General features: G+C 33.4%; 17 protein-coding genes across 23 annotated transcripts; 4 read left to right on the top strand and 13 right to left on the bottom strand.

Moving 5' to 3' along the window:
* Positions 1–5,077: 5,077 nt before the first annotated feature.
* Positions 5,078–6,593, bottom strand: LOC132696837 (polygalacturonase-like). The gene is made up of 4 exons (XM_060661893.1): positions 6,256–6,593; positions 5,970–6,166; positions 5,595–5,913; positions 5,078–5,385 (listed from the first exon to the last, which is right to left on the bottom strand). Exons 1-4 carry the CDS (start codon positions 6,557–6,559, stop codon positions 5,117–5,119), a joined length of 1,089 nt encoding a protein of 362 aa, XP_060517876.1. The 5' UTR covers positions 6,560–6,593; the 3' UTR covers positions 5,078–5,116.
* Positions 6,594–7,724: 1,131 nt separating this feature from the next.
* On the bottom strand, positions 7,725–9,115 carry LOC132696850 (uncharacterized). The gene is made up of 4 exons (XM_060661933.1): positions 8,783–9,115; positions 8,446–8,642; positions 8,068–8,386; positions 7,725–8,011 (listed from the first exon to the last, which is right to left on the bottom strand). Exons 1-4 carry the CDS (start codon positions 9,084–9,086, stop codon positions 7,746–7,748), a joined length of 1,086 nt encoding a protein of 361 aa, XP_060517916.1. The 5' UTR covers positions 9,087–9,115; the 3' UTR covers positions 7,725–7,745.
* A 420-nt stretch (positions 9,116–9,535) lies between these two features.
* LOC132697152 (uncharacterized) lies at positions 9,536–14,226 on the bottom strand. Its single transcript, XM_060662444.1, has 8 exons — positions 13,926–14,226; positions 13,678–13,874; positions 13,278–13,560; positions 12,942–13,223; positions 11,915–12,196; positions 11,636–11,832; positions 10,754–11,075; positions 9,536–9,858 (listed from the first exon to the last, which is right to left on the bottom strand). The coding sequence occupies exons 1-8, from the start codon at positions 14,224–14,226 to the stop codon at positions 9,587–9,589; spliced, it is 2,136 nt and encodes a 711-aa protein (XP_060518427.1). The 3' UTR covers positions 9,536–9,586.
* Positions 14,227–17,126: 2,900 nt separating this feature from the next.
* LOC132696819 (uncharacterized) lies at positions 17,127–19,051 on the bottom strand. Its single transcript, XM_060661870.1, has 4 exons — positions 18,734–19,051; positions 18,161–18,357; positions 17,458–17,776; positions 17,127–17,408 (listed from the first exon to the last, which is right to left on the bottom strand). Exons 1-4 carry the CDS (start codon positions 19,032–19,034, stop codon positions 17,143–17,145), a joined length of 1,083 nt encoding a protein of 360 aa, XP_060517853.1. The 5' UTR covers positions 19,035–19,051; the 3' UTR covers positions 17,127–17,142.
* Positions 19,052–31,052: 12,001 nt separating this feature from the next.
* On the bottom strand, positions 31,053–42,233 carry LOC132697227 (MFS-type transporter SLC18B1-like). 2 transcript variants are annotated; one of them, XM_060662555.1, is made up of 11 exons: positions 42,095–42,233; positions 39,412–39,625; positions 36,620–36,827; positions 36,491–36,564; positions 36,127–36,274; positions 35,446–35,514; positions 35,114–35,204; positions 34,285–34,421; positions 33,923–34,116; positions 31,924–32,019; positions 31,053–31,866 (listed from the first exon to the last, which is right to left on the bottom strand). In XM_060662555.1, exons 2-11 carry the CDS (start codon positions 39,588–39,590, stop codon positions 31,491–31,493), a joined length of 1,572 nt encoding a protein of 523 aa, XP_060518538.1. In that variant the 5' UTR covers positions 39,591–39,625; positions 42,095–42,233; the 3' UTR covers positions 31,053–31,490. The 2 variants fall into 2 exon arrangements, with proteins under 2 accessions (XP_060518538.1, XP_060518537.1); XM_060662554.1 differs by lacking the exon at positions 42,095–42,233 and having other exon boundaries at positions 39,412–39,872.
* Positions 42,234–45,667: 3,434 nt separating this feature from the next.
* Positions 45,668–58,609, bottom strand: LOC132696132 (methylcrotonoyl-CoA carboxylase subunit alpha, mitochondrial). Of its 3 annotated transcripts, none has more exons than XM_060660764.1 (11): positions 58,046–58,609; positions 57,499–57,685; positions 57,221–57,438; positions 56,438–56,586; positions 52,973–53,205; positions 52,739–52,922; positions 52,480–52,680; positions 49,667–49,788; positions 48,749–49,049; positions 46,023–46,216; positions 45,668–45,970 (listed from the first exon to the last, which is right to left on the bottom strand). In XM_060660764.1, exons 1-11 carry the CDS (start codon positions 58,090–58,092, stop codon positions 45,674–45,676), a joined length of 2,133 nt encoding a protein of 710 aa, XP_060516747.1. In that variant the 5' UTR covers positions 58,093–58,609; the 3' UTR covers positions 45,668–45,673. The 3 variants fall into 3 exon arrangements, with proteins under 3 accessions (XP_060516747.1, XP_060516748.1, XP_060516750.1); XM_060660765.1 differs by having other exon boundaries at positions 57,499–57,611; positions 58,046–58,166; XM_060660767.1 differs by having other exon boundaries at positions 57,499–57,608; positions 58,046–58,122.
* Positions 58,610–58,750: 141 nt separating this feature from the next.
* LOC132696133 (transmembrane 9 superfamily member 2) lies at positions 58,751–61,920 on the bottom strand. Its single transcript, XM_060660768.1, has 5 exons — positions 61,505–61,920; positions 61,179–61,443; positions 60,813–61,116; positions 60,445–60,754; positions 58,751–60,326 (listed from the first exon to the last, which is right to left on the bottom strand). Exons 1-5 carry the CDS (start codon positions 61,625–61,627, stop codon positions 59,364–59,366), a joined length of 1,965 nt encoding a protein of 654 aa, XP_060516751.1. The 5' UTR covers positions 61,628–61,920; the 3' UTR covers positions 58,751–59,363.
* A 277-nt stretch (positions 61,921–62,197) lies between these two features.
* Positions 62,198–63,328, top strand: LOC132696134 (large ribosomal subunit protein uL10m). The gene is made up of 3 exons (XM_060660769.1): positions 62,198–62,369; positions 62,423–62,932; positions 62,982–63,328. Exons 1-3 carry the CDS (start codon positions 62,348–62,350, stop codon positions 63,191–63,193), a joined length of 744 nt encoding a protein of 247 aa, XP_060516752.1. The 5' UTR covers positions 62,198–62,347; the 3' UTR covers positions 63,194–63,328.
* On the bottom strand, positions 63,238–64,339 carry LOC132696135 (uncharacterized). Of its 2 annotated transcripts, none has more exons than XM_060660770.1 (3): positions 64,091–64,339; positions 63,814–64,040; positions 63,238–63,411 (listed from the first exon to the last, which is right to left on the bottom strand). In XM_060660770.1, exons 1-3 carry the CDS (start codon positions 64,332–64,334, stop codon positions 63,238–63,240), a joined length of 645 nt encoding a protein of 214 aa, XP_060516753.1. In that variant the 5' UTR covers positions 64,335–64,339. The 2 variants fall into 2 exon arrangements, with proteins under 2 accessions (XP_060516753.1, XP_060516754.1); XM_060660771.1 differs by having other exon boundaries at positions 63,275–63,411; positions 64,014–64,040; positions 64,091–64,334.
* A 136-nt stretch (positions 64,340–64,475) lies between these two features.
* LOC132696136 (small integral membrane protein 8) lies at positions 64,476–64,858 on the bottom strand. Its single transcript, XM_060660772.1, has 2 exons — positions 64,684–64,858; positions 64,476–64,631 (listed from the first exon to the last, which is right to left on the bottom strand). Exons 1-2 carry the CDS (start codon positions 64,780–64,782, stop codon positions 64,476–64,478), a joined length of 255 nt encoding a protein of 84 aa, XP_060516755.1. The 5' UTR covers positions 64,783–64,858.
* A 115-nt stretch (positions 64,859–64,973) lies between these two features.
* LOC132697151 (kinesin-like protein KIF23) lies at positions 64,974–72,354 on the top strand. The gene is made up of 8 exons (XM_060662443.1): positions 64,974–65,638; positions 65,778–67,587; positions 68,220–68,384; positions 68,629–69,025; positions 69,089–69,637; positions 70,716–70,920; positions 71,201–71,486; positions 71,778–72,354. Exons 1-8 carry the CDS (start codon positions 65,070–65,072, stop codon positions 72,234–72,236), a joined length of 4,440 nt encoding a protein of 1,479 aa, XP_060518426.1. The 5' UTR covers positions 64,974–65,069; the 3' UTR covers positions 72,237–72,354.
* A 287-nt stretch (positions 72,355–72,641) lies between these two features.
* LOC132696750 (succinate dehydrogenase assembly factor 4, mitochondrial-like) lies at positions 72,642–73,236 on the bottom strand. The gene is made up of 2 exons (XM_060661758.1): positions 73,015–73,236; positions 72,642–72,965 (listed from the first exon to the last, which is right to left on the bottom strand). The coding sequence occupies exons 1-2, from the start codon at positions 73,079–73,081 to the stop codon at positions 72,718–72,720; spliced, it is 315 nt and encodes a 104-aa protein (XP_060517741.1). The 5' UTR covers positions 73,082–73,236; the 3' UTR covers positions 72,642–72,717.
* A 1,570-nt stretch (positions 73,237–74,806) lies between these two features.
* Positions 74,807–84,538, bottom strand: LOC132697055 (Fanconi anemia group I protein). Of its 3 annotated transcripts, none has more exons than XM_060662315.1 (18): positions 84,223–84,538; positions 83,888–84,174; positions 83,620–83,787; positions 83,331–83,569; positions 82,930–83,269; positions 82,652–82,875; positions 81,727–81,928; positions 81,406–81,674; positions 80,949–81,109; positions 80,730–80,888; positions 80,011–80,202; positions 79,757–79,956; positions 78,903–79,240; positions 78,650–78,846; positions 76,740–76,907; positions 76,483–76,666; positions 76,209–76,425; positions 74,807–75,943 (listed from the first exon to the last, which is right to left on the bottom strand). In XM_060662315.1, the coding sequence occupies exons 1-18, from the start codon at positions 84,310–84,312 to the stop codon at positions 75,493–75,495; spliced, it is 4,086 nt and encodes a 1,361-aa protein (XP_060518298.1). In that variant the 5' UTR covers positions 84,313–84,538; the 3' UTR covers positions 74,807–75,492. The 3 variants fall into 3 exon arrangements, with proteins under 3 accessions (XP_060518298.1, XP_060518300.1, XP_060518299.1); XM_060662316.1 differs by having other exon boundaries at positions 74,808–75,943; positions 78,903–79,228; positions 84,223–84,537; XM_060662317.1 differs by lacking the exon at positions 83,620–83,787 and having other exon boundaries at positions 83,331–83,368.
* An 846-nt stretch (positions 84,539–85,384) lies between these two features.
* On the top strand, positions 85,385–88,391 carry LOC132696012 (heat shock protein 60A). Its single transcript, XM_060660531.1, has 7 exons — positions 85,385–85,521; positions 85,812–85,985; positions 86,068–86,762; positions 86,817–87,025; positions 87,357–87,668; positions 87,719–87,897; positions 87,955–88,391. The coding sequence occupies exons 2-7, from the start codon at positions 85,812–85,814 to the stop codon at positions 88,102–88,104; spliced, it is 1,719 nt and encodes a 572-aa protein (XP_060516514.1). The 5' UTR covers positions 85,385–85,521; the 3' UTR covers positions 88,105–88,391.
* A 58-nt stretch (positions 88,392–88,449) lies between these two features.
* On the bottom strand, positions 88,450–94,561 carry LOC132696011 (pre-mRNA-splicing factor ATP-dependent RNA helicase DHX16-like). The gene is given in 10 exon segments (XM_060660530.1): positions 88,450–88,712; positions 89,708–89,891; positions 89,951–90,181; positions 90,364–90,601; positions 90,604–90,738; positions 92,488–92,880; positions 92,931–93,317; positions 93,372–93,590; positions 93,716–94,035; positions 94,087–94,561. Coding segments are annotated over 10 exon segments (2,682 nt in total). The 5' UTR covers positions 94,437–94,561; the 3' UTR covers positions 88,450–88,487.
* Positions 94,562–94,785: 224 nt separating this feature from the next.
* Positions 94,786–108,707, bottom strand: LOC132697150 (uncharacterized). The gene is made up of 15 exons (XM_060662442.1): positions 108,623–108,707; positions 104,188–104,434; positions 103,946–104,120; positions 103,650–103,895; positions 103,383–103,596; positions 100,776–100,912; positions 100,550–100,704; positions 100,310–100,482; positions 100,111–100,256; positions 99,762–100,063; positions 98,438–98,633; positions 96,492–96,709; positions 96,224–96,427; positions 95,311–95,532; positions 94,786–95,261 (listed from the first exon to the last, which is right to left on the bottom strand). Exons 2-15 carry the CDS (start codon positions 104,344–104,346, stop codon positions 95,079–95,081), a joined length of 2,730 nt encoding a protein of 909 aa, XP_060518425.1. The 5' UTR covers positions 104,347–104,434; positions 108,623–108,707; the 3' UTR covers positions 94,786–95,078.
* On the top strand, positions 105,867–123,482 carry LOC132696013 (plexin domain-containing protein 2). The gene is made up of 8 exons (XM_060660532.1): positions 105,867–106,172; positions 119,184–119,356; positions 119,411–119,809; positions 119,865–120,057; positions 120,853–121,062; positions 121,937–122,094; positions 122,149–122,478; positions 122,538–123,482. The coding sequence occupies exons 1-8, from the start codon at positions 106,082–106,084 to the stop codon at positions 122,604–122,606; spliced, it is 1,623 nt and encodes a 540-aa protein (XP_060516515.1). The 5' UTR covers positions 105,867–106,081; the 3' UTR covers positions 122,607–123,482.
* Positions 123,483–125,429: the final 1,947 nt, after the last annotated feature.

The following is a 125,429-nucleotide window of genomic DNA, read 5'->3' as shown; positions in this document are numbered from 1 at the left end:
AGCCCCCAATGAAATATTTGAATATGTATATAAATATATATATATATATATATATATATATATATATATATATATATATATATATATATATATATATATATATATATATATATATATATATATATATATATACATATATACATATATACATATATACATATATATATATATATATATATATATATATATATATATATATATATATATATATATATATATATATATATATATATATATATATATATATATATATATATATATATATATATATATATATATATATACATATATACATATATACATATATATATATATATATATATATATATATATATATATATATATATATATATATATATATATATATATATATATATATATATATATATATATATATATATATATACATATATATATATATATATATATATATATATATATATATATATATATATATATATATATATATATATATGTATATATATATCTCACTTGGCATCTTCAATGCTCGCGCTCCGAAAACACTTCGAACACAGTGATCAAACAGCAGAGCGATGCGCAGCAGCCAACGGGGACATCGCAACTACGATCGGGCGAAATTAACAACGCGACAATTCAGGAGGCGGAGCCACCTCCCCCTACGCACAAGCAGCACCGTTACCATCTCCGGCGCAGAGTATAAATACCGCACGCACCGCCGATAACCTCCCAGTGTTCGAAGTGTTTTCGGAGCGCGAGCATTGAAGATGCCAAGTGAGATTTTGGCGAAACGTCTGCAGGATTCCAGTCGGATGCAAGATTTGCAGGATTCCAGTCGGATGCAGGATTCCAGTCGGAGTTCAACGAGCGAACGGATGATATCCCGGAATATAGTGTCATCACATTTTTCCATCCGTGAATCAATACGTGAGAATATCATACACCTTTACGGGAAGGAGACCTTTACAGCCACCAAGTGTTATGAAAAACTAAGACAAAGGAGGGTTATTTCGCTGTGCAACTTGAATTTTCTCAAAAGCTGCCGCAACCAGAACTTGCTGCCAACATTTACAAGGTTGTCTTATCACACACTCACCAGAAAGACACAAGCTATCCTGGACAAAGCTAGCAAGGCCCTACTCCAAGACCAGATCAGGCGGACCCTGTACGAAATTAGTGAGACTGAGCTACAACTTTTCAGACTCCACCTGAAACTGAGCAACAAGATCCATCAGTTGCTGTGGGACCGCATAGAATTATTAACATCATGGCGCACTGAGAAAGACAAGGACATCACGTCAAAAAAACTGTGGAAGAAATTAGAAATCCTTCAGTCAAATTCCAAAAAATCAGGACAAGTGCCAAATACAAACCGAAGCAGTACAGTTCATAATATTTCAGCATACCATCTTTCCGATACAGAAGTCAGCGTACTGAATAAAGGATTTAACTACGCAATAGCTCCAAAAAGAGTACCCGTCGAAGAGATCGTTTCCAACGTCGAAGCAAGTCTTTCCACCATAGACGAACAAGATGCGGAGTTAATTAGGCAAGCTGGAAAAACATCTGGCCAGTGCACTTCAGCCTATAGTGGAAAAGGCAGATTCCTATGTTAAAAACTCAGAACATTTCACTCAGATTTTAGGTTCTCTCAGGATGGACAAGGACGACATTATGGCAAGTTTCGATGTCAAATCCCTCTACCCGAGTATTCCAGTAGAAGAGGCACTCTTGCTTATAGAAGAAAACGAAGATCTTCCGCCATACATAATGGACCTGTCAAGACATTGCCTGAAAAACGCTTACTTTATGCACAACGGGAAAATTTACCGACAAATAGATGGAGCAGCAATGGGATCATCTCTCTCACCTGTGATTGCCAACCTCTTCATGATTTACTTCGAAAAGAAAGCAATAGAGAAGGCAAATCTGAAGCCAAAACTATGGACAAGATACGTTGATGACGTATTTGTTGTATGGCCTTTTGGCAAGGAGGAGCTTTTGAAATTCCTAGATCATCTGAATTCCATCCACCCAAGGATTCAATTTACAATAGAACTTGAAGAGGATAACAGTCTGCCCTTTTTAGATGTGCACATCACAAGGACCGAAGATGGACACTTGGAACACACTGTCTATAGAAAACCAACACACACTAATAGATATCTGAACGCTAAATCTCATCACCACCCATCACAGATACAGGCAGTGGCAAATACATTAATTGCTCGGTCCTTCAGGCTCACAAACGAGAGGAACAGAGATAAAGAACTGAAGAAAATTAGTACCTGTCTTCAACAAAACGGATACCAAAGGCGCACCATCAGCAAGGCAATCAGTAAACAACAACAGCCGCAGCAGAGAGTGCAGGACGAGACCCAACGAAGATCGATCGCTGTCCTGCCATACATCAAGGGGGTTACTGACAAAATTGGCCGAATATTACGGAAACAAGACATATCAACGGCATACAAACCTGACCATACCATCGGAGTAATACTAAGAAACCCAAAACAAAAAATTACTCTGGAAAACCAAGGAGTATACAGTGTAGCATGCGGATCGTGCAGCCTGACGTATGTGGGACAGACCAACAGAAGGATTTCAGCCAGGCTCGAGGAACATCGTTTAGCCATAAGAAACAAACAAAAAACATCTGCTTTGTTTCAGCACCAACATCAGACAGGCCATAAAATTGATTTCGGCACTTGCAAACAAATAGCTAATATTCCTGATTTTAGGACTAGGATTATACGAGAGGCCATCGAAATAGAAAAGTCCGGACACCTCAATACGAGAGACGACGCTCTGCATTTATCCAACACGTGGAGAACGATAATCAAACAGCAGAGCGATGCGCAGCAGCCAACGGGGACATCGCAACTACGATCCGGCGAAATTAACATCGCGACAATTCAGGGGGCGGAGCCACCTCCCCCTACGCACAAGCAGCACCGTTACCATCTCCGGCGCAGAGTATAAATACCGCACGCACCGCCGATAACCTCCCAGTGTTCGAAGTGTTTTCGGAGCGCGAGCATTGAAGATGCCAAGTGAGATTTTGGCGAAACGTCTGCAGGATTCCAGTCGGATGCAAGATTTGCAGGATTCCAGTCGGATGCAGGATTCCAGTCGGAGTTCAACGAGCGAACAGATGATATCCCGGAATATAGTGTCATCACATTTTTCCATCCGTGAATCAATACGTGAGAATATATATATATATATATATATATATATATATATATATATATATATATATATATATATATATATATATTGATTTTGCGAAACTGGTCCTCAGGAGCACGATAGAAAAAAGCCGAGAAGCGGATGCTGTAAAGTAAAAAGGTCTAGTTAATTTGCTGTCTCATCTCGTAAGTAAATGACAATTGTTGGTATAAATTTTTAAGCCACTAATGGCATTTTCTTCTATTCCTAAAAGTACTGGACAAGGGGACGTGCTACCAAAGCTGGTAGGATATTTATATAGCAAAAAAGGCTACAGTGGTGAAGGGAAACATTTCAACGCCATAAAATACTAAAATCGTTATTTTATGTGCAATAGAGTATATGTGTATTGCAATTTGATCCCCTCTGACGTAAAAAGCCCTTCATTACAAAAATTATAAAACTCCCTCGTGAATTTCCTGTAATCAAAAGCTTTTAGAGCATACACAAACACAAAAGAATTATGAAAACATATGACCTTGTAATTTACTGTCTCCATTTTTTTTTAATTTTTGTTTTTACAATTCATTTTGTGTAATAAATGTCCTTAAGTGAATTATTATATACACCTGGCATGTTATAGCATGAGTCTAAGAGACACTCATTGCATTGAACTCTGTAAATAAATGATTCTATTTTATTGTCTTCAGCATAAATTTGAATAAAAGTGACTTGTTTGCAGCACTGAAATGAAAATATAAAAATAAATCAATTCCTATTTTCATTTTTTTATTTTGCGACTATGTTCTAACTTAAAATATCGAACATTTTCGATCTATAAAAAAGCTTATTAAATTGTTATATTTTTTTATGGAAATTTAATAAAACTAAAACTGAGAATCAGAAATCAAATTTTACGTAATGAATTAAATTCATAATTCCATTTTATTCATTTCTACTAAAAGTATATTTTTCTACTCCAGTCTGTAAAATGCCTAATTACACATCGATCTAGCGTGCGTGAAGCGTCACTTTACCACGTCAGTTTCCTTTCCCACGAATCCGAGCCACTTCGGACATTTCCTGGATTTTACCGCACAGCTTCGGGAGCAAACGGATGTTTTGGGATAATTTATCCGTGTTGTTTTGCAAAAATGTACTCAAAAACTAACAGTCGTAGAAAAAGTATAGTATGCAACACGTTTGGTAAACTTTTAAGTCACTCGTTTATGAAACACTCACTCAGCTGCGTTCCACTAGTGCCAAATAAACTCGTGACTCAACTGCCGTTGTTGCATAATATACTATTTTTTACTCCGACTCTGCAATACCTAATTATACGCTCAAGCTTATTTTTTAATAATAATAATTTTCAATTTTAAGAAAAATCAGTGTTTTACCATCAACGTCTGCTAAAATAGACATGCGAAATTATGTACCCCCGCCACTGGTATATTTAAAAAGAATTGTGCCTCTTGATACAATTTCAATGTAAATGTGTGCCAAATTTCATTAAAATATCCAAAGTGGCATTACAGATATTAAAAAATTGTATTTTATTTTTGAGAACTTTAGCACCCTGAATCTCAAAAGTTAAGGCATTAGCACATTCGTTCATATGAGGTTTTCTTTTGAAAATAGACCCAAAAAACGAGACGTTAAGACGTAAGGACATACGTTCATATGACGTTTTTTTTTAAATGGTCCCAAAAATCGCCCCATGATTATTGATATTCAATTATAAAACCTTGTATATAAATCTATAAATAACAAACAATTTTTAATTGTAATGCAGTTTCAAAAACTTTCAAAAATAGACGATCTGACATTGATATTATTTCACAACATCAAACCATGAACTGATAAATAATTGCTATCTTATCTATATTTTTTCTTGAGATATGACGACAAAAAAATTATTTATAAAATGAGGTTTATTTTCCTTTTCGAAATGACAATAAACTTTTTAAGTATTGCATTTATATCCGTTTGGTTGGATGCTGCATTCGTCCTTCTTCTTAGCACCGCTTATCTGTAACCCGTTGAAGTTGAAATTTTTACAGTATCCCGACGCACATCGTAAGCACACTGCAGCGGCCTTATTGCTGTCCACATAGCCAGAAACATTATTGAGAGTGATGTCAGAAAATACAACGGTGCCTACTGGAACACCCGTGTTACCCTGGGAAGCACTGGAGAAATCTTGATGAAAGAAAACTGCGTAGTCGGTAGCGCCTAAAATTAAACTTTTCTTAGATGATGATCAGATCTACTATTTGAAACTAAACTCATATTCTGAGCCACATTGAATTCATTGAACAATTAACTCCAGATAGACTTCTTCATTTATTTTATTCGACAAGGTATTAATGATACCGATAACACGTGCAAATACATTATTTTAATTATAAATGTAGTTAGTAGCCACATTCAGTAAAACTTACCTTCTATTTTGATATTATTATAATTAACAGTGTTAACTTCTCCGGTTCCACCCTCAACATGCGAAAGCATACTGAGGCCTACCATACCTTCAGTTAGTATGGAGTTCTGGAAGGTAACGTTTGTAACAAAGTTGGTATTTCCACTACCCTGTCCAACAGAAATATCGAATCCGTGACTTCCGATACAATGAAGGTTGTCCACTAAAATATCAGAACCTGAATTAATAGCCACACAATCATCTTGATTGGTCACGGTGGTGTCTTTAATTACAATATTGCTAGACGAACTGACATCGAATCCATCGGTATTTTTTGCTTTCTGTTTGAAATGTAATCAGATTAGGACAACAAAAGAACCTGCTAAAGTTCACTTACACCAATGCCGTCAGTATTGTCGATTATGAAACTTCCTATGACGGAATTCTTGGAACTGTTAATCGAAACACACCGTTGAGGACAATTCTTTATTTTGAATCCATAAAATCCAGTGTGTTGTCCGACAAGACGCATTAGTAGAGGCTTAGTATCGCTTAAGCCCCAGTATGTTTCTCCGAGCCCATTAAACAAGTGATCTACAAAATTTGGCTAATGAATAGGTCCCCCAGCATTATACAACATAAACCCACATACCCATACAACAAAACTTAATTATAATACTCACTGTCATCTCCTTTCACCACACCATTGCTAATTGTCAACTTTATAAGTGGGCCATCGCCATTGTAGTGTTCGAATTTAATTTGACCAGTGAAGGTAACATAAGCACCATCTAAGAATTTAATATCCAGTTTATTTCCGGACGGTACCGTAAAACTTCCAAAAGTCACGGTACTACAACTGGATACTACGCTACTGATTTGGTCATATGAGGTGATGGTACAAGAATCTGCTCTTACCCCAGGCGGATAAGATGCTATCAGAAGCACCACCGATGCGGCCGCAACAATGTTTGCAAGGAACCCCATTACTGAATGCGAAGCATATGCTTAACACAACGTATACATCTATTTATACGTTATTTTTTAAATTGATTTCAACTTATCACCAATCACTTGGTCACGTGTGTTAATACGTTTTTTCAATAACAAACAACTTTTAAATGACACGATTATCATCAAGATCTAGCAAAACCATTTCCATTGAAAAGCGTTATCTGTATTAAGAGTATTGAAAATGCACAGTAATGCGCTCGATCTAGGGAAGCTATAATGTGGCCATACATGAACATTTTACAACAAACGTTAATAAAGCAATGATTGATTAGATTTCCTCTCTCAGTTTTGAATGTAAAAAAATTTTCATCCTGATAAAAACTTTCCGAATCCAAATACATATTTTCTAAAAAATAATTGAACTGAGGTGGCTTTTACTTGATGAACATCCATTTAACACAATTAAATTATAACAAAATGAAATATGACAGCTGCTTCGGCAACACCGTGCCTTTTTCATATACAAAATATGACAATTTTCGGACATCTATATATACAATCAGGTAGTACGAGATTCATTGAGTAATAGATTCAAATATCTCATTTTATTAATCTCCATAGCTTTCAACAAATTTCAAAAAATTATCTTGTCTATTTCTGAATTTAAATGAATGGCATTCTCAAAATTCGAATTTTTATGTTCGTTAATGTGTTTCTTAAATTTTCTACATGTATATCGGATATAATTTTTTTCACATGATCCACATATCAACTAGTAGACCCCTGACTTTTTCGAGTTTTTCATGATTTAGTTTTATTGTTCGATTAATGTCGTATGTTAAAAATGAAGCTACTTGATGCTTTTTTGAAAACACCTGATAAAGTTGATTTTTTATTGTTTAGGGTAAAAAGCTGGCAAAGTCGTCGCAAAACGTCGCACTAACATAAAAAAAGATTATGTCTCATAGTGCTTTATATTTAAAAAATGTTATAATTGCCATAGAAATATAAGGCTTGGTACTTAGTGGACGAAAATGTCACAAAAGATTTTTTTAGTTTTCATTAAAAGAAGGATCTCAGCACAAAGTGTGCTGTAGCACTAAAACAAAACAAAAAGTTACCTGCTGAAGGATTTCTTTTGAAAAAGCGAAGAGATAGAAATTTAATTGTTTATTAATGTTAAAATACATCAAAAAAATATATTTACAATAAGTCAAAACTAATGGCAGGTGTATCCGTTCGGTTGAATGCTACACTCGTCGGGAGACTTTCCTCCAGTGATGTCAACATAGTTGAAATTGAAATTCTTACAGTAACCCTCCGCACATCTCAGAACAACTCCCGCAGAGTATTGCCCATTGACATATCCAACAATATCATTTAAAGTAATATCAGAAAATACTACCGTGCCAACGGGTTTACCGGTCGAACCTTGCCCCGAGTTGGAGAAGTCTTGATGGAACATTATGCCATAGTCGGAAGCACCTAGAAAATGATATATTAGTAACGCTTCCAGTTAGACAACCAAAAATAATGATTACCCTGAATTTTAATATTGTTATAAGTTATTTTACTGATTTCTCCAGTTCCACCATCGACTACTGATAACATGCTCAACCCAACCATTGAATCAACCAATATCGAATTCTGGAAAGTAACGTTTGTAACGAAATTGTCGTTGTTGAGATCCTGACCAGCAGCAATGTCGAACCCATGACTACCGGTACACACAAAGTTGTCCACTAAAATATCTGAACCCGAGTTAATAGCCACACAATCATCTTGATTAGTCACGGTGGTGTCTTTGAGAGTGATTCCGGAGGATTTCGCCACGTCAAAACCATCTGTATTACGTGCCAACTACACAAAATGCAATTTTAATTTGTTAATAAGGAATTTTACGGCAATACTTCACTTACATTAACACCATCCGCATTGTCGATAATAAAGTTACCAAACACAGAATTTCTGGAACCGTCGATTCCGACGCACCTTTCCGGGCAATTTTTAATTTTGAATCCATAGACGCCAGTGTGTACGACGTTGATGTACATAAACAGTGGCTTAGTACCAGTGTTACCCCAGTAAGATTCTCCCTGACCATGGAATAAGTGGTCTGTAGCGGGCATCAACAGGCTTAATCAGTTACGAGTGTACAAAAAATCCAAGTTGAATTTAAAACTAAGTAAACTTTGGATGTAGTTTTTCCATTAGATTGCTCCATTTAAACGCATAAAAAGACAAGACAGTACTTACTACTGTCTCCTTTGATAACACCGTTGGTAACCCTAAGCTGCACGAGTGGACCATTCCAGTTTGAATGCTCGAATTTGATTAAACCAGTGAAAGTAAGATATGTACCATCTTGCATGTTCATTATCAAACTTTCTCCGGCTGGTACTGTAAAACTACCGACGGTAATATCAGTACAACTTGCCACAACGCTTGATACTTCATCATATGAATTAATAGTGCACGAGGCTGCCTTTACAGTTGGCGTGAACGAGGAGAACGAGAGTGCCAGAAGGATCACGACAAGCGAACGAACTAAGGCAGCCATTGTTTTGTTGCGTTCGACGCTTACTGATGCGTTTGTTAAAAGGCGGATGTTTATAACATTGTAGAAAATTTATCTCAAGTATTATGCTTTTTTCAATTTGAATGAGTATATTTTCGGGTATTTCATCACAATAGAGATCACAATGATTAGACCTAAGTTATTGCGTGTTTCCTTTGACTCAAATATATAAATTTATTTATATATATTGTTCGTCATAAAAGATCATTTGCAGAAAAAATACTTGGTAATTGGGATTTTAGAAAATGTTTTTTTGATAGCATCATAACAATTAAGTCACTGATCGAAGAAACAAAATCCCAAAATATACTCCAGAACTATCCCATGGTGGTTGTAACCGATCTACAAGATCATTAGAATTGAATCTATTAGTTTAAAGTTTTCTACAATTGTTGACCAATTAATCACACAAACACATAATATTTCGTGACAAGTTTTTAATATGACCAAGCCATCTGGTGCAAAATTACGAATATGAAGTTCTATTTGGTAATACATTTGTATCCATTTGGCTGTATACTGCATTCGTCAGGGTAGTTCCCACCGGAGAGGTTTACATTGTTGAAACTGATGTTTTCGCAATATCCGGCCGCGCATCTCAAACAAACTCTGGCGGAATATTGACCTTCGACATAACCCGTAACACCATTCAGGTTTATATCTCTAAAATCGACTGTACCCACTGGAATGCCGGTGTTACCTTGAATTGCGGTAGAGAAATCTTGATGAAACATTATAGCATAGTCAGAAGGACCTGAAATGTTAATTTTTTAAATTAACATTTTTGCTGTGTGTAAAAGGTATATTAAAAAAGTGGCAAGGAAAAGAGCATGTTGGTTGTTATCCTGATTACATTGAAAACGACTAGAAACTCGGTAGCCAATTGTAGCCAATATCGATTGTTTCCTTTTTTTATATTTTAACAATTTTTAAAATGGTGCCTTATTAAGTTATTTTTTAAATAAAATATATAAATATGAGTATGTAAATAAAATTTGTCCATGTAAAAATGAAAAATATTAATGCGATTTTTTTTGGTGTTTCAATAATTCTAAACTAATACAAATATTTAAAAAATATATTAATGTGAAAATAATTTCAGCAAGTAAATAAAGTAAGCATACAATTAGAATACCCAATTCTTCCGTTTACATAAAAGCGCAAGAGAAATTCAACAATTCTCATTACTAGCAGTTTTTTTCTATTGAAATTTGACTAACTTTGCTGTAAGGCCGTTACCACCGCAGCTTACATCAACTTCAGGGTGAAGTGGAGATATTTCAGTATGGAAAATAATAGCGTATTTATATTATTTCCAGTTTTTGTATGTTTGTGTCAAAAAATTTGTTTCGCCTAAGTAATATAACTCAATTTACTCGATCCGTGAGTTTCAAATTATATTATTTATATTACATTCACCAAATTCCATAAGCCATAATATGGCTTGAAATATTTTATAAACCAATGAATAGAAACCAAATTTTAATTGCTTTTACGAGTATGAAATCGGTATTTTAAATTCCATAAAACACATGAATATATAAAAGCATCGAAAATATTTTGGGATAAAACATAAATTTTAGCACAATATTAAAGTAAACACATTTGGGGTAAATATTGATCCAAATCTTTTAAGGAGTATACTTTACCTTCAATTTTAATATTACTGTAATTGATATCGCGCACTTCACCCCTTGCCCCCTCGATGTGTGATAACATGCTAAGACCGACCATTCCTCCACTTAATAAAGAATTCTGAAAAGTGATATTAGAGATAAAGTTATCAGAATCCTTTCCCAGTCCGGAAGATATGTCGAATCCGTGACTGCCGATACATTGAAAGTTATCCACCAAAATATTGCTTGTTCCTGCATTGATAGCAACGCAGTCGTCTTGATTGGTGACTGTCGTATCCTTGACAACCAGTCCCGATGATTTGATAATATCGAATCCGTCTGTATTCTTGGCTTTCTAAAACAAATGCTGATTTTTCTGATTCTGATTTTTACTTTTTGGTTTCATTTTTGCCAAATGGCTGATATTTCGCTTGCGGATGGGGAAATGTGTAATGATGGAAAAATGTGATGACAATATATTCCGGGATATCATCCGTGCGTTTTGTTGAACTCCTACAGTGTTGGGAAGCATTGAATAATAATTCTTATTAAATTATTCAAAGCTTAACTGAAACTGAAGAAGCCAACAGAATGATTGGCGAAACGTTAACAATAACCGACGCGGGAGGAATCCAGAAGTGTTGTAAATAGTGATAATTTTCTTAATCTCTTGTTTAATTAACCTCATACTTTTGACAAAGTTAGAGCTTTAAATCTGGTACAATCGCTAACTTAACTTAAATTTAAAGTTTCCTATGTAATGTTCAAACTTGACATCGAAATAAAAAAACAGTATTATTTTTTTATTATTCTGTTTTGTTTTTTTGAAAGGGGAAAAGTGTGAATAGTGCAGAGCGTGATTTCTTAAAGTGATAGTTGGGTATTTTAGAGTAAGGAATAAAACGAAGTACTCACCCCAACACCGTCGACGTTATCGATAACGAAATTACCGATAACAGAGTTTTTTGACCGATTTATAGACACGCATCTTTGTGGACAATTTTTAAGTTTTAACCCATAAAATCCCGTGTGTGTCCCCACTAAGCGCATAAACAGGGGCTTCGTACCTGTATATTCCCAGTACGATTCTCCGAGACCATTAAATAGATTGTCTGAAATTTTTCTATCAAACTTTTTTGTCATCGTATTTTTTGATTTTAAAGAAATTATTGGGAATATACCTCTAATACTTACTGTTGTCACCTTTCACAATACCGTTGTTAACATCTATCAATATTAAGGGTCCATCCCAGTTGTAGTGTTCGAATCGAATTTCTCCAGTAAATGTAATATATGCGCCGTCTCTAAGTTTCAACTCCAGACTTTTTCCACCAGGTACTGTAAAACTTCCAACGGTGATAGTCGTACAGCTTGCGACACTTGCGACTTGATCATAGGAATTAATGTTGCACGAATCAGCTTTAATCGTTACTGACTGGATTAGCAAGAATATTGCAATCCTTGCCAAATAATCAACTACCAAACCCATGGCGAAAATATATAACTTAAAAAAAATATTTATGTTGAAATAATTTTTATAACACAACCTTCGCAGTTTTCTGAAGTACCTTGGGTAATTATCTCCACTAGAAAATGACACCGATAACAAATGATTTTGTTCGCAGTATGTGCATTATTTTTTATAATATATATTATACATATTATCCATCATGTTTGCAAGATTAGTGGGTGTTATTCTTGATTTTCAGTTTTCTTTTCTATCTCATATAAGAGCTATAGTGTCCATAATTATTTATATACCAGAGACTTTGTTCATATTTCATGTTCCTATACCTAAATTGTAAAGTTTAGAAGCAAAACACAACTTAATATTTGTATGAGCAAGGTGGCTATTACATATTAATCTATAGAATGTTGACAATACTCATTGGATTTCCAAACAAGCAACATTTAAAAAGTGAAGTATAAAGACGAGGATTTAAACTATACAAAACTAAACACTGTGTACATCGCAGATCTTATTACTCGACAGGCACCTGAAATGAATACTGACAAATTACAGCCAAATATACAGCTTTCTGATAGATTAATATTCGCATTTCTAAAGATAAATATAATAGTATATGTCGACATAATAACAATAGTAACTTTTCACCTCTTTGAACTTTCCTCTGTTTTTCACTTTTACGTTTATTTCATGTAGAATTGCAAGCGGTCTTGTGTGTGCATTAAAACAATTTTCCATTAGAATATATATTACAAATTTCATTTGACAGTGCATTGTTGCACAGTGCATTAGGTTGGATGGTGCACTCGTCCGGGTAGTTTCCACCGGAAAGATCAACGCCATTGAAATTTATATTGTTGCAATAACCTAATGCGCATCTCAAGCAAACTTTGGCAGAGTATTGACCTTCGACGTAACCGGACACATTATTCAATGTTATATCCTTAAACACGACAGTACCCACTGGAACCCCGGTACTGCCACCAATAGCATTTGAAAAATCTTGATGGAACATTATGGCGTAGTCAGATGGTCCTAAAAAGCGTCGTTTTCAACATTTCCGATGATACAAAAACGACATCAACCGACCTTGAATTTTAATGTTATTATAAATGATGTTGCTAACTTCTCCTTTAACTCCTTCGATGACGGACAACATGCTAAGACCGACCATTCCTCCAATAAGAACGGAATTCTGGAAGGTGATATTTCTGATGTGGTTGTCTTCCTCCTTGCCTTGGCCTGAGACGATGTCAAATCCGTGGCTTCCGATGCACTGCAAGTTGTCAACTAGAACGTTATCCTTCCCTGCATTGATAGCTACACAATCGTCTTGGTTTGTCACGATGGTATCTTTGATGGTTAATCCGGTCTATTTGATTACATCGAAACCGTCGGTATTTACAGCTTTCTGTAACAAAAATTATATTGAAAGAGTTAGTCGCAAATCCCAGAAAATATTTATATTAGAAGAAAACCTTATCCTTACACCAACTCCTTCTGCGTTGTCGATAACAAAATTGCCGAATACTGAGTTCCTGGAACGGTTTATCGAGACACATCTTTGTGGGCAATTTTTCAGTTTTAACCCATAACAACCTGTGTGTACTCCTACGAGACGCATAAATAGCGGTTTGGCGCCTTCGCATCCCCAATAAGACTCACCGAAGGCCAGAAATAGGTTATCTGAAAAGTTATGACGTGCAAGGCGAAACATTAAGGATAATTAACACTTACTCTCGTCGCCTTTTACAATACCATTGTTAACTTCAATCGATATAAGAGCCCCATCCCAATTGTAATGTTCAAATCTGATCTCGCCCTTAAAGGTTACGTAAGCACCATCTTTGAATTTTAAGTCGAGACTTTTACCAGCCGGAACCGTAAAACTACCAACGGTCACGGTTGTGCAGCTGCTTACAACGCTGGCTACTTGATCATAGGAGCTAATGGTACACGAGTCTGCCTTTACTACTGGTGGATTTGCCAGTAACAATGTCCCGAAAAGTGATGCCAAAACGTTCTCGATAAGAGTCATGACGAAATTAAGAAAACTAAACATCCTGCTAAGGTACTTAATGTATTTATTTTTATTCGCAGATGGTGCAAGTGTTTTGGAAATGTTTATCTTTCTCACGTTGTTTTCTCTCCCGGATATGCAACTAATCAAAACTGATTATGTAAAAAGCTACCACGAAATGTTTTGTACAATTAATATTCAATCAATTAATTATACTAAGCTGATAATACAGGAACTTATGAAGCAACTATGAAAATCAATTTTGAAAAGTTCCATTCAACAAGCGCATACGCGAGATTTAATAGTTCGTTTTTAACCACTGACCTTATGACATTCAGCAACCAACATGGCCGCTGACAGATCGTCAATAAGTTTGGATATATGTCCAAATTATGTCCAGATCCCAGAAAACATTTTCACTAAATATCTACGAAAATGTCATAGAAACCTAAATCGCATCGTTTTTTATGGCAGTAGGGCCACTAGTTATCTAATAGCTAGCTGATGATACTAATGGACATATAAAAACTCTTCGGAATATTTAAATCAATTGCTGTTAATCGCATGCTAATAAATGTTAAAATTTATTATTAGAATAACTATGTCTTATTGATCTGTTTCGCCATCTATTTTGTTTGATATTCACTCTTTGTTTTGTTTTTCAGTTTATTATGCTGCTATTGAAGTTATTAAACAGAGTTTTTAATTCTCATAACGATTTTTATTTTCTCTAATTTAATTTTTTCCTTGTGATACAGTGATGATCTGATACGCTGGCGTTTCATTCTAAACCTAAACTATACGAATGTATTTCTGCGTACATTTGCTTTTAGTGCGATAATAGTATATTATCCAACAAGTGTGGTAAACGGCATTTGACTCAAGAGTTTATTTGACACGAGCAGAGCGCAGCGGAGGGAGTTTTTTAATAAACGAGTGAGTTAAAAAGTTTACCGAACTTGTTGCGTACTATACTTTTTCTACGACCGTTAGTTTTTGGGTATATTTTCGCAAAATAAAACGAATACCTGCCACTGACATGACCGTGAGAATTGACAAACGTCAAAATTCAAAGCGTAGTAAATATATCCGAAAACATCCTATTGCTCCCAAATCCGTGCGGTAAAATCCCGGAAATGTCCGAAGTGGCTCGCATTCGTGGGAAACGAAACTGACGTGGTAAAGTGACGCTTCCCGCACGCTAGATCAGTGGGGAATTAAGTATTTTACAGACGGGAGTAGAAAAATTATTAAACATTATTATTGTTATAAAACTGATTTTCTTTTTATAAGTACAAGTACAAACCACGTCGCTATAGTAATTATATTGATTAATATACCATTATGTAAAAGTATAGTAAAAAATATTATCATATGTCTCACAAAACACTATAATTAATAATTCCTTATCTGCAGCTGTAGCAGCAAAAATAGCTTAGATTGCAACTACGCTGTTGGGAGTAGATTAAAATAGATTTTATTACGGGTTTATGCTATGTTACTATAAAAAAAAATTAGCAGTGCTAACAACGTCATTCAGAACAATCTAAAAGGTCATTACAAACTTCTGGAAACAAAATACAGTGTTGCACTGTCCTAGCAGGACTTCTACCAACATGCACTTAGGTCGAGGGTCCACTTCTGTTGCTCCGGCGTTCTCTAATTAGGGCCTCCTGCTATTCCTCCTCTCCCAATATTGCGAGTACTGTCTTTCCAGCAGTTTATTCAGAAATCTGTCTTTTTTCGTGTTTATCAGGGTCCACTTTTGTTCCTCCGGCGTCCTCTAATTAGGGCCTCCTGCTATTCCTCCTCTCCCAATATTGCGAGAACTGTCTTTCCAGCAGTTTATTCAGTAGTCTGTCTTTTTTCGTGTTTATCAGCCTTGTTATTTCCCTCAGTGCCAACATTTTGAAATCATCATAAATATTGAGAAGGAATATTTTATGTTCTTTCGTTATATTAAAACTCTCCTTCAGAGAGACTATATCATTTCAAATCTCACTTTCCACCAACAAGACCTTACTGCGTTCGGCAATCAACATGGGCGCCAAAAGTTCGTCAATTCGACAGTATTTTGTTTAAATGTGTTCAAATGTGTTCAACTTTCATAGAAATAATACTGCTGTTTAGGAAGAAAATGGCGCCAAATATAGGTAGTGTGTGAAATTTAGGGGCAATACGGGGAATATCATTCAATTCTGCATACTCTCTGACGTGGTTTTAACGCACGGTCTCTATTGGCTTTTTGGCTTCTCCTCCCATTTTAAAATAAATTATGTTGAATCAACATTGATAGGGTCTTAGTTTATCAAAATTAAATATTTGATTAATATTCACTGCCTATAGTTGGCGTGTTACCTTTCGGGAATGATGTCACGCGTTCAAGTAGCCCGTTTCTTATATTATTAATATTTTAGTAATGATCCGTAATCTGAAGTGATATTTATGATTGTTGTATGGCTAAGGTGTGTTCCATTTGAAGCTCGTTCCGTTACTCTATCAATTTGGATTGATATTTTCCCAATTGAAAAAAGTCAACATATTCAAAACTATTACCTGTGATTGTTGATTATATCTTCGCGGTATCTTGCAAAAGTTTATAAAGAGTTACAACAAATCAATGTTAATTTTGACCCACATATTCTGAAAGACACATAACCAAGACGGGCATTGACTGTTATGAGGACAGAACAATTACTTTCTTCAATAAGATAATGCTTTAGCCATATCATTTATTAGTATACAGGATGTCCGGTTTAAGTACAATCACAATTTGCTATCTCCGAAATGCTATGAACTACAATATCGCTTAAATTAGAGAATAGACTAACAGTGGTAGCGTTAAAAATGGACACCCGGTATATCCATGAATGAAATTGTGATATATGACCAAATCAAACACCGGATTGATGATTTTATTGAATTTATTTCAGATCATTTACAAGTATATCCATTAGGCTGCACATTACATTCGTCCTTGTTCTTCCCGCCGGTTATATCCACATTATAGAAGTTGAAATTCTTGCAGTATCCCGAAGCGCATCGTAGACAAACCCCGGACGAGTATTTACCATCGACGTAACCGTAGATATTATTGAGAGTTATATCCGAAAAGACTACAGTGCCTACCGGCACACCAGTGTTACCTTGAGCGGCACTGGAGAAGTCTTGATGGAAAAAGATACCGTAATCTGATGGACCTTAAATGTAATCGTTTGTATTCAGGTACATTTTCCGTTAATCGCCTACCTTCTATATGAATATTATTATAATTGATATTGCTGACTTCCCCAGTTCCTCCATCGGTATGCGACAACATGCTGAGACCCACCATGCCTCCAATAAATACCGAATTTTGGAACGTAACATTAGAAACGAAGTTGTCGCTACCCTTGGACAACCCGGACGAAATATCAAATCCGTGACTTCCGGTACATTGCAGATTGTCGACCAAAATGTCGGATCCCGAATTAATCGCCACACAATCGTCTTGATTATTCACCACGCTGTCTTTGATTGTAATACCGCTCGATTTGGCAACATCGAAACCGTCAGTATTCCTTGCAGACTGTTGAACATAGACAAATAACACAGAATATACTGATGAGAACGTTAATTCTTAAGTAGAGTGAAAGAAAATTAGTTTTTTATATTTTATAATTTCTAATTTCTTCTTACCGTATGGTATGTCGAACCAATTCGTTGAGTTTAATTATTGTGTTAAGTATATAATTATGTATAATAAGCAAGAAGTTATTGCAATAATAAACTACGATGCCAAAAAGTTCGGTCAAAAAATGTTTTAATGTAAATTGCATGTAATTGTTTCTTTTCTAATGCCTTTTAAGTCAGCAAATATATATTTCAAATATAATTGATGATTAATGTTTCACTCGCCATGAGCAGTGCAAATCACACTCGGAAGAGTTGTGTTCTATTGAAGTTTACTTACACCCACTCCATCAGAGTTGTCGATAATGAAGTTGCCAATCACAGAATTTTTGGAGCTGTCTAACGCAACACATCGCTGCGGGCAGTTCTTTATCTTGAATCCATAGAATCCGGTGTGTGTACCTCTGAGATACATTAACACAGGTTTTGACCCATCGAAACCCCAGTAAGATTCACCCAGGCCATGAAACAGGTGATCTGCAAATGTTTATCGTTGATTTTCAACCCATTTATGATGAAATATTGTAAAACAGCTATAAAGCAGTGGGCGTTCCAAATTCCAATAATATTCATGAGGCATTGCAAACACCATGATTTGATTATGTGCGATAAAATAAGATGCAGTTAAGAAATTTGAAATATACAAAGTGTGTCCCAAAAAACAAAAGAATTATGTCCTGGAATTTTGCTCGTCTCTACACAATGATGCCAAAATTTCAGTAAAATACATATCTACAGTTATCCTAAGATTATTTACTTAAAAATCTGTACATAGAGATTTAAAAATGCGAAGATTGAACCATTCTCCAAAAAAGCGACATCAAAAATGACACAAAGACCAAACGCTACCTACTATCGTCTCCCTTAATGACAGCATTCGTCGCCCAAATTTGAATTAGCGGTCCGTCCCAATTGTAATGTTCGAATCTTATTTCCCCTGTAAATGTGACGTATGCTCCATCTTTCGGTTGCATTATCAAGCTCTTGCCTCCTGGTACGGTAAAGCTCCCGACTGTTACAGTGGCACAACTTGCCAGGACAGTGTCAACCTGGTCGTATGAGCTGATGGTACAAGAATCAGCATTTACAAACGGTGCATATGAACCGACCGAAAATAAAAAAACAATGTTGAAAATAAACCCCAAGCCACCCATTGTTTTAATAAGTCAAATAAAAGGCAAACTGACAATTGCCGCTAAATAGGAAGGTTTTTATATCGATTAAAATATTCTTGATTCATCATGTCAAGTATTTATGTCCTCAAATATTTTTTAGGCGATCTTCAGATAGTGTATCAGTGCGGGCTTAAGTAGTTAGCTGCGTTGAACAATGGTTTGTTTTTGATGACGTTTTGATTACACAATAAAAATTTATTCCAAAAAAAATGATGTGGTCCATATTAACAGCATATTAAGTATTGATAAAGTGTGATGAATAAACGTTTTATTTTGCAATGTCGCTAGTATTTAAATAAAACTGTATGGCACAAAATAAAACGTTCTCATTCGCCCACCCAAAGACACATTTTATGGACATGCTAAAATGAAACGCAAAAACATATTGCCTTTTATTCTGTAAGGAAATTGAAAAATCCCCGCTTCCACCTTTTTTTCTTTACTTCAGTAGATACGTGTCATGTGAAATATGATAAGGTTTTGCTTATGTAATATCAGACGTTGAGTATTGAAAGTAGTATCTAAAACGTACAACGAAAATTCTTACTTTTAACTAAACGATGTACATTCAAAGAAATGTTTTCATTATATACTGATGAACTTTTGTAGCTTCTTTTCACTTGTGGATGATAAGTTTTCATCATCTGTTTATATGTCGGTACATGTTGTTCTTTTTCTTTTTCCAAAATTGATTTTTGGATCATTTTGAAGTTTAAATATTCATAAAATAATATAAATTAAAAATATCATATCTTCATACTTATATAAAAATATAATGAGGAATATGTGTATTTTATACATTATTCTAAAAAAAATGTTGGGAGGTAAGAATGGATTAGGAAAATCTCAATCTTCGTCTTGATCTTCGAGATAATCTTAAACAAGTCGACGATTAATGCTGCTAGCAATGACATAAATGATCTGAACGCTGAGGAGTGTCATGTGTAAAATTACATTCAGCATTTAACATCATTTAATCAAGCGAGGTATGAGCAAGCGAAGAAGCATGCTATCCAAACAATACAAAGGATTAGAATCTAGGTTCTCCCGATTACTTAAAAACTAAATTTCAAAACTAAATATCCCTAGGAACTGCATATGGTTGTGTATTGATACCCAATCTTAAGTATTACATGGTTTCTCTTAGTCCATGCTTTGTTACACAATTTTTGGTTTCCCAACTTTGGTATGGTATGGTATAGTATGGTATTTAGCAATTTTTGCAGAACAATTGCTTCCAAATTTAATAAATCTAAATCCAGTCAAGTATTTGACGGTGTTGCTTGCTTAGGTTTCGCTGCCAACAATTTTATAGAATAAATATAGCATATTTAAAAAATAATTGCGAACTCCGAGAGCATAATAAATATAATTAATAATACAGAGAATAAAGTATTTCGAAACTTGTTTTAATATGTATTCACACAATGATTGCAGAGCTTACCGTTAAGCGGCGATTATTGTATACCAAGCAAACCCTTTTAGTGGGGTTTTATTTGCCGTATCGTCGGAACTGTTAGGAGAATTTACAGTCAAGGTAATAAATAAAAAGGCGCTTTTTCAGGAAGCCAGAAGGCGTGCATTTTTATTGCCTGAAAACTGCCCGTTTAAATTAAACCCGAAGATAATGTTGCAAGGCGACGGGGAGGATTCGCAATAAACATAATTTAATCCGGCTTTATTCGTTGCGGATCCAAACACTGGTTGAATGCAGTGGCGACGACTGATTTTTTTCTCTCCAATTTTATGCTATTAGTATTTGAAGTAAGTGTTTGACTTGAAGAATTCCGGTTGATTAATTTGGTAAGCTGTACAAATCGGGATTAAAAGATAAGACATCAACAGATGAACTAAAACAAACTAACCAAAACTAACAAAAGCAAGAAAATCATTGTCCAAGAAATGGTTAATATTTAGGACAAAAAAAGCAGAAAAATTTAAAAACAAGATAACCAATACTACGGACTTTTCAGAAATTTTAAAGTCGACCGTAGGCGTAGGTAAACTTTGTGCAGTAAAATTATTATCGTTTTATCAAATGCGCCAGGGACGGTATAGCAAAAGAACATAATTTAACTGGACACGCCACCATTTCATTCAGTCCGAGAGGAGAAAATGTGGGATCTTGACTACTGGATCACGAAGAGATGACACAAGAAAAAGATCATGAAAAAGATTATTATGTTTTATAAATAGATTATAAATAGATGTTCAATTAAAAACAAGGGTATTTAATACTGTGCACATAATATCTAATTTATATTCTGTTAAAATAAAATTCTTTAGAATTTACCGGAGCTTTCGGCACACCATCTTCAGTGTTGATGAATTGACAATAGGCAAAGCATGGAAATGGACCCAAACGCGGGTAGTACTATATTTATAAAAAAAAAAATGAGTAACAACGAAAGTGGTTTAATTATTTGTTGGGTCACGTTGCAGTCCCCTTGTATACCTAGAGGTTTTATTACTCTGCAAGTTTCTGAAATGGACCATAACAAATAATATTTATCGCCATAAGCACACTTCAGTCGAAAATAGAAGAAAATTAGAATGCAGAAATTTTTTAAAAGATCGTATCATATTTTACCTGGTCTCTCATAATATTGTTTACTTATAATACAGTAAACAAAATATGAATTAAATAAGTAACGTCGTAAATAGAAAATAATTAAAGGAAGGACAAGAAATATTAATTACTAATATTTGCATGTATATGAGTAATAAATTGATTGAAATAATTCCGTTCCAAAGTTAAAGTTAAAGTTAAAGACATGTGTTTTTCATGGTGTCGACAAAGTTGCGGACTGCCCCTAAAAATTAAACTTTATGACTGGATATTTAATGTTAATAGTACAGGGCAACTGTAAATGGTGATAAACTTTGCTCTTGAATAGGAGAAGGGAGAGCGGATATGTCAGCAAAACTCCCCATCTCAGGTGTATTATTTTTGCGTAAACCAACAACCGTTGCAGCGATTTTTCGGTACAATTAACCGTTGACGGTATCGAAACAAAAGCCTCAATTAATGCGTCGTATGACGCACTGAGAACAGGCACGTGTAACATTCGGCCGTGTGGAATTGAAAAAACATACGTGCCCCAGCAAAATCCGGCCCGCTGGCTACGATTTTTACACGCCAAATTGGCTTTAACGTTTAAAACTGAAACGTATGTTTACAAGTTTACTTCTGAATGCTGCTGAAGAAAAACATTGTTTTGTTGGGTTTATTTAAATTTGTGACGAACATTTTTTCCATAAACAAAACGGTACATAAATAACATTGATGAGAGCAAGCATATATTTGCATATTTTAATATAGCAGAAGTGAGTGGCTTTGTCTTATTGAAGGCCACTCCAATACTGTGCAATTGCATGAAGAACAAGAGCTAAGCATGTTAATGATCATTTTTGTCAATCTGTTCAATATGTTCATCCTCAGATTTCAGATTCAGATTTTCAAACAGTGGTGCATATGACACACTATAGGTATCCTGATACTTGAGATTTATACTGTCCCTTTTTTGTTTTTCTACATTTAAACTTTCTTTACCAAAGACAGGACCTAATTTGACAATAATCCTCAATTTCTTCAATAAGCAAACCATGACGTCAACCTTCATTAGATTTTCTTGTTTATTTTCGAAAATTTCTTGATCTTGTTTGTATTTAAGATCCGAACTTCTGAATTTTGATGATTCACTAACGTGATTCGAAGCTTCTTGTTCCTGTGACTCAGAAAGCTTCTTATAAACATCAGCTTCTTTTCCACTACCGTCACCATTGATTTTGACGTGAGATTTGAAGATCCTTCTCTAAGCAGTTTGAAATATCATGTGGGGCATGTGGAGATGAAAATGAGGTTGAGTAGGGTTCAAAAATTGTTTCTCTGGGTCGCTAGAGCTCTAAACGCAACTCCTGCTGCAATTCTGATGGCCGCTTGCACCAACAAATTCAGCAATCGTTTTGGGATTAACTGACACCTAATTTGGTGATAGCGAGTTATATTCCTTAGATAGTCCTCAATTGCTATGCGTAAACCCTAAATTTACAAGTCCAATTTTGGGTACCTAAGTTATGTATCCTATTTTTGATATACTCGCAGGGTATGAAAACTTGCCAATTGAATTATTGTTCAATCAAAAATATGTCATGTTTTATGAATTTGCTTGTTTTTCTTGATTATTCTACGAAAAAAATTACAAGTTTTTGTTGATATAGTTATTTATGCAAGGCCAAGCCAGATGACCGGTAGATATCGCATAGGTCAATAATATTATTCTGAAACTATGCATCATACACAAATATGACTTTGGAATACAGAACACAAGTATCAACCAAAGAAGACACGAAAATTGAACCAATAATGAAATGGAGGCTGAAATAATCTGGTACGCGGGCAGCTCCAAAATAGGAGTACTAGGATGTGAAGAACAAAGGCATCGACAAAAGAGGTGGAAGAGGCTCTTTAATACGTACAATAATTTCGGTGTTATAGGCAACAACAGGAAGCACAACCATCGTAATCTCAAATTCCAACCACGCCTATTACGCTAAAAGCGGTAGCTGCACAAGTTTAAAAGAAAACTCTCTAGCATTTAGCACATTCGAATTGAAAAAGAAGTCATTTTCGCCCAGCGATATAACGTGCCAGCGTGAATAATTGAATTACAAACATCCCGCGATATATGCGTGCAATTGCATCGTTTCTGAAAAATTGCCCCTACCAAAGGTGCAATAAAATGCAAAACCGGAACATAAAAATTCATTTTTATTGCCCCGATAACACTGACCGGCAATTCAGGACGATGTTACTTCTCCGTTGGGCATCGGCACGGACGCTTGCCATTTTTTTTAAACTTCTCTTATCGGGCGTTTACTTTTTATGTAGTATTTCTATGGAGATATGCCAAGTTTATTCTTACCACAAAAAATATATTTTTATACGCATCTTTGTCTATGCGTTATGCTCAATGAATTTTAAGAAACCCCAATAAGAGAAAAGAACCCCTTTTATCCTGATTCAGCAGCATATTATATCTTAATAACAGAACTTTATTTTCTTTCTTCCTATTACATGTAATATAGGCTACTACTTAACCAGCGTGGTAAACTGCTATCGCTCCTAGAATGCCTAAACACAAAATCTGCAGGCGAAATTAATATGTAATAATAAGTAAATTTACAATAAGAATTGACTTAGGACAGAAGAGATAAATGGTCTCAAAAACCATATCAGTAAGCAGCAGGAAATGAAATAGATATAAAACTAGAATTTTAGAAAAATTACTCTGTCTTGTAAAAATTGTTATAAAGTCTGTAATAAATTGTTACTCAAAAAAAAAGAACCATCAGAACCAAAATAAACTAAATTCCAGCAAAACTTTCCCACATGGAAAGTAAAGCAAAGTTATATTAATTTTTGAAGAGTTATTGGCTTGTACGCTTACTTCCGGTGTAATTCAAACCAGAAATACAATATTTTGCTTCTCTGATGTCTACTTAAGAATAATTTAAAAAAAAAAAATTGTGGAAGCGAAATTTGAAAACCGCTTCAGTCCCTTGATAAAAGAAAAAACAGAACTATTCGAGTTATATTTTACAACTATGCAAACCAGAATTCAAAATTATGAAAAGAATATTACAAAATTAGCCCAACAGCATAATATTTTCAAACGAACATAAATGCGCACTCAACACGACCGGATCAGATAAAAAAATATATATTAATTTGACGCTCCATGGAAAGTTTAAAAATTGATAAGAGAAAACGTGCCTACTCCAAGGAGATTTCCGCTTTGCTCTTTGATTTTTTCGTAAAAGAAAGTCTTTAGTTGACTCGGCAATATTTAAAATTAAAATCCTTTCAGACGTACTTCCCCATAACTTCTTTGAAATACAAGATTTTGCCCCTGCCTTAAAAAATGTAAATGATATTCCAACACAAGGAAAACTTTTCGGTAAAAGCTATTTTGATCTCGCGGTAAATCCAGTTAGAAACGCAAGGTCTAAAGTTTGCCCGTGTAATATTTATACAAGCCCTCTAGTGCTTCAAATTTTGATTTTTAGAGTTCTACCCAACCAAAATTAACGAACAACAATGTTATATGTTCAGATAAGGCGAGCAATTTGTGTAAACAAAAAATGTACATGCGTTGCAACTTGTTTTCACTATGTGTACGCACGTACTTAATATTTAATTTAACTGCGTAAAGCAAATATGGTCTACAGAATTAATAATTGAATATATTTACAATTTAATTAAATAATATCTTCCTATAATGTAAGCGAAAATAGTAACAACCATAACTCGACTAACAAGTCACAATTAATTAAAATTTATGGTTGGGCACCATAACTTACGTATGCGCAAAGTAGACATTGTCATAAAATTAACGTTTTCACACAATTATTAAATACTGAATTATTAACGAGTGATAGTTACGAGAATAATTTTTAAGTGTGTGAAACTTGGTTGAATCTGCTGAAGGTCAATCCCTTCTCTACGAAAATGTCATAGCCCTCTGAGATGTATCAATTTTGCCATACCAACTTTGTCAAGTCGAAATCGTTTGAACCACTCAGTATTGGTAATACAGGACATCACTCCCAGTGTGTACATTTTCCTGGGAGAGGGGCAGAAGTAAATCAGGTGTACTGGACCGTCAAATGACCTCGACATCAAACTCGAGTCGTTGAAATGGAAAATGTTTACACAAACTGCGAAACTCCGTGGAAAACAAACAGAGAAATATCAACAGAGAACGACCCGAATCCGTGGAGCGTGTCTTAACATAACACAAAATGGCGGATGTAAACGGCGCGTAAGGCAAATCGCAATCGTTTGTTTGGCATTTCACATCAACCTAAACAGCTGTTTTGTTAACCATCGGAATGGCATCCATGCAAATAAGTGTCCAGTTTTCAACTATTTCGCGAAATATTTTGGTTATCATTAGACTTACAAAGTTACAATAGATTTTTCATATCTGACATGCTACAGGCACGGAAAAAATGAAAATTTACCACATTTGTTAATTTGTTAGAGTGGGTTATTGAGAATATGTTCTTAGTTTCCCAGAGCTCACTAATATTTACTTCTAAAATAAAATTATGGTGTTCAACAGTTCAATTTTATCCTTTTCCCAAATTTTTAACTTGAGGTGATTTGTAAGTAACGGAATTTAAAAAGTCTATGTGTTTCTCTGAAACCTAAGGATATTCAGGTTGAATTTAAGTTTTCAATAAGCAAAGAATTGTCTAGAAATGGAAGTAGTCCACAACTGTCATTAATATGGACTCCATCAAAAACTGTGGTAAAGTGTCACAAAAATAATTCGAATAGGTAGGTACCTACCGTAAATGTATGTAATATGTCTATATTATCATGGATTATTTTTATGTTTGATTTTAAGTAGTATATATTGGTTTTACAGCGCCTTACGCCTTCCGATTCCTAGCTTCCATCCTCTTCGGTTTCCCAGTCTCCTGATTTTAGGTTATGTTCAGACATTGCTTTCTGTATTCCGCCCATTCAAATTGGCTTGGGTCTTCCTCTTTTTCTCCTTTCCAGCGGTATCCATTTTAAAATTTCTTTGGGAATGCGCTCTTCATTCGTTCTTTAAATATGGCCATACCACATTAACTGTCGCCTTTGTATTTCATCAATTATTTTATTTATTTATTTAGGTTGTAGTGCAAAGTATTCAATAATTACAGAGGCATTACAAGTTTAGCCTAACATAAATATTAACTCTAATAAAAAACAACAAGAGAATGGGAAAAGACTGAAATTAATAATTATGGTTAATCGAGCAATAACGTTTGTAATAGATTGTGAAAGAGGAGGGTATAAATCAAATGAGTTGGAAATTTTAACTTAGAATTACTGAGAAAGAGAAATACAAATCTTGAAAGTAACCTTCTATCAATTCGAAATTAACAATAACATCGAATTAATTTTTGTTTGAAATTTCTCGCTATCAACAAAAATTTAAAGGCAAAAATATCAATTAAAAAAATTATCACAATTATTTTATGCACATAAAATTTTGTTCAGGTGACAACTAAACACAAATGTTATTATTTTTGTTAGGGGAGGGCAAAACCAATGTCGATTCCCTCAGTGGTTGCTCCACGTACAAAGCCGCATTAAAGCTCCATTTTATTTATCTACCTTTACTTTAAAAGTAAAACGTAATTTAAAACGCCTCTATCTCCAAATCCTCATTGATCCCTACATATATCTGACGAGCAAATAAGATTCCTTTGCTTACTTACAAAGTCGGTCGAATAAAAGACCAATTACTCGGCTTTCGTCTTCGAAGCGACCTCATATCTGCTCATTCCATTTGCCCGCAGCCTATGAAAGTATGCATGAGGCACCCAGCTAAAACAATGACTTCGAGACGGAGGTTTTTCAAACAGAACAAGAATAAGTAAGGATTTCAATCAAACGAAATGAACTCATGACTTTATGCAAGAGATGGGCGAACTCCGACCGTTTGCGGTATGCCCCGTGAAACCCCTCTTTCGAGCAGGTCCGTAGTTATCTTTTAACGAACCTACATATTAGCACTTTGCTTCTCTAGTTGACTAGTTGACAGCAGTTTGTCGACACTTCGAAAGATTTTAAATATTTTTATATTTCCACGAAGGCCATTGGACATTTCTGCAATTAAAGTAAATGGTTTTCGGATCTTGCGTGCAGATTGCGAAGTTTTGAATGAATTTTTGAGCACCCCTGATCAAAAATTGCTTGTAAAGGTCCTGATCGGCTCAAGTTTGATCCTACCAAAAGCATGGTAAGGCAGGCCAACCAATATCAACAACTCAGTTACATGTCAACTACTGAAAGTATCTGTGAGCCGACCAATTCATTGAAGTTATACAGAGTTCCTGCTTCCGGATAGATGTGGTAACATTCTATTCAACATTAGCGGAAATATACACAACTACATCTCGAATTATTTGCAAATTTAAAATTACTATCCGCCATTTTTAGGTCCATGAAGAAATCTTAATAGCACAAACTCTATATTCTTTGAAGTAGGTATCTATTACTATTGAAAGAAATATTATTCGCTTGGTTAACGCCAAAGACTATCAAAGGAGTCAGATACTTTGAGTTGTTTGACATTTCGAATTTGGACGTATAATTTGGCTGTTGATATTTTTGTTTTGCCCATGGAATAACCAGCTGATAAGTTACAGCTACGATAAAGTTGTGATATTTCCCACATCGTGATTGGCTGAACCAAATCTTAGAAAGTCCGTTATATTGCCACAAGCATGGGTACTACACCACTCTTAATTGTTTGTTTATGTTGGCTGCCTGTTTCGAATCATTTTATGAATGAATCGCCATGTCTACTTTGGACATGGCACGGCTGACGTCTGGAACCAACGTTCTGTTTGGAAATTTTAAAAAACAACTTATCCAAACTCCAAAAATCTTAATTAATAACTCAATAACGATATGGCACATTCCATTAAAAAATAGTCGGGGTCAATAAAAACAAACATTTTTGAATTTAAAAATTTTCTCTAACCTGTAACAACGTGACCGTAAAAATATAAACAGAAGGAGCTTATTGAGAGTCCACAATATAATGACATAAAAATTAACTGTATTTTTTACACAGATTTTCTTAAAACAGACACGCTAATATCAATGTGATTGTTACATATGTGCATAGATACTATGAAAATACATTTATGTTTGCTTTAGCGGAGACTTTCATATCAGCAATATTACAGAAGTATTACATCAAGAAAGCTATTTTTACAAAGAAACTTTGCTTCTTCAGAGCTTTGATTGACAACTGCTTGTTAGTTTATTTGTTGTAGTATTAAGAACATGAAAGAGCCTTAAAACTTCGATAAATAAACTCATCATCAAACCGGATATAAAATCTTATTGGATAAAATTTTTTTTGCATCTAAATCGATTCTATCAATTAATCTATAAGCAACCAAACAATCTTAACCGACGCAGAATGAGTACAGAAGATTTGTAAGTAGTATCAGGAAGGCTAATATTTTCGTTCAGTTATTTTAAAATATCCAAAGCGGTACCCGATATAAATTAAATAAACAGCAGTCCAAATAACCAAAGCTTTCGTATAACCACTCTATCAAGTTTTCTGCTGTCATACTTTTTATAAAACTTCTGGATTCCTCCCGCGTCGGTTTTTGTTGAGTCGAACTAGCTAACGTTTCGCCAATTATCCTGTTGGCCTCTTCAGAGCTTGACTGAAACAGTTTCAGAAAAATTCCTTATGAAAATATGAAAGAAAATTAACCATACACCATTAAAGTAGTAAACAGGTGAGGAATCCACTTAAGTCCAGACGAATGTAGATTGGGAGAAGGCAAGTCGCGAAAATTTAGAGGATTATGTTGCAAAGCACCCGGATTAACCGACGACGACGCGCAGCAGTCCTAAAAATTTTAAATATTCCGGGACAACCGTCCCCAGCACCAATTTTTCTTCTTTTAGGAATGCAATTAGGAAATAAAACCAACGTAAATCTTAATTTAACTGCTTTTAGCGGGGCTAACCCGTCTGACCGTTTTAATGAAGTACTTTAAAACTTTATATTTTCAAAGTCAGTCCAATATTTAGAATATTCTTGCATTTTATTTGAAGCAAAATATTATTTAAAAAAGCTTGGTTCCTTAACTTATCTAATTTTATTTCAAGACTCCCCTATAACTTATTATTCGCAGTCAAAGTTAAAAATGAACATTACCTATTTAATAACATTTTGCCTTGCAAAATAAAAATTAATTTGGTACTATTCGGTACCAGTATATGATCGATATCGAGATCAAATGGTACGCTGTAACAATCAATTTTCTTTTTTTGTCTGTTTCAAATCAAATATTAGATTACTCCGTTATTGTGGAACTTTACTTCTTTCACAATTCCCTAAATAAGTTTTACATTAAGTTTGATTATTTGAATTATTTTTCCATTATTCGAAACTTTAACATAAATTAAGTATTTTGTACAGTTTATATAAACTGGAAAGTTTCGATATTTATAACCAGAGCAAATAATCCCTCGCATTCTCTTGATGTAGCCGAGCGTATCAAATACGTTCATTTATCTTAATATAAACAGGTCTTCGGACCCCACAATGTCAATTTCTCTCGAGGGAACCCCAATTAGGTATCTAGTGCTATAAAAATTTCTTGTGTCTCCTATTAGTTTCGATTTGACAGAATTCTGCTTTCACTTCACCAACAGGATAGTTCAAGTGGAACAGCATATTAAAAATACCGTACAAAACATTGGATTATCACTAAAAATACGGACATTAAAGTAAAAGTACTTAATTACACGATTTTTGGTAAAAAAAATTATAAGAAAGGTATTTAGAAATATTTACGGCATCTAAATTAGATATAGTGTTTTTTTTTCGGGTAGCTTTGGTTAGTTTGGCTACCTTTGTTAAAATAGTCATCAGTCAGTTATCATCTATTTTGCACCTAAATTTTAAAAAAAGTCATGTGTTAGTTCCCAGGGTGGGACGCTCAATATGATTCATCCTGTATACGCCAACATATTTCTGCAATTTTCGTTTTTAGAAGGTTATTTATATCTTAATACGTATAAACATATATTCATTCTAATAAATAGAATTGAACTGTGAAATTTAATTCCTAATGTTAATCCCATATGCCCTCGTAAAAAGAGTCAAATTTTCAACTGGCAAAAAGTTGATACTTTGATACTTTGGCTTTTGAACGAATTCGACATCGTTAGTTAGCAAAAGATTCAGCACCATCTTACGGTCCCAGCCAGCATTACTTACTAAAACACCGGGAGTAGGATTCTTTACCGAGAAATCTCGAATTAAGCATTATTGATTAACGTTTCCCAACACCAGATGTAAATAATACTTCTTTCCCTATGAAAATTTGGGAATGCATTCAATGGTCGTATTAATTGGGTTTAAATTAGAAAGAAGAATAGCAAAAAATGCAAGGTATATATTTGAAACAATGTTGGACATTTTACCAATTAAATCTACAGTTAATATCACAATGTAAAAAATTAATGCCTGCCCAAAAAAGTGAACATTACGTTTGAATAGCAATTATGTTTGTGGGCATAGTTTCCTTTTGTTTATTTAATTACACCATTAGTTATACAGCGTGGTTCATGTTGCGTGTTTTACTAAAAATTCTGGCGAATTAACACATTGTTAAGAAACATTTTTTCAAAAATTCTCAGTTTAAAGTAGCAATTTGGAGCTTTGTAAAATTCTTCTAGAAAATAGACTATAAAGCTGTCATACATGTCCAAAACTTCTTAACAGATACTTAACGTGAACCACCATAGAAAATTAAATACTTAGGAATACGTTTTGGCACTGGTTTTCCCTATACATACGTAGAGTACTAACCACAAAAGTAGGATTTTTTCTAAAAATAAGTTTTTTTACTTCCAACTTGTGCCAAGTCCACATTTCTCTTCTCCAGATCTACGCTAATAGGTCTTGTGTCAAAATGGCTCGAATTCAATTCACCAACGTTCATAAAAAATGTCGTCGCGTTGTGAACCTCCTCCTTCTTGGGAGTGTTGAGACATTTCCTAGCCCTACATTTAAAATAAACTGTGCCAGCAATTGCAGCTAGAAAGTTTAAAAGTGACATAGTCGTTGAAGTTATCGGAAAATTGAAGTTTTCCAGCAAGGTTCCACCCAAAACTGGTCCTATAAATTCACCCAATGAGTAAATTGACGACCACAATCCTGCTATTACGCTGTGGGTTCCTATGCAGTCCGAGAATCCATTTTCTCTAAAATTAAAATAATAAGGCAAAAAAACAAAATGAGCATATGGCAAATTCACTCACAAAGAGCTATCCAATAGAAACTGGTAAGTCGGCATCAGTGTCATAGCGATGAAAATTCCTAGTATCGCCAATGTCACGATGTTTAGCGCTATTGAGCTAAAACCAAACGTGCGTCGATAAAATAAAAACTAAGCTTCAAATCGATAGCTAAAAAAGTTTATTACCTTTTCTTTCTCTGTTGACTGTAAAAGTTCAACAGTATTAAGTAACTATACAATAATTCCACAGTTCTGGAAAACGGTTAGAACATATATGGTTTGCAAAAAAAAAGTGAAAATTCTTAACCGAGTTTTGCTTTCTACCGTTAGACAAAAAAGCCCAAGATCAACTACGAGGTGTGTTCAAAAAGTAACGTGACTTTTGTAATTGGGCCAGCTACGTCCTTTCGATCTTCGATATTTTTTTTATATTGGACATGTCTCTAACATATGTTAGACGTGTTTTGTGTGCTCGGCGATTTTCTACCGGAAAAAAAATGGCACAAAGAATTTGCATAAAATTTTGCGGAAAATATGGAATACAGTGTTGCAAAACAATTGAAATGTTGACAACGACATATGGTGAATCTACTTTGAGCAAAAAAAATGTTTATAAGTTGTTCCAAGATGGCATAGAAGACGCCGATGACAAACCTCGCTCTGGACGCCCCAGCACGTCAATATCTGAATATCTCAAAGCGTCGAAGAAGTGAAACAAAAATCGTCGAATCACTGTTAGAGAAGTGGCTGAACTGATTAATTCTGAACAAAAAGACCGTCGAAGGAGCATCGCTCAGGAACTGTTAAACGACGTCAATGCTTATCCTAATATGCTAAAAAAGTTCATAATTGGTGACGCATCACGGGTATATGGTTATAATGTCGAAACCGGAGCCCAGTTGTCCCAATGGAAGCACCCAGAATCGCCAATGCCGAAAAAGAGCGCCATGTTCAATCAAATGTCAAGGTTTTGCTTACTGTTTTCTTTAATTATAGCAGCGTAGTACATCAAGAGTTCTTACCATAAGGTCGTACGGTCAATAAAGAGTATTACCTTGAAGTTATGCGCCGTTTGCGAGAAGAAATACGAAGAAAAAGTCCGATCACGATAATGCACCGGCTTACTTATCGTTGCTTGTGTCTAACTTCTTGATCACACATGCTTCAACCACCATATTCACCGGGTATGGTCCCCTGCGACTTTTTCCTTTTCCCAGAAGTCAAGAAACACATGAAAGCAAGGAGGTTTGGAACGATTGAGGAGAGAAAGAAAAAGTCGCTGCAAGAACTCAAGGCAATACCAGAAAATGTTTACCAGAAGTGGGGGAGGGTTACTTTGAAACGGATAAAATTAACTTTGATGAATAAATAAATACCTTTTGATAAAACGTAAAATTCACCTTACTTTTCGAACACACCTCGTATATTACGAGTTGCAAGTAGCAATAATGTGAATTTAGATTATAAAAATAAATATGGCAATCGAAATTAAAAGAATATTTTATTATAGGCTGTGTGCATTTTTTTCGCAATTAACTAATTTCATAATTATCCTAAAAAAGTATGTTAAAAATATAGTTACTAATGAAATGAAAGTTTTGATAGCCTCATCATTTTTAAGAGACGGTGTGTATTTTTTGCAATTAACTAATTTTAAAATTGTCAAAAAAAATTACACAGAAAAAATTGTTATTAATAAAATGAAGTATTTAAATATGTATTTATCATTTTTAAGAGGGTACAAAACTCAACTCTAACAATATTTTTGTCGAAGTTATTAAGTCAAAAAATTATATTTGTTTAGTTAGTTTTGGGTTTGGTAGACTTTTTTGGATCAACAAAACCTTTCCTCCTTCTTCATATCAACCCACAGAATCTCCCAAGAAAAATAGGAGACTCATTTCAATTTTTTACCATAACTTGTGGTAACTTGAAGGGAAAGAACTTTTGAATAACCAGTAATATATCTTAAACTGTCTTATGAAACCATCTAGAACTAAGTGGTAAAATATGTAACTTACTCCTCTAAAAACGGAAACAAAGGTGATGGTCCCAAAAAGAGAAGCACCACTGAATTGCAGAATAGGCCCGTTGTCATCAGCCAAGAGTAGTTATCAATTCTGTCCGTCAACCATCCCCATATCGGACTACAAACGCCGTAAGTCGCTGATAATATTAAGAAGAACAATCCAATCTGACTTGGGGACAAATTAAACTGAAAAATAAATTAGAAGAAATTGCCCACAAAATGAGGATGCCGCTAATATTTGGAGGTGATCTGGCAATATTTAGAGACTGTATCAGTTTCATAATGTAAACATTACCTTTAGGTTGCTGAAATTTTGAAGAAATTGCCAAATCACCTTCGAAATGGCTTCTATACCTTTCTTAAATGCGGCTCCAAAGTCGGTTCCAAAAACGAAGACGTTATAGAATTTACTATCAGTACTATGGACGTTACTAGTACTGCTGGAAGTTTCAGAAGATCGAGCAGCGACCCACACTTTTCCACTTCGTGCTCTAAAGAATATTAACGAAAATCAGTGCATGTAAATGAAAGCTTTTCTATATTACCACAATGTACTTAATTTGTTTATCATTCAACGGATTTCAGTAGTTTTCTTATTCACCTAGCAAAACTTCAATGACTTTATTTTAGGATCCGCATTCTCCGGAAATAACAAATACATAATAACTCACACTGAACAATGTGAACCCCACATCGCTTAGATTTACTACGAGTATGTAATTTAACTAGACGCTAGTTTTGCATGGTTCTCACTCTTGGGATTTGTTAAGGAAATGGCGAACTCGTTTTAATTAGATAAAGCATAAACAGCTGACGGGAATGGTAATAATTAGCTGTTATTAACAAGGATAGCGTTCTGTCTCAAAATTAAATTAACAATTTAATTGAGTTAAGTGTATTTATTACTGAAGCAATTTTATCTGACGCTGGCGGGCGAAAATTATATATACGAATGTACAAAATTTATAATAATTATATTGTTGTTTAAAAAAATGCCTTTTTTTATTTATCAGGTAGTGTTGAATAAATATATAATTTCCTACATTATTAAAAACAATTACGGCCCATCGGCAACAGTTACGTCAACATTTTGCAACTGAAAACATCCTGTTGCCATTTAAAAATCGCCATATTTCGTCGACAGTAAGCGCCAAACATTTTCAAATTATCTGATAACACTTACTTTCAGGTGTGGGAAGTAGATACATATTAGTCAGCGCAATTATTATTGTAACGATTCCAACAACGTAGAATGGCATTCCAAAACCTCCAATCTTCCTGGAAAAAATCCAATCAAGTTGAAACTTCACCAAATATTAGGAGACTTAGTTATTGCCAATATTTATTTATTGTATTCTTTTAGAACGTCTCCTAGCAACTTAAAAATTATTTTTTAATGCGCTCCATTTGCGTTTAATACTAATAAATTGACTCCAGTTACAGTTTGCAAAAGAATAATTTGACTCTCTTTTTGTGAAGTTCTTTGTCGCAGCGAAACGACCTTCTAAAACTTACCGCATACAACACTCCTCCGATTCCGGGTCCTGCACTTAACCCAAGGCCAACAAAAGTTTCCAGAAGACCCTTAAAATCAAATTCGAGCAAGGTATTACTTAAATTTGTTCATCATCAACATTTACTTATCAACCAATAAGATATGGTAGACGTCGTATATATGCATATTTGGGCATTTTTAGTCCTTTGTCATGTTTTTTAATGCTCTTCTGATGCAATTGTTAAATACAATACAATTAACTCTGGATTATAAAGAGCTTTAATACAAATTTAAGAAATTTTTAACACATATTGACTGGATCTACAGATTTCTTTTCTTAATTAATTTTTAACAACTTGAACTTTCGTATCCACGCTTTAGATATGGTGGCAAAATATACGGGGAAGTGTTGTAAACATTACCTTATTCAAAATTGAATTTGACAACGTCGCTCTAATTAAAATACTTGAATAAAATCCTAAATTTGGAGCATTTGTTTAGTTTATGACCCCATTTAGAAAATTATGGTAATTATACGAAGAAAATGCTAAGATCCGTGCATTCCTTTAAATCTTATCTTTAAGGTAAGCAAAAATATCCGCAAGCTACAAATTGTATGCAAACTTAGCTCCTGCAAATATGCAAATAAAATTCTTTGAAAGTGGATGATTAATTTCAAACCTAAAGCTTTGCTGACTTACTCTCACGGCCCCTGCATTATCAGGAAATATGTCAACTATAATGACATAGCCAGCAGTGGCGTAGGCGCTGGCCCCTAAAGCTTCAAAACCTCTAATCAGAAATGAGGCGACGACAAAGATCTGGTTGTTGGCTATTCGATCTAATAATCTACAAAAAACGAAGATCTAACTTTCAATACCTAGCACAACGTATTTTAGAACATACTGTAACAAAAAAATGTATCTTATAAAGTTTCTTAAACATGCTAAATATGTAAAACTTCGCAGTTATTTTGAAAATGGGCAAAAATTTAATGCATAACAAAAATGTTGAGATGTGCAAATAGTTTCTACATAATTTCTTTTATAACCATTTATAACTTACCCAAAAAGTCCATTCGATATCCCCGAAATAAACAGTCCAAATATAAATAAGAACTTTGCACCGGATTTTGGCAACTGTGAAATAAAGTCACTTGGTAAATTGTCAAAAAAAACTTTCAGTAGTTCTTACCGTTTTTCCAAACAACGGGGAAGATAGAAACACGACGAGAGCGTAAAATCCAAATACGAACCCCGCCATGGATTCGCTGAACCCTTTCTGGGCTACTTCAACGGGGTAAAATGGAGCCATAATCGACATGGAGCAAAAACAGATAAAATCTGCAGCAGCTAGCAAAATCAACGTAAGTTTTTGTTTGAAGGTGAATTTTGTCTTCTTCCTATAATGAAAGCTAAATAAACATCGATAAAACGGAGGAAGATTATTTAAAAAAGTCTCGATACCCCGCGAAATAATTTACGCAGATTTGTTATTATATCAGGTTTTGTTTATGTCCTCAGAACACAGACGTCCTTGCCAAGTCTCAAGTTGAACGAACCGGAAATCCTCGGTCATCCGACACTTTTTGGCGTTTTCCTTTTTTTTTGCATTACTACGAAAAATACCAGTTTATTCTTAAATTGATGGCTGCGTCGCTTTAAGGATTAAATTTTAATGAGGTACGCTTGTCAAGTTGTTTTGAACTAAGGTAAACAAGTGACGAGTTTTGAAGTTCAACATTTCGCGCACAAATCGTCAGCAAGACGAATCTAAAAAGCGGTTGTGATAATTTACCTTACACTTTCGGTCAAAAAACTTATCAAAGCCAAAAAATGTACTGAACAAAACCACTGAAAAGTAGTTTTTGCTCCTGCGGCCTGTTTGGAATTCGGTCTATAGTCGTTGAAAAGAAAACATCATATTGGACACAAGTTCAACATAAAAAGTTTCAACGACATAAGGTTTAACAAAAATAACTGTATATATAATTTTAAATCATCCATAAAAGCCTGAACGTTCACATACTCAATGTCTCAATGATGGTTTTTTTCTGGAAAATCCAAAATTACCAATATGAAACCTTCCACATGGCCTTTAAATCTAACAATCTAAAAAAATTAAGTGGTCCGTTGATGAATCGAAAGTTTTTCTCGTTAATCATTTCCTCTGTTCTTATTTCTTCTCTATTCTTTCAGGTTGACTATCCCAAAAATCTGAGAGGGAAAGTCCGATTAATATAAATTTTAAGAAATTTAAATATAAACCTTAAATATTTTTCATGCCTATAATACTAAATTATGCCACAAGTTTGATAAGTGGCACTTTAGTCCCGAGTTCGTTTAGGCACAAAACAAACTAATCAACGGCATCCTTGAATCCCAGGTGCACCAACTATGAAAAATGCAAATCTTTTCCGTAAAAGTGCATGTTTGGTGTGTAATTAAGTACCATAGTATATATACCTTTGTTTAAAGAATTTTTCGCGAAATATCTCGCGGCTGTAATAACATTTTTTAGAAAATATCGCTACTTGAGTAAGCAAAATCGCTAAAAATGAGTAAATCAAAAATAGAAATAATGGAAGGAATTATAGGAATGATTCTATACATTTTTTATTAAATATCAATTATCTCTATGGCAAGTGTTCGAATATTTCATTGATCCATCCAAAAATGCTTCCAAAAAGAACTTTTTTTGCGCAAATCGCAATTTTATTTAGAAGGATCAAACTAGGTATTGGCTCTGTTATGCCATCTTCAATATCTTTATATAAATATAAAATTTGAAAAATTAAAAGTATTTCACACTTACATGATTCTTCTCGTTGATTTGCTAGGAGATACTATGCCATTGCAATATTAAAATAAAAAGATTGGTAGCGAAAAAGACATAAAATAAAATTCTATTCAACAGAGTGCAATTTTTAAATAAATTGCTTTCTGAGGAATTTATTTGAAAATGATCTCACACTTGCAGTGTAACTAACATCTTTGTGTAAATAAGTTTTTTAGCGTGAAAATAAATTTACTTCTACCCTACATCTAGACTGTAAATTAAAAAATGGTAAGAATATAGCTGCAGCTTAGATTGACTTAATATTAGGCTGACAGCAAATCAAAAGATATAACTTTGCAATGGATCTTAACGAAAATTGCAAAGAGTTCACATTAAGCAATTTTACATCATATTTTTCAGTTTTTCTTTTAAATCTTCTAGATTGTGTGACAGATCTATATTTCTTGTGATATTAAAATAACAATATCTTATTTTAAGTTAATACTTCACAACTTCTTTTTAGACGATCTAACCGAAACGTTTCAATTCATTTGCAAGGTAAACAATCAACTTATCAAACATAAACAGTTGAAGAATGATAATTTATCACGGCAGGTCATGATACAAGAAATACTTGAAAAATAAATTTTGATTAAAAAAAGAATCTAAGTAGATCGAAGATAAACTTAATTTGCACAAAAATGTCCAATCCTCTATGAATATTTCAGGTTGATGATATGAAAGAAGTCCTGAAGATAATCATCAATATTCATCGAATGTGTCGCCAAGCTGTGTAAAATATCATTGAAAAGGTATTTTAATTCCGTTTAGAAACATAATGTTGTATTGGTTTTGAATCAAAAAAATTTCCAATAATAAAATGGGCAGCATTAATAAAGTAATGCGTTTTATTTATTAGAAAAATGTTTGAAAAAGGGACATTTGGTACACTTGAGAAAACGGCTACAAATCCAAAATCTTGCGTTTGTAAATCAATGAACTCGTTTTAAAAGCGCTATGCAAATCCATAGTGTCCCGTTAAATATAAGACGGCGACCCAATGAAGATATGTGTGAAAACGAATTAAATTAAACGTTAACATCTGAAAACGTCTATAAGACTCCTATAACATATACTTAACCAGAGTTTAATCTTTTGATCGAAAAAGGGCTACTTTCATTTAGATATTTCCTTAATTTCTTTCTTACCTTTCGCCCCCTACTGGTCCGATTTTGCTCCTAAAGCAAAATACGTCCGAGATTTCCGTATTTTCTTTGTTTTCGCACTTTGGAGGGGTCTCTCCAACTCGTGCAGTTTGATCACAGGTGACCGCATCACTAGGCAGAGTTGTGACGTCTTTAAAGGCAACAGGCACATCGAGGGCCATTATAGTCAAACTTGTAATTGTGTCTATTTCTGGCCCTGGTATAAAATAACAAAGTTCTTGATATAATAATCATTCGCACCAAAAAAAAATTATTTTTGAAAAACAGTCGATAAATCCAATCAATCACTTCCAACTTGAACTGTAGTTTTTGTGTACGTCCGCTATAAGGTCGACAAATTCGCCTGATGAAAACTCCGCCGGACGATGTTTAAAATCCGTACCGGACCAAAATTCGCGTTCACCGTTCAACAGGCAAGAGATCGACAATCAATAGTGAGAAACTGTTTCGATTTATGTATATATGTTCGTTGTTGAAAATTGAGACACTTTTAGGCGCGTACGGGGACAATGCGGACTGCGACCGATGCAATTATATTTTATCTATCACTCAAAAACGTTATTTGCATTTTATCAATAGTAATAATCGTAATTAACTGTACTTAGGTTTAATTTGAGGCTTTCGTTTGAGTTGACTTTAACAAATTGATTTTAAAATTGTAATCGCTTTATCAGATACGTCATTCATAAATTCAATAAATGGTGCAAATTAGCTGAATCAACTGAAGAAAAAATGTCTCACTCAGTATAGCAAAATTTCTTCACAATTATTAGTGGCTTTTATAACATTTTTCTTATTTCTCCCAAAGCACTGTTCAGTAATGCGGCATATAAGGAGACATTGTGTTAATTTAATCCAGTAATAATTTATTCTTGTAGAACAATATATTCACAACTAATGCTGGAATTGTTTTTGGGTAGAGGTTGTTCAGTAATAATAAAATTATTTGAATTTTTAAATTTTGTAAAATATTGTATAAAATAAAAATTTTACATAAAAATATTTACATACTTGAATGAATTAAGAAGGTAAAAATATTATATTACATTGACATCGGCATTAATTGACATTGACTTTGTTTATTATTAGTTGCTAAGAATTTATTTAATTTTTGCTTTATTTCCAACACTATTATTATAAGTGACTACGATATAAAATTATAGAATAACTGGCTTAAATTACTAATATATTTTCTATGATTTGCAGCATTTATTTCTTTTTCAATAATCATTTGTTTTATTGCTAATTTTTGATAATTATTATTTTGTGTTCAAATTTTAGTTTCTTAAAAGTTAAATTCATAATTTTCATGTTTATATAAAAGAGTTAATAGTTATAAAAGTTTGCTTGACATTGCAATATATTTTTTGGGCATTTTAAACAAAGAACTGAATATTTGATTTTATTTTAACTGAATTTTTATTTTTTTAATTAGTAAAAATTGTTTTTATTAATATTTAAGATTTGTGGCAAACTGTGATATCATATTTAGGAAGAATATGCTTTATTTTTTCAGATAATTTACTTATAGTAATGCATCATTTCTGATTATTCGGATTATGTCTGGTGATTTTTTTCTTATATAATATACACTATATAATTTCTGAAAAAATATATTGGAATGACAAGCCAACTTTTAAAAAATTCTATAAATGGACATAAATATACTAAAAACGCATCAACTGCTTTACATAACATGAAAAAGTAATTTTAAAAAAACTAAAATTTTAACACAAGATAATAACTGTCAAAAATTAGCAATAAAAGAAATTTAGTTTATGTAATATTTGTACGTATTTTAAATACTTAATAAAGATCCACATTGTTATCGAAACTTTGAGTAAAATTTAAAAATTTAAAGAATTTTACTATTATTGAAAAACTTTTTCCCAAGAACAACTCCAGCATTGAGGATCATGAAACGTGAAGAATAAAAAGAAGCTATTATATCTTATTATATACAAGATATTCCTTAATGGCCTATCAATATCTTTAGCTCATTTTAAGAAAAAAACTTCACAAGGACGTATGTCCCAAATAAATACAGGGCTAGATTTTTTTTTTGTATAACCGATTCCAGTTATAAATGGGGTTCGAAAAATTGAATGCGTGAACTGCAGGAAATTGCTAATTTACAGCGAGACAACTATCATGTAAACACTGCGATTATGACAAAAACGGTGGTAGAAATTAGTGCCTTTAAATATGAAATATGGAATGGAATTGAATAATATCCCATTTCAATCTCAAGAGACATCCGATTTCTGCATGGCCTAAAAAGTTGATCTGAAGAATTATAATCGATTGAGTTTGTATGTGATATGATAGGTCTGAGACCATAACGGATATCATACACTCGATTTGCAAAAGCTATATCACGAGATTAGTTAAGCATAGCAAACCATACCATATAAAAAATTGGATCATTGTAGTATAAAAATTTCCATACGTAGCGCCAGACGCTAGGTAATTTTTTCCCCTTCTTAAACCTAGTTACATCATCTGCTGATAATGGCATCTTGGCGAACGAAATACATATTTGAACGTTTTCTAAGTTGTCGTTGTCAACTTAGCATACAATAAGAATGTATTTGCAGGTTTTTTTCCTTTTTGAAAGAAACTCGCAAAGAAATTAAATTTAAAAGATTAACTCTGTATCTCTTACCGTATGTGCGGATTCCAATGGTGAAAATCGAATTCAAACTTATTTACTTAATCACGATATGACCGATTAGGATAATTGTTTCAATATATTGATTTCTCCATTACTCTGCTGATGTTAACTTATTATTCTAAAATGTTTTATGTCTCTTATTATTTAATAAATTGACGCGCTAAATAAATATTCCTCCTTTTGTGATAACTTTATTGATTGACGTACCTATTATCGCCTATTTTTAAGTACTCGCAGGTTTTAAAAACATTGCTTATCTTGTAGCAAATGTAAAGAGTGGATAATGTTCTCGCAAAATCTATCTGTAATGAAATTGTCTAATGGTAACGATCTAAATACAGACGACAAGTACCCAAAAATTTATTTACCATCTCCCATACTCTTTAGATCTCGATATCATTATTAAAGTATCGAAACAAACTTACAGTGTCAATTATGTATACCTACTGAATACTTACTAAGTCCATATCCCAAACAGAATTCGGTGCGAATGTGAATGTGAATTTTAAATTTACGATCTACAAAAAAAACCCTAATAATGGCCCTTACAACAAAAATTATGGTATAAATAACCTTATAAAAATAAAAAATGCAAGAAATATATTAGCGTTTACAGAGTGAATCATTTTGAAAACAATCATTATTCGAAGTAGATCACGCAGTGGTTAACAAAGCTGACAATGCTTATAGTGTGATTAGTGTATAATTCGCTATTTTAGCGCAGGATACAGAAAATTGAGATCTTTAGAACATAGTTTTAAGACATTTGCACTCTTAATCATAGCTACACTATATAGACAAACTTCGCAAATTCTAATCTGTGTAAAGTCAAAAAATTGACATATGGTGATTTATAATTGGTATGACGACATTACCAAGTAAGTGCTTTTATGTTTTATGTTGCTTTTATTATCAGAATTGTGTGCATCAATACTCATGAGAATATAGCTGAAACAAATTCTATTCGCAAAAATAAATTAAAAATGACGTTTACTCTGACACTTAATTATAATAATAAATTATGGAAAATTTATCACTTTGTGGAAATGTAATCATTCTATTGTTTTGTAGGTAAGGTTTCGCAAACTACCAGGCTAATATTATTGCAATTCTCAGCAAAGCATCCCGTAACTAACCACAGAAACATGTTAAATAGTTTTGATTACCTCAATGTACTTCATCAGAAACCAAGATGTTGCATTTACATAAATATATATACAAAACTAATTACTAAGCAAACTTCGTGTCAAAAGTTGGGTGCGTAGTTAAAAGCCTTTACTAGATTCAGTTTTTCAAGTTCCTTGAGCACAAATTCCAAAACAAGATCAATCATATTTTAACTAATTAGTTAAACAGCTGAATAGATTAAATTAATCATAACTTTTGGTCCGAAGATTTGATCTGGTGTCTTTTTTTTACATTTACATCACGGAATTGCGGAATTATATTAAACTGGCTTAATGGTTAGCCGGTATCAAGAAAACCTTAATTTTCGAATATTTCAAGTATTCCTAAATTTTTCTAGTTTTGAAATTTGAACGTACAAAAGACTTGTCGGAATCATATTGTCTATATTGTAAATAAAAAATCTATTTTATTCCCTGCAACATTTTTTGTCTGAACAAACAGGTGGTCATAATTTACCACATAAGCCAAAAAAAAGATAATTTTCAGGAAACTGTTTAATGAAATATGTATTTTGTAGGTCAAATAAACGATTTTTATTTAAAATCAGCTATACAATTATATATTCCATCTTAATATTTTGTACATTATTGGGTCGCTTTAAACTTCGTCTATATTTCCATTTCTTTTCATTGCTAAAATTTATTTTTAGTAACGTAATTATTTGCAAACTACCGCAATATCGGTTCTTTAATATTCAAATTAATTAATCAGCAAGTCAATGAGGAATGGAAGACGTAAAACGAACTGACTAATTTTGTATTCTGTTTCCACTCGCATATGTATGGATTAGTGCCCTATAAAATTGTTTGTGCCTAAATACATCGAATTTTCTGTAATAAATGCAGTGTGATCCCCTTTTTTATTTTATGTGAACAAAAAGGTGGAAAATTAAAATTAAACCCTTTGTTTTCTATATATAAACAAAGGAAAGAAAAATGGACGGTGTGCATGGAAGAACAAAAATTATAATTTCTTTTCATTCATATAACATACCCTATACTACTAAAAATTCGCCTATTTATAACAAACAACAACAATTTATAGCAAAACAAAAATTACAAATCAAGAAGCCCGAAGATAAAAAAGGGTTTATGTAATTGTTACTTGATAAGGAATGACATATTTTTACATTGACTTGGTTTGTAATAGATATGCAAATACTGCACGAATTTAAGTCTGTTATATGAATTTCAGTTAGAATATTAAGATGAATCGAAAAATAAATTCATATTTGATTTTGGTTTTCTTGGGTCAATGAGACTAAGTATTGCATATATTTTATGATCTCTTTATCTTCATTTTGTTGTGGAATCTTACATACTATTAAATATAGAGAAACCGCTGATGCGTAGAAAATAAAGAGGATGACATATCTTACATCTTCGTACTTTTTAGCAGAAGATTGAAAATAGGCCTGAATTAAGTAGCAGACGTTTTGTTTTCAATATACAAAATATGGATTTATTAATATTTCCATTAATAATTTCATTACTGATAACTGATAACTTATATTTTCATTTACAATAAGATTGTTCAAGATACAAATTTTATTTCTACTCCATAAATCTTTGTCTCAAGATGTATATATATATATATATATATATATATATATATATATATATATATATTCTCACGTATTGATTCACGGATGGAAAAATGTGATGACACTATATTCCGGGATATCATCCGTTCGCTCGTTGAACTCCGACTGGAATCCTGCTTATATATATATATATATATATATATATATATATATATATATATATATATATATATATATATATATATATGTTTTTAAACTACCACTATAATTTTTCAAAATCCGAAAAATTTGCGTTTTCAATTAATTAATTATTTTTTTACAGACCCATAAATTTAAACTCCTGACTGGAACTCCTATAACTCTCTCATGTCAGCAAATTTTAAAAATTTTCAGCCCTAAACTTAAGATTTGCCTTCAAAAACAAAAAAAATCGCAATACTAATATTTAACATAATAATTTACATATATAGTTCTGTATAATTTGTATCCCTATATATATTATTTATTATATAATAAATTTATATATTGTTATTTAAAGTAGGTTTTTTTGTATTTATTGGTATATAAAAAGTATTGGTCATCTCGATGCATTATCTATCGACGATCGAATAAGATAAATTAAACGCACAACAGGTAAACAATACCATTGAATTCCATTAAAGAACGGACAACCGCCGCCAGTAATTAAACTTTATTATATCGTTAGTGTATCTGGAAAACACTATCTACGTCTTGAATTGCAAATCGACGTAAAATTCCGTTTTTTAAAATGTCAATGTCGTCGCCGGGAAAACTTCAAGAGAAAAAAAAAACAGAAGGTAAAATAACACCCGTTTATTTCACAAGTTCTGGTCAAATTTTATAATAGCCGCGTCTTTATTAACACTATCCCCGACATTGTGCAGAATATCGGATATTTTCGCGTCCCTATTGGCTTTGACCACGTGCTCCATCTTCATGGCGATCAAAACAAATAGAGGGTCGCCCGCTTTCACATCGTCTCCAGCTTTAACCAGGACTTTATCCAAAATCCCTGGCATCGGCGCTACTGCCCTGTCTGCGAAACCTGAAAATGACTGGGAATCTTCCTCAACCATGAACAGTGGCAACGGATAAGAAAACTCCGTTTTGCCGTCCTAAAAGCATTGGTTAAACGATCAACCCATGCGCAGAATTTATGTGCTATACCGATCCAAATAGTGCAAGTATTTGCTCGTTTCCGAATACGTTTACGGTGGTCTTAAAACCGTCCAACGTACAGTGCAGTAAAAACTTATTATCGCCCAACTCCAGTTCGGCGGAAACGTCCATCCACGAATTGCCGTCATCGCATGAGACGGAATATTCTTCGTCTCCCAAAATTTTTACTTTTACGATATAGTCTGAAAAATGTAAGTATGAAAACCTGACCAAGCAGTGCGCTAGAAATTCTGTCAGTAGAATTTTCAAAATTTGGGTCTTGACGTGCGTAGATGGCACTTTTCTGTTTGAAACGTTAACTTTAATATGTACGTAAGTGAAAATTGAATGTTTCTTGTCATTGCATGCATATCATAAAATACTTAAGAACTTGGGTAATTTGTTACGTTGGCGGAAAAACGAGGAAAAACCAAAAAGCATTATGGCCGCACAAAAAAAGTTTAGATTGATTTTATCTATGCACGAAGAAATATGTTCTAAGGAATATTATTTGAGAGTTCTCCAAACGATATACCGTTTTTGCTACCTTTTATGGTTTTGACTTCGGAATGAGTTTAAAACCATTAGCGCCATTCTCTTCAGCGCGCGTACCACAAACCACGGCAGTATTTAAGATGTTAGCCGACAAGAACTGTGCCGTGAGGACTGTTGTATTTTGACAGTAGGGAAATTTTCTTTGATTAATTTGATAAAATATTAATTCATATTAGTGTGGTTTTTATAAATCTTCCTAAAACAGTCCCTATTTGAAGTAGCACGATTTCAAGTTGAATTTGCCCATTCGATAGGTTGATCTCCAATATTAAAAATTCCTACTAAATCTTATATAGATAATTGATTTATAATGGAGGTTTTCCCGGTTTGCTATTCGTTGATTTGTGGGGGTATTTTCTTTGCCCTCGAAGCTTTGGAGTTATTTCTATTTCTAGTAATTACCAACTTAGTGGTATTCAATTGTTTTTCGAGACTGCGAGGTGTGCCATTTTTATTGCGGTACCATATACATTTTATTACAATTTATTTCTTACTAAATAGTAACATTATTCAATATTGTTAGTCACTTGCGATGTCCAGAAACGAAGCCGTTGAGGTTGTGGTCGATGACGTAATTATAATTTTAAATGTGTTTCTGTTTTTCAAATCGACGTCTGGGGAAAGAGGAGCCACAAAATTAACGCTCGAGGCGCCACAGCACGTGACAGTTGTGAATGGTGTCCAAAAACGCGGATCCCAAAAATTATACTTGACATGCCGGAATAGTGAAACGGTTGATATATGATGCGTATCAGAAGAATATTGTTTTAACAATTAAAACTTGACCATTGCCAAAGGAGTTTGCGTGCGTTTGTACGAAGAACTGGTTTTTATTACAAAACCATCAATAAGAGACAAGTTTTGATGGAATCAAAAAGAATTTCGGAGTCGAGGATAAGATATTTGAGAGATATCCAAGAATTTCGTGCTAAAAACGTCCCCATCATATATTTAGATCAGACGCTGGTTTGATAGCTACGGTACCGTTAGGAAAGAATAGACTGCAGAAAATGAGGCAAACCAATTATCATACTACATGCGGGTTCTGAAGCTGGTTGGATAGATAAAACTTTGTTACTTTCTGCAAAAAATGTCAAAGCAAAGGTTGACTATCACGAAAACATGACAGTAGAAAAATTGCTTCCCAATATTCCATCAAACAGTGTTGTCGAGATGGACAAAGCCAGCTACCATTTTGCACAAGCTGAAAAAATACCAAATAACTTTTTTTGATAAATATTCTAACATTGTTTAATTATTTTAAAAAAGTATATCTTTTGGAGAACTCTATATATACCAAGGGGACAATGACGGTCATCTAAGGGATGGAAAATGTGGAGAAACGTCTGTGTGTTTATTACCTTTTTGGTAACTTTTTCGATATTTAATTTAATGAAAATCTTCAAATTATTTGTGTTTTTTAGAATAGGCCGGATTTAAAAATAAATATGATGATCAAACTAGCAAAAAACAACTATCAAAAATGGATAGATAGCATTCTTCAAGATTACGCAAAACATCCTTTCATAACAATAAATTATAATTATCCTTTCTAAAATTTACATTTACGCAAGAACTATCAGAGGAAATGGCATTCCCATGGTTCCTTCGTTCAAAATAACTTAAAAGAACGTTGGAAACACATTTTTTATTCTATCGCGGTCAAGACCCACACGTCATTCCGTGGTGCAAGGACTATATCAGCAGTTTAGATAAAACTGTGAAGTAAATACTCAACTCAAAATGTGGGAAACTTTTGAATGAAAAATGTTGTGTAAAGCCCGATTCAGGTATAAAAATTCGAGTATTCTGCTGCCCTATTCTATCCTATAGTGACAAGTGTGCATCAACCAAAGACATTATATCTTACAGCAATATAACAAATATTTACGAATTGTTTGGTTTCCACGAATGTGGCAATAAAACGTATTTTCCATGATTTTGTTCAGGCGATAACAGCTTTCAGTTTAAACTTTGCGATGCTAATCCATACACTAAACATTGAAAACCCATATTAAATAACTGTAAAAAGAAACACTAAAATCGCAAAAATCGTTAAATCGCCAACGTGCTTCAAGTTTATACGCATCGTAGCAAAATGCGCCAAACATGTTCATTATGAGCTTGTCGGGTGTCTTGGATATAATGTCTTTGACTTTAACTTTTCGCCATGACTTTACCAGTTCCCTTAAATTTTAGCTTGACATCCCGGACGTGTACATAATTCACTCGGAAATTAGACTCCAATACGAACGGATTAAAAGAGTCGTTCCTTCGGGCGGCCATTTCTTTTTCTCGGTTTTTGTCGAGTAAAATTGTCGCGAGACCGCCCTGTATGAGTTGTATTTTCGTCGGAGTCTCGTCAGCGAACAGCGACTCATTATGGTCCTGTATAAAATTGGTATGGACGCTCCCAGCTTCGAACTCGCCATGCTTCGAAAGATCCAGCAGGAAATTAACGTTTGTTTCGAGGCCTGCAATCTAAATAACAGCCATGCGTATTTATGGATTGTACCATGAAGAGGATATAGGCCATTCGGGCCACGCCTTTTTTCTCTATTTTGGTATCTAGGAGCTTAAATTATTTTTTTCCATTGGAATGCAAGGAGCAAGAACTAAGCAAAGGCGACCAAACGTGCCAACATACTTAAATGTGACATAGGATATATCTTTGACCCAGGAAAAACTACTTTTTGGTTAGTATTTGCTCCGTAGTTACTAAATGGCAAATATTGGATCCGCAATGAGCGTTATTTTAAGTCTTTATTCATTTAACTGTAAATAAAAATTCCATAAGATAAATATGCGAGAGGGTAGGCGACCTTGCTTTAACTAACGACTACGTCGGCAACAAGTACGCCTAAATGAATCTTTCTATACTAAGAGCGGAACGCAGGGTCTTTTTACAGCAGTCGTAAAAAAAAACAGGTAAAACGTCAGAGATCGTGATTTAAATGCCGTCCGCAGCAATGGAAAACCGAGTGTCCGTTCTTATCTTTGTTAATGTTCGGTGATGGTGCCAGCACGAAGGAGAGAGAGAGGGAGAAAAACTCAAAACAAGAAATTTATAAAAAGTTACTGATTTTTTTAAAACTTACATTATATTCACCCAACTTCGACCTCAATTTAAGCAAAGCTTCAAGCCGGTCGTTTCCCCAAACAACTAACTTTGCTATCATCGGGTCATAATGCACAGACACCTCGTCTCCTTGTCTGACACCTAAAAGTAGAAATAACCAAATGGAGATAAAAGATAACGTCCTTTTTATAAATATTCGATTCTAATACTATATTTCATATCAATTGCATATATTTTTCACATCCTTCTAAATGAAAAAAAATTAATTGGCCATTCTAGAGTGCAGGACTTTATAATTAACATGTACTCAAATCCAGTGTCCCCATAGAAAAGTGAAAAATTAACTAAAATAAGTTTTTGTTATTACTATTTACTTATAATTTGCATACGAATCTTGTGAAGGTTTTAAAATTAAAAAACCGGTAAATGTTCAAAATTTCAAGGGCCACATTTTTCGATGGTATTTAAAATGAAAAGAAAATCAATCGATTATATTTTAAAAACTAACCAAAACTAACTAAACTACCAACTGAAATCTGGGCGTTTTTCAATTTTTGGATATTCTGAAAGTTGCCCATTGACATTAAAACATTATCAGTGCCCTTTTCTTAGTCAAAATAAAGATATTTTATAAATCTCCATTTTCTCCAAAAATGAATACAAATTTCTTATTTTATTTGTAAATCACAGTTGTAGAGAAACTTTAGCTTAGAAGTTTACAAAAGCTAAGACCAATTTAAAATAACTTAAAAAATACGAAATAGAAGAACAAATTAAAATTTGATATTACTAAAATTTTATTTTAGTATTTTAGATCACTTAAACAACACCCTGTATAAATTTTCAGAAGTATTGACAAAATTATAGTCATTCTAAAACACAGAACATAATAGTTACAAACAGTAAAAAGAGTTTAATTTTAAAATGTAGAAATAAAGAATAGAAATAAAGTTCACTAGTTTCCTCTCCGTTTTCGTTTGACAATATGTAAAACATCATACATGGTAAAGAATGAAAAATTGCTATAATATATATTTTTTTAATGTATTCAATATTTTCATCCAAATCAGAAATTCTCATTAATAAAAAAATTGGCGGAAATTTGAAATGGCCGAAAAATGCGCCATATCTCCGTGAAGATATCGCCATACGGGTTTTGTACATTAAATATTTCTCAAAAATCAAGTCCTACTTTAGAAATGCCGTTTCTCTGCTAAAACTATCCAATTATGACCACCTTGTAGACAAATAAAAAGTACGCATACCGAAATAACTATTTCTAGTCCTGATATAAACCGAATAAGTGATAGATTTTACCAATTCGCATACTAGTCACAAATTCAGAATATTTTAAATTTGCGAAAGCACTGGGGGATTTTACGAATTTAAATATTTAAGTACGAATTTGGCAAATATAGAAAATAATTATTATTACACCTATATATTAATAATTATGGACTAATTATTAGTTGAAGAAGAATTGAACAAGAAACGAAGTTTGGTCCGATTAGTTTTTATTAGTTTTTTACCTTTTCTTTATTTCTTCATTTTAAATGATTCCCTTCTGTGTGAAAATAACAACGCCGCCTGGGTGCAATTTTTACCCTACTTTATTACAGGGTGCGTACGGTATTTAAGGCCATCCATATACGTGGCTGTAATTTGTGGAGAGCAATTTTTTTTTCTTAGATCATCGATAGAGGACCATAACGCTAGAAATTATCGTCGCTATATGCGCGAAACACACCGATTTAGAAATCTCCAATTTTCTCAACTGCGTTCGATCATTCGTACGTAAGGTTCGTCGCGAATTGGAAGCATCATCTGGCGATGTAGAAAAAACGATGCAAAACGCAAAATACATTACAAACGTTCGGACACTATCAGAAATACACAATTTGCCCGACAAGTGCAACAGATCGTTGACGAAATCCCTTCAAAGTCCATGAGTGCCAATGCGAGAAACCTTAATGTCTCTGAGGGTCTAACCGCCGAGTTGTCCACGAAGACTTCCGCTGCAAGTGGTACGTTATGCGCAGAGGACAGCTTATGTGGGCACAAACTCAGAATCAGAGACTTATTTGAGAAAAACGTCTCTTGAACAAGCTGATGCACTCTGTAGTTCCTGACATGTTATGGTTTTTTTCTGACGAATTTTGAGCAAGGCCAAAAGGTCAATCGGAGAAATGGCAGATGGTTATGCTCAATTCCCACAGAGGTTCCCCGTGTTATGAATACGAAGTTTCCCTAAATTGTCATGGTTTTAGCAATTGTGAGCAACGAAGGGCATGTTATGCTACCTCACTTCTTGCAACAGGAGATTCGGGTGAATGCTGCCGCCTACATCGAGGTTTTGGAAACAGTTGTGAAACCCTGAATCGATAGTGTCCGTGAGGGCAGACCATAGGTATTTCTAGCAAGACCCTGCTCGTGTACACAAAGCCATGGGGACACAAAATTAGAAGGCCGAAAATTTTTATGACCACATCACTCCAACTGCCACCTAGCTCCCCGGATCTTAATCCCCTTGATAATTCGTATGGGGCGCAGTTGACCGAGAGACCAATAAACATCCCCATAACACTATTTCATCACTGAAGGATACTATAAAACAGTCGTTTCCTTTCTCGGATTTTGTCAGTTATTGCCGCTAATGGGGATTTTCTTGAATAATTATATAGTCTAAGAGTCAATTAACGGTATGTAAAAATTTCATGGAATTATAATAAAGTTTGCAATAAATATGAACAAATTAATTTTAATATCAATATGTCCTCAAATATCTTACTCACACTGTATCTAATAGTTCATGCGATAGCTATTAAAACGTACCAGTCTCAATTCTGACATCATCTTGCGGTTTGGGAGTACTCAAATATAATAAAGGACCGGCGCCCGGTAAAAATCCACCGCGAGGATCTTCCGCGTAAATACGAGCCTCGAAAGCATGACCTTTCAACGGAATCTCCTCCTGCTTTAAGAGTAGCTTTTCGCCGGAAGCGATCTTTATTTGCCATTCGACCAAATCGACTCCTAAAACCAAATACCAAAAACGGTTTAAGAATTAAATAGCACCGAAGGGATTGTTTACCGGTAATCATTTCGGTAATGGGATGTTCCACTTGCAGTCTGGTATTCATTTCCATAAAATGAAAACTGTGGGAATTTCGATCCAGAATGAACTCCACGGTACCCGCACCGACGTAACCGACAGCCTTGGCCGCCCGCACGGCGGCATCTCCCAACTCTTTCCTTAAATTCCAAGACAAGCCTGGCTGCAAAAGAAGTTTACGCTTCCAGAAAAATCAATTTTCGTTTTAGTTACCGCAGGCGCTTCCTCGATTATTTTCTGATGTCTCCTCTGGACAGAACAATCTCTCTCGTACAAGTGTACGACGTCGCCGTAACTATCGGCAAATACCTGAACCTCTACGTGTCTAGGTTCGGCAATGAATTTTTCGAGGAGCACGACAGAATCACCAAAAGCTTTTTGGGACTCTGTTCTCGCTGATTCCAGAGCGTCTAGAAACTCCTCTTGGCGACCGGCTATTCTCATACCTATAGGAACACTTGTAAGTTGAAGCGACTCTACGACCTCAATTTTGTTTGCAATGACACAAGATATGTAATGAGACATCTCAAATTTCTAGACAAATACATTTACATCTCCTCGCTCAACAAACGTTCAAGATGCTTTTAATAGATGTTTTTAAAATTTAAATTCATTGACAGGAACAAAATATTTTTTTAATCTAATTTAATATTGCTGCTTCCTAATCTATACCCAATTATGCTGATCACGCATACGTGAAGTATCAATTTCAGACGTCAGCTTTGTTAAACACGGCTTTGGGAATAATTGCAGAAGATTTATTATGATGTTCTTACGTTCGTTTGCATGCTGTTTCGCAAAAATACCAAAAACTAATATTGTCAGGAAAATTAAAGCCTGTAACATCCTTATAAAACTCTGCAGAAACTCGTATATTAAACACAGACTAAAGTGTCGTTTATAAAACTTGTTGCGTAACATACTATTAATACACGCTTTGGGGATAATTGCAGTAGATTTATGATGGTGTAAATGTAACTCTTCAGACACTCGTTTATTTAAACACTCGAGACTAAAGTGTCATTTATAATACTTGTTGCATAACATACTATTAATATATGCTTTGGGGATAAGTTCAGTAGATTTAAGATGATGTTTTGACGTTTGTTTCAATACTGTTCTGCAAAAATACCAAAAGCTTAATGCTGGCAGGAAAATTATAGCATGTAACACCCTTTGTAAACCTCTTCAGACACTCGATTATTAAAGACTCGAGACTAATGTGTCCTTTATAAAACTTGTTGCATAACATACTATTAATTCATGATTTTTAGCATGCTCTAGTTTTGGGAGGAAAACATTTAACTCAATTTTATAACATATTATTTTAGCACTCTGCTAGAGTACTAACGAAGTTTTTTTTTAATTCCTAGATTATATTTTTATTATTAACACTTTATACAATAACAGATTTAAAAACCGTTCAGTTATATAAATATCAGTATCAGCACACGTTATTATTGTTTATTTAGAAACCAATAAGAATAATTTTCAAAGATGACATGGGCCATTAATTTTTTTTAATTAATCTTTTTCTTATGATAAACAAAAAATCTATAAATCTCATTATTATTAGTTTAATTCTGCCCTAATTTCAATGAAATTTAGTGGCTATTTAATCCTTTAATCCTTAATCCTATCCAGAACTAAATTGCAACCCAAGTTGAAAAATATATATTGGAAAAAACTATTTAAATTACATTAACAGGTATTACAAATCACAAATATTCATAGAATTAATTAAAATAATAATAAATTACCTTTATTTTCAGTAGTACCTATTCCTAGTAAGTTGTATTTAAAAAATTTCGTTTTTTTATTTCGTATTGGATACTTATGCTTTATTGTATGTTACAACAAAGTTTACAGAATAACATATTTTATGTTTCGCTCAGTTGTGTTCTTTTTTTTAACGACCTCTTCCCCTCACTATAACACATTAATTAAAACGTATTAATACAAAAATTCTCTGCAAAAAGACATAAATAAACATCGCTGAATTTCTATTAAAAAATTCAGAGGGTAAGAAAAAAAAGTTAATGATGGCGCCTTGAAATGAAATATTGTACAGTTAAAAAATACAATGGAAAAGAGCTTTCTAGAAATACTAAAAGGATGTCGAACTTCCATTGTCTTTATTTTTAACTTACATAACGTTTCGGACAGTTGTATCACTACCCATTATCAAGTGTATACTAAACTTAATTCTAAGGTTACACGGTTTATACACTAGGCGACGGCGCTCATCCCTGAAGGAGGCGGGTGTAGTCAAGCATTCAACTAGAACGCCAGCATTGGTGCGCCTTATTAGAAGTTGCCAAATTGTTGGTATATCCACGCCTGGATTTCTGAAGATGTTCTCATTATTTCTAATCAAAACTGCTTCTTTAAATTTTCGCTTTCTCCAATGCTGCTCTCTGTGAACAACCCGCGCTCTGGACCATTGGATGTTGTGTTGTTTGGTCCACACATGTTCTGCGATATCTGATTTTTGCGTTTCACCCTTCATTGTATGTTTCTTATGTTCTTCAACTCTTATTTTTAAAGGTCGTTTGGTTTCGCCAATACATGACTCTCCGCATTCACAGGGTATCTGGTAGATACACTCTCTCTCTTGAGTCGACGTTTCTGGCTTTGTTTTTGTGAGTACACTTCTTAATGTTGATCCAGATTTAAATACAGTTTTAACTTGATATTGTTTAGCTATTCGCTTAATCTTTTCTGATATTCCATTCACGTATAGGTTCGTCAACCAGCAGCTTAAGTACATTTCTCCTTTAAATCGTCCAGCCACTTGTAGGTAAAACTTCTTCGTTTGTAAAAAAACTCCGGGCAGTTGGTAAGTAGATATTCTAAAAAACGTGAAACTAGATCCTTCAGACAAGTTTATTAGCTTTGACGTTGAAAGTCTATATACCAACGTGCCCTTGGAGGAATAGTTAAGTATTGTCGAGGCTGGACTAAGAAATGATACAACCCTACCAACCGATAGACAGCTAGACTCTTTTCTCAATTATCTTAATTCTTTGCGAACATCAATTAAATTTACTATTAAGAAAGAAAAGAACGGCTGTCTACCGTTTCTAGACGTCCTAGTAAGTAGAAATAATGGTTCTATTAACACATCTGTATATAGAAAACCTACCCACACAGGACCGTATCTAAGTTTTGAGTCTAACCATTCTGAAGCAACCAAACTAGGAATAATTAAAACACTGTGTAAAAGAGCAATCACAATATGTAGCGACCAAGTATCTCTCGATGCCGAATTGAACAATATTAAAAAGGATTTGCTTCAGAACGGTTACTCCGAAAAATCTATAAACAAAATAATAACAAACTGTAAGCGGGAAACAACACCGGAACCATGTGTTCTACTTGAACAACATCACGCTTGACTACACCCGACTCCGTCATGGATGTGTGCCGTCGCCTAGTATATAAACCGTGTAGCCTTAGAATTAAGTTTAGTTTACACTTGATAACGCGTAGTGATACAATTTTCCGAAACGTTGTGTAAGTTAGAAATAAAGACAATGGAAGTTTGACATCCTTTTAGTATTTCTACTGAATCAGTGTCTACCACCTTCAAGCAAACGAAAGAGCTTTCTAGTTTTAATACACTCAAAAGAAAATGAAAAACAATTTTTTTGTTCGCATTTTATATTGAACACATACCTTTTCCTCCACCGCCTCGAACAGCTTTGATCATAACGGGAAATCCGATCCTTAGAGCTTCTCGTTCGAGATTTTCGTTGCTTTGGTCATTCCCGTGGTATCCTTCGATTACTGGCACTCCGGCTTGAGACATTATACACTTCGACGTGCTAAAAGTAGGCTTCAAACGACACAAAATTTCATTCGTTATATTAAATTTAAAAAAAAATGAAAAGCATTAATTTGGAGCCTGCAGTTTATAGAAATCTCGCTCCGTTTTAGAAATTATAGGGTAATGTATATTCTATGTATACGTATATATGAAACAATCAAGAAAAACTCAAATTGTTGTTGGCATTTCGAAAGTTGCACAAGATAATAATATGGTTTTCGCCATTTGTTTTAATAACTAAACCTTAATTAATGATTAAAATTAACTCAATAGTGTAAGTAAAGCGGAGTTTTTCCTCACGATTGAGAAAAGTTAACATTTCTTCGCACGTGAGAAAAAATACTGAAACATATGAAGTTGCATACTACGCGTACAATGGTGTCACTTGAGTCCAGAATCCCAAGTATTTAAGTTGTTAAAAAAAAATTGTCTGTTCAGTGCGGTCAAACAAATTTTTAATACAACTGAGCAAAAAATATAGAATGAGCGCATGTGCCAACCGGAAAAGAAAGAGAAGGCCATTGCTTACGTGCGCTATTCATTTTTTAAACTTTTTTCTATATCTTGAAATTAAAATATACTAAGAGTTGCGAATTATGGGAAAACACCGATAATAAACATGTGTTTACTACCTTTTGATTCCCATATCACGAATAGCTGAGGCAGGAGGACCGATAAATATAACTCCCTGCTTTTGACAAGCCTCCGCAAATTCAACATTTTCAGACAAAAACCCATATCCTGGATGAATTGCCTGGCAATTCGCCAACCGGGCGACTTTTAAAATTTCATCTCCTCGCAAATAACTTTTGGTGGCTGCTGCCTGACCAATGTGAAAAGCTTCATCAGCCTGAAACGTGTAATAGGACATTCCTGATATAATACATTATGGCTACACCATTTTCATTACCATATAAACGTGCAAAGCTTTTGCATCAGCATCGCTATAGACTGCTACAGTTTTGACTCCCAACCGTTTCGCCGTTCTCATGACCCTGCACGCTATTTCACCCCTATTTGCTACTAAAATTTTGTTTATTTTTCTTAAGGTACTCTTCCATCTTACTATTTCGCAAAGTCGTCGATAATTGCTAGAACTACATTTTCAGAATAAAATTTCCCCTATTATTTGAAAGGAAACGAAAATTGACAACAATGCCAGTTTTCTACTGGACTATATCCATAGATAAGAGGCTTGAACGAGTATAGCCCAAGTCTATTTAGTCCAAGCACAACAATTATGATTACTTATGCGAAGGTACTATAATAAGATCATACTGAAGTTGACAATGGTGAACGAGGACAAAATATCGATTCGTCATTGTTTAAAAATAATTTTAGGATACCACTAAGTACCATTAACAGAACAGAGAGAGGTTATGTCACTGCGGTAAAAACAAATATAAGTTCTGAATAAAAAAAATAGCAATCAATTCAAAATATAGATATATCCTCACCATCTAATAAGTGGTACAAAATTGGGATACATCGCACCTAAATACATGTACGTCGTTTAAGAATGATAATGATCAATTTCTTTTCAAATGACAACACGAATAAGTAATTCTTATCGTACTAGTTGCGAAGGCTTGACCTTCAAATGGCTTTGTTGTTTTCACAAACTTAAGCCTAAAGGGATCGAATACTTGTTACAAATACGCTATATATTTTTTTTAAATTAACTTTTTTTTTGCTGTATCTATTGACCATATATGACTAATACAAAACGTTTTAAGTGTGTGGACGACCTTGTCTAAAAAATAAATAAAAGTGCAAGATAGGGTTTCAAATTTATGTGGAAGCTCGAAAGATCATTTCCTTAAAGGATGTCACAGTTTATGGAGCCTATAAAACAGCAAATAAAAAAATCAAAACGCTAAACCTCCTTGTTGGCGTCATAAGACAGTAAATAAATAGAAGCGTTCAACGTAGGAACGAATTGGATTTGCAATTAGTTTTTTAGTTATCCCTTATTGCGAAGTTAGGGTATAGTATTGTGGCAGTACAAATACAATTACACAGGCGTCCAAGAAAGTACGAATGTCGCAAAAAAAACTCACAGAAAATGGTTTTACCTTTCTGTTTTTCTTTTTTGCGCAATTGAAAATGCTAGTGTAGAACTCGAGTCATTATTGGCATTACTTTTTAAATAAAACTAGAAATGAATTTGATAAAAACTAATTTTATATTACAGAAAAGTTACAATCTAATATTTTACATTTGCATCACAAAACTTAGAGAATCAATTCGATTCAATCTTCAAACTCAAATCTTCATTGTGCAAAAAAGTTACATAATAATAATTTTAACACTCATAAAGGGAAGTGTGAAGACAATTCACAAAATGAACATGAAATTCATACTCAAATCCGCCTTCGAATTAACTCTTTACATTTTATACCGCCAAATTTTGTTTAATCGATCGTTGAAGTGACGACTTTATAGAATAAATATAGAATAGCATAGAATAGACTGTACACGCATTTGTTAGCCTCTGTAAATCAACACTTGCCAAGTGCATAACAAATGTGGTTAGAAGTCGCAGTTTTTAGAACCTGTAATTTTTATGAATTAAATATTAAAAATAAACAAATATTTTTTGAACAAAATGAAAAACATATGTTTCAGTTTGTTTACCCAAGTTTCAAATCACTTTCATACTTTTATTAATTTTTTTTAATGTTTAAACATTTCCTCCCATACATACTTCTTTAAATTCAGATAACTGAAGAATAAATTAACAATACAGCAAATGCCAAAAGGCAAATAACTTCTTCAATCTACCTTCACTACACTATAAATTTTTCTTATAAACCAGAAACACGCGAAAAACCCTATGGTACCGGTGAGCAAATTAAATAAGAAAACCATGATTAGAGTGTAGCCGAAATACAACAAACCTGAAGCAAAATCTTCTATTTGAAGTTTGGTATAGAAATAGTGATAGCAATAGAGGAACAAGTACACTGCTGTGAAACCCGAAGTCAAATATGAACGCCACCACCAATGGTAATCTTCAGCGCATAAGTGAAAATAACAAAGTAGTATGGTAGTTTCGGCACAAGTAATCACCAGTATGATGAACACCAAAAATAAAAAGCCGAACATATAATACATGGCCGACGACCATATTGAGTTCAAAATGAAAAATAGTTGAATGAAAATGCAACCGAAGGGTAAAACTCCCCCCATTATTATCCCAGGAATGGGTTCAGTATATATAGACTGTTCTGGAATCAACCGAGGGATTTGGTTTGTTCTGACAGGATGTTCTAAGGCGCGTTTTCGGAAACCAAAAAAGGCACCTATAAAAGTTAAAGGTACCGAAACCAACCACCAGAGAGCTAAAAGACCAATTAGAGTACTAAATGGTATTGCCGCAGAACTCCCTTTAGCCCAAAATACTAGATTCATTATAAAGAATAAACCAAACACTATTCCGGTCGCCAACATTGAGGTTAGCAGCACATTGGATTTCCACTTTTCTCCACCAAAGCTTTTATATATTCTAGCAGAAACATAGCCGGCAGGTGAGCCTAAGAGAACATACAACACCATGGAGCAAGTCATCAAAGCTCCTCGATTAGCAGGACTTAAGAATCCCAAACAGGCGAATGCAAGTGTGACAAGAGTCATGCAGAAAACTTGGACACCAGATCCAAGCAGGACCGAGAGCAACATTCCTTTTCGGGGTGGTCGAAATACATCACCATGAACAAGTTTCCAGCCAAACTCCTCCTGCAAAAAACATGTTTTTTAATCTTAAGCATTCTCCTTTCTTGAAACTTACAAAAGGGATCATCACATGAAAAGCAAATAGAGATAAAAATATTACTAATAATAAAAATAAGCTTACCTGTGCATCCTCTCCATTATCAATCTGATTATATCTGGCAATATCTTTATACAGGGTTCTCAAGAGAATCATTGCCACCATTCCAGACAAAAATAATACAATAACCAAAGAATTCAATATACTGAACCACTGAATATTAGTATAAGGCTGAGACTCTAAAATATAATCCCACCTTGATGACCACTTGACCGAATTATTTTGGACGAACATCACTGAATATGTGTAAGTTATTTCTAATTCTTGATCTTTTCCTAAAGCATCATTTGGTAACCTCAATGGATTTGAGTTCCTTGAGCATTTATCACTAGAACTAGTATTGACATTAACAAAGTATTATACCAGGTTGAAAATTTGTGAAGATAACTTACTCCTTATGATCAATTGTCCTAGGAATGACTTTAATAGAAATAATTCTGCCACCATTGCTACCAAATCTGCTACCCCATTCTTCTTCTGCCCCTGAATGATAAGTTATAATCAAATCCACATGATTATAAATAAAATATGAATCTGGTCCTTCAATTTCTGGGGTACAGGTTGTGCGTCCATTCTTGGAATAACAACCCATTTGAAAACCTGGGATGCAAACGATTTTGCCTTCTCTATTTAGATAGCAACTTGTCACTGGCATGTTATCAACAATCCAATGATGCTTATAATTTAAACCTATACCTAAAAAATTTTAAAAATCACAAATTATGATGCAATGTGCAATGTGCAAGACAACAGTTTACCTTTCCTCAATGTTTTCAATTTTTCAATGTCCTCTTTATTATTTCCCTTGTACTTCTTTTTGCATACTTCAACACAAGAGACATTTTTCATAAATTCAATCAAATAGGGAGAAGGGCGTATTCTTTCCCCAAATACAACTTGCCCTAAATTTTCAACTGGGGAAGGTGAATCATCTGGAGGTAAACAAAAATCAAAATAACTATATTCATAAGGGATAGCAGATGCTTCAGTGTTGAGGCGATTTACATACAATTTCACCTCAGCCTATAAATAGAACCAATTATAATAAATTTGTAGATAAGTAAAAATTATTTAGATGACTAACTTTACATCCCTCTATTTCATCCTCTTTCCTACAAAAATTGACGGGTGCTAATCCAGGCAAATAAAATGAATAAACAGACACAAAATTTAATAAGAGAATAAAAGCTGCATTAAGGTTTTGCATCTTAATTGTGGGAGGATATTTTTTAAGTTCTTCGTATCATTTAAATCCTAAATTCAAACAAAAGTTTTAGAGAATATTCACACGTAGCACCGGAAAACGTCACTATCAAATCTCGCACAGTTGCTGGGTACAATACCAATCACTGCTACTTCTTGATGAATTCCAAATATATCTACCGACAAACTACGGATTCAACTTATCAGTATATTTCACTACTAAAATAGATTTTTGCTCAATATTATGGCAAAATGCTACGTCTGACGGTCATCTCATTTCTGATTAATCATAGAATCATTTTCAACCGTCAACACAGAGCACAGACACACACACACAAAACAGTAAGGTGAAACCATTGATAAAATAATTGCTGTAAGATGTGCACAATTAAAGGGATACAATTTTTCATAGCGTTCCCAAAGTAAACATTTTATATTATTCCGTTAGATACATTGTAATTATCTCGCTTTTAATTTCGTTAGATTTACAGGGGTTTTGAGATGGGAACAGAAAACAAATTGCTTACAGTAATCGAATTTTGCACATAAAATTATTTCAATTTTGTTCCGATCCGTCCCGTCTCTCCGGTGGGATGTATAAAATAATAGTATGCGCTTAATTTAAAACAATGGTCTGAAAGATACCTTACGGTGGTCCATGGCTAGTAAAACAAATAATAGCTTATAACCATATAACCTATAATAATTTGGTAGTTTTTTAGCTATGGCGTTAATGTTTTGTAAAGGTACTTTTCCGCTTAAACAAAGTTGAATTTAAAAATTATAATTTTATTTTTAGCAATATGTGAAACAATTGCTCCTTTTAGACAAATCAAAAGGTTTAAATCAAAAATAAATATTCAGAAACCCAAACCACCACATTTTGAAAAGGCCAAATATTTAGCTCTGGCGAAACCTTGGTTCTTAAGTCAGAAGAAAAATAAAACTTCGCAAGAATTATGCGGAAATGTTCAAAAACTTGCAATTAAGAAGGACGAACCAAATCCATTTCAAAATATAATTGCAAAGGAATTGTATGGTTTGTTTGCAGAGTCTAAGCTAATAGCATTTTGTCATTACAATCCGATGACAAGCAATCAGAAATTCAAAGCTAATATTGCATTTAAAAAGGAACAAATGCATGCCAAACAGTATGGCAAAAAAACTTTAGATTTAGCTTTGAGTGGTACTGCATATGAAAAAGTTTTGGACTTTTATGTCTCTCATAATATGATTATACTGAGCCCAGAACCTAATATTAAAAAATTGTTAAAAATTTTGAAAAAATTTCCACAACTAATTTTGTTAGGTAAATATTAAAATAAATGTCATGCAAATTCTTAATAAAATAATTTTAGCTGGGATATATGAAAACCGCTTAATTAATAGAGATGAATTAACTTACTACAGCTCCATACCAAATATTCAAGCTGCACAAAGTGGTTTGGTGCAGACATTGCAACAAGCTGGTTCACAACTCGTCAGCAACTTGAATCAGCATCAAATCTCACTTGTTTCCAATTTAGAAGAAAGAATTAAACAACTGAAGGAAAAACCAGGGCAAGACTAGATATAATAGATATCCAATACAAAATAAATATTTTTATTTCACTTTCATGACTTTTCTTCTGTGGTACTTGCCTTCAATGTACAAAAGTTGAAACATAAAGTGAAATTTGGTAGACACAAATATCTGATTAAAGGTAAATTTCGAATATAACTTTGGTAGAAAAATTCCATCAGATCCTTTGCATCTTTTAAACTGAAAATGTTACTATTTGGAGGGAACTGAAAATAAAAAAATCATTACTTGGCAATGTATTCGGTGTCCCATTTTTGATGGATCTCCATTATTAATTTTCTTTTTCATATGCTTTGGAACAGCTATTGTCAACCTTTTATTTTAATGGCAATACCTTATTTTTCTGAATAATTTCATATAGAAATTGACTGTTGTGATAAAAATTACCCACTTTTTTAAGGTAATCGCAAAGCTGAAACCATTTAATTTGGGTTTCAAATTTTTGAAATTGGTGGGGTTTTTTTTGGCACACCTGAACTATTAAGTTTCCCAAAGAACCATGTATCCAAACAAAAACAAAGCTATTCTGTTTGTCTGATACTTTTCATTTATAACAACTGAGGTGGCTCAGAAATGAGACACCCTGTACACTTATAATAAATAGTTACTGGCAAAGTGTGACACATTGTGTGCTCCTTAAAAAATATGTAAACTGTCTCCGGTGGCATATTGAATGAACTGGTAAAATACAAGTGGCTCAAATAAAACTGAGATAGGGTGGCTCCGGATTTTTCAACATCAAAGTTGTGATCATTACAAAATTTGTGAACACTGACCATCAGCTCTACGAAAACAGTTTTAGCATTACCTTTGACATTTTGCTTTAGTGTGCAGCCTAAAAATTTTATAAGTCACATTAAAATTTTTAAGTATGTTCTATCTTACCAATAAATTTTTGAATTGCTTTGTATTCACTTAATTTCAAAAATACTTCCACATCGTTTTTGCCTAAATAATCCCATTGGGAAAGTTTGGGTTCTCTAATACTTGCATTGATTGCATTCAAGGCCCACAGCTTGTGTTTAGTAATTATATTTATTTGTGGATGTATCAAGTAATCTTCCAATTTAGGCACATAAGCAATGTTAAGTAAACATGAAATCTGCTTGGAGAGAGTTTCTCTATTCATGTTATAAATGCTTTAATGTCAAAGTCGAAATGCTAATTATTCTTCATTTATATGTGCGAGATATTGTTATTCAAAGATATATATTTTTTGCGAATAAGATATACATAACATAAACATACTATTAAAGACTAGTAGCATATCTTAATCCCATCTAGATCTTTTTTTTACAAATTCTTCAGACCCATCTTCTTTAACTGCACCATAGTATCCCAACCCTTCATATTTTTTTCTCATGTACGCTATGTAAGCTGCACATCCCACAATTGCAATCAGCCCGAAACCCATTATAAATACATTCTAAAATTAAATTATTATCATTTTTAAAAATGAACCTATTGGCGATACACACCGGTTTCGTATACAGTTCGAAATTAACGACCCGAAAGAGACTCGTTGTTCTAACTGATCTTAAGCCATCACCTGGAGTTGGTTTATTTTCCTTGGACATTATTAATTAAAATTAAATTTTTACAGATATTTACTTATAATTTTCACAAACATACTTAAGATCCAACGTTTTTACAATTTATGGCCAAGGGTGTTGGGGCAATACGGCCAGCTTTCTTTTAGTTGCATGCGAATTGTTTTCGACAAGAAAACGAAACGGTTAAGAAGAAGAAATATTCTGTGCATGTGATTCTTGTTTAAAACGAAAATTCGTTACAATTTGAGTTTTTATAACTGACATTGAAACGAATTTTTGCTTGTGAAACGTTTAATGTGTTTTCAACAATAATGAATAGTGGCAATAAATATACACCTGCAACAAAAAAGCTAAAAAGGGAGAAGACGACACTCTCCAGTAATTCCGACTCCGATAAAGATCCAGTACAAGTTTACTGTCGATTACGACCTTTAAAAGATGGTGCCGAACCGTCGCCGTTTATAAAATTGATTTCGTCAGAAACACTCGCGCTAATCACTCCCTCAGAAATAAGAGGAACTAAAAAAGAAATGCATTACAAGTTTAGACACATCTTCACTGCTTTTTCGACGCAACAAGAAATATTCAGTCATGTAGCTTATCCATTGTTAGAAGATTTGCTTAATGCTAAAAACGGCTTACTGTTTACTTACGGGGTTACCGGTTCCGGCAAAACACACACAATTACTGGAGATTATGAGAACCCGGGAATATTGCCTAGGTGCATCGATACAATCTTCAACACTATTGCAGAATATCAAGCTCCAAAATATATAATAAAATCTGATAAAATGAATGGATTTGAAGTGCAGTCTGAAAACGATGCAGTTCAAGATCGATTTCAAGCTGTTCGACATGTACCTAGAACACCAAAAGTTAGGTAAATTTCTTGCACTGCTTATTAAATGTTTTTCCCAAATATATAGATGCCAAAATTCTGGGCTATTATAATATTGTTAGTTTTTTTTTTTGTTTCATAGATTGTGAATTAGTGACATTTGTTTAATTGCTAATTTCAGGAAACTCAGCGACAAAATATCCTACAAAAACGATGGCACTAAAATCCACAACATTGATGAGAACAACCTTTATTCGGTTTTTGTCAGCTATATTGAAATATATAATAACAGTGTATTCGATCTCCTGGATGAATCATCTGGGAAAAGCTTGCAAAACAAAATACTGCGTGAAGATTGCCAAAAAAACATGTATGTTAATGGGGTTGTGGAGGTGGAAGTAAAAACGTCTCAGGAAGCTTTCGAAGTTTTTCAGGCTGGTCAAAACCGTAAAAAAATGGCAGTGACATCTTTAAATGCAGATTCCAGCAGAAGTCACTCAATTTTTAATATAAGAATTGTTCAGCTTGAACAAGTATCCCTGAATTGCGATGGAAAGCCTGCAGTTCCAACAGATAATGTAATAAAAGTTGGACAACTTAGCCTTGTTGATTTGGCCGGTTCTGAAAGAACTAACAGGACAAACAATACTGGTATTAGACTTAAAGAAGCTAGTAGTATCAATAATTCACTTATGTCCCTAAGAGCTTGCCTTGAAATTCTTAGAGAAAATCAAAGGACAAAAAGTTATCGCTTAGTTCCATACAGAGATAGTAGATTGACATTCTTGTTTAAACATTATTTTGAAGGAGATGGATCTGTTAAAATGATTGTATGCATAAATCCATCAGTCGGTGATTTTGAAGAGAATGTGCAAGTTTTGAAGTTTGCAGAAATGACTCAGGATGTTAAGATAAAAAAGCCAGAAATAAAATATACACCTTTAAGAAAGCAATTGAAAGTCAATAAGGAAAATATACATTCAGTAAAAACAAAGATAGGTTTTTCTGACAGGTCATTACCTGATATTCCGATTGTTAAATTTAATTTTGATGATTTGGGTGAGTGTGAGCAAAGGATTGAAAATCTGGTTAATATTTTAAAGTTGCGTAAGCAAAAGGTTAAGGATTTAAACAAAGATATAGAGGAACGACAAGCAGCAGTTAGGAAAAGAGTACTGGAAATGAACCAAGAAAATGTTCTCAGCAAAGCAGAAATTGGGAGTTTGAAAGCTATTGTACAAAAAGAGAAGCAAAGATGTCGTAATTTACAAATTAAAATGACTGATTTAGAAACGGCAAATCAAGAGGTTCAGTCTAAAAATGATAATCTCCAGGAAATAATTCGGTCATTGCAAAACACCATTACTGAGAAAGACTTGAAAATAAATCAAAACATTTTAGAAAAGGAGAAAACCAAACAAAAACTTGCTTTGGCTAGTGAAAAGATGAACCAAGAGTTAGATTCCAAGCTAAGAAGGCAAAGGGAACATCTTAATGCTGCCATGAAGGCGAAAGATGAAAAGTTGAGAATTGTAAAGGAAATAATTGAGAGTGAGATGCCACCTGTAGAGGTAAATAGTACAAAAGCAGAACCGGAAAATGTTAAAACACAATCCCTTCAAACTCCATTATCAAAATCATCAATAACAACTCCACAACGTAGGAATATGCTGGCTACATCTACACCGAGACCTAGAAGGTCAAGATCAGCTGGTGAAGTCTGGTTGGAACATAATGCAATTAAACCTTGTCCTTTAGGTACTGTTTTTCAACCGACTATGAAGAAAAGAAAATCAGTTTCAAAATTAAGTAAAGCAACTGATGTAACAAATCCAAAACAAAGCAAATATTGTCTGATTGCCCAAGAACCTGATACTGAAGGTGAAATGGAAACGAAGATGTATAAAGGGGACATTGTTCAAACTTGCGGTGGTGGGGCGCAGGTGATTTTTAATGATGTTGAGAGACTAAGGCAAGAATCACCTACCAGAGCAAATCACTAATTTAGCCATATGATAATGTAAACTCTTAAGTCGTAATATTCTTTTGTATATTTTTAATTTTTATTATATAATGGGAAACCATTAGTTCTTAGATATGGGTTGTGTTTAATTTAAATAAATCGCCAATAGGCAAAATATTTAATTTTTATTGTTTTATTGTGAATAAATAAATTCCTAGTCAAAAATAATAGAGTAATTGCCTAAAATGTGATATTTTAGTAAGATAGGAATCTTATTTTCATTTACCACATATGAAACCAGAAAACGACTGTAGACGACATTATCCAACATCTTTATTGTTAAACTAGGTATAATTTTATTCTTGCAATATTATAAATTTTCTCTAAAATATTGAAAATTGTTAAATGAAAAAACAATGCTAATCCGTACCTGTCCAATTAATTAATGACATCACGAATTCATGGCGTCCTACTAAATATTGTCGGAAAATGATCCTTATGTTCAAAGCCCATAAGGCTCGGGGATGTCGGCCATTTAATTTGTGTAACTTCACAAAACGCAGTTTACCCACAATCGACCAGTGGAGGAAAGGAAGCTATTTACGGTAGTTGGTTGAATGTATACACATTATTTTCTTCCAAAATTTGGGCTAATACTCAATTGTGATGGAAGTTAAAGTGGATACTGTAGAAATTGATTTAAATAAAATTTGTAGAATTTGTTTGAACGAAAGTACTGATATGAGATCCGTGTTCATACCAGACGAATCAACAGGGCAGGCTATAGTCCTCGCAGATATGCTTATGGGATTTGCAAATGTCCAGGTAGGGGATGATTTAAAAAAAAATACCTTTAAGTTAATACCACACGTACACGGTATCTTTAGTGTAGTCATCATTCTTATTAATATCAAATATTAAGAACACAGGTTACCTTTATGGACATCACAGCAAAAAGTTGTTAATGTTTGATCAATTAAACAATTTTCATATTAATAGTGGACCACTTTGTATTCACTGGCAGATGGTTAAAAACAAAAAAAATACATTTTTGCAATTATTGTATTAGGTTGAAAATGAAGATGGACTTCCTGGCTTGTTATGCATCCAATGTATTCATCAAATGAGCAGGGCCTATTCTTTCAAGCAGTTATGTGAACAATCAGATTCAAACCTTAGACAGTATCTCGGTAAACCCGCAAAATCAAAAAACACATGCAAGGCAGAAGACAGCACAACAAATGAAGATTTTCCATCAAATTTGCTCTTAGACAATTTTGGATTAGAATATTCCTCAGACGACAGCGAGGATGATTTCAAAGAGGATTTGATTTTGTTGACAGCTAATCTTCCAGAAAATTCCACAGATGAGAAAGTGATAGCTCAAAAACAACTTTTGAAGGCAACAAAATTGCTTAAAAGTAAATCGAGAAAGAAATTACTAACAAAAAATGGAAAGTTAAGTGGTAAGTTGAAACTTTTTAGAATTGACTGAAAAATCAATTTTTTTATTATTTTTTTGTTTCTAGCATTGTCATTAAAAAATATTAAGCGCAACACAAATCAGTGCAATGTGTGCAAGAAGCAGTTTGTCAATTTAAAATCATTTCGTAAACATTTACGTAGTCACATTGATGATCGACCATACAAATGTAAATTGTGTCCGAAAAGTTTTACTGAAGACAATTACCTAAATAATCATATGAGAACGCATATCCCTGATGAGCAAAAACCGCACGAATGCAACATTTGTCAAAAACGCTTTATCCATTCTACATTATTAACCAAACATATGTTGAAACATTCTGGTGAGAAGCCGTTTGTGTGCAAAATTTGTAATAAAGGTTGCTATGCTGAGAATAGCTTGTGGAAACATATGAAAATACATGAGAAAAAGGAGGGAGACCCGGCTTTACTAAAACATATCTGTGATTATTGTCGAACAGAATTTCCTGATGCCCAAACACTATCAGTACATATCAAACAACATACAGGAGATAGACCTTTTTTGTGTAATATTTGTGGAAAGTGTTTCCCTCAAAGGTTTAATCTCGATTTGCATATTAGAACCCATACAGGTAAGAACTCAATACAAACTTGACTATTTGTGTTTTAAAAATTTTAATGAGATTTTGTTGCACAACCAAATGACTTAGACAGTACCTTCGCTAGAATTCTTTGATGTCTAAAAATGAAAATTAACCTCCCCATATAAAGTCTTACATTTTGTATTTTTAAATTTAGAAATTGTTAAATTAAAATAGCATTTCCAAAATTAGGCAGTGTGGTTATTTAAGTTGATATTTTTAAAAAAATAATTTGACAACAAAAATACAAATTTTGAAAGTTGATAAATGTTTGATGAGTATATTAAGTGGTCTTAGAACGGTTGCTACAGAGCATGCAGAATATACAAAATATTAATAGTTTTTTGTTTTGTATTTACCTGATGCGTTCATAAATAAAATTTATTCTAATGATATTAAAATAATAACTGGCATTGTAATTTTTAATAAATGTAGCAACTTTGTAGATTTTTGAAAAACAAATGTTTTAGCGAATAGAAATAAACTCTAAAAAAATAATAGTAATTTGTAGTTGAGATTTGTATTTGTAAGGTCCAGAGCTGTTTGATTTTTTCTCGTCCCTCTCTTATCACAGAATAACATCTATTGCTCTCCCTTCCTGGAAATTGTATTCTTACTAATGTTATTATTAGAGTTGTGGAATTGACCGTCAATTTTTTTTTTTTCAATTGACCGAAATAATGTTAAAAATATTATGGAATTTATATATTTTTATTTGAATTTATTTATATTGTGCCTAATGTCGCCATCACGTCTTTGTCCGAACCAAATGGAGTCAATATTATTATTTGGATTCCCGGACTCGCTAAGTATCCTATTTACATACTCTTTGAAGAGGGTCATAGGTAAATTGAACATCACAAACGCATAATAAAATGATAGATAACACTCTAGGGTTGTAAGATGTTATTTAAAACCATTTCTAAACTAGTCAATTAAGAAGATCACTAGACATTTAATTATCATTTTTCAAAGTCATAAAGTTTTTTTCTCCGCGAAATATATATTGAATTGAATAAAAATAGTTATGAATAAAATTCTTTAACTGTGTCATTTTTTGACATTTTAGGTGAAAGACCGTTTGAATGTGAAGTTTGTAAAAATGGCTATGTGTCAAAGGCTAGTTTAAAGATCCACATGCGCACTCATACCAATGAACGCCCGTTTGCGTGTGACTTTTGTGGCAAAGCTTTCCGACAATCTGGAGACCTCACAAGTCACAAACGATTGCATGGTACAGAAAAACCCATTGAGTGTGAAATTTGTCATAAACGGTATGTTTTTATTGTGTTTTTAAAGAAACTACTACACTTATACTTTTTATAAAACTTCTAGATTCTTCACGTGTTGGTTTTTGTTGAGTCGTACTAGCTAATGTTTCGCCAATCATCCTGTTGGCTTCTTCGGAGATTCGGTCAATCTCTGAAGAAGCCAACGAAACATTAGTTAGTATGACTCAACAAAAACCGACGCAGCAGGAATCCAGGGGTATTATAAAAAGTATGTTTTTATTGATTGTGGGTCCCCTACACCAGAATTGATTTATTTTTGCAGCTTTACCACTGTTATGAAATTAAAATATCACATGCGAAATCATACAGGGGAACGGCCCTATGTATGTGGTGTATGTAACAGAGGATTTACTGTAAATACAATTCTTTTACGCCATATGCGCGTGCATTCAGGTGAAAGACCGTACGTGTGTGTGACTTGCGGCAAAGCATTCTCCCAGTCCAGTACACTTAATACCCACATGAAAGTACACACATCATCTCCGAAATACACGAATCAGGATGAATCAAGACTGGCCAAGTTTGAAAATACAAATGCAAATGAACAGGTAATTGGTTTACTTCAACATTTTCTATTCTTTATATTGTTGCACTTTAAGTTTCTGCAACTGGATCCTTTAGTGAATTTATTATTTTTGCACTATTTTTCTTAAAATTACAATCGATTTAAACAATTTTAAGATGTCCTGAATATATTAGACCAATCAAATAGAGACGGTCACTCATTTAATGATATAATCTATAGCTAATCGTTGCACTAAACATGACCTAATTACTTTTAAAATGTGAAAGCTGATTCTACGAATTTGGCCTTTATTTAGCTAAGTAATTTGTTACAGAATTTCAATTCACAGCAGCATCCATCTCAGCAACCGCAACCTGCTGCTCCTCAACCTCAACCCCAACAGCAAATGGTTGATCATACGAACCGTTTGATTCAAACTGATACGAGAATGCTGACGACAGAACCAATTAGAATGCTACAACCTGACAATACTAGTCACGAGGTTAAGCTTTTCACAGATACTACACACTTATTGACTGACAATAGAGGCATATTGACAGATAACTCTAGAATATTGGTGAATGACCCTCGTTTGGTGGTTAATATAACTGAACCAGCACGACTGCTGGTAAATGACAATTCAAGGAATTTGATCAATGATAACAGGCTGGTGACAAATGACAACCGTCTTTTGAATAATGTTAATGAGAATAGGCATTTAGTAATTGAAGGAACAAGACTTTTGGCTGATAAATATCTGGCTTATGATCCCTATCACCGCGGACATCTTTAATATATTCTCCGTTTGATTATTTATTGTAATGTTTATAAAATGTACAAAAATTTCCTATTTTGTATTGGCTATTCTATTTTTTAATATAATTTTGGTTAAATAATTTCGTACAATTATCTTTTCCTCTAATATTTAAGAAAAAAAGAACAAAATAGATCCCACATGAAAATCAAAGAAAAAGGGATACAGATTTATAATTTTTAAATTTTGTTCACGTGGGACTCTGCACCTGAAATATTTTTAAAATCTTATACATATTTGATCTACGATTCTCAAATATGTTCCATTTAAAATAAGTAAATGTCTACTTCTGGTTAGTTTTTTCCTACCCTGTCTTATGGAATTATAAAGCAAATACCCTGTGATGAAACTTCCTCTATGATATTATAAAAGGAGTTTAAGAGATAATTTAAACATGTGTTCTCACGAAAAAATATATTTAACAAAACTGATGATAAATCATGACAACAAAAATAATAAATTAAAAGTCAGTAACTCTGCCTTTTCTTTCCCAGTCACCGTACCTGGTAGGTTCAGGCCCTTTTGGACCACCGATTTCACCAGTATGTGGATTAGTATTATGTGGCCATGGTGGCAGTGGTTCCTTCTCCTCATAAGGGTGTTTAGCTAGAGGTTCATCCAATTTACCGATTGGTGTCTTTTCACGTAATTTTTTTTTGAACTCCTGCATTTTTGGACTGAGCTGCTTATCGGAGACATGCCTTATACCTGAAGTTACAGTACATAATGTTATGTATAGGAATCATAACAACTTTACCAATCAGTGCAATAGAGTTATTTATAGGATTCCTGAGTTGTCGAAGCATGCGATTCATAATACTCATTCGAAACTTGTTTTAAAGTATTAGTCCCTGGCTAGATATTTTCTCATTTATTTGTAAAATAAACCTACTTTATTTAAAAAGCAGAACTCCGTTCGTTTTCCCTATAAAACGAAAATCAAAAAATTTTACGTCAATTGACAAACGGTTTTGGTAAGTCTAATAATATGCACCTGCACAGAACATCACATGCTACGTTTCGCTACATCTACTTACTAATTTTAATAAAATTGGTAGATAAAATAATCCGCAACCTTTTCCTGAATTTGTGTCTGAAAATTAACGTAAAGCGTTTGTTTTCATTAATTTATAGATTTTCCATAGATTAAAAATATTTTCTTTCTCTGTTCCATAGTTGGTGTATGTGCCCTTGACTCTTTAAATGTTTGCAGTTTTACTCATGTCAATATCGCAACACTATTGCGATCCACGGGGCATGAGTCTCAGAAACGCCGTAGCCAAATGTAAAGGTAACCTTGATTCACGAAGTAACCATTGCACATGGCGCACATTGGTCCTGCCCGGTTCTATAAAATGTAGAAATCGATTAAAATCAGTGTCGTTTGTTTTAAACTAGTCTTTTGTATATTTGTTTTCAGAAGTGATAAAGGCGCACTGCCTATAAATTTGGGAAATAGTATTCGTTTCAAGCGGATGTATGATATGTTATGTCATTGCATTATGTTTATGTTAACATAGTTTCCAGATGTCTTAAATTTACACTGGTAACCAGGCCAGATGGGATCGGATATTCCGTATGAGATAATTGCGGGAGCCGTCAGAAGCACCGGTCGTCATTTTATGACAAATAATTTAGAAGTTGTTTCACTGTATAAATATGTTAATTCATTGGATATTGGATTGATTCGTGAAGTCCCTTTTAATTACTGCACCCTTCCAGGTTATAAAGAAGTAACCATACGCCCATAAAATAGCCGAATGATCCTAGCAGTCTTGGCCAATTCAAGAAGGAGAAGAAGTTAACCTTAATTTAATTTATAAATTTACCAACCCTTTAATAAAATATTTTTGCTTGGTTTATGAATTAAATAAATTAATGAAAAGGAAGAAAAATAGAAAACAAATTCAATAAGTTATTTTTAGATTTTATGTATCTAACAGAACCCTAAATGACAATTTTTTGTTGAATATTGCAGAAACATTTGTCTGCAATGAATGTGGGACAAAATGCGGTACAAAAGGCAATATTAATATTCATGAAAAGAAAACAGATTTCGATTCGGTGATCCCAAACCTTCGCATAGGTGTTCCAACGTAGGGGCGGTTAATTTTGGCAACTTAATTAATTAATGGTCTTAATGATGCCAAACCCTCGAAATTTTGACCTTATATCTGACTCATGCGCATTGACCCGCAACAATTAACACGCCACTAAAAGACGTGAACGCTTAAATTAGCAAATTACCGTAAGTCTAACGTTCGGATATACAAAAGCTGTTCTACCTGAAATCAACTAAGACATTACTTATTAGACATTATTAGTTAGTCAGAATATATTAGTTTCAATTGACCAAGTGAAATTTTACTTAGTAAAAACAATTATAAATGAATGACTGTGGTAACAATTTCACAATGAATATATTATTCCATTAATGTTAGGATATTATTATATTAAATATTAAATTAACACAGTATCTTGCTGGGTAGAGACAGGGACACATAATTCAAAAATATGTTTTCTTTATCTTTCACCACATTTTGCCTAAATAGTATGATAAGAATGCAGTATTTGGTGGAATGTCCGTAACTCCGAATATCATATAAGTGTGAAGCTTTGGCACTTCCGACAATATACTAATTGCATTGAGGTCACTGTTCTTCCCGTTCGAATATAAAAAAAATAATAACTATTTACTCAACTGGTCCAGCCTATATTCTTTGAAATTTAAATAAATAAATCCTTTGCTCAGACTTACACGCGCAGAAATAGGGGAAGAAATAGCTGGTAATTTTATCTGCCAAATTTCTTGCAACTTGGTAGTAGACACATTGAAATATTAACATGAAATTTTTTGTAGAAAAGTAGAATTAAATTAAATTACACGAGAACATGAGTTTACATTAGGTACAAGAATTACAATTAATGAGAAAGGGTATTTACGTGTATATTGATGTAAAAATTAAATTATTGGTAGTTAGTTCTGGTTATGCACTTCTGCTGCATTAAAACATTAAATAGAATCCTCTGTATATAATATATTTTTTTAATTATTTGGTCTCTGGACCAATTTCATTGTTTTTGAATTGATTTTGAAAACACGGATAATGAGCATGATACGTTTAATTGTTCCTCATTGTGAGAGTCTAAATGGATAATTGTTCAATATTTTAAGAATAGTTAACAAAAATATATTTAAACATACATAAACGAATTTGAAATAGTAATGTCAATATTACTGGTGTCTTGATTTTTTTGTAGGTGGAACTGAGGACTCTTTGTTTTGTTCATTATTTTCTTCCAGCCCACTTCTGGTGGTACTCAGAGTCTCCGGCGCTACACTACTAGCCTGCGTTGCATCAATTTCCCCTGCCTCTTCTAGGATTTCTTTGAGCTTTTTTATTCGAAAATCCCGAACTGTTCCTGACCCAACATATTTTGATAAATCGCATTTAGTCTTTTTCGAAAGTTGGATGACGGTCTTGCTGAACTGTTCGATCTCATAGATAACTTTCGGGATGATTCTCGTTTCTCGTAACACTTTACTCTTCATTACTGACGAATCTACAGTTTTTTTCTTTGCCTGGGTTTCATTTTCTTTAGGTTGACTTTCATCTATATGCAGAATCAAGTTATATACAAGTGGAGCTAAATTTTTGCCAGCCAACTTTACAAGGTTTTCAAACCTAAAAAATGATTTTTTTTTGCTTTCCATCTACCGGGTTTTTCCTCATAATTTGCCACACTTGTTAAAATTTTTATTTAAAGATAAAAAAAAGTTTGAAATGAATTTTATAGTTTTGACTAAATCAAACTTGCTGGCTAGCATCAATATAGCCTCATATTTTTAAAAAATTGAGTTAATGTAGAGAAAATTGAAACATAATCCCAATAATGGCACAAAAAGGAGTGGCGAATCATAAGGAAGTGCTATTATGGTGCACATATTACCTTGCTGTCTGAAACGCTAAATTGGTTTTTGATGACTTGGTTAAGAAGTACTTGGTAAGTGACGTAAGTGAAGAGTAAAACTGCATTAGACTTTTGAATATCGCATCTGATAAATTACCGGCTGGGATGGCGATGGCGGTTAAATTAATTAGAATTTTGTTTACAAAACACAGTTGACAAGAAACTGCTTTCTCTTTGACGCGTAAATCATCTTTTTCTAAAATAATAATTTTAGATTTCAATTCGGCGAGAACAATTAGAAAACATTTAATACTTTTTTCAATATTTTCCTCTCCTGGAAAAATTATGATGGAGTAATCGGATTTCAATCTTGCGATTATATTATCCAAATCATCCAATATTGCTTTTAAATTGCCACACAGAGATAATATGATGTAACTGTAAGTGCCGGCATTTACAATTTTTATGGTGACATCATTATCTGCTTGAGTAGTATCCTGAAAATGTGTCGGACAACATAATATAATCAAAGAAATTTTCTAACATCACATTTGCAGAAAAATAACCCACCTCTCCTATGCCACCTATACAGTTCTTAAGACTTCGCGAGATATTTTCAAAGAGTGACAGTCCGATTTTATGTTTGACGTGTGTTTCAAAAAGCAAATTCATTAAAACACCAGCAACCTTTCCTGTAGCAGCTTTCTCATTTGCCTGGGTTTTCATCCAATCATACAACTAAAAATAACGAGGATGTCAAAACAATATAGTTCTTAATTATTGGTTTTAAAAATTAAATATTTTGGCAAGGATTGGGTGAGATGCATAAGATGCATATTATTATCGGACTTAATATTTATTTTTATAACACATTAAAAGAGACCTAGGTGGCCTTCTGTTATAGAGTAACAAACTGTATATATATATATATATATATATATATATATATATATATATATATATATATATATATATATATATATATATATATATATTCGAAGTGATTCCAGTCGGAGTTCAACAAGCGAACGGATTATATCCCGGAATATAGTGTCATATATATATATATATATATATATATATATATATATATATATATATATATATATATATATATATATATATATATATATATATATATATATATATATATATATAAATTGGTAAATTAATTATTTCTTAACAATTGCAACCATTTTTTTAAATTTCTTTCTGAAGCTGATAACACAAAAATAGCTGACAGGCACCATAGCGTCATTGTTTTTCTACAGTTACTTGACAAGAATTATATGAATGCTAATGAAGTTAATACAAACATATATATATATATATATATATATATATATATATATATATATATATATATATATATATATATATATTCGAAGTGATTCCAGTCGGAGTTCAACAAGCGAACGGATGATATCCCGGAATATAGTGTCATATATATATATATATATATATATATATATATATATATATATATATATATATATATATATATATATATATATATATATATATATATATATATATATATATATATATATATATATATATATATATATATATATATATATATATATATATATATATATATATATATATATATATATATATATATATATATATATATATATATATATATATATATATATATATATTCTCACGTATTGATTCACGGATGGAAAAATGTGATGACACTATATTCCGGGATATCATCCGTTCGCTCGTTGAACTCCGACTGGAATCCTGCATCCGACTGGAATCCTGCAAATCTTGCATCCGACTGGAATCCTGCAGACGTTTCGCCAAAATCTCACTTGGCATCTTCAATGCTCGCGCTCCGAAAACACCAGTGTTCGAAGTGTTTTCGGAGCGCGAGCATTGAAGATGCCAAGTGAGATTTTGGCGAAACGTCTGCAGGATTCCAGTCGGATGCAAGATTTGCAGGATTCCAGTCGGATGCAGGATTCCAGTCGGAGTTCAACGAGCGAACGGATGATATCCCGGAATATAGTGTCATCATATATATATATATATATATATATATATATATATATATATATATATATATATATATATATATATATATATATATATATATATATATATATATATATATATATATATATATATATATATATATATATATATATATATAAATTGGTAAATTAATTATTTCTTAACAATTGCAACCATTTTTTTAAATTTCTTTCTGAAGCTGATAACACAAAAATAGCTGACAGGCACCATAGCGTCATTGTTTTTCTACAGTTACTTGACAAGAATTATATGAATGCTAATGAAGTTAATACAAACACTGTTTAATATTTAACTTATTATACAGTCACTCCAAGAATTCCCCGTATTCCTCATTAACTTTAACCATTTTTTAAGTTTTTTCACTGTACTCTACTGTTATGCATAAATTCAAGCGCTACAACGTAATTTTCTATAACCCAGTTTAGGGAACCAACCTGTAATGCAACAACATTGCTATTGGTAGGAATTACATCTGCCAAAACCGTCAATATATTTGCCACTATAAGAGATATTTTTTTTACATCTGGATCATCGGAAGTGTTATCTTCGGCAGTCTCATATAAGTTTTTAAAATTCTCGATTAATGACCTTAGATGTTCCAACATAGATTCTTCTTCACCGTTAGTGGCATCTAAATTTCAATAATGAAAATGTTGTTGTTCCTGCACACAAAGTGCAAAAACTTACCGATATCACTTAAGAAATTGGAAATATTGCTCTTAAATTGCCCAGTCATTATCACTAAAATAGCATGAAAGCATTCAAGACCAAGAATGGCAGCAGGACAATCAAAATCAACATATTCATTGAATTTACACAAAATTCTGGTATATATTACATTTGCAATTGATGTTATGTCTTTATATGAGCGTTTCTTATGTTCGCTGTCTATAAATTTCTCGCTCTTTACTTTGTTGACCAGAAACATAGCTGCATGCAGGAAATGTCTATGCAAATCAGTTTTGGTTTTTATTACGACCGCATTTGTGTTGGAAGTCCATATTACGCTAGGCCTACAATTGATGCTATAAATTATTATAACAATATCCCGAACATCTGCTTATGGATAATTTATAATTATAAATACATATTTGTATACAGTAACGCAATACTAATAATTATGTTTTTCTGAAAGGTGTAAAATAAGTCAAATAAGATAATAAGGAATATATAGGGTGTTTGTTTTCTGTTGAATGAAATTTTCACCTTGAAATTTATCTTAAAAAAATTACGCGAAACACTACATAATCAGGTTCTACTTTCTTTATGCATTTAAAGACATTAGGTGCGATTTGTGTAATACAAAAATAATACATATGTTACAGTTAAGTTAGCGGACTAAAGATATTAGATATACATGTGTATAAGCTTGTCCTTTATTAGACTACAACAAAGCCAAGAAGATTTGGAAAATAGAAACAAAAAGTAACTACCAAGGATGAACTTATGGGCCCCTAAAACGTGTAAAAATTCGTTAAAATAAGAAATAGGTACTATAAAAGAAATAACCACTGTTTAGCAAAAAATTGACGGAAGCTTACTCGAGCAATGTTTTCAGAGCTTTATCCACTGTTGACATCTTCAATATTGTATCAGGAATTTTAAACACTTTTGAGTTTGATCTTTGATGAATTTCATTTTTTGTTGTATTATTTCCTCGAGTCTGGTTATGTTTCGTGTTATTTTGGGATTGGGTATTTTTTACATCAATCTTTTTGCCTTTCTTTGGCTTGTGAGAAACCTAAAATATCTGCATTAGATGCATAAGAAGTACAAATGTGTACTGTGTACTTACCTTTGCGAAATACAGAAATCGGTTGTAGCCCTGCATCAGACCGTTTATGGAAAGACCTTGGTTTTCTGATGTAATTGTCCAAGACGATATTTTATAGCCAATGAGGGCCTCATACACTGTAAGCGCCTCTTTTAGGATATGCATTTTGTGTTGACTTTCAGGCAAAGTGTCAAAAAGATCTGTACCATCATCCTACATTAATTTGTTGTTAATGTTAAAATATTTTTATTTATAAGCAATCTAGTAGACGGCAAAATTTCAAGTCATTTTGTCATTATTTTTGCTTGCTTTTTACTGCTGCAAATTTTAATAATCAGAATGAGGTAGTAAAACATATATTTTTGAAATTTGTAAAACAACTCACAAGATCCTTAATTCATTTGTTTTTACCATGATCAGTATTTATTTTTCATTACGAACACCATATTGGATTTTTTCATTTTGAAAATTCATTTCATTGACATATCAGTAGCTATTGCATTCTTTATTCTAGTAGGCTGTGAACAATCAAAAATCCAAAAAACTCGAAGCCTTATCTAAAAACCACTTCAATTTTTCCAAAATATCTGAAAAATTATATTAAAAAAACTTTTCATATAACAATTTTTCTATATTTTATAGTTTATGAGATCTCAAATGAATAAAATAGATTGAAGATTTAATAAAATCAATAACCCCCTTGAAATTTTGCCGCATAATTATATACGCCCGATATATACCAATTCAAGGTGTATCAATTCACAGTTGATCATTCGATTACAGAGAGATTCCATAAATTGGAGATATTTTACTACTGTAGAATTATCCCTGTCTTCCTCGGATTCCTGAACTTTGGTTAAAATTTGAGATATGGCAAAAACAAATTTACCCAGAGGTTCCTAAAAAATATTACGTGTATGTTATTATTATTAATATAATAATATATGTCGAAATTGTACTTGTAAGACGCTGTCTGTGTCACGAAGATTAGCTACTTTGCCGAAATTTAAAGGTGGTAGAGCTTCTTCATTGATAATATAATATTCAAGAAAATGAAACCATAAAACATCCAATACTGGAATACCCAAGTCAGGGTTTACAGATACCGCATAGTATAAACCTAAAATACAATTTCAATACAATTACAGTTCTAAGCAATTTGAACTTCCAACAATGATATATAATAGCTTCTTTTATTACTATTTTAATGATGATTACCAGTTAACTTGCTAAAATTCAAATTATATTGATAAATTCGAGCTTTAATTTCACTATGACATTAAGAATAAAGGAAGGCTATCATGAAAAAAGCACCCAAAAATAGCTTCAATAACTTTGCACGATTATAATAGTGAAAGTTAAATTTGAAACACAAAGAATAGGTAAATAGTTTCACTTAGTTTATAAAAACAGAACCTTCGTATAGTCTGGAGCGTACTTCGGCCTGCTGAATAAAACACCTCTTCAAAATGCCCAAAACCTCAAAACAAATGGCTTCGCCACTAAAGCTACTCGACCCCACTGTCTGAGTAGACCTGTTCAGCGATATTTGCGTATACAGAGAATGACCCGATGAGAAAGATCCACTGTTACTTGATTGACTCAAAATCAAAAGGTTTGATATTTTTGTATTAGATATTAATTTTATGAAACCGTCCACCGCAGTCTGTCTCGTTTCAACCGACCTATAAACAATTAAATCTTGATACCCTTTTAAATTAGCCTGTTTGATGTTACCTAGAATATAAAGCTTTCCTCAACACCAATATAAGCTGATCACGAATACTAGGCAGCACTCTCGCCAAGGGTATTAAGGCATCGAGTAACTGATTTCCCACGTTTCCTGGGATCTGCACTAAGCTTTCCGTTAGTTCGACAATAGAGCTCTGATTTTCCATCATAAGAAGTGGAAATGATTTGCTCAGTAAATAGAGGCATTCTAAAAATTATGCAATAATCGCGTAGTAATCATTGGTCATTTCTCACAGGCAGCCGCATAAGCCAATAAACAAAGAAAAAAATAAGTGACTGTGCAAAGAAGAATTGGTATTATACAAGGGAGACATTTGTTAATTCATCACATATTCCGATAACACGACAATTAAAAGAAAACAAACAAAATTCTCAAGACTATGTGATCAATCACATTTTTGAAGATAGGACATCCTGTAAAATAATTACAAGAAAACAGTCACTAATTCTAAAGAGCATTGGAGAAACTTTAATTTTTTAATATCAAAATGAGACCAGACAAGCCATTCATAAATTGCACAGGAATGCCATTGCCACATTTTAATTTATTTGCTTCTGTGTAATAATTTGCGGAAGTATTGTTTATCGATTATAAATTAATATTTATTATTTAAATTAAAAAATCATTAATATTTAATGAGGGAACATGAATTATTGTAAAGTTGTTTTGATCCAGGCTAGCCAAAACTGTTCATTCACTTAGAAACCTGAGAATCCACACTTCCAGCTTCAAGTTTAATTACAGAGCTTACTTGCAGCTCATCATTCCAAGATTGTAATTTATCAATTTTTCAGCGGCAGATGACGTACTGCTGGTATTATGAACTCTCGCTGAGGCTTTTTATGAGTTCTGAGATACCACACCCACGACTTGTCTCCTTTGGATACCACAACATTGTTTAGCACTTACCTATGTACTGAATTGCATTCTGTCTTGAAAAAATGTTGTTAGTAAAAGTTTTTAAGATTACAGGAGCAACATGTCGTTTATATTTTATAATTTTTAACAAAATCATGGTCCCCAAGGACCATTGTTTCTCAGCAATGATGTCCCTCCCTAAGGCAGATCCGACGCTTAATAGCGCAAATCCGAAATTAACCATTGGTTGCAAAACCAATTCCTTGTCGTGTAAGCTAGGATAAAACAATATTAAAGTTACACTTTAATTTTTTAATTAATTAATATACCCAATGTCTAAAACCTGGGTAAATATCTGTTCCGGTTTACAGTTTTGGAGCATCAAATCTCGATAAAAGTAAGAACACTGCTTTTTGTGCTCTTCCATAAATGATCTCACAACTGCTGGTCGAATAATATCAAACACCATTTCCTCATAATGTTGGATTGCTGATATTGTTAAGAGAACTAGTAACTGGAAAGGCTGCAGAATAAATTCAGGAGACTTTACTACATTTTTTAGAGAATTTAAGTAATCTTTAATGGAGTTATGACCTAGCGCTGCAGCATTATGAATATGGAACAAAACAGTACTTTCTGTGTCTAATATGTCATGATTCTCAGCATTTTCTAAAAAATTAATTTTTTATATAAAATGCCTTCCCTATATATGCCCCAAAACCAAACTTACCAATTATATCTAAATCTGGACTGTCTGAATTACTGGGCCTGGAAAAATTTGGATTGATGTAAACTCTCAAATTAAAATAGTAGTTAAGCTTTATGAATACAATTTTGCTATTGTGGTGCCGACACAATCTTAAAAGCTGGTATACGAATGGTGGAATTTCTTGGGGAGTCATCCTTCCTATGTAGGATGTCAATTTGGTAACTATTTTCAGATGTTCTTCTTTTGTCAAGGGAATATCACTAAATTAATAATATATATATGGTGCAACAAGTGAATACTTAAACCATACTTAAACATAGAGGTAATACTAGTGACGATATTGGGACTCCAGTTTCCTATACATAAAGTGTTAATAAAATTGGATTTAAATTCTGCTCCTGTATACTCTAATCCGTTATAATCTACAATATCCCTTTGAGTCAAAATTTGTAAAACATCTGGTAAGATATCTTTCCAACTAAAATTAAACACTTACATCAGCTGGACTAATTAAATTAAACCTACACAAAGCAATTTAAAAATACAAAATTTTTTATATTCCAACATTTTATACTTACATCATATTGGAACTTTCATTGGTGGACTGAATAGAGGACATACAAATGTTGCAAATTTCTACTAAGTGTACTGATTTAAACTTTGGAAGCTCAACACAGATATCCTGAACCACACATAAAGAGTTTGATGATGAAATTTCCCTTTCTTGAAGTTCTTTTATCAGAGTTAAAACTATCCCAATTCTTTTTTCATGACATTCTATTGAATCGCTTATTGATTGTAATAGATATTTCCATATTTTTGGAAAATTCGAACTAATTACACGGTTTTGAATCAGTTCAATTACCTATCAATGCAATTAATAAATTAAGGCGGCGTTTTTCTCTTTCCTTACCTCTTCCTCGGAATTTAAAATTAAGTTCTGAAGAGACTGGGTATCCTTTTTCTGACCATATTCTAAAATTTGCTTCTCTAGTGTGTCCATGACAAAATTTTTACAAATTTTCAAAATTTCGTCTGAAAACCGCCAACGCTAATACATAACTTAATTCTTCCTTAATAATTAAATCCCCACAAATTTATTCATGCGCATTATCCTGGATCCTCAAACCCATGTGCGGTTTGTACCTAAGTCGTAACCCACGGACGATAAACAAAAGAGCTTAACCAGAATTGTCACTTTCCATTAACGTACAAATTTATTGCATTAAAAGCCAAAATAACAGCATTAAAGGTTCTTTTGCTTTTACTTCTGTTGGAAACGACTGAACAGCATTAAAGGTTCTTCTTCTCTTCTTTACTTTTGTTGGCCAAAACTGCTAGGATCATTCGGCCAAGCATTAAAGGTTAGAGTGATTTTACTTCTAATGGCCACGACTGCAATAGGTCACTCGGCCATCTTACGATGAGTGTAACATGTACAAAAATCTGAAGAATGCCTTCCTTAAAAAAGGGTCTGGACCAATCCATCATCCTCCAGGTTAGTTAACATATACAAAAACGGGGACAACTTCTAAGTATTGTCATAAAATGACAACCGATTCTTCATACGACTCCGGCAATTATCCTATACGGGATATTCGCTCCCATCCGGCCTGGTAACCACTCACATTGGTTACACAGGACATCCGGAAACCGTACTAACATATAGATCATGGAATAACACATCACAAATCCATGTACATCCGCGTAAAAAGAACACTATTTCTAGAAATTATAGGCACTGCACCTCTATCACTTCAGAAAACAAATGTACAAAACAAAATTTTCTTTAAACGACACTAATTTCAACCGATTTCTACAATTTTATTGGAACCAGGCAGGAGCAACGTCCGCCATCTACATTGGTTCCATCGAAAGTCCAGCATATTTTTTTGAGATTTGCTTCTTCTAGTCGATAAAATTCGTTTCGTCAAGGTTTACTCTGCCGAATTTATATTAATAAAAGTAGATTGTTCGATTTACCGTTTTTGGGCGAATATCCACATCCATAGTTGTTTTCGATTCCGTTTCAGTGGAATTTACCAAATCTTTTCAGTGGTAGAAAATCGAGCATTTTCTGGATTCTCGAATCACGAAATCAAGTGGCAAACGTTCAAAGTTCGTTCAAGTTCGGCGTTTTCGGATAAAGGTTTTTAAGTTATTGCCGGCGTTTTTACTGAACTTTCTCCACCATTTTACGTTGCTTAACAAGGTACGTATGTGTAGGAAGGTGTATTAATTAAAACTATAGTAATTTATTATGTTCTAATCTTTTGTAACCCCTTTGTAAAACATGTTCGCCATGTGCTTTTATTCTTGCAATCTAATCCAAGTCACACGATAAATACCTAATACAACAATTTTTCTTTGAACTTTTTTTTTCCAATTTTTATCTTTTGATCTAGTAAACCAAGAAAAAATCCTAGCTTGTCATTTTGAAGTTTTATTTTAAAAAATATTTTGCGATTTTTCATTTTACATTCATGTAAATTTTAATTCTAGATGTACAGGGTACCGTTAGCCATGCGATCAGTGGCATTACGCAAGGCTCACCAAGTCAATCAATTGCAGAGATGGTACGCTAAGGATGTCAGGTTTGGACCTGAAGTCAGGGCCCTTATGCTTCAAGGGGTTGATATCTTAGCCGATGCCGTAGCTGTTACTATGGGGCCCAAGGTAATTGCATAAGTTTCATGTGTTAAACCATGGTTGAATAGATATAGCAGAATTTTTTAAATAATTATTTTTTATTAATTAGGGCCGAAATGTAATCATTGAACAGTCATGGGGTTCACCTAAAATCACTAAGGATGGTGTAACAGTTGCAAAGGGTGTAGAACTAAAAGATAAATTCCAAAATATTGGTGCTAAACTAGTCCAAGATGTTGCCAATAATACAAATGAAGAAGCGGGAGATGGTACTACCACTGCCACAGTATTAGCAAGATCTATTGCAAAAGAAGGCTTTGAAAATCTAGGAAAAGGAGCTAATCCAGTGGAAATCCGAAAAGGAATTATGGCTGCTGTTGAAAAGATTACAGAAACTTTAAAAACTTTGTCCAAACCTGTGACGACTCCTGAAGAAATATGCCAAGTGGCGACAATTTCAGCTAATGGTGACTTATCAGTGGGTAATTTGATTGCAGATGCTATGAAGAGAGTTGGAAAAGATGGTGTCATTACTGTCAAAGATGGCAAAACTTTGAAGGATGAACTTGAAGTTATTGAAGGGATGAAATTTGACAGGGGATACATTTCACCATATTTTGTAAACACAACTAAAGGTGCCAAAGTTGAGTATCAGGATGCTCTAATCTTATTCAGCGAGAAAAAGATTTCTTCTGTGCAGAGCATTGTTCCAGCATTAGAATTAGCAAACGCCCAAAGAAAACCTTTAATAATAATTGCTGAAGATATTGATGGGGAAGCTCTAACAACTTTGGTTGTTAATAGGTAATTTTGTAAAATGAACAAAATTTTAACATTTTGAAATTTTTAATTATTTAGATTACGTATTGGACTTCAAGTTGCTGCAGTAAAAGCTCCAGGTTTTGGTGACAATCGAAAATCTACACTTCAAGATATGGCTATCGCTACTGGAGGCATTGTATTTGGAGATGATGCGGATATTGTCAAACTTGAAGATGTCAAACCATCCGACTTGGGGCAAGTTGGGGAAATTGTAATTACTAAAGATGATACACTACTGTTGCGAGGTAAGTGTTAGATGGTAATATAATTTAGTTTTTCATATTTAGATTTGATATTTTGAAAAAAATAGAAGATTCTTAAGATAATACCAAGTTTTAGTTTTTTTGATTGATTCTATTTATTCCTTTGGAAATTCTTCAATAAATTCTTCTTAAATCTTTTGCTAATTTTATTGTTAAGATATCATAAAGTTTATAGGTGGGCCCTAGTCCAAAAATTAAAACAAACAAAAATATCACTTACCCATCAAGAATCAAATAATTTGACAACACTAACAAATTGGATAATGTATGTAAAAACTTAAGATTCCTTTGAAATGAGTGTGAACACTTTTAGGAAAGGGCAAAAAGGAAGACGTGGATCGCCGCGCTGATCAAATTAGGGATCAGATAGAGAACACAACTTCAGAATATGAAAAAGAAAAGTTGCAAGAGAGATTGGCTCGTCTTGCTTCAGGTGTTGCCGTAGTGAAAGTTGGTGGTAGCAGTGAGGTTGAGGTAAACGAGAAAAAAGATCGTGTCACAGATGCCTTGAATGCCACTCGAGCTGCCGTGGAAGAGGGAATTGTTCCTGGAGGTGGCACCGCATTGTTGAGATGCAGTTCTAGTTTAGATCAGTTGAAACCTCAAAATAAAGATCAGGAAATTGGTGCGTTACCTAATTTCTTTTTTATAGTGGTATGAATATAATCCTTTTAGGAATTGAAATTGTACGAAGAGCTCTTAGGATCCCTTGCATGACTATTGCCAAAAACGCAGGGATAGATGGAGCTGCAGTTGTGGCGAAAGTTGAACAACAATCTGGAGATTATGGTTATGACGCTTTAAACAATGAGTACGGAAATATGTTTGAAAAAGGAATTATTGATCCCACAAAGGTATTAATTAATTTGTTGTGTGGAATTTACAACTATAGCTTTGTCCGAATTTACCAGGTTGTCAGAACAGCTTTAGTAGATGCATCTGGAGTAGCTTCACTATTAACAACAGCAGAAGCAGTTATAACTGAAATTCCTAAAGAGGAACCGGCAATACCAGCAGGTGGAGGAATGGGGGGCATGGGCGGCATGGGTGGAATGATGTAAATTTACAAGACTTAAAACTCAAGAAAATCATGTCTGTCAAAAATAATTTTCGTTAAGTGTTTTTGACAGAAAATTGTGCAAGTGCAAAGACCTGGTTCAACGCAAATGTCTTTATTTGTGTCGGGGTTTGTATGGGTGCATCCAGAATTTTTTTTTTAATTGATTTTGAATTTTTTTAAAGACTGTGCAGCTCCTTTTGTTTCATGTTTAGAGACTTGCTGTCATCATTTTATAAGTCATCTGTCGATCTGAGCCACTGCATTTAATTTTTGTATGTAATTGTAGTTGCTGGTTTTTAATAATAAAATTTCCAATGATGTATATTGTTATAAATATATTGTTATAATTTTTTAATTTTTGTAGTTTTCAATTCCGTTCACAAATTAATCGGTTCGCGTGCTTCTCCCTACTGTTTTGGGCACCTTTTTATTTGTTGAATCTTCTAACTCCTTGGGCTTGTAGTAATGTGGTGCCACTTCCAATAACCATTTGCTTTCGATTTCAATTACCTGCCGCATAAACTCTTTTGTTGTGAAAACTAATTCATGATAGAGGATCCACCTGGGCAGGTCCTCGAATAAGGAACTGTTGGGATGAATTGTTACACTCTAACAAAAAAAAAAAATCAAATTTAAACAATTTTACTTGAACTCATTGCACCTAAAGTGAAGAAAAGTTTGAAGATTCGAAATGCAAATCTATTACAATTGCATTATTTAAGTTACTAAGTTGTGTATCCAATTTGATTTAAACGACCTAGGAAGGGTGGAATTTGAGACTACCAAAAAAAATATTGCATTGAGCAGGTGAAGCCAATGAAAAATGAATTGTCATTTGCTCTCAAATATAATTTGATTAAAATCATCTTGCAATCTGTTTTGTTTGCATTTTTACAGAAGACTATATCAATCAAGCAGTGTTTAAAAATCTGTGTCCTTATATATTTATTTGGCTATTCAAGCCATAACAAAGAAGTAACCATATTTGTCCATGACAGATTTCTTGAGAAAGAAGAAAACTAAATTATACAAATCAAAGTAAAGTATTGAGAAAATATTGCAAATTAAATTGTTCCAAGAAAGATGGATAAGTATGTATTTAATAGTTCCGTTAATTAGCTGCATTTTTGGAAAGGATAAAAGATAAATTTTTTAAACACTTTCTTTGCGCTTGATCTACCATGACACCATGAGGTCATATTTTGCCTCTACTGGAGACCATATTAATGATGCACGTTCTAATTTATTTCTTATCAATGAAAAATATAAATAAAGTATCACAATTCCATAAAATAAAACCCAACATTTAAACGGTGCCTGTGACCATCTTTTCTAAGTGACTTCTAAAAGATAACATGACATTTATAGTAGTTGAAATTTGGTGTTTTTTGACAAGACTTTTTGAAGTTGACGAAAGTATTGAATGATTCACAGTTTACTACATTAATTAAACCTAAATTTGAAATACATAATGGATTGTATTGATGATTACTTTGCTGAGTGAATATAGTTGAATAAATTATAAAATAATGACAAATAATAAGGAATACACAACCATTATTATAATGCGCTAAAGCGCTTTTGAAATGAATTTTTTGATTTACCTGATTGTGCTTCACTGTTTTGTAATTGCCACCTTTTGAGAGTCTCGCTATGTGGTAAAAATAACCGGCAGTAATGGCTTTCCTTATATTCACGGTTTCCGTAATATTCGAAACCATTTCAATTTCAACTCTTTGCATTAAACCAACTAGCTGCTCCCGCACATCTCTCGCTCTCCTCATCGACCTGAGGATATAAAAAAATAAAAAGGATTTTTATTAACACATGAAAATTAGCATTCCAACCTATACTGGATAAAATTTTCGTAACACCATTGCGTTGAGTAATCTGTATCCCTCCACTGATTGTAAACATTTAACAAGCTTAAGTGATCACCTGCGATGTGATTAAAGTTTTTTCTGGCGGTATCTGCATGAATTATTTTGTCTTTTGGTCTATAAAAAATTGCACCATTAACGGACAGCATGGCGCTTATGGTTACAACCTCTTCGGAACACTCTTCGGAACACTTATATCTAAAATAAAATTTGCAGACAATAATTACTGCAATTAAGCAACAAAAAGATGTACAATTACATATTTAAATTATAATATATTTGTTGGAGTTTAATCTCCGAATTGAATTTTATAACCATTTAAATTCCCAGCATTTTTTTTTCTTTTCACTAGTATAATATGAGCATTCATACATTCATACTTTTCCGAAGCAAGAAGTGTCTTTGCCATCATAGGATCTACAGGAAACTCGGCCATTCTCCTTCCCAGTTTTGTCAACTCCCCGTGATGATTCAGAGCTCCAAGAGCATATAACTGTTCCAGGGCAAGTATCAGAGTTTCGTGCGGCGGAGGGTCTAGAAAGTCAAAATGAACCAGATCATTTATGCCAAGAGCTTTTAGCATAAGAACTGCGTTCCCAAGATTGATTCGCTGTATTTATTATCTTCCAGCTCATGTTTAAACGACCAAGCTGTGTACAACCTGAAACATTTCCCAGCCGCGACACGTCCAGCTCTACCAGCCCGTTGATTGGCCGATGCTTTCGATATCGGTACAATCATTAAACTTTCCATGCCTAAAATGTTTTTATATAATATGATCACTCCCTTAGAATTGCTTTTACTACTAAGTCACATATTTTGCAAAAAGTAATATGCAACTGAGCAACTTTTATTAATGCTGTATTAATCTTGTAGAATAATAGTGTGGGGAGAACTGTACGCCACTGCATTGAGACATTAAGAATTTTATCACATATCACAATAAAATCCTTAAAGTAATTAAAAAATATATATCACTAACATCAACTCACTCTTCTCTATACCACAAAAGTTAACATTTGCTTGCTGAATTTTATATACAGTTTGTTGCCATATTTATCACAATAAAGTCACTTTAAGCCCAATCAGTCATCTGTATCCCACTAGAACAATAACAAAAAGACAAGGACAAGTGCCCACGCCTAGAAGTCAATTTCATAAAAATAATTTCAAATATTTAGAAACTACACTATATATGCTTTCTCTTAAAAAAAACTGATAAAGATACAATAAATAGAAGTAAGACCGAAAGTTGTAAATTTATATTTGAAAATAGACAACTTTATTTTGATTCCTTTTGAATCATAGTTTGTTTTATTTTTAGATTAGTTTAGTTACTTACATAATAAGGTAGTAGAGTGTCAGGGTAATTATTATTTTTAAGAAAAATAGAACTTTTTGGAAGTCAATGTTAAACTGAGCAAAAAATTAAAATAAGTTAATAAATTCAACAAATGCCAAAATTGCGCATTTCACTTTATTTACCCCGTCCTACTTTTTTGTAGTGTTTCTTAGTCAATTAATTGTAATATATATATATATATATATATATATATATATATATATATATATATATATATATATATATTCTCACGTATTGATTCACGGATGGAAAAATGTGATGACACTATATTCCGGGATATCATCCGTTCGCTCGTTGAACTCCGACTGGAATCCTGCAGACGTTTCGCCAAAATCTCACTTGGCATCTTCAATGCTCGCGCTCCGAAAACACTTCGAACACAGGATTCCAGTCGGATGCAGTATTCCAGTCGGAGTTCAACGAGCGAACGGATGATATCACGGAATATAGTGTCATCATATATATATACATATATATATATATATATATATATATATATATATATATATATATATATATATATATATATATATATTCTCACGTATTGATTCACGGAGGATGGAAAAATGTGATGACACTATACTCCGGGATATCATCCCATCCGTTCGCTCGTTGAACTCCGACTGGAATCCTGCAAATCCTGCATCCGACTGGAATCCTGCAGACGTTTCGCCAAAATCTCACTTGGCATCTTCAATGCTCGCGCTCCGTGTTCGAAGTGTTTTCGGAGCGCGAGCATTGAAGATGCCAAGTGAGATTTTGGCGAAACGTCTGCAGGATTCCAGTCGGATGCAGGATTTGCAGGATTCCAGTCGGATGCAGGATTCCAGTCGGAGTTCAACGAGCGAACGGATGATATCCCGGAGTATAGTGTCATCATATATATATATATATATATATATATATATATATATATATATATATATATATATATATATATATATATATATATATATATATATATATATATATATATATATATATATATATATATATATATATATATATATATATATATATATATATATATATATATATATATATATATATATATATATATATATATATATATATATTATATGTATGAATTAAATTTCACTTAACTCTACCTTATTTTGTTTATTCTAACAGTGGTTTTTACCTGTTCTTGAATTGAAATGATTTTGTTTGGCAAATCCTGGATCTATCACGTAAATAATATTATCTATAGTTAATGAAGTCTCTGCAATATTAGTCGCCAGAATGACTTTTCTAGCCCCAGGAGGAGTTGGTTCAAAAATTTTTGCTTGCATATCACTTGGAAGATTTGCATATACAGGCAAAATGATTAATTCTTTGACTTTTGAACCCAACCTCCTCACCCGATCCTGTAACAATTCTTGACACGTCTCGATTTCATCTTGCCCAGTGAGGAATACAAGAATATCTCCTAAAGGTTGGGTAACATGAATTTGTAACACTGATATGACACATGCATCCACGTAATCCGCTTCGGGGGCTTTTGTGTAATAAATATCTACTGGAAACCTTCTTCCTAAAATTATAATGTAATTAGTTATTTTTAGTAGAGCCTTCTTTTTTTACCTGGAATCCGAAAAATAGGGGCGTCATCAAAAAATTCTGAAAATTTCTGGGCATCTAGTGTAGCACTGGAAATTAATAGCTTCAAATCAGGCCTAAATCTGGCTATATCCTTGACAAGACCAAATAGTATATCAGTGTGTAAAGTTCTTTCGTGAGCCTCATCAATAATCATAACAGCATAGGATTGTAAATCAGGCTCAGAAAGGAATTCTCTATGCAAAGTTCCATCTGTCATGTACTTTATAAGAGTTCTTTCAGAAGTGCAATCTTCAAAACGAATTGCATATCCAACTTCATTTCCGAGCTTCACTCCCATTTCTTGAGCCACACGAGCAGCAACTGACATGGCAGCCACTCTTCTAGGTTGTGTACAGCCAATTTTTTTACCTAACAATGAAATCAATAAACTGTGGGACTTAATTTCAAAAAGAAAAAAATTACCATCTACAGTAAACCCAGATTCATGTAAATACTGAGGAATTTGAGTGGTTTTCCCAGACCCAGTTTCCCCTTCAATAATTAAAACCTGATGTTCATGTACTGCTTGAATTAGATCCTCCTTAAAAGGATATATTGGTAAACTTCTTTTAGTCTCCTCTATACTTAACTTTTTTTTTTCATACTCTGTGAGCTGAGGCTCCTTACTTTTTGTTTTGGTCCCTACAACATGTTTAGAAATTTAATATCAGTTTATGTGTTATTATTATTTAAGTTAAGGTACTATCTGTATCTCCAATTTTTTCACTACTCTTATATTTAACACTGCTACCACATTATTGTGTTACCTGGCATTTGTAGAACTTGAATGAAATCAATCTGATCCTCTAAAAGTAACTCATAATCATCTTCTTTCTTCGACGCATCTTTGGCACCAAATTTAAAGACAGCTGAAGCCATCTGATCCTTTTCCCATTTCTTTTGTTCTGACTGAGGAACTTTTTCCAATTCATCAACTTCCACATAATCTGATACAGAATCTTTGCCCAAATCTCTGGGCATATGATATCTTTGAACTCTTTCAAGTTCTCTTGCCTTTTCATGTTCTTGTGCTAGTTTCAACAGCTGCTTTTTGTGTTCCCGGTCTTTTCTCTCTCGTTCAGTTAGACTAAAAGTTTACTTAACTTGATTTTACCTAGACAATATAAGCAAGACTTACATTTCCTCCTCAAATAAATATTCATCATCTACAATATCTGCCTCTAGTTCAATAAGCTTGTCTTCTTTCCTTTTCTCTAAATATTTCCTCCTGGACTGAACTCGAAGCATGGGAATAATTTTATCCCGATTGGCATTTTCCAATTGCAACCTTTTCGCTGCTTCTTCGTAAGCCCTGCGATCTGAAGCATGGACAATATTTCTAGTTTTAGATGCATCTCGTTTTTTTAATCTTTCTGCGAATGCGTCTCTTTCTTGAAGATCCTGTCGACGGGCTTCCTCTTCGCTGTCTATACTTTCTGAATCTGATTCAGACTCGTATCTTTTGCGAGGTTTTTTGGATTTACTCATAATTGCAACATGAACATTCTTAACAAAACCATCATAGACCAATATGAAGATCAAATATATATAATATTCACTGCTTCACGGGCGAAATTACAAGAAACACTCGACCATTGACGACTAAATGATCAATTCTTCCAGTGTAAAAATTATGAGGTGAAAAAGAGACATTTTGCTATGGTTATGGTAATGTTCTAGTAAACGTGGTGTTTGTTTTGTTATTAACAGGTCTTTTATCTAAACATGTGTACTTTTATTCTCCATTCCGCCTCCTCTTCGTCTAGCTGTCAACAGTCCGTTATAATCGACCACAGAAAACAATAGTTATAAAATGTAGAAGTTAGAAGTTTACTTGCTCCAATTTGTGTATTTATTTATTATGGGTCAGAGCAATTCGAACAGCCAACATCAATTCATGTGGCTGATTATAATTTTAATGTATCGTCTAATGAACTAAAACTTTTTGGAAATCGATGTTAAGCTGAGGGAAAAATTAAAATAAGTTAATAAATTCAACAAAAGCCATAATTCCGAATTTCATTATATTTATCTTATCCTACATTTTGGTAGTATTTCTTGGTCCATTAATTATATTATAAATAAACACAATGATATTCAGTTTTTATATTTCAAAAAAGAAAATAAAGTTTATTGGATTTCTGTCTCATTGCACTCTATGATTTTCGATGTTAAATCGTTATTCGGGGAACATTCGTCAACTGGAACAAAATCCGATAGGGAAGGAATTGGAGATATCAGACTGAGGTCCTCTTTGACTTCAACGAAGGAGAACACTCCACTAGGAACACTCACCGATTGGGAATGCTGGCACTATGTGAAGATTTTTGAGATAGATAAAACTACCGGATGATATGCTTACGTTTACTGATAAGTTTGACATAAGCGTTCTGTGCAGTTTTCTGTGTTCAGTTTCGTGTTCTAAACTTTTGTCGATTTGATTCCTTAAGTTTAAGTTCGAAGAAATACGAAACAATCGTTCCGAACATCTTGCTATGTACTTGATCCTCGATAGAGCACCCAAGGCTTCGGATAAGCGACCTTCTCGCAGTAGTCTATAGAAGCTTCTTTCTTTTGCACATTCCTAAAAAAATATTTTATTTTAAAACTTACTCCGGTTGTCATGTGCTTCAATGATAATATGATGTGAACTAAGCACAAATTTATCTATCTAATGTTTTCAGGTCATCACATGGTTCATAGCTTGTTGAATTTTCATATTTAATTAATAATTCTTACAAATATTGCGGCTATTGCTTTTAAATATATTTTTAACATTTTTGACTTCTTAATTGTATCAGTTTTCTTATCCTCTAATATTTAAAAAGCAAAATAAAGAATATAAAAAATTGAGAAAATTAACATAATAAAAAACTGAACCAAATGGAGGTTTAGAATTAGAGATAAGCAAAATTGATCCTCTCAAATCGTCGTCATTTCTAAACATGGTCAATATGAGATACGTAAATAAAACTAAACAACAAATCTTTTTAAAAAATTACATCATCAGACATAGGGGATGTAGTGGGATGGAAAAAAAGACGATGGGCCATTAACTGAAGTATTGTTTATGACCAGTTATGTTATTTTGTTTTAATCTTTTGATGCAATAATTATATGAAAGTCTTGCATAAAGCTAGTAGATTCTACAGTCTTTATACTCTTGTTTTGAATAGCGAAATATCAAACAATTCACACTTCCCACGCATTTTTATGCATTATATCTTGAATTCATCAATCATCATAAACGTGACTTTTATAGCTCGGAAACATACTTCTGAGTGACTTTCATTTAACACCATCATCTGCGTTTTCCTTAAACACGCACTCCATTTGTGCGTAACTTCTATCATCGTATCCAATGTGACTTTGTCAGAAGGTGTGAGAACATTACCACATTTTTCTAGTTCCTTTAAGAGCTCCGTCCATTGCTCCGATTGCTTGAGCGCAAGGAAATTGTCAGCAAGTAACAACGTAATCTGTATTTTATAAAAGACAATATCAGATAACAATAAATGTATCAATTTTTATCGGTATATATACCTCGTCTTCAACGGATAACTTTTCGTTGTATAGTTGATAAAAGTCGTTGGCAATCTCGACGGTTTCGCGTTGCAAATTGTTAAGTATTTGCACAAGGCAGTAAACTTTCGGTCTACAACTTAAAAACAAGTCGGCGATCGAGGCGCATCCGCTGGACTTTGAGCACATGCAAAACGTTTCGTAGAATTGCACCTTTCCCATAATAGGCAACATGGTATCTTGAAAAATTAAGTTGCAACTTCAAGAAAATTTCGAAGGCAGGGGTATTTCTTATATACGGGATTTTACATAATGTTGAGAAGAAAATTCAGTGCAGATCTAAAAATACGTTTTTATTATTACGGTTTGACATATCGATGGGTGTTGGAACTCCCAATTGTAGGAATGACGCTCAAGTTTATGTGTACAAAAATGTTTTTCCACTCCCATCTGTAAAATGCCTAATTACACACCGATCTAGCCTGCGGGAAGCGAGAAGACCACGTCAGTTTCGTTTCCCACGGATCCGAATCACTTCGGACATTTTCGGGATTTTACCGCACGGGTTTGGGAGCAATTTTTCGGAGATATTTCCCACGTCCTGAATTTTGATGTTTGTCAATTCTGACGGTCATGTCAGTGAATGTATTCGTGCTGTTTTGCGAAAATGTACCCAAAAAGTAACGGTTATAGAAAAAGTATAGTGTGCAACACGTTCGGTAAACTTTTTAACTCACTCGTTTATTAAACACTCGCTCCGCTCGTGTCAAATAAACTCGTGAGTCAGATGCCGTTTACCGCACTTGTTGCATAATATACTATTTCCAAACCACTTACATCAGCGGCGCTCATGTAGACAACTACATTTGTTTTTGCTAAAAAATTGTACACCACAAAGTTGTAGTGTTACTGTTAATTTTTAATTCAAAATAATAGTTGCTATAGTGAACTATTCATTTGACGAATTGTAGTGTGAGATCGAAAAAATTAAAAGCCACTTTTTACTCACTTTGACGCACCAACACTAATTTTTGCAAAAAACAGTGACGTACAGTTTTTTCCGTATTTTAAAGAAACATTTTTGTATATGTAAATATTACCGTTAGTAAAAATAGTTGAGTGAACTATAAAGCAAAGATTTTTCAGTAAATTTCAAATAAACTATAAAAGAAGAAAAAGTTCGGTATCAATTTTCTTTTCAACATATGTTCGTCTATAAACATACTATATAAAACTGAGTGTATGTTTAATATAAGCACTTTTTTGATCAAATCTTTTTTTGGGTGCTTTCCTAGCGATATGTCACATTTTCCAATTATTGTGAGTAGTTACCTAATTACTAGAAGGTGAGAAAAAAATAAAAGATTGTTCGCGTTTTGGGTAGCTAAGCCACTTGCTTCGCGATGACTGAGTTGCAAGATTTAAAGGAAAGGCAGGCCAACATTGCAATTAGGTTTTTGGAAAACATTCACTATTGACCATACCGTAAAGGAAGTTTAATATTTATGCCCATACCAGCTTAGAATGTAAAAGGATCGTTAGATCTCGTTAAACGTTCTGGGAAAATGAGGAAATTGCTGTTCAGAAATAAAATGGTGCAAAGTGCAAGTTGGTGGGTGAAATGTAGAAGCATGTGCAGTATGGCTATATTATCTAATAGCCATATGACACAACGCATTGTTATTTTCTAAATTGTTATGATTTTTTAAATTGTAACGAGTGTTTCCTCATAATTTGCTACCCCTCTTTTTTTATACTAAAGATATAGGAAAAAAGTTCTGAAATTTATTCATTGACACTTTAAATTGCATAACAAAAAAACAAAAATAGAGTTTAAGAAAAAATAGCAACAAAAATGTGTATTATTTTTAAATTAAAACTTGAAAACTTGAAAACTTGAAAACCACATCATAATTAAAGAATACTAAACAAAACCGAAGCGACCATCATAGCTAGAATCAGTTTACCCAAAATTTCTCCATTCGGACCTGTTTTAACCAGTAATTCTTTGTTTTCGGCACGAAATATTGCCATGAGTAGGGACACGATGCCCTGTCCGGTGTCGGCAGCTCTCCAAGTGATCAAGTAAGGAATACATTGCGCCACTTCACATAAATCTACTAAAGCTCCTAGTGCCACCAACTTTATAGTAAAACAAGACATCTGCAACAAACACCTTTCACTGGCTATAACGATTATTTTACATACATGTATTACTTATTATATATGTATTACTTAGTTATATATTAGTTTCGTAATTATTTTGAAAAAAGTCATAAAAGCTCCGACTAAAATTATCTTCCAGTTCGTTCATTAATATCTACATTAAGTTTTTAATTTACAAATCCAACATAATTTAAGTGATTCCGCTGCAAATATTTTTCTCTACTCATTATTTTAAAATATAAAATTATGCACCGATCAAGCATGCGGAAAGTGTCACTTTCGCAGGTCAGCATCATTGCGCACCCTATAGATACTAGAGATATAGAGGCCCAGCATATGCTAATAATACAGGAACTTATAAAGCAACTATGAAAATTTTTTTGAGGTCAATTCAACATGCGCATGATTTAAAATCTGGCTTTTAACTAGTAACTTTGCGGTATTCAACAACCAACATGTCCGCTGACAGATTGTCAATAAGTTAGCATGCGGCATTTTTACCGCAGTGTTTTCTCAAAATAGACCTAGATCTCATTACAGGTTCTCGCAAAACGAGTTAAGTGCGTGGATATCGTTGTTTAGAAAGAAAATATCGCAAAGTGCAGGTTAGTGTGTAAAATTTAGAGGCACGCGGAATATATTGTTTTTCTCCTTAGTCCTGCACACTGGATCTTTTATAGTATATTAAGCAACAAGTGTGGTAAACGGCATTTGAATCACGAGTTTAAGCGGCACGAGCGAAGCGCAGCGGAGCTAGTGTTTAATAAACGAGTGCATTGTATACTTTTCAAGGACCCTTAGCTTTTAGGTATATTTTTGCAAAACAACACACATTCATTCACAGGAAGTCTCCGAAAACATCCGACTGTTCCCAAACCTATGTGGTAATAAGCCGGAATATCCGAAGGGGCTCGGATCCGTGGAGCAAGATACTCACGTGGTAAAGTGACCCTTTCCGCAGACACGCATAATTAGATATTTTACGGAAGGGAGTACAAAAAATTCCTTATGTAAGTACGTTTGCATAGGGTATATGCTTGTTTGCATAGCATATCAAGTACCGTTAAATATTTTGTGATTATTCATCCAGTAGTTGCAACTTATTGCAATGAAATCAGTATTTACTTGGGTAATATCCAACAATAGGTATACTCCGTCCATTTTGATAAACTCATCGCAAAATTCATTCGACGTGGGAAAATGCATCCAGACAAAATTCAAAACGAAAATGATCAATTTTGGATCTTGTATTGGGTCTTCGTTTGTTGGATTGACGTATCGTTTCAAATAAGCCATCGCCAAAGAAATGACATCAAGCACTTCGGAATTTGTTTCGCAAAAATGTTGTAGGAAATTGAAGACTGATTTTAAACAATTTTGTTTTTTATGATTTATAGGTCCAGTTTTAATTAAATTCTTGGCTAATTCTGAAACTGTTAAATGCGATCACTTTTTTCAAGTCATTTATACAAACCTGTGACTATAAACAGTCCCTTATTATATCTGACTGAGTTTTTAACACTGGAATTGTGGCGAGAAAATCGATCTAATACTTCTAAACAGTTTGAAACTATGTCGTAGCCCACAACTTCCCGACTTTTATGTACCACTCGCAATAAGCTAAAATTTTTCGTTTTCTCTTGAAAGCCATATTAGTTATACCGGGACGATACCAGTGTGGCCCCCCATCTTCCAGAAAGTCATCAATTCCACACGGTATCAGGTGAGTCAGCACACTTAGCACCAAATCAAGTAGGAAACATCGTTGTAAAGGGTTCCACGGAATTTGCTGTTCATTATTTATCAATTTCATTAATCCTATCATAACTCTGCATTCTTCTATTATCTATTATATTAACAAAATGTGATGTTTTATTTTTGAATTACAAAAAAAATGTTTTTTTTATTTATACCTTAGCGCCAGTTATGCAATTGGAAAAATACGAAATGCACACCAGAAGTAAGGAAAGGCACCTGTGGTCTTCAGAACTTGTCGAAAATCGAATTTTGTTTGACCAATGTGCACTGTTTTTGGAAAAATTTGATTCAAAGGCCATTTTAGCAATATCTAAAATTGTGCAATTTTGTTGTTAATATGTTTTGCGATCCTAGAAAGGAAGCATAATTTTACAAACTAACCATAGGCAAACGTTGTATTTCCCGAAAGCGCGTCTGGAAAAATGTTCAAGAGCTTTATCAGGATTGCGAGAATATTATTCCTTTTTAAGGCTCTTCGCTCTTTGATAGTGCATAATCTAAAAGCCCATTGGAGGTTCCTGCAAAACCACGACCAATCTCCAGTATTAATGAACCAATGAATTAATTTAGCGAAAACGCTAACAGTAATAACAAAAAAAATAGTTCGCGATATACATTTTTTTCTTTCCAATATCAGATAAATTTTTGGAAAATGATTCGATTCAAAATATACTATTTTTTGTATGGGGCGTGTTTTTTTAGGGACCATAGAATCTACAATACAAATATTTATTTTTTGAAATAATTTTTTCTAGATATTTAATTGTTCTTAGAGAAAACTTGTATTTTAATTTAATGTTTTGATAATACAATGAACGTACGTTTGTTTTAAAAAAATCTGTTGTATTCTGCTTTGAGAACTCTAACTAAAACATGTCTTTTCGGGATCGGCAAATTAGCTAGTACCGATGAGAGTTAATTAAGATAAAATAAAATCATTTTCGGAGATAACGACGAGTGATAAAATTGAAGGCGACAATTATCCATAATGCATATTTTGTACTAGTACCTCGTCGAAGTCCCCCGGTATTTTAATTGTCTATTATAAGGTTGTTCGGAAAGTCATTTCGTTTTTTCCCGTCAGAGGAATTAATTACGTTTTTTCGAAACCAACTTCACACTTAAGCCGCATAACCATTATATGTCTTGAGAGCTGATATTGCAAGGCTTGTGTGTGAAAAAGTTCTATTAATTCTACGCAGTAGTTTTTGGTTGGTGCCCTTTTAAATATGGAGAGCAATAAGCAGCATTTTCGTCATATTTTACTTTTTTACTTCAGAAAAGGTAAAAATGCTGTCCTAGCGAGAAAAAAATTGACGGATGTGTATGGAGAAGGCGTGTTAACAGTACGCCAGTGCCAGAACTGGTTTGCAAAATTTCGATCCGGCAATTTTGATGTCGAAGACACCACGGTCTGGAAGGCCGGTCGAAGCTGACAAAGATGCGATAAAGGCATTAGTTGATGCAAATCGGCGAATAACCACACGAGAGATCGGTGAGAGATTAAATTTGTCGAATTCGACTGTTTATGGCCATTTGAAAGGCATGGGCTTAACCTCGAAGCTCGATGTGTGGGTGCCCCATGTCCTTACGGAGCGAAATTTGTGTCGTCGCGTTGACGTGTGTGATTCGCTCCTCAAACGTCAAGAAAATGATCCATTTTTGAAGCGGATTATTACTGGGGACGAAAAATGGGTTGTATACAACAATGTTAAACGCAGAAAAGATGAACCGGCTCAAAGCGTGTCAAAAGCCAACATTCACCAAAAAAGGTGATGCTCTCCGTTTGGTGGGATGTCAAAGGAATCGTTTTTTTTGAGCTTTTGCCGGACAATACAACGATTAATTCAGAAGTCTATTGTCATCAACTGGACAAATTGAATGATTCACTTAAAGAGAAGACGCCCGAATTAATCAACAGGAAGGGTGTAGTGTTCCACCAGGATAATGCGAGACCTCACACACGTTTGGTCACTCGCCAAAAACTTTTACAGCTTGAATGGGACGTACTGCAACATCCACCATATTCTCCAGATCTGGCGCCTTCCGACTACTATTTGTTCCGGTCCCTGCAAAATTTTTTGGATGGCAAAACCTTTACCTCAAATGAAGATGTCAAAAACCACCTGAACCAGTTTTTTTGCCAGCAAGGACCAAAACTTTTATGAGAGGGGAATTATGTTACTGCCAGAAAGATGGCAAAAGGTGTTGGACCAGAATGGCCAATATATAATTTAATAAAATATTTATTCATTATACGAAAACTGTCTTTCATGTTCCCCAAAAAAAACGAAATGACTTTCCGAACAACCCAATAAAAAAACACGGTATGGTGTGTCTCAAAGTCTCACTTTTGTCACTTGACTTCTGACGCATCGTCCCAAAAAAAAATTATAACCTTCATGCCTATTGTTACTTAGTAAACCTAATAACCAATAATTTATTCACATGTAAGGGACAAGACAGGGGCGAGTCAGGTGGTTGTCGTCCCGGTACAGTAGCAGTGTTGAATAGCCCGTTTTACAGTGCGTTTCGAACCAGCTTCTTACGAGAATATAACAAATTTTTCTGTTATGCCGAGTTGAAATTATTTCCCATTTGTAAAAAATTAAAGTAATTTTATAGAGTAGATGATACAAGAGCTTTAAAAGAAACCTGCCTACTTACAAAAACGCAAATATCCTCGCTAAAGGTCATTTTTAACAGTAGAATGAATGAAAAAATGTAGTGGTTACCTTTATCACAACCAAATTGATTATTATTTTGGATATACTGAAAATGAAGAGGATGAAACCAATATTTATAAAATGGGATTCACGATGCAGTATTCAATTGATAGGTTGATTCCGGTAAAAAGTATCAGACAAAAAACGTACTTATTTAGGTAATTATACAGCTTAAAGTTCATCCCTTATCCTGACCTACAACATCGATTATATCGATAATTACTATCTAAAAGAAGACGATGTATTTTGAGACACACCATACCATAACATAAATCTTGTGGGAGCCTGCATGATCGGATTTTCTCGAGTCGGATATTTCAGTAATATGTGAAGAACCATAAGAGCAGTGTCTAAATTTGCTATATCTTGTTGAATATTTGGGAAAGGTGGTTTAATATCGGGGAATCTCTCTTGCCACGTCGGTTCAAATCTGATAACGATGCTGTTGACGGCGTTCTGCTGAAGAAAACTGTTATCTACAAATTTTGCGGATTTAAATTCTCGAAAAATTGTAAATTTTTGACCTTACAAACTCCAGGGCATCCATGTAAAAGATATCCAATTATATCCAGAATAAGGGGATAAATATTTTCGTCGACGATGTGAAGTATTTCTCCCAGTACATCAGGGAGTTTACTCTGCTGAGCTTTTTCCCGGCGGACAGTGAGCGGCAGATAATTTTTTTGGTTTGGAAAATCTTTTGCAAGCAACTCATGGATCAATTGTGCGGTCATAAATTGTATCGGTTTACCCAGTGCCCAAACTAGCAAATAACCTGAAACATAAGGTTTTGATTGCTTTGTTTTGTAATTTTTATTTTCTTACCGAGCCACGAGAAATACTCAATAATATCCGCATTATACGAGAGTAAGTCAGACGACTTTGCTAACTTAGGAGGAATTGAACAAAGTTGCAAAATATCTCGCAGGTGTTTCTGATAAAATTCTGATTCCTTGAGTTTGTCTATCAATTTCGTTACGTCTACTAATTCTTTTGCATACTTCGTAAATTGTTAAGTGTATATAATTTTCCACAAAAAAAAGTAAATACTTAATAGGTAAGGATACAAAACCGTCATGGGAGACAATTACAAAGTCATTAAGTATTTTCTTATGTCTTTCGCAGTGATATTTTGTAATAGGATGTTCGATAAGCACCAGTGCTTTTCTAAGCACGAAGGTTGAATCCTTTCCTTTTATGAACTTCTCGCACTTGTGTCTTTCCATGACTAAGGTTTGACAGAAATGTCATTGTAATGTCGATTTAGCAACTCTCCATTTTGCAAAATATGTAATTCATATTCGGGCTGAAGTGCTTAAATAAATTAATTTGGTAAGTCGATTTCTGTTTTTTTTTCTGATTAAGTTTAATTTTAAAACAAACTATTTTTGAAAGAAACTTTTAATTGTAAACAAAGTTTTCGCTTTGAATACTCTAGAAATTTACTATAAGGAATAAACATGCTTGTTAATGGAAGAAATCATTAGATCGTCGATACTTCTAGGTGAAATGCAAAATAATTTTAGTGAAAATAATAAGCAACACAAAAATAATCAAGAGAGACGACAAATATATTTATTTTATTAATTAATATCGCTGCAGTTTCTTACTTGTATAAGAAATATATATGTATAATATGGGAAACGCAACAAAAATTGACAACGCAATGTGACCTTTACAAGGTGCAAAATAGTACATTATTAAAAAGTTTACCAAACTCGTTAAATACTATACTTTTTCTACGACCGTTAGTTTTTGGGTACAACAAGAATACATTCACTGACGTGACTATCAGAATTGACAAACGTCAAAATTCAATCAGTGCGGTAATATCTCCGAAACCATCCAATGACTTCCAAACATGTACGGTAATATCCCGGAAATGTCCGAAGTGGCGCGGATCCATGAGACAAGAACCTCAGGTGGTAAAGTCACGCTTCCCTAAGCTAGATCGGTGTGTAATTTTACAGACGGAAGTAGAAAAAAAATACTTTGCAAATCTGATCTTTAGCTTTACTGACTCTTTGTAGTTAAAACTCCTATTAATATGTCCTAAATGATACTGAACAATAAAAAAAATATAGGAATATATGATTGTTAGGTATTTAATTGCGGTTAAATACTTATGAATTTATAATCTTTAGCAGTCCATGTCTAGCTGAAATAAGCTTGTTCTGCTTAAGTGCCAAAATCGCCTCTTTTTACTTTTCCTTTTCATGAACTTCAGGCGATGGGATTAAATGAACTGATTTTATTTCCTCATTCCTATATTCCTCCATCAGTTGATTAATGCTGAGGTCAAAGAGATGAAGTTAGAAATATTTAAGCCTTGGAAAGTAGAATATAAGATAATTTGTAAAACGTTTTTAGATGCTAGATTTTATGGCAACACTTCTGATAATTATAAGATAACTCGTATATCTATTGGGGTGATTATTGCAGTCTTTCCATTTTTAGGTACTAATAATATTCGAAATATCGAAATATAAACCTAAAGCCTAATACGCGTCGCGTAATGTATGTAAATGGGATACGACCGCCCAAATTTGAATTTAAACGTAAATGTAACCCGTATTTTTGGAAGCAGATACATAAGGAACGCCCACTCGAAAGCGGAATGAATTCTTTACGGTCTTCTTAGGTAGAGACCACCATCTCTACTCCTTACTTTCGAAGTCATTGCGACTTTATAAGCCACCCATGCGCAAAAACGGTTTCCACTTTCTCGTAGGTGCGCGCATTGAGCCGCTTTCATTCGGTGTCTCGCGCTCGGTAGGATTCGGCTTCGACCCACGGACCTGAGAAGCGACGGTTTACCTGGAGTTGGAGCCACGGAACGGACATTTGTTGTTTTGTTAGTGGCTCGCAGCAACTATTTATGACGTCAGCGACGTCTTCGGTACTTCGTTTCATTTATTTCGGTCGCGCTGAACGTTTCTTTACAGAAAAGGCACTGTCAAAATGGCGAGGTATTATTATTTCTTGTGCGCGGAGTTGAGTTTGTGGATTGTGCCGTTCCTTGCGTTGGTATCGTACGCCAGTACGAGCAAAGGTAATGCTGCTTTGGTTCATAAACACAATTTTTCATATCCTAGATACTGTTATTTACTCGATTCGTTTGCAAATTTTGATATCTACGTTTATAAATTGCACATGGCGATTAAGAATTAGATCAGATTCCATCGTAAGATAATATCTTCGGGGAATAGTACCGTCAAAAAGGTGCGAATAAGCGAACTGGAGAACGTATATGCAAATTGCCTACTTATTATAATGACATGCTTCGTTTTTTACGATCATATTAGCTAGGCATGTTATAACTTCACCCAAATCATTATGTTCAAGCGTGTCGCCAAAACCGCCAAAGAGCATTATATATGATATATTTTAATTAGCACATTTACCTCATCAATTTTATAATCAAGAAAAAGAGTGCTTCTATCATCTTTCTCTTAAATTACTCGATAACTTGGGAGAGATAAAAACATTTTTAAAAGTTATAAAAATTAACCCCTACTACTCCTACTTTCCGTGCATACTGCATATTTTATCCAAAATTTGATTTACGTCATGAGCAAAATATAATGTCATTTATTTGTTCTTTACATCATTGTGTCTGTTCAGTTGGCAGCGGTCATTTACAAATTTTTTGGTTGGTAAGCAAAATAATTAGTTACTAAATTAAGTTAAGATCTCTTTCTTAATTGATGAATGTTCATTTCAGTTTCAAACTGTTGCAAAATTTAAAAAAATGCTTACTTTGCATCAGTCTTTTAAATATACTGAAAACACCCCAACGCTTCCAACCTGTAATCAAAGACGCTGTAAGTTGCTTGCGGCAGTGTTTAATGAAACTGACGTTTTAAAATGGGCATTTCAGAGCAGGGAGTAAAAAAGAAGCCCAGACGCTAACAAATAGAATTACCATCAATAATATGGTACTTTGCATCTGCGAAATCTTTGACAACATGACAACATCGGTCATTCGTCGTCAGTTTTTTTTATTTCAAGAGTCTCCGAATATCTTTTTGCTGCATTCAAGGTGAAATTGAATACCATTTTTCGCTTTTTCTTCATTTAAATTTTAGACTATTATTATTCAGGATAGACCAAACATTTTTTAGCCGGATTCCATACTTAGGCATAATAAAGGCTAACATGGATTTACTTCAATTGTTCATCAATTCGAGCCTGTGGAATATCGACTTTTTTACTTACTTGTAGTTCCACAAGTCCTAGCGCGCAGTAGTGTAAAAAATCCAAATGATGATACAATTAATGATCACAAAAACTAAAACGAAAACTATGTAATACGTGACCAACATTTTATTGAAATAATAAAGATTTGTCCAGTTTAATAAATATTATAGAACCAGTTTTAGGTAGAGTAATGCAATTTTACAAATTTATTGAAATATAATATTTATTACCATAAAGTAAAAATATTAGTATTATAGCTATTCAGGGGCGTGTCAAATATAACATAAACACAAAATAGTAAAAAACACTTACTGGTTGAACATGTTTTATTACAATCCTGGTTTCATAACAATAACAATTCAACATTCTCGCTAAAAAAGGGCTAAAGGAGACGTGTTATTCTTATTAGGATTATAAGGAAACTTACTAAAATAATTAGAATTTGAATTCTATTTGGCCAAACTAATTTATTTCCTTTTAGGTGTCTCGAGTGATTTGAATGAAATAAAAAGATGCAATGGGTTGCTAGGTGAATTTTATTATACGTTTGAATCAATAGAATCTTACTAGATGGCTAGGGATTTTGGATTATTTCCGAAACTTTGTCCACAGTTTTTAAAGTAAACATTTTAAATATATCTAGTTATAAATTTTCATTTGTTAGAATAAACCAATCTTCTATTAAAGATTTTTGAAAAAAAAACCTTCCGTAAATGTGTTGGCAAAATTAGGTAGTTAAAAAAATACAAGGTGTTGAAAGCAAAATTACTATTCGAAAGACTTTTAACATGATATTAAAATCATTGGAAAATGAAATGGATAGCAACAATTAAAATGGAAAAATTCATTGCACATTTTTTGAAATTACTGATTTCAGAGGTTTCAAAAAATGAAAAACGCGCAAACGACTTGAGATATTGATATTTATATTTCCTAGTAAGAAGCCTGAAACATTCTGAACTTTTTACATGGTAAAAAAATATATTTTTTAAATAATGAAGTATGTGTGTAGGAATTAGGTTCAAAGTATCACCGAATTTGGATTGCTCAATAATTTTAATTTTTGATATATTTCCATATAAAAGGCTAAATTTTTTTTGAAAATGAAGTTTTACTTTCAACTCCCGGTATCTTTTTAAGGCTAACATTTGACACCGCATCTAATGAACTGATTTTTTTATTTCTAGACTGAGACAAATTTTATACCATTTGTGAAAAAGAATTCTGAAATGAAATATCTAATAACACTTAAGCGAAACCTTATTCTAGTTAAAAATAAAAGAAAATAGTTCATTTATTTACCCATCCGGCGTTTCTAAAAGCATCCGGCATCGCCAAAATTCCTGTACCAACATTGCCTTTTAGCAAATGTACCATAGTATCGAAATTAGATGTCGGGTGTTCGACGTTTCGGTTACAAACCGGATCATCATCGCCGGCGACAACGTTGCCAATATTCAGCGAGACGTCTACGTCTTCCTTATCCAGGAGTCTCTGCTCCTCGTTGTGCTTTCCCATGTGTAGTTGTTTCTCGGGGATCATATAATCCTGAATAAATATTTGTTTTAAATGTTGCCAAGGAATGTGAATGTCTTATTGTGTATGGTAGGTCCGTGGTTTATAACTATTAACACAAAAATAACCAAAACAATGTATTTAAAATCACAGAATAATAAAATTGACCGACATGTTTAATTTATATTAGAAATATACGATTAAACTTTGTTTTTAAGCAACGTCAAAGTGACAATACTAGTCTCAACTGACGTCAGCAGAAAAAAAAATTAACGGCTTTTTGGTACTATTTTTCGAACTGCATATTTAATCTCGGGTTGTTTTTTACAATTTTAAGGCAAAAATAATAAACTAGTAGTAACGGCAACATATCTTCGCCCTGTATTTAGGTAAACAGCAAATTCGCGTTAAAGTGCATACGCTCTAGACATTGACTAGATGGTAATATTTGTTTATGGTACTTGCATCCATTTAAATATTTAATCCATTAGTACATATTATACAATATTCCTACGCATTTGCAAGAACTTTACCAAACTTGAATAACAACTTTCGTTTTGTCATTTGTAAAATGATACGTAGATTGTTTTACTATACAGTGTGTCCAAGATAAGGATGCACAGCATGGGGATCTCGGAAACTATAAGAGATACAGTGTCGGTTAAATTAGACAAAAGTTGCGCATTTTGATACCGAACAAGATCCCGTTTTACAAATTTGAAAATTCCAAGCCGTTCCGGAAATATCCGAGAAAAACCGAAATATTGCGATTTCGTTTTTATTATTTTTTAAAGCTATTTGAAAAGATATGAAAAAACGGAAAACACTTTTCCATTGGCACTTTTTAATCTCTCCAAATTGACGTTAACAAATTTTCATTACAGCGTTTGGATTCCATGGAACTACCATCAACTTTGATTTTTCTTATGGGACGGAAAAAAAGTACACACAGTATTAGGTTGTGCTTTTCATTGCGAATTCAACGATGTACGATACAATATGGTTACTTATGTTTTTATCCAGAAAAATGGATTTTTAATACATTTCAGCATTTAAATGAAGTAGGCCATGACAAAATGACATCCAGTCAATTTCAATGACACATTAATGTTATTTGTCTTTGTTATCAGTCGATCATAAGTTTATTCCTTTAGTTATTGTTTTTGTATTTTTATTGTTGTTGTCTTTTTCTAATTTATTTTGTTCTACAATGGAGGGAGGTAATTTTACAAACGAAGAAAAATGTGATATGCTGTCTTGCTACATCTGATGCCAAAGAAATTGTGTGGAAGCCGAGCGTATGTATTCTAACAAATACCCAGAGCGGAGACAACCTGACAAGAGCATTTTTCGGCGTTTGTTATTTAATCTGAAAGAATATGGATCATTTAAGAAGCCTGCATTATCCCGACAAAAACCTTCCAATGAAGAAAACCAATACATTGTTCTACAATCTGTTATCGAAAATCCACAAACTTCTACCAGAGAAATTGAAGACCAGAATGGGGTAGCTAAATCTACAGCTCAGTTTATTTTAAGGAAAAATGAATTTAAGCCTTACAAATTCGGAATATGTCAAGGATTAAAACCGGGTGACGACGAACGACGTAGACATTTTTGTGAGTGGTATACCAGGATGTGTGATGAGAGTTTTAATTTTCCATATAAAGTGATTTGGTCTGATGAAAGTATGGTGACCAATAACGGTATTTATAACAGGCGCAATACACACTATTGGTCGCAACAAAATCCACGTGTTAATAGACTATCCAGACATCAAGTTCGCTTTGGGTTTAATATTTGGTGTGGGATTTTTGGTAGCAAGATTATAGGCCCTATTTTCTATAATAATTCCTTAACTTCCGAGCGGTACCTTGACATCTTGAGGCACGATTTAGAAGATGCCTTAGATGATTTACCGCTAGGCGCTGTGCAAGACTGCTGGTTCCAACAAGATGGTGCCCCAGCCCATAACTCCAGAGAAGTTCGCCAATATTTAACTGAACGGTTTGATGGAAAATACATTGGGACTTACAGTGAAACACCTTGGCCTCCAAGGTCCCCGGACTTAACTCCCTTGGACTTTTTCTTATGGGGCTACATAAAAAATGAGGTATTCAAAGAATGTTTTGACAACGAGGAACAATTACGTCAATCAGTACGAGCAGCGTTTAATAAAATTACTCCTGAAATGTTAAGTCGTGTTTTGGAGTATACCGTGAGACGGGCGTACTTATGCCTAGAAAATGGAGGTCATTTATTCGAACATTTGTTATAGAATTTGTTTTTCATTAACTTGTTGGATTTAGTTGTTATGTTAAATGAACAGTTAGAGTTAGTAAATAAATAAACACATTAACTCGAACTTGTCAACCATTTTCTTTTGCCTTTCATCGTTCGGATCTCATGGCCTACTACAATAAAATACTAGAAATGTATTAAAAAGCCATTTTTCTGGATAAAAACATAAGTAACCGTATTGTATCGTACATCGTTGAATTCGCAATGAAAAGCACAACCTAATACTGTGTGTACTTTTTTTCCGTCCCATAAGAAAAATCAAAATTGATGGTGGTTCCATGGAATCGAAACGCTGTAATGAAAATTTGTTAACGTCAATTTGGAGAGATTAAAAAGTGCCAATGGAAAAGTGTTTTCCGTTTTTTCATATCTTTTCAAATAGCTTTAAAAAATAATAAAAACGAAATCGCAATATTTCGGTTTTTCTCGGATATTTCCGGAACGGCTTGGAATTTTCAAATTTGTAAAACGGGATCTTGTTCGGTATCAAAATGCGCAACTTTTGTCTAATTTAACCGACACTGTATCTCTTATAGTTTCCGAGATCCCCATGCTGTGCATCCTTATCTTGGACACACTGTATACCAGTCCACTTCCAATTCGTGTATATTTCTCATATTTTTATTGAAGGTTTCCCAAAGAACACTTTTATGATAAGGAAAAAAATTAAGTTTTCGCAAAAAAAATCTTTTTGTATAGGAACAATTTGTTCCTGAAGCGAAATATGTAATTTTTTATTATTGTTGTATCCACTATCGAAAAACGTCGTACACAATACTATTATTAACATTCTATTTAGACTCCATAAAAATTACTTTTCTTTCCGAGTTTTAATGATATAGAAGTTGTCGGAATAATAAAATAACTCTTCAATAATAATTACCTATTATTCTATCATTAGCCATTTACTGAAATTCATATTCATTATGAAACGTAAAATATAAATGGCCAAAATATAAAAATATTTCAACAACCGGAGCGGGAGAAATCCATAAAATTTGTAAACAGTATCTTCTCATCCATTCTATATTTATGATTTTTCGGCCAGTACAGTAGATAGATATAATAAATATTTTGGTATTATAGTAGGCTGTAGAAGTTTTTAGATGAGAAGATGGTGAAAAGCAAGAAAAAAATAAACAGTGAGAAAAGATCTATACTGTTTTCGTTGTTTTTTCTAAACAATTGAAAGAAGTAGCTATCGATCAAAAAGCTCACCAGTGCATTTTTCTTGCAAAATTAACGAAAAAGAAAAAATTATAAAAATAAGAAATTTCAGCTTTGCAGAATGATTCAAGTTCAAAAATTCAAATGGAGACGCTGGTCCTAGCGTCGCTTTTTTGATGGATTCTTTACATATTATATATTATATTTATCAAATCGAGTACATATTTTTTTGACATCATGTTTTCTTAATCAAGAAAATTGAAAACATACTATTAAATGGCTAACTACGTTCAAAATTTCAGCTTTCAACGAATTAAAAAAATAATTGAAAAAATATGGCTAGAATTATTATAAAAATGACCAGAAGGCAATGACGGACAGGACAAAATGCAGTAATATATAATTTAATTAATAATTAAATGCTAATGCTACTCATAGTTGTCTCTCTACTATTCTACTAGTTTTCTCTATGATTCCATCGTTATCAAGATGAGAACCCCTGGATCAAATTTAAACAAAATGACAAGAAGTGTGGGTTGCTGCTCTGGAAACAATCAATAAAATGTTAAAAATTAGATTTCGCCGAAATAATTTCGATTAATTTGAGCGGTCGCCTTTAACCAACCGTCGACCCAAATTATGGATGTTGGCGTTATATATCTAAAGTTCGCCCTGCGAATTAAGATCCCACACTGTTTTAAATTGACGCGACGGTTCCTTGCTCTCAATTAGTTAAAGGGAAAATGGATAATAATTGGCAATTGACAGTGTTGTACTAAAGTAGACTTTTGATGTTAAATATATTTTATTTTATATATGGCAAGAAAATAAAAACGAAATAATGAATGAATTCCAATATCATCATAATAAAATACAAAATATACGCAAATAGGCAATAGCCGTTCATGCAACATTTTGTTAATTTACCCATATAGTTAAAAATAGTTTGCTGCCTCAATCCCAGTCCCTTAAAATGGGATAAAAGTAAGTGTGTGTTACCAGTATTTATTAAACCCAAAAAAATATGTTTAATCAATCGGTCTTTAATTCATCTACACTTAACAAACTGCCTTAGACAATAAATGACACTGAAGTGATTCATATGTTATAAACTTGTCCTTGTTCGTATAATTTATAATAACATTGATACGTTTTCCCTAATTCAGTTTTCAGTGTTCTTTTCAGTCAACGAAACAGTCTATGGCTTCCTCGACCCTTTGAATGGAAAAGTGTGGAATTAATGTGCTCGTACCCACTTGTTAGTAATGGTTTAAATACTTATTTCCTCCCATAATATAGTTCCACTATAAACTAATTAATAATATAAATACTACACACTGCTATTTATGTCAGCGATTTAAGGGCAAGCGGAACTCCCCTATAGAATTGCTCAAATTTTACTATAAATTATCAAGATCTTTCTTGTTCGGCATTTCCTCTAAAAATTTTTGGGATTAAAGTAACGGCAACATTATATTATAACATTATATTCTATTTTATTTAATTTTAATGATAATACCTACTATAATTGCTCCTAAGTTTTAGGTAGTACCTACTCTACCTACTATATTTGCTGCTAAGTTTTAATTAGTGTATAATTTTCTCACCAATAAGTTTTGCAAAAAAGAAATGTACAAGAATTATCATACCATTTATCTCAGGTTCAATCCAATGATTAGGGTTTGAGTTAGGCTAGAAAACAATGAGATGCCGATCAATGAATGAAATGGGTACTGTTATCCCAAATTGTTTTGCCAAATTCGAAGATACCTTCGACACACGCTTATTATAAGATTCCCTCAAGGTTGGCAACTACATCCACGTCTTCCACCATTATATTATCGTCCCGTTGGTAACCTGATTGACCGTTCAAGTTGCCGCGAAGAGAAAACGTTATTGACCATGTCTTTAGTATGATGGGTAATTTATCGAATGAATCAACTGTCGCGTCGCATATAATCGATCGCAATCTGCCTAATGAGTAGTGTTGCATTGTAGAGTGCAAGCGCTTGTCTTCTAATTTGCCGTAAAAATTAAGATGCAATGGTCATTGACAGAATTAAAATTGGTACCATCTTTCATCAAACTAGATTATGGAACTCTAATAAGTTTACATATTTGCATTTTATTGGGGGGCTATTAAAAATACACGACGACAAGAGCAATTTAATGAGCTTTTCCTGTCGTTTCCTTGCTCGAACGTGTACGTGTGCGTGTTCCCCGTAAGTACTGGTTCTTTACTGGGCTGTGACTATATTGACAGTGCATATAACAGATAACTACATCGAAATTCCTTTAAAATAATTAAATCGGTAACCGCTAATCAACTTAGCAAGATCAAAGGTAATATACGGGGTGTAACAGCCGAAACTTCCTCAACCTTTTATGGGAAGATTATACCTGGAAAAAATTTGGGAAACAAATATATTTTTATTGGAACGGCACTCAACTTAACTTGCTTATTTTGAATGGAATAATTCAATACCCAACCAGAATGAACCAAGCCACTGTCAAACCTAAGGTATCTAAAAAAATAGGATAGAGATGTTTTTTTTATTTCTCTGCAAAAGTTTCTAAAGAAATAATAGGATTGCTTAATAGTAGAACACTGCCGTTATTTAAAATCAAATTAAAAACATTTATTAAAATTTTAAACAACTTTATTAATTTGACCCATTTAGGAATTATTTGCTTATGGTTCTTTTCTACTTTTTGTATCTGTATGCTTGACAGGTTGGAATTAGTAATCTACTCTAAAAGTTTTATTGATATATTAGGGACAAAATCTATAATTGTCAATGTTTTTGCAACTCTTGTTGAAGTATTTTTTTCTCTGTATCTGTATCCTGATGGAAGTATTCATCATGTATGGTCTTTTTTTTTCACCTGCGAGGTTACTCTTGTGTTTTTACTGTCTTGGTGGGATGTGTTGTACTCCTTTTATGACAATAAAAGCTATATAATAATAACCGCCTATTTATTGTTTTTTTTTGGAAATATATTTCAGAATAATATGCTTCATTAGTTAACGTGGGAAAAGAATTATTTTTTTGGACTGCTAACAAAACTAACCAAAATTTATAAATGAAGCTGCCTTGGAAATAACAGGCATTTTTAAAATAACAATATTTATTACAATTTATCTTTCATATTATTCTTACTTGTATGAGTTTTTATTTACTGGATCTTAGTGTAATTAATATCTCAATTATCTGGCCATCTCTATAATTAGAAATGCATAATTAATATTATATTTATTATTCTAATAAACGTCGCCGTCACATTATTTTCATTCACCAAACTCGTCTGTTGTATGCAAATTGATGCGACTCTAACTTGAAGAACGATTCGAGGTGTGTAGGTTCTAAAAAACTACAATAGGGAATTTTTAACAACTGTTATTGCAATTGATCTTATCTTTACGATATTAGTTGTCCACCCTGTTTAACGATCCATTTCATTGCAAATTTACATTTTATTACACAACAAATATAATTGTATTTTGCCCTTGTTCAACCGCATTTGGCATGTCGAATAATAGTGTGAGGTGCGGGATGCTGGTCTTAAAAAGTTAGTCACACAAAAATGGATACTAAAAGTAATCTACGATAAAAATAATCGGCCCAACCAATATGTTATTCGACGAGAGTAAAATTTTCGTGAACTTTTTGTGCAAAGTACGGCAATAGGGAAATATAAAAAAAGGACATGTCACCAGCTATAAAAGACAATCATACCACAACAACACTTCATTTGAACAAAGATTCTTTCTTTACCTTATACCAAACATCCATAGCGAGCTATTAGTTGAAATAAAACATTCAAATTCATTGGAATTATTAAAATCCCGGTTAAACAAATGGTGCTCAGTCAAGAAAGAAATTAACGCAGTAATGTGACACAATTATAGTCTAAACTAAACCAAACTATACCTGTGACCAACCGAATAAATAAAATAAAATTTCAACTGACATACCATAAATAAACTATAAATAAAACTTAATTTTATCTTATAATTTAATCTTAGATTTTTTATCATAGTTTCTTAATTTGTTTGTTTTTAAACTTTTCCTTTTTTATTTCAAACGATTGATCTTTCATTCTAACAATTATTTTTTTTCTTTTATATTTTTAAATGATTATATGATATATAAAACTAATGAGTTAAAACTTTCACACACTTTCGTGTTTTCTTAGTTTTATTTATCAACGAGTGGTTCAGAGACATAAAGAAACTTAAAAAAAAGGATAAATTAGATAACGGATGAAGACCAAGTCAGACGATGAACAAAGACTACATTATAGTTTGTCGACATCGACGTATAATTGTAAATAATTCTAATCTTTTTTGGTAACGTTATTTTGTAACTCGACAACAAGTAAACTCTAGTGCAAGGATGTTTGTTTACGAAATGTTGGCACTAAAATATCATTCCCTGTAAATAAGCCTGATAGCATTTACCAGTTAACCCCCGTGTAGCTCTGAAAAAAAACCAAATTTATTTTAAACAGATAGACGCATCCGGTGCGCGATGACAACAAACAAAATAAATTTACGTTTAATGGTATGCAACAGGCAGTGTAAATAACCTTCAACGCTGTGGAGCCAATATTCGGCGACTGTCAAGAGGGAAAATTAAAAATTCAATTCAATTGATTCGCAGGAAACCATAAAAATAAATTGTGGATCGGATATGCTTAACTATTTCGATGGCACCGCATAATATAAAATTTTTAAATAAAATAGAAATGGAATCATGTTGCTAAAAGAATGTTTAGAAATTGCACTCAGCAAATTAATGGCGATTGCTTCAATTATATTTTGATTATTGTACGATAGGAATAGCAACAAGCGGTTCAACACTAAATGTTAATATACTTACCTAATATAGTGTCGAAATATATATGAAAACGATCAGGAGAGCAAAAATAAACATCAGTTGGGGACAAGAATTTTTTAGAAAAATTATCCGAAACATTTGCAAACTGGTTCTATGTCGTCGGTGTTATTAGTTATTAGATTGAAATTGGCATCTTTCTTTGACATTGAAAAAAATTATAATAGTTTATAGTGATTTGCTCATTATTTCAAAATGTCAAAAAACATGACGCGCATAATGAATTTAAACCACAAATTGGCAAAATGAATTATTCAAAATTAAAAGTCAACAATAAACTATTAGTAAATATTCATAGTTCATATAATGTTAGTGGTCACACTTGAAGTCGCTAGTGAAGTATTTTTTCTGTTTTGGAGTGACATTCTCTAAAAAAAATATGTAACTTTTTTGTTTGTAAAAACTTTTTTAAATTCATTGTTTACGTATATCTTGAATTTTAATTTCGGCATGAAATTATTTTTTGGCGATATTTAATCAAAGTTATTGCCGTATAAGCCTGTCGCGTTATAGAAAACCCAAAAAAAGAAGTAAAAATTAACCAAAAACCTAATATCTATGTTTGGTCTAGAACAAGATAGTTTTGTATAAAATCGGGTTTAACTGGTAATATAATTTAACTAATCAAAAAAGTAAAAAATACACAAGCATTTTTAAATTGCCTACAAAATTATGTAAAACTTTGTCTAGCAAATTATTTTTCTTCCATTTATTCATTCAACACGTCAAAATCATCCATGTGTTTATCAAGATGTGTACACGCCATCATTTTTTGGTAATTTTGACTTCTGTTTGGCCCCCTTGTCGTATTTCAAGAAATATGTAAAATAACTATACGTTTTTTTGTGGCGCTATGTTTCAAATAATCTGATATCATTACCACAAACCTGGCAACTCGTCTTTTACCATTACAAATTTAATTTAACTTTAAGTATTAATGTGGTAATTCTCATATTAGCAAAAATCATGGTATTCGTATGAAAGATACTTCCTGTAAAGTTCGGAGCGTTTCATTTTATGCGCAGTCGTTATTTTTAGCCGGTAATTCACTCGTTGTAGGTGTACGTACATACAAATTGTGCATAACGATAAAAATTTTAGTATAATGTACTATAAACGGAAGAGGATACTCCTCCAAAATTTACATAATATATTATGGAGCAACGGAACAATGCTGCTCGGACAGATTATTTTTAAACGACTTCACGCAACCGTTTATAATACAATCAAAATTAACACATATAATTACCATAAATGGTAAAAACTTTTTATGCCACCAAGTTATCCCAATATGTTCATTTTTTATTATTATTTTTTATATTTCTCCCATAAAGGCCAATGATTAATTATTTAAGTAATATTAATTTTAGATTACCCTTGCTGTTTTTAATATTAAATAAATAATTTTTTAAATATTGAATTTTGAGCTTCTTAAAGACAAGGCAAGAATAGAAAAGCTCATCATATTATTCTCAGTCAATCTCAATTTCAATTAATCATTGGTATTTTAATGTTTTTAATAGATAGCTTGCCTTCGAATGTGACGAATTCAAAATTCGAAAGTTTTGAAAATGATTTAGTTCGGATTTTTTGCATAGATAGACAACGATTTAAAATTCATAAGTTTTAAAAATGATTTAGTTCAGATTTTTTACTACTATTTAAATAAAGAAGGGTTCAATAACAAGTAGTGCGCGCCGACATTTTAATTAATAGTTGTTTCAGAATAATCATTTCTAAAGAAAGAAGGTACTTATTTTCAAATATATATATAATGTGAAGTATATCGGGTAATAGCACTGATATACATTTTGTATAATATAAGCACAATTTATTGTTTAGTGTTAGTTATGGGTGGTAAAGGTTTTATTTATTCGTTTAAATTAATTGTGCTTCTACATTTACATGGATATTTACATCTGATTATACAGCTACCGGTTTAAAAGAAAACTATAATAGTAATTAATTTATCGTTGTTACAGAATCTTTATATTTGACGGAACCTACACACCGAAGGTCAGAATATTCTCTGGCACTCGAACTGTTGGACGACAAAAGACATTCCAATCAAAAAAGAGACACTGAAGTAGAAAATCTTCCTCATGAAAATACCACTTCTTTAGCAGGCAATACAACGACACCAATAGTATTTAAAGTAAGTGTTTTTTATATACGAATCTTTATAAGTTTGATATAAAAAATGATTTAGAAACAACCTACCGAGACACCGCCATCAGAGGCGATAAATATCACAGAAAGCGAGAAGTTTGCGAAAAATCTTGGAGTGAACGGTTCGGGTCAAAGAAAAGACGTTTCCCAACCACCACACGTCCCGTTAAAGTCGGATACAAATTTATCACCGGACATTTTACACGGTAATGTAGTTGGAAGCTTCGATGCTACGCTGCTAGGTGATTTAGACGAAGATGACATAAACAAGATACTGGCCGGTCACAATATAACATCCACCAAAATGGATAACCATTTATTTTATAATAGCACAATTTATGTTCAACCAAAAATCGGACAGACTTATTGGGTGGATTTAAATAATTGCAGCAACGTAAAAGTGAGCGATCTGCTTTCAAATTCTCACCGAAGAGCTGCAGTAAGTAGTAAAGTATTTTATTCGCTGACAGGAATATTATGTAATTCGATTCTAGACGATCAAACTTTCCTTCGAGTTTCCTTTTTACGGTCACTTGATTAAAAATATTACTATAGCCACCGGAGGGTTTCTTTATACAGGAAATTTCGTCCATTATTGGCTCGCAGCTACCCAATACATAGCGCCGCTGATGGCAAATTTTGATACAAGCCTATCGAACAACAGTCTTGTCCGGTACTGCGATAATGGTATGTAGAATTATTTTTTAATATAGCGTAAAAGTTCAGTTTTTACTAGCTTAATTATTAAACTTAATTATTAAAAATGGTATTGAATTACAGGTTAACGAACGATAATAACTCTGTTAAAGTAACTAAAGTGAATCGTTTGTAAAAATACTGTTAAGGTCTGCAAAATTGGTTGATATTTTTTATTTATTCTTCTTATTGGAAAAGCTGCTGTTTATGAGACTTTACTTTCCTTCCAAGTCATGTTTTAGTAAAATCCCTTACGCATCTCTCTTAGAGAAGATTTTTTTTGTTATTTTTTGAATAAATACCGGATGTTAGGAGTCATTAATTACTTTAAAATAGGTTAATGTTAATGTAATTACTAGGTAAGTAAACTGCTGATAGTCTGGCTGTAAAAATGGGATATTTTTCAAATTTTTGGATTTGGGAAATCTAGGTGTTTTCCTTAATACCTGTTTTTCCCAAGTGAAGTGCGAAAAAAAAGTAGCGTTCGATTTAATATCCGGTTCAATGCAAATCGCCGCAGTAATAGATAAAATTAGGCTTTTAACACCGAAACTTTGTCAAATAACTTACTTTGGCAGAGAATGGCCAGATTTTTGTTTACTGGTTTTCTCAGTAGTTCAGTTTAGAGAGAGAGGGAGAGAGAGAAAAATATCTTTATGTTGTTAGGATCTCAATTTTCATCTAGTAAAGTTTCTAGGTTAATTCGTTCTGGGGCTGGCGTCTTTTTTTTAATATGATACTACAGACTACAGACCTCGTGGAAACAGATCATTTTATCATTTCTAGGCACTGCCTTTACAGTTGAGTGGCAAAGAGTAGTACTCCAGGATACACCCTCCGACGAAGAATTTACTTTTCAGGTGACGCTGTTTGATAGCGGTGATATTGTATTCGTCTACAAAAATGTGCCATTATTAATTGAACAAATCAAGGATTCAAATCATCCCGTCAAAATTGGCTTATCGGATGCGTACATAATGGATGAAACAATATATCGTAAGGGAACTAATTAAATTAAATGTCAGAATCGGTTGAACAATGCAATTACGATTGACCTAAATATATCACTATTCTTAAGTTTTGATTAAAACAAAAACTATACCAACACTAAGTCAGGTTCGATGTATTTTGCTAAATGTCACAATATTGCTTCAATTTTTTGTAGATTTTTGTTTATAATTTCAAATACAGTATGTTTAAGTTTGGAACAGGTCCTCCTATTAATATTCAAACCACATTCTCCATTTAAAAATATGAAGAAAAGTTTAAACGGGCGTATAAACTTTCCCATTTTTGGCAGTTTATTTGAAATTCACCGAAAAAGCGTTGAAATAAGTTTTGGCATGCACCTATGTTCCACTAAACGTTACGTTTACATGTACAAATACTTATACATCAGTGACGTTCGTGACGGCAAGTTCATATGTTTACCGAAAAAACTGCCCAGTATTTTTTTTTGGATAATCACTTTTTGAAAGCCAAATTAATTCTGCTTAAAAAGAGTCTCTTGGTGTTTTTCGCGATGTTTTTTAAATAAAAAATGTTTTATTAATGGATACACCAATAAGGACTTTAGTTTTTGTTTATTTATACTTTCATTTGTAGTATTACTTCAGGGAACCCTGTATATGCATGGCTAACTACATATCGTTTAATGACCGTTCTAAAACTATAGCATTACTCTAAAAGGGGCCAGCCACGTCGTTTTTATTGTTATTACCAAAAATAACTGTTAATTTAACTTTAAACCATTTAAATCTGTGCGTGAGACATATCTAAGTCAACCGTCATTATTTCAAGTCTAATATCGTCAGTAAGGAATTGCCGCTGTTAATGAGGCGCCCTCTATGACTTAAAAAATTTTTTTTAGTGATCAGACGGAAAACAATTTATGAATACCACAGGGTCGCGTTCAAAAAAGAAGATATCAAAAATTGGACTGCAATATACCTGAGGGCGTTACCCACGTGCCTAGGTTTTCGTGACTGCTCCACTTGCCTCACCAACGAAATAGCGGAAACTCATCAAGTTGTTATTTTTATCTCAATTTCGGGCTGCTTTCCAAAAATTCGTGATTTTTAGTGTACATGGTGTCCGAAACTACAACAGTGTTCAACGGGCTATGACCGCAACAGACAGGATTGGCTCGATAATGGTTGCAACAAAACAAGTGCCAGACATGGGTCCATGTGTGTCCGAACAAATGAACCATATGAACCGCCTATTACTACCGCCGCGTATGATTCGAGTGTGGAAAATCGTAAAATGGGCGTGGCCAATCCTGCTAGTCATTTAGGTACTTCAGGAGTGATCACGATATTGTTCGTGGTTCTGATGATGTTGGGGCTTGCGACGTGGACAGTTTACGCGTATAGAAACCCTCATACATTCAGCGGGCAAATGCTGATTAGAGTACGAGCCCTGCATTTTTGTTGATATTGTAATTATCATTGAATATCTATAACTTCTAGTACCGTCCTAGTCAATGGAGGTGGCGACGAGGTGAAGCAAGATACACGGCTGCTACTATACATATGTAACAATGTGATAAGCAATAATGGCGGTTGGAGTTTCACCAACAGTCTGATTACCTAATGTGTCAAGAGTTCGGGCACAAATTCTCATTTTCTAAATAGTTTGTTTTACACTTTTACAGATATAGCTAGAAAATATACACAAATTATTTTAAAGTTTTTTCTATTGTGGAATGTTCACTAGGTAAAGTTTTTCACTAATACCATAGGTACACGATGTCTCAAGATTAAGCCTTCCCGTTGGAATCTTTGAAATCATAATAATTAGATGTAAGGTCGGTTAAATCATTAACCTCTTTTTATAAATACCCCCCTATTGTATTATTAAACTTCTCAAAAAGTTAAAGAACATTGAAAGGTCGGATTCACAACATTAGGTAGAGCAGAAAATATGTGCAACATGACGGTTCATGCCCTGCTTTTAAAGGAACTTGTAAGTTTTATGGTTTTTGAGTGTCCAATGATGAGGCTCTAATTTGGGCCATGCAACATAAAGATTATCTTACAAAATCATTCCTTTTAAAAAAGTATAATAACCATTTGCTAAAGATAAGTTCAACATAAAGTCTGTACACATACCATTGTTGATGGTTTTTCTGTGATAATTTGTGTAAGGTAACGTCCAACACGACTTTGCATTAGTTTGTACATATTATGTAGGTGCAATTTAATTTTGTTTAGTATTTAAATTTTATACCTATAACTGTTTGACCAAATTTTATTATAAAATTAATTAAAGGTTAGGAATATTTGTAAATATATATTAATCAATTTTGTTATTGTTTTGACAACCTATATTCTATTATATTTCGAAAGTGTAGCGCCTGTAGCGCTGGAATGTGAAATTTATTTACATGCAAAAATGGTAAATAAAATTTTTAAACAGTGATATCTTTTGGCACTTACTTCTTGCGTAATGACGCTGCAATTTTAGTATTTTTTTATAGCTACGCCGGTTTCGATAAGTAAACTAAATAATGGTGCAAAAATGTGCCCCTAAAAACAGTAAAAAAAAATTCGCACACAGAAATCTGAAAAACCACGTTCAGAAATAATAGTATATTATGCAATAAGTGCGATAAACGGCATTTGAGTCACGAGTTTACTTGGCACGAGCGGAGCGGGTGTTTAATAAAAGAATGACTTGAAGTTTTTAGGTACATCCTTGCAAAACAACAAGCATATATATTCACTGACGTGACCGTCGAAATTAACAAATATTAAAATTCAAGACGTGTAGTAAAATTTCCGAAAACATCCGATTGTTCCGAAACCCGTGCGATAATTTCCCAAAACTGTCCGAAGTGGCTCGGATTCGTGGGACAAGAAATTCACGTGGTAAAGTGATGCTTTCCGAACGCCAGATCGATGTATAATTGGATGTTTTACAGAAGGAGGCAGAAGAAAATGCTTTTTGCTACTCCGCGCGCCAGATCGGTGTATAATTAGGTATTTTACAGAAGGGAGTAGACAAAATTGCTTTTTGCTACTCCCGTCTGTAAAATACCTAATTACACATCGATCTAGCTTGCGGGAACCGCCACTTTACCACGTCAGTTTCGTTTCCCACGGATCCGAGGCACTTCGGACATCTCCGGGATTTTACCGCACAGGTTTGGGAACAATCGTATGTTTTCCGAGATATTTCCCACGCCTTGAATTTTGACGTTTGTCAATTCTGACCGTCATTTAAGTGAGTGTATTTGTGCAGTTTTGCGAAAATATACCAAAAAACTAACGGTAGAAAATGTATGGTACGCAACACGTTCGGTAAACTTTTTAACTCACTCGTTGATTAAACATTCGCTTCGCTCTTGTCAAATAAACTTGTGAGTCAAATGCCGTTTACGGCACTTATTGCATAATATACTATTTCCACTCCCGTCTGTAAAATACCTGATTACACACCGGTCTAGCGTGCGGGAAGCGTCACTTTACCACGTAAGTTACGTTTCCCACGAATCCGAGTCCCTTCGGACATTTCCGGGATTTTACCGCACGGATTTGGGAGCAATCGGATGTTTTCGCAGATATTTCCTTTGACTTTTGATGTTTGTTAATTCTGATGGTGTTTTGCGAAAATGTATCCAAAAACTAACGGTCGTAGAAAAAGTATAGTATGCCACACGTTCGGTAAACTTTTTGACTCACTCGTTAATTAAAAACTCGCTCCGCTCGTGTCAAATAAACTCGTGACTCAAATGCAGCTTACCGCAATTGTTGCATATTATACTATTGATGTTCCTCCAAAATAAAAGCAACTCGACGCAACGCAACGTGAAACCACGTTCAGTGTGGGGAAAATTTGAGACTGTTTGCAGTCAGCCCCATAGAAAATAATGTATGACATTTATTAGCCTCTGATTTATGTAGCTATGAGATAATATAGTGATATAATGATTTTCGTGGAAAAGGGAATGATTATCATCCGCGCATGCATCTTCAATTCTCCCACTATACTCTACTTTGCGCAATTTTCTCTCGAAAACTTGATATCAACACACTTACCTGCTTTTCGCCTGAAGATTTAATGGAATCTGGACGTATTTTGAGAAAATAATGCCCTAAAAATGATTTATTGGCGATGGCCATGTTGGTTGTGAAATACTGCAAGTTTGTTGGTTAAAAATAAGATTTTAAATCTCACCCATCTGCATGCACTTTCTTAAAACTTATTTCATTGTTGCTTTATAAGTTTTAGTACAAACAGAAGAATCATGAATAGTCCTATTAATTCTAATTAATGTGCACTTTTATTCTAGTACTGTATGAGTGTTTAAGAAGATCAAAATTTAAAACTGAAACAAATAATGTTACAATTAATCAAGA

This window comes from Cylas formicarius, unplaced genomic scaffold (assembly GCF_029955315.1).
Source record: "Cylas formicarius isolate icCylForm1 unplaced genomic scaffold, icCylForm1.1 PGA_scaffold_1__22_contigs__length_36826433, whole genome shotgun sequence".
Classification (NCBI taxonomy): domain Eukaryota; kingdom Metazoa; phylum Arthropoda; class Insecta; order Coleoptera; family Brentidae; genus Cylas; species Cylas formicarius.
This window is presented reverse-complemented; position numbering and strand designations above follow the sequence as displayed.

Excerpts from the sequence above, each read along its gene's own strand:
- LOC132696837 (XM_060661893.1), bottom strand. The coding sequence starts at position 6,559 with ATGGGGTTCCTTGCAAACATTGTTGCGGCCGCATCGGTGGTGCTTCTG. Across the intron at positions 5,914-5,969 it reads ACAATACTGACGGCATTGGT|AAAGCAAAAAATACCGATGG; the intron begins GTAAGTGAACTT and ends CATTTCAAACAG. Across the intron at positions 5,386-5,594 it reads TAATAATATCAAAATAGAAG|GCGCTACCGACTACGCAGTT; the intron begins GTAAGTTTTACT and ends GTTTAATTTTAG.
- LOC132696850 (XM_060661933.1), bottom strand. The coding sequence starts at position 9,086 with ATGGCTGCCTTAGTTCGTTCGCTTGTCGTGATCCTTCTGGCACTCTCG. Across the intron at positions 8,387-8,445 it reads ACAATGCGGATGGTGTTAAT|TTGGCACGTAATACAGATGG; the intron begins GTAAGTGAAGTA and ends CATTTTGTGTAG. Across the intron at positions 8,012-8,067 it reads TAACAATATTAAAATTCAGG|GTGCTTCCGACTATGGCATA; the intron begins GTAATCATTATT and ends ATCATTTTCTAG.
- LOC132697152 (XM_060662444.1), bottom strand. The coding sequence starts at position 14,226 with ATGACTCTTATCGAGAACGTTTTGGCATCACTTTTCGGGACATTGTTA. Across the intron at positions 12,197-12,941 it reads TGCACTGTCAAATGAAATTT|TTGATTATTTGGCAAGGATT; the intron begins GTAATATATATT and ends TGGGTTTGGTAG. Across the intron at positions 11,833-11,914 it reads TATTGTGAAAGGTGACAACA|ACAATCTATTTAATGGTCTC; the intron begins GTAAGTATTAGA and ends GAAAAATTTCAG.
- LOC132696819 (XM_060661870.1), bottom strand. The coding sequence starts at position 19,034 with ATGGGTGGCTTGGGGTTTATTTTCAACATTGTTTTTTTATTTTCGGTC. Across the intron at positions 18,358-18,733 it reads TGTCATTAAGGGAGACGATA|ATCACCTGTTTCATGGCCTG; the intron begins GTAGGTAGCGTT and ends AAACATTTGCAG. Across the intron at positions 17,409-17,457 it reads TAATAATATTCATATAGAAG|GTCCATCAGATTACGGTATC; the intron begins GTAGGCGATTAA and ends ATTACATTTAAG.
- LOC132697227 (XM_060662555.1), bottom strand. The coding sequence starts at position 39,590 with ATGGCCCTCGATGTGCCTGTTGCCTTTAAAGACGTCACAACTCTGCCT. Across the intron at positions 34,422-35,113 it reads TCTACTTCCCACACCTGAAA|AGCACGAAGTGGAAAAGTGT; the intron begins GTAAGTGTTATC and ends AATATTCTTTAG. Across the intron at positions 31,867-31,923 it reads TTTCTATTGGATAGCTCTTT|AGAAAATGGATTCTCGGACT; the intron begins GTGAGTGAATTT and ends TTTTAATTTTAG.
- LOC132696132 (XM_060660764.1), bottom strand. The coding sequence starts at position 58,092 with ATGTATTTAGGTGCGATGTATCCCAATTTTGTACCACTTATTAGATG. Across the intron at positions 52,681-52,738 it reads CATTACCGAAATGATTACCG|GAGTCGATTTGGTCGAATGG; the intron begins GTAAACAATCCC and ends ATTTGGTTTTAG. Across the intron at positions 49,789-52,479 it reads TGATGTCAGAATTGAGACTG|GTGTCAGACAAGGAGACGAG; the intron begins GTACGTTTTAAT and ends TTCTACTTTTAG.
- LOC132696133 (XM_060660768.1), bottom strand. The coding sequence starts at position 61,627 with ATGCAAAACCTTAATGCAGCTTTTATTCTCTTATTAAATTTTGTGTCT. Across the intron at positions 61,444-61,504 it reads ATGAAATAGAGGGATGTAAA|GCTGAGGTGAAATTGTATGT; the intron begins GTTAGTCATCTA and ends TTCTATTTATAG. Across the intron at positions 60,755-60,812 it reads AGGACAATTGATCATAAGGA|TTCTAGTGATAAATGCTCAA; the intron begins GTAAGTTATCTT and ends TGTCAATACTAG.
- LOC132696134 (XM_060660769.1), top strand. The coding sequence starts at position 62,348 with ATGGCGTTAATGTTTTGTAAAG. Across the intron at positions 62,370-62,422 it reads GGCGTTAATGTTTTGTAAAG|CAATATGTGAAACAATTGCT; the intron begins GTACTTTTCCGC and ends TTTTATTTTTAG. Across the intron at positions 62,933-62,981 it reads TCCACAACTAATTTTGTTAG|CTGGGATATATGAAAACCGC; the intron begins GTAAATATTAAA and ends AAATAATTTTAG.
- LOC132696135 (XM_060660770.1), bottom strand. The coding sequence starts at position 64,334 with ATGAATAGAGAAACTCTCTCCAAGCAGATTTCATGTTTACTTAACATT. Across the intron at positions 64,041-64,090 it reads AGCAATTCAAAAATTTATTG|GCTGCACACTAAAGCAAAAT; the intron begins GTAAGATAGAAC and ends TAAAATTTTTAG. Across the intron at positions 63,412-63,813 it reads CAATGTGTCACACTTTGCCA|TTCCCTCCAAATAGTAACAT; the intron begins GTAACTATTTAT and ends TTTTATTTTCAG.
- LOC132696136 (XM_060660772.1), bottom strand. The coding sequence starts at position 64,782 with ATGTCCAAGGAAAATAAACCAACTCCAGGTGATGGCTTAAGATCAGTT. Across the intron at positions 64,632-64,683 it reads TCGAACTGTATACGAAACCG|AATGTATTTATAATGGGTTT; the intron begins GTGTGTATCGCC and ends ATTTAATTTTAG.
- LOC132697151 (XM_060662443.1), top strand. The coding sequence starts at position 65,070 with ATGAATAGTGGCAATAAATATACACCTGCAACAAAAAAGCTAAAAAGG. Across the intron at positions 65,639-65,777 it reads CCTAGAACACCAAAAGTTAG|GAAACTCAGCGACAAAATAT; the intron begins GTAAATTTCTTG and ends TGCTAATTTCAG. Across the intron at positions 67,588-68,219 it reads GGCAAGAATCACCTACCAGA|ATTGTGATGGAAGTTAAAGT; the intron begins GCAAATCACTAA and ends GGCTAATACTCA.
- LOC132696750 (XM_060661758.1), bottom strand. The coding sequence starts at position 73,081 with ATGAGTATTATGAATCGCATGCTTCGACAACTCAGGAATCCTATAAAT. Across the intron at positions 72,966-73,014 it reads TAACTCTATTGCACTGATTG|GTATAAGGCATGTCTCCGAT; the intron begins GTAAAGTTGTTA and ends CTGTAACTTCAG.
- LOC132697055 (XM_060662315.1), bottom strand. The coding sequence starts at position 84,312 with ATGGACACACTAGAGAAGCAAATTTTAGAATATGGTCAGAAAAAGGAT. Across the intron at positions 81,929-82,651 it reads GAATGCAATTCAGTACATAG|AATGCCTCTATTTACTGAGC; the intron begins GTAAGTGCTAAA and ends CATAATTTTTAG. Across the intron at positions 80,889-80,948 it reads ACACAGACAGCGTCTTACAA|GAACCTCTGGGTAAATTTGT; the intron begins GTACAATTTCGA and ends AATATTTTTTAG.
- LOC132696012 (XM_060660531.1), top strand. The coding sequence starts at position 85,812 with ATGTACAGGGTACCGTTAGCCATGCGATCAGTGGCATTACGCAAGGCT. Across the intron at positions 87,026-87,356 it reads TGATACACTACTGTTGCGAG|GAAAGGGCAAAAAGGAAGAC; the intron begins GTAAGTGTTAGA and ends GAACACTTTTAG. Across the intron at positions 87,898-87,954 it reads GAATTATTGATCCCACAAAG|GTTGTCAGAACAGCTTTAGT; the intron begins GTATTAATTAAT and ends CGAATTTACCAG.
- LOC132697150 (XM_060662442.1), bottom strand. The coding sequence starts at position 104,346 with ATGGAAAGACACAAGTGCGAGAAGTTCATAAAAGGAAAGGATTCAACC. Across the intron at positions 100,064-100,110 it reads GGGACTGTTTATAGTCACAG|AATTAGCCAAGAATTTAATT; the intron begins GTTTGTATAAAT and ends TAACAGTTTCAG. Across the intron at positions 96,428-96,491 it reads AGTTATCCGTTGAAGACGAG|ATTACGTTGTTACTTGCTGA; the intron begins GTATATATACCG and ends TATAAAATACAG.
- LOC132696013 (XM_060660532.1), top strand. The coding sequence starts at position 106,082 with ATGGCGAGGTATTATTATTTCTTGTGCGCGGAGTTGAGTTTGTGGATT. Across the intron at positions 119,357-119,410 it reads CGACACCAATAGTATTTAAA|AAACAACCTACCGAGACACC; the intron begins GTAAGTGTTTTT and ends AAAATGATTTAG. Across the intron at positions 121,063-121,936 it reads AATGGATGAAACAATATATC|TGATCAGACGGAAAACAATT; the intron begins GTAAGGGAACTA and ends AATTTTTTTTAG.